Source organism: Notolepis coatsorum (assembly GCF_963971535.1).
Source record: "Notolepis coatsorum genome assembly, chromosome: 13".
NCBI lineage: Eukaryota > Metazoa > Chordata > Actinopteri > Aulopiformes > Paralepididae > Notolepis > Notolepis coatsorum.
In genome coordinates, this window is record NC_140177.1 from 14,933,835 (window position 1) to 15,078,013 (window position 144,179).

A 144,179-nucleotide genomic window follows, 5' to 3' on the forward strand; every position below is an offset into this window, starting at 1 on the left:
GATGGATGAGGAGGTGCAGTTGCCTGCTCTTACCACCTGGGGTCTGCCCGTCAGGAAGTCCAAGACCCACTGGCAGAGGTCATAGTTCAAGCCCAGGTCCCTGAGCTTGGCTATGAGTTTGGAGGGGACTATGGTATTGAATGCTGAGCTGTAGTCGATGAACAGCATTCTCACATAGTTCCCCTGCCTCTTGTCCAGGTGTGATGCTGCTGTGTGCAGCACATGGGCTATGGCGTCCTCCGTGGACCTGTTGGGGCGATATGCAAATTGCAGAGGGTCCAGGTTGATGGGGAGGGAGGAACAGATGTAGCCCTTCACTAGCTTCTCAAAGCACTTCATGGCTATGGAGGTGAGGGCTACAGGGCGGTAGTCGTTGAGGCAAGCGGGCGTAGATTTTTTGGGTACAGGGATGATGGTGGACTTCTTCAGACAGGTGGGGATGACAGCCTGTTCCAAGGACAGGTTGAAGATGTCAGTGAATACCGGGGCCAGTTGGTCGGCACAGACCTTTAGGACGCGGCCGGGGATGCCGTCCGGTCCTGCTGCCTTCCTGATATTCACTTCATGCTCTGTTACCCTGAACACTGAGTCTCCATCAGTATAATGTAGAACAGTATCAGTGTGTCAGCAGTGTGTGGATGAGTGTATGAGCAGCATGAATGTTGTAAAAGTAAAGAAAGCAACCAAACGACCAAAGAACCAAAAACAAATGGGGAGTTCAGAACCAGAGGCAGCCTCTCTCTCATATCCTCATATAGACTGTCATATAGACTGCATTATACTGTCATATAGACTGTCATATAGACTGCATTATACTGTCATATAGACTGTCATATAGACTGCATAATACTGTCATATAGACTGCATTATACTGTCATATAGACTGTCATATAGACTGTCATATAGACTACATTATACTGTCATAGACTGCATTATACTGTCATATAGACTGCATTATACTGTCATATAGACTGCATTATACTGTCATATAGACTGCATTATACTGTCATATAGACATTTTATTAAGAGATTGCAGAATGGGTACTGTTATAATGTCAGCCTTATACCGAGGATTAAACATAGATATGCAATATCTATGTTTCCCCACTAGGGGGAGGTATCGGTTAAGAGATATTATTTGGAGGACTACAGAGGTGTAGGCGTGACGTATTTCCGTATCCGGTCCCTGAGTTCTCCCCTCAGAGAGTCACGTCACGTGCACTGCGCTCAGCCTCAGAGGAGTTCTGGAAGAGAAAGCAACGTGTCTTCACTCCGTGATACTTCCGTGTTGTTCAGGTCAGTAAACACTGTGGAAATACAGAAACACTACATCTTAACAGCTGAACGTTATGTGGCGTGAATGTGAATGTATGTCATGAGTATTGATAACTGGTGAGTCTTTTATATCGAGTGTAAAAAGTACGAGCGGCGCAGAGCGGCGTGTTTAGAAAATGGCGATTGTCGCGTGATAAACTGAAGACGCTGTTATCATTTTGTATATTGAAATATGTTTGTTCAATGCTGGGGCCCTGAACACTTGACACTTATTTTGAATAGGGTTCTTTTGTTATCCGTGGATTTGGTTGTAAGGGTTATTTTGGCCGGGTGGGGCAGGGAGTGGCGGTGGAGTTTGGAGTGGGGGGTCTTAATATAAGCCCCTCTGTGGTAGTTCCAGCCGTGGCTCCGTGGTTGTTAGAGTGGCCTGAGGTGGATTGGAGGATGATGGAAGTGAAGAGGTCAGGGGAGAGGGTGGAGGTGGTTAGTGCTTGTGAGGGATTGATGCGTGAATCGCATGGGGACTTTACAGCTGTATTGGTTCAAAGGATCCGGAGACTGGGGTGACAGGGTTTGGAGTGGTGGTCCCAGGGAGGGGAGTGGCGGTAAGCCGGAGGACTACGAACGGTCTGGGTGTGTACACGGTGGAGATGGTGGCTCGTGGCTGTGCTGGTGGCGCTGAGGTGGGTGGAGCAGGCTCGGGTGGGGAGGGTGGTGATATGTAGTGATTCAGCGTCAGTGTTGGCTAGCCTGAGGTCTTTTCGATCCAGTAGCCGGCAGGATCTGCTGTATGAGGTTTTGATGAGTGTGACTAGGTGTGTGAGCCGAGGGAAAGAGGTGAGATAAAAAAAAATCAACTCTGCCTCTCTTTGTTAACTACAACAAGCAATGCTGTTTGTTATTTAAGATGAGGTCGGACTCTGCACTGACAGATTTGTGTACATTATGCTGCTTTTATAAAGCCTCAAATGACTGCTTACAATATTTCATGGAAGCAAAGTCTTTAGTTTGTCTAATATTTAAAAAGGTTTAAACTTTACAGCACTGACAAAGTTGAACAAAGTGCTGTACAAGCCCCCCCCCCAAAATAAAAACGATAATACAAAAACAAAATGTATTAATATTTTTTTTTAGTTTCGAAGCCTCGAATTAAAATCAAATCTCGGCCCCGAAGCTTCGAATTCCAAAAAAAATCGAAGGTCAGCCCTAGTATCGGAACATCTCTAGTCGAGACCATAGATATATATCTATGGTTGAGACGACAGACTATTCTCGCACATTGAGCCTCGCTAACCCATACGCTACACTGCCCCAGGTCGCTGAGAGACCACAAGCATTCCGTGAAGACCCGCCCTACTCTGCCTCTGATTCGCACACTGGGTGGGGGAATGTGATTAGACCAAAGCAGAGTAGACAGACACACAGACAGTGGAGCAGACAGACGCTGCTTGCAGTTGAGATAGCGTAGAATTTTGAGTCGTTGGCGCTGTCTCGCAGATAGGGATGCCCCGATCACGTTTTTTGCCACCGATCGTCTTGAGCCATATGGGCCGATACCGATCGTTTTTGATTAATTTTTTTTTTTTTTTTATATATATTTTTTTTATAAAATATATATATTATATAATTAGACTTGTACTTGTATTAGACTTGTACTTGTATTATCTGCGAGACATCGCCACCACGCAATAAGTCAAAATGCTCGCTATCTGCAAACAGCTCCACTGGTATAAATCACATTCAGCAAGCCCTCAGCTCGAATATGCATCGAATCAATGTTATAAGACATTGATATCAGGAGCTATCTGTAGCTACTGCTAGCCGGCTATATAACGTTAAGGCAATGCCTCAGTGAACTATTTAGTTCAATGGGACATTTCGTTTTGAACAGTGAACTAACGTGAGCTAATGGAGGTATCAACATGCACTACTAGACTTGCTGGAGCATTTGTTTATCAGGAGCTATCAGCTAGCCGGTTAGATACCATTAGACAATGCCTACTAAAAGTGAATAGTTGACTGGGTAATTTTGTTTAAACAGTAACTATAGCTAGGTAGCTAACGTTAGCTCACGGTCATGCACTATAGACTCGAGCAGAGGAGCCTCCTCTCAGTCCTCTGTGTTTTCAAACTTTACACGGGTGCGGGCGGAGCAAGGGATGAGGAGGAGCGGCAGTTTGCAGGGCCTGTGTGTCTGAGACAGACAGCAAGTGAGATCTCCGCTTGATCGGTTTCCGCGATCGGCGAATATGACTCATTATCGGAATTCACCGATCGCATATTTATACTGATTATTAGAGTTGTTCCGATACCGATACTGGTATCGGAAAAGCCGCCGATACTGGCTAAAATGCTGGTATCGGTATCGGCGAGTACCCTCTAATGCTGCGCTCCGATACCATATGACGTAATTTATCAACAACACTGTGGTCTGTTGAGTAAGCATTATAAAACAAACGTGTGCTTAATCGATTAAAGTGTCAATGCCATTTGTCATTTTAACAGCAGATACTTTCTTAAATGTCATCGTCCCGACAGAGCGGTGTTGACGGAGAGCTCATGGGTTCGCTTGGTGGCTGGTGTTATTAGCGTCAGCTAACCAAAAGCTAGCTTTAACATTACCTTGGCTAAAGTTGGGGCTATTCATATAATCCAGCAATAATGGCTGCAGACCTGCAAGCAGAGTACAGCAAGTTGGCAAAGGAGTATTCCAAGTTAAATCACAATGTCACCAGTAACGTTACAGTCTTCTATGGTCTTCCCATATACCGGTAGCTCATGCTAGCTAACGGTAACGTCGTCATTGCACAATTGCACGTCGCGTACACAATTAATGACATGTTGCGGACAGCCATATCGGCGACAATGTTTAGCTTTTAGTGCCAAATGATAAGAGTCTGAGGCGGAGTCTCAAAAGAGAATGTTGAATATTTATTGTGCAAAAATCACAACAGATGCGACTGCTACTGAACGGAGCCTTGTAGACAGACTGAGTAGGGTATATCTGCAGAGCCAGTGGGTAGCGAGTGCAGCAACGTATAATGTCCGTGTGGATCATTGGAGTAGGGTATATCTGCAGTGCTGAAGCCCCATACTCATTGATTAATGATACTAATACAAATCTATACAATCACCTGTTGAATAAATACCATTACTTTCTAGTTATGACTAAAAAACAGTATATATAAAACAGTATTTGTTAAAAAAAAATATATATATATATTTATAAAAAAAATATATAATATCGTTTTTTTTTTTTTTTTTTTATGTATGCACTGGTATCGGATAAGTATCGGTATCGGCCGATACCCAAAGCTTAGGTATCGGAATCGGATCGGAAAGGAAAAAATGGTATCGGAACATCTCTACTGATTATCGGCCGATAACGATCGGTGGCCGATCGATCTGGGCATCCCTACTCGCAGATAATACAGATAATATTACATATGAAAAGTATAATTTGCTCAGAGTCCAGAGACAGTTGTGGTTTGGTCCAGATCTGGACCGGAGTCCGGACTTTGAGAAGGCCTGTGTTAGACCTATGGATCCCCCCCGAAACCCGGTTCTAAACGGGAACCGGTACTAAATTAGAAAAAAACAGAGTATTGATAATAGGGGTGCAACTAACGATTATTTTGGTAGTCGACTAATCTGTCTTATTTTTTCGATTAGTGGACTAATCTATTGATTATTTCTGTCACACCCTCCATCTCTGCTTCCTGTGGGCGCGGCTCCTGTTCCGGCTCCAGTGCATGTTTTACCTCATGTTAGGGCTGAACGATTAATCGATTTTTAATCGAAATCGTGATTTTAAATGATGTAATAAAAAATCGCCAAGCCTGCAATTAAAACAAATTTATTTTAATTTTTAATTTTATTTAACCAGGAAGTCCCATTGAGTTACAATATCTCCTTTGCAAGGGAGACCTGGCCAAGATGACAGCAATAACATTTGCAATACATCACACAAGAACATAATAAATGTGCATGTATACAATACATCACATGTAAACACAAAAACACAAAGCAGAATAGTCTACATGATAGTAAAAGTGTATAATACAGGGTAATACAGTAATTTTGCAGTTGGGACCCGACTACAGAAAGCAGCAACATTCTTCTTGTAGGAAGTTATGTAATACAGATTTAAATTCACCAAGAGAGACCGGGGTGTCTAAGTGGATAATGGTCCTGTAGCCCATTCCATGCCCAAGGTGCGAAGCTTGAGAAAGCTGTTCCTAGCTATCCCTGACAGAGAAAACATCTGAGCTGAGTAAGGAAATAAGGGGGGGAGCGGGGCTTGGACGTGGGGGGGGGGGCATCTCTCTCTCTCTACTGGTTCAATTAATGTAGAAAAGTAGAAAAACGTTGCACTATAAAAACGAACTGGATAGTTTTTTTATTGATTGATTGAATACTTTATTTTGACACAATCGTAGGACAAAAACATTTTAAAAGACAAGACAATAACAGTGTCAACAACGCTGGTCAAAAATGGATAAAACACAAAGCCACGGCTTGTTTCCATTGTGGTCCATACATGGAACAAAAAAAGGCACAGAAACACAAATGGACATGTACACTAGACAGGACACATCCTAAAAATGTGTATAAAAACACCTAACCTGACAACTCATACAGTTAACTAATGTTAAAAGAAAATCCGCAAACCCTTAAAAGCAACTCATGATAAAAGAAATAAAAGCCAAGTTATGATAAAAGAGATAAAAAAACATTTAAGACCAATTTGAGTTGCTGCTGAGCCATGTTTTTAGGTTGGATTTAAATCCGAGAGGGGAGTTCAGGAGTTTTATGAATGTTGGCAGGCAGGGGAGGAAACTAACTTTTTGGCTTACCAGCCAACTGGCGAGTATCTGATTTTTTTTACCAGCCAAACAGATTTTTTACCAGACAAAAAAAATCGCTAATTGTGATAATTACTTCTTTGTATGTCAAGCCGCGTCAATGTTGTGTATGCATCTGGGTAGGCACACTGTGCCTTTAAGACAGCACGGTGGTCTTACGACAGTGCTGTGAAGTACCGTCAAGTGTTGTGGTAACGTCAGTTGGGTTGGTGTGCTGTTGTGCACAGTGCACTGGTTGAGCTAGCCCCTTTCGTGACTGCGATGTGCAAGCCAGGGGCTTTTGAGCATGAAATAAAATGTCTAACCTTACGTCGTAGTCCGGTGCTTTTTTGGAAACATTATAGTCATAACAGATACACCTAGCTGGCTGCTTTGAGCACACAGGGCTAACGTTAGCTAGCAAGCAGCTATAGCTAAAACGCGAACTAGAAGCTAACCACTGTATACAGTTCCAGTAGACTAACATTACACCTCTGTGATTTAAATGTGTCCTTAGTAACTTATACTCGAGGGTTGTACTAGGGTTGGATGCAGTTCCCCGTTGGTCAGTCTGTCTGTTTTCCATCTTCTGCTGTGTTTAACGTTATCTATTTGCGAGTGCTCCTGATGGCTAGCCTAGTACCGCAGGACTTTTATTATTATATGTCCGCGGGTTGGCCAGTACTGCGCAAACGTTTATTAAACATTATATGTCCGCGGGTGGTCTTGTGCAGTGCTCTCGTGGCACTGTCAACTAAAGCGAACACTCAGAAGACGCGCACCGTTTGCCAGTGCAGTGATTGCAGGATGTTTTATTTTTTTGTATACTCGCCAGACTGGCGAGTGGTCTTCATGAATCACTCGCCAAACGTAAAAAATACTCGCATTTGGCGAGTAAAGTGGCCTAATTTCCTCCCCTGTTGGCAGGGCATTCCACATTACCGTAGCTGAGTAAAAAAAAAATGCATCTTTCCCCATGCATGTCCTGACTCTCGGCGGGACCAGGTCCGTGGGGCTTCCTCTTGTGGCGTGTTTGTGGACATCTCCTACTTTATTAAAATAATTTACTAGGTACTTGGGGACCGTTTCTTTCAGTACTTTAAAAACAAGTAGCATTTTAAGCTGGTGTACCCTTTCTTCAACCCTAAGCCATCCCAGACTGCTAAAGTGGGCTGGCGTTAGGTGAGTCCTAAAGTGAAGGTTGTGCAGGAGTCTCACTAGTTTGTTTTGGGAGGTCTGGAGCTTTGTCATCATTTGTTTTGATATGTTGCTGTACCATGAAGTGCAAGCATAGTCAAAGTGACGTTGGATGAGGGCTCCAGCTAGGGTCCTCAGAGCGTTTCTATTTATGAACGAGGAAATTCTAAATAAAAATTTGGTTTTTTGATTGACCTTAGTTGATGATAATAAACATTTAACTTCATTAGCTGAAGTATTATAAAATCATTTAAGCCATTCTCCTTTTCTGTGTGTGCACGCGTCTCATATCTGGTCTGACATCAGAGGAGTTTGATAGTATTTACCAGTGGCGAAGCGTACCGGAGTTAACCGGGCCTTCATAATATTATATATTATTAATATTATATTCCAAATAAAATAAGTCCCTCGATACTCCGTGCTGCTGCTGCTGACTTGAAATAAAATAGACAGTTCTGTGGGCAGTCGGCCCGACACTAAACAGCAGTCTGTTATAATCACATTTGTATGAGCTAACGAATTCCGTTATATTGGACATTTGTATTAATTATATCAAGCGAAGAATTGAGAAAGCAGAGAGAGACGGCAACATTATCGTGTGGTTCAACGTTGCGTGATCGCTAAAACAACGTTGCGTGATCGCTAAAACCAATGCCGATCTCCGCCTCCCAGCGAGTTGTCATTATTAATTAGACATGCATGGTGACTCAACAACGAAACAAATGTAACTATTTTAATACAATTCAAATTGTGCTTAGAGGGAAGTTACGGTATGCAAAGAAAGATCAAGTCAAGAATTACCAAATGAAACGCACAGCAGCCCAGCCAATATTTCAAGACAGACATATATGTGTGGAAATAAAATGCGCAGCGGCAGATCAATATAATCAATATAAATTAATTAGTTTCACTCACCATTTTGACGTGGTTCACCTGAAGACGAAATCCATCCTCCTGTCCGTTTGGGTGAACTTTTCAATGACCCGGTCATACAGCTGATCAGTCCTTTTCAGATCCAGGAGCATTTCTTTTTCAATTGACATGGAGGATAATGCAGAGAGTCGGGCTTGTCCGGTTGTATTCCTCGCATATGTTTTAATGCGCTTGAGGGCAGAAAATGTCCTTTCCACGGTTGAGGTGGTGACAGGGATAGTTACAACTAAACACGTCAGTTTATATAGCTGCTTCATGCTTTCACTGAGTTTTTTTTGTTGAAGAAATAGAAGAAGGTCAGATGGGTCCTTTCCCTGAAAATCTGCCATAGAATACATGACACCAAGTTCGGTTTTCAGCCGTGGCAAGTCAAAACGCGGCCCGTAGCTGTCAGTCAGGCTTGTGAAAGCAGTTTCAGGGAACGTTTTCTTATAGATGGTGAACTGCGTGGGATCCAGAAGGGAAAGGAATGAAAGCTTTTCGTGATCTTTAAAACGAGTTGTCATTTGATTTAGAATATTGTCAATAATGCCATCATGCACCTTCTTGTAGTATGTACGTGGATCTCCGCACGCTCTGCGCCCAGGTGGCACACCGGTGGTGTTCACTGTCTCGTCATAGAGTTGCTCAAAACGTGGCCTCTGCTCCTCAATGCGAATGCAAAACTCGTCCACCCGAGCCAAACAAAACTGCATGTCAAATGACTTGCTCTGCAAAATGTCAAAAAGAACATCTGCATGGGAAAACATTTCGTAAAATGTTGAAATTAAAAAGCTAAATTCAAAGGTGCTCAAGTATGATATATGAGCATCAGCACCGCCTGTAGCAGTATCGTCAAATTCCTCGTGGTGGTCAACTATGTACTGGAACACGTCCTTAAGAGCATCTTTCTGTTCAAATACAGTGCAAACCAATCTTGATGTGAAATTCCACCTAGTTGGTGCAACTCGTGGCAGTCGCCTTTGACACATCTGGTCAAGCACTTGCGTACGTTTGGGCGATTTAGTAAAGAACGCGGCCATGGAAGACAGGTGTGAGAGGAAGATTTTGCATTCTTGAATTTTTTTTACACCTTGAGATAAAACTAAATTAAGGACATGTGCATAACAGTGTATGAAAAGCGCATCGGGGACCCTTTCCTTCACTTTGGCTTGGACACCGTTTAGTCCCGAGGCCATAACAGGTGCACCATCGTAACACTGCGCTACAAGTTTATCTGTGCATGCATATTCCTCCAAGAAATTAAGAGCCAGGGTTGCAACCTCTTCTGCTGTTTTGCCCCCCGACACATCCACATATTTAATGAACCTCTCTTTTACGCCACCGTCTGTTACATAACAAAGAACAATTGACAGCTGTGCAGCATTGCTCACATCGGACGTTTCATCCAGCATTAGAGCTACACATGACGCGTTCCTTATTTCTTCTTTAATTTCGTCATTCATCACATCAGCAACAGCACTTATCAAATCGTTCTGTATTTGACTTGAGGTTCCAATAAATACCTTGGAAGTGGTCAGATGGTAGTGCAAAGCTGGATCATATTCTGCTAAAAATGACAAAAGCTCCAGGTAATTCCCCCGGTTCAAAGATGTTCCACTCTCATCATGGCCCCTGAAAGCCATCTCCTGTTTCCCTAGGAAAACCACGCAGTGTATGAGCCGTTTTAAAATATCCCGATTTTTTTTGACCTTTTCGTTGTGCATCGTTGTTTCTCTCCGTCTCTGTTCATCCAGCTGTAAATCAATCCTTGCGTCTCCAAATGTTTTCAGACTAATTGTTGCCTTAAGGTGACTTGCCGAGCCTTCATGCTTTTGTGCAGACTTTGTTAAACAGGTAAGGTTATCGAAGCCTCTAAAGTTCCACGCACCCTTGTCGGTCCCAAACAACAAACATTCCCAGCAGAAAAGCTTCTTCTGTGAAACCGAGCCAGTCATCCAGGGGTACCGTTCCCAATTACTAGCCTGGAAATGTCGCTCGTAACCAGCCTTTGATGCCTGGCTGATTTCCAGTCCTTCTGGGGTTGGGCGGCCTTTTTTGATAATGTCCATCTTTTCATTGAATGTTCTTCTTGAAAAGGGAACTGTTAATAAATCCGCAACAACATCGACGGTATCATTTGCTGCTGCCATGTTTCAGTTTGTCTCGTGTTGTCTTGCTTGATAGTTAACTAAGGTAGCAAGTTCCGCGTTTGCCGTTTTGCGCTCTGATTGGCCGACGCAGCCAGACTCTAGAATACTTTGGCATCTAAAAGACTACGCCCATTGACTACAGCTCCAAATGTGATTGGCTGATCAAACTGTCACTCCACACCTGGGCTCATGTTAAGGTTTATTGGGCAGGTCGAGCTAGAATACCCGATGGAGGAAAGTCTGCCCAGAGACTTGTGAAAAGAAATCTCCGATTGGCTGTTATTTTCTCCTGTACAAAAACGCTCTAATGCGCAGTGAATGGGTCGAAAACAACTATGGCGAGTGAAACAGTGCGGTTTTAACAGATTAGCGACACAAACTATTTTAATACATTTGATTAAAAAAAATAAAAAAATAAAAATAAAAAAAGTAATTTTTAAAATTCATATTTTCTTTCTTCTGAGGCTCACAGGGCCTTCTCTGAATACCTTGAAGGCCCTGAGAATTCGCCACTGGTATTTACTGAGGATTGCCAGATAATGTTGATATTTAAACAAAAAAAAATTATAATGCAAAATAAATATACATGATCATGCAACATAAAAAAAATTGTTGTAGGAACAGTCTGGGAGAGGGAGGTAAGGGGTTTTAGATTGTGTGTTGTGAAGTTTAGACTTCAGATAGGGAGAGTAAAGTACAGAAAAAAAGGTACCATTGGGTACCGTACCGGTATCGATCCCCAGGTAAAAAGAAACATTTTCAGACTCTGTGTCCCGAACAGACCCACCGCGTAGGCCAGATGCAAGCCACATTTTACAATAAACCTATGTGGGGCTGCTTAAAAAAAAATTATAATCGCAAATGTAATCGCAATCGCAATATCTGTCAGAAAGTTATTTCCCAAAATCGTGCAGCCTGCTCAAGTCTGCACACCTGTGAATGTCACCCTGTTGTCCAGTCCCTCTGCCTTAATTAACATAACATGATCCCATAGCAAATTAAAATAATGACTCATGAAACATTTGAATTTGGATCTTAAGCTACTTGCTTAATCAAATGTATTTTAATAACAAATACAATAATCAATCATAATGAAAACCAATTGAATGTAAAGATAATGTGCAAATAATGTTTTAAAAGTAACTCAAAGTAGCAGCCTCTGCCCCAGCACTGTGGTTCTGATGGGGCTGTTAACCTGCTCCAGGAGGGTGATGTGGATCCACTCACTAGGCTCCACCATCTCCAACAGCTGTAGGGGAGAGGAGAGGAGGATGAGTCCGATCAGACAGACTTCTAGGTCTTTTGTTTGCTGTGTGTGAGTGAGAGGAGTGTTTGCTGTGTGTGTGTCTTACTCTGATCTCCTGCAGGAGAACACACAATTTACAAATGACAGCATCCATAAAGGAACCTGTTTTTGCATTGCTATAGCTCAAACTTATAAACCATCAGATATAAGATAGCTAGCACTAACGTTCCCTGTCTCTGCAGTCTTGCCTGCGCTTTAGCCCAAAAAGTTCATCTTTTCTCAACTGAAAAAAAAAAGCAGCCTAAAGACCATGGTGCTATACAGACAGTGAAAGTTGGCACTAGCTATCTTAACTTACCGGTAGCTAATTAATACTCCAGTAATACCACACTCAGTGCTAATTGACGGAGCTGTAAACACCGGTAGCCTAGCCAAGCTCTAGTGTATGCTCTAAGCTTGGCGCCGCTTAGCTAACGTTACATACCGTAAATCCTCTAATAGTGGAGGGTACTCGAATAAAGGACGGGCCTCTTATAATGGCTGGGGGTTTGATGCATGCAGACAAATACAGGCCGGTCTCCAATATAAGGGCACAAAAAAAATGTTTTCTTTTCTTTTTTCGTGCCGTGATATAGAATGAGAAACTCTTGCCAATGCAAATCAAATGCTGCCTCCCGCTACACTGACTACCGTACATTAACGTTTCCCTCTGGTTGGTGTTAGCTTTAGCGCTAGCTAACGTTGTCATCAAGATCTGTGGTGTCAGCTGGATGACGTTGACTTCCTTAGCAAACATTAATGTTCGCTATCTATATGGCGTTGGCAGGCGAGGCTGACGTTGTCCAGTTGACACATTATTTACAGATCATGATGCTATGATAGCGTTAGTAGCTAAAGCTATTGCCTGCATGTTATCAACAAGATAGTAGTCAAGAAGGTACAACACGCAAAATGGTCCGTGCGGACCCCGCAACCTATAGACGGTTCCAACTTCAGTGTGTGAATTACGTAATCCACCACAGTTTCACAATTACTCAACTGCACTCAATATTTAAATACCAATGCTAGTCTAAATAAATGTAGACAGACAATGTACATATTAAAAAAGTCTGAAAATGAAGGGATTATGTCCATGAGTGTCATTTTTAGAAATTATGGCCTGCCTCTTATATAAGCCTCTCTCTAATAAAGGCCTGGTGCTCTTTGCAGCTGAGGTAAATACAAGACCCGTCCTATATTTGAGGATTTACGGTACGTTGGTGGACACAGCCTCAACATATTAACTGAAATAGCGTTCGCTTAGCAAGCATTATCCATGATGAGACTGTTTTACAACATGTAAGCTAACGTAAACATTACAATACTATGGCTAACTAGCTCAAAACTTACCCATGATCCGAGGTAGCTGTCATCACGGTTCCAGGGTGCACTGTTTGCTCGTGCATCGCGGTCCAGCTGCAGACCCGGAGAAGCCGTAGTGCTGCAGTTTTGAATGAAAGTTACCGGGCCTCTGTTTTTCATACGACGCTTCGACACAAAAATTCCGCGTCAACGAGTTTTTATGATCGACATCGTCGATTATGTCGACTAATCGTTGCAGCCCTAATTGATAAGCTCCAACGTTATTGGTTCTGCTATCGGTAGTCTAGGAGCGGATTAGCTACGGAGCTAACGGAGTGTACCATCCATCTGCGACGCAACGGTGGCAGCAACACTGGTTAATTAAACACTTCATGGAAACGGAGTAACGTTAACGTTATGTCGAGTTCATACTACACTACACGTATGAACTCGACATAGCGTTAACGTTACTCCGTTTCCATGAAGTGTTTAATTAGCAGCAATCTTGTTGAAAATGTAACGTTAAGTTAGGTATCCGACGCCTTCGCTCCGTGCATTGCATTGCACCGGAAATGCGAGGACAGGAAGCTGTCATGAAATCGTTGTAGTCATATTTTAGTCTTATTAACTAAAAGATTTTAACAAAATAAAAAGCAGCAGCACTATTGCATAACTGAGTCATGTTTGCTATGTATTTCTTCCTTTAGGCAGGGCTGAACAGTGCAAGATATATGTTGCTCGTGCTACAGCAACATCAGTCTGTGCGATGAATGGATTTACTTCAGTAGCACCCGTGCGATAGGCATTCGGTTCATATCGATACTGAAAATCCGGCATGGAGTTCCCTCATCTCCGATAGTGTGCCATTAAACATCACGCATTGTATTCTATTAAGTAAGTAATTCTTTAACAACTTAATAGCACTTTCATTGCATTTATAAGCTGAAAGTTTCATGAGCAGAAGATCATGATCTATAATGTCGAATGCAGCGCTAAAATCCAGAAGCACAGCATCCACCATTGACTTCCTATCAATATGTAAGCCAGTTATCAGTCAGCGATGTGAGTGCTGTGTTTGTGGAGTAGCCAGCTTTGTATGCGTGTTGGTGATCTGAATTGATTCTGTTCCCATCAAAATAAGCTTGTACCTTTTTGTATATAATCAGTATCTTTTCCATTAATTTACTCAAGGCAGGCAATATGCTTACAGGTCTACTATTTACTCCTGTGAAGGCCTCCCTACTGTTTTTTGACAGCGGAGTGACCTTCGCAATCTTCCAGGACTGTGGAAAAATACCATTCTCAAAACATAAGTTGAAAATGTGACATAAAGGCTCTGCTACAAACGAATCCACTAGCTGTAATAATCTACCATCTATATTGTCAAAGCCGCACGGCTTGCCATTTTTCATGCTTGACAAGAGTGTGTCCACCTCTTTGACACTTATCTTCGTGAATTCAAAGCTACACTCCTTTTCCTTCATAATAATTTTTTTTATTATTGAGTCAGAGAGTTTCCCATCCACAGATCCCATCTGACTTCTAATTGTGTCCACTTTATTAATAAAGAAGTTATTAAAGTAATTGGCTATTTCCACAGGTTTTGTAATACACTTTCCCTCCACTTCTATGAAGGAAGGTGTCCTGGTGAATTTATCCCTCCCCATAGCTTCATTAAGTGCCCTCCAAAGTTTTTTACTGTCATTTTTACAGTCTTCCAGCTTCAAATGATGATAATTTTTTTTTCTGTCTATTCATTTGAGTGGTTCTGTTCCTAAGAGCTCGATATGCCTTCCAGTCTAAAGATAATACTGTCTTTGCTATACATTTTCCACGTATTACTACCTTTAGTGCAGGGGTCGGCAACCTGCTGCTCTTTAGCCAATCAGCTGCGGCTCCCTGGCCAAAAAAATAAATAAAAAGTTCTTAAAAATAATTTTTATTTTCTTATTTTGGAGATCGATGTCATACTGTGACACTGAAATGAAAAAATATTTCATCAACTAAAATATTTAGTCAACTAAAATATTTCATCAACTAAAATATACAGTACGTCACACCCCGCGCCTCTCCCTAGATTTTATCCACAAGGTGTCACTTAGGCCGTGTTTACACCTGAGAGTCTGTGGATAGTCAGGACTTTCTGGTGGACCAAATGTGAAAATGATACATTGTTTGATTTTGGTCTGCGTTCACACTGCCCTGTTTGGTGCGGACCTAATTTGTAAACAAAGGACATGCAGTCGCCAAGTCATTCATCTATTGGACTATAGCACTCACAAACGTAAACAGTTGCCGACAGTAGGGATGCCCCGATCGATCGGCCAGCGATTGGTATCGGCCGATATTCAGTATAAATATGAGATCGGTGAATTCCGATAATGCTTTATTTTCGCAGATCGTGAAAACCGATCGATGACACGGAAAACATGATCCAATTTTCTGCGGAGTTCTCACTCGCTCTTATCTCTCACAGCCACACTCTGCTGCTGCTGCACGTATTGCCCCTCCTCCTCCTCCTCCTCCTCCTCCTCCTCCTCCTCCTCCTCCTCCTCCTCCTCCCCCTCCCAGACCCATCTCATGTCAACAAACCCTTCGGCAAGACTCGACTGCGAGCACCGCAGAGCTCCTCTTTCAACATAACAAGCATTAAATAAAATGGCCCAGTCATCTATTCACTTTTGTTTAATACATGAGGTGTTTTCTAATGTTATCTAGCTACTGATAGCTCCTGATATCAACGTCTATCATCAGTTTGGTATTCGTTTTCGCAAGTGCTGGCTAGCGTTGGCTAACTAGCTATCGCTTGTGAGCCAACGTTAGCCACCAAGCTAACGTTACTGTTTAAACAAAACTACACAGTCAACTATTCACTTTAGTTTAATACATGATGCATTGTCTAACTGGCTCACTACTGATAGCTCCTGTCGACTAGAGAGTAGAGAGAGAGAGAGAGACTGACCGCGTGCGGTGCGAGTCTAGAGAGAGACTGTCATTACGTGAGCGGCACGAGTCGACTAGAGAGTAGAGAGAGAGAGGGACTGACCGCGCAGTGCAAGTCTAGAGAGGAGAGACTGTCATTACGTGAGCGCAGGGACCGAAACTAGAGAGCGCCACCCGCCATTTGCGCTCAGTTTTTACGTTTGGCGCCTCCCACTGAGACGTCTGAGCGCCGTGTGACGGGCAATCAAATAGTCATGTGAAAACCGAAAATCATGATCCAATTCTTTAGCGGAGTTCTCACTCGCTGTCTCAGCAGACATGAAGCGCGCACCGCGCACTGCTGCTGCTACCCCCTCCCCACCTGTTTCTGTATTCCTGCATGTAAACAGAGGCTATTGCCTCCGAGTCACCGTGACGTTAGTTAGCACTGCTGCTCCTACCCCTGTATGCCTGCATGTAAACAGAGGCTATTGCCTCACTGTGACGTTAGTCTAGTCAGTGTGGGACCTTCGTGAGATAACGTTAGCTACCGTTACAAAATGACCCAGTCAACTATTCACTTAGTTTAATACACGAGGCATTGTGTAACGTTATCCAGCCGGCTAGCTACGGATAGCTCCCGACATCAACAAATCCTCCAGCAATAGTCCAGTGCATAATACCTCCGTTGGCTAGGTAACTAGTCACTACGAAATGTCGCAGTAAACTAAATAGTTCACTGAGGCGTTGTCCCAACGCCATCCAGCAGTAGCTACAGATAGCTCTTGGCATCAATGTCCTACAACAACAACATGCGTATTCGAGTCCCTGGTTTACATCGCATGAGTGAGGGCTGCTGACTAGGGTCCAGGTGCAGCGCCGGTGAATTCTTTTGCATGCTGAATGTAGCGTTTAGGGTCCAGCTGCACCCCCGGAGAATCCTTGCTGGAGCTGGAGGCCACTCGAGTATGTTTGCAGACAGCGAGGTGGTGATGTCTCGCAGATAACACAATCACAAGTATGATTATATAATGTATATATTTTATTTAAAAAAAATCTATATAAAATAATAATAAAAAAAAAAATTATCAAAAAAAAGTTGGCGGGTAAGAAATATGCTTGGCGGGTAGATTCTTCCCATCTACCCGCCACTGGCCGGTGAGTCAAAAAGTTAATTTCGCTCCCTGCGTGAGTGGCATGAGTCGACTAGAGAGAGAGAGACTGACAGCGCGGTGCGAGTCTAGAGAGGAGAGACTGTCACTACGTGAGCGGCACGAGTCGACTAGAGAGAGAGAGAGAGAGAGAGAGACTGACCGCGAGTCTAGAGACGCGCCCTTAAATCTGTCATAACCTGAGACTAAAGGGGCTTTAGTCCTGACTAAATTTAAACTGACCTTAACCAAAGCCATGATGTAACTAGAGATGTTCCGATACAATTTTTTCCTTTCCGATCCGATTCCGATACCTAAGCTTTGGGTATCGGCCGATACCGATACTTATCCGATACCGATACCATTACATTAAAAAGAAAAAAAAAGTATATAAATTATATATATTTTTTTTACAGATTCTGTTTTATATATACTGTTTTTTAGTAATAACTAGAAAGTAATGGTATTTATTCAACAGGTGATTGTATAGATTTGTATTAGTATCATTAATCAATGAGTATGGGGCTGCAGCACTGCAGATATACCCTACTCCAATGATCCACTCGCTTTGCACTCGCTACCAAGTGGCTCTGCAGATATACCCTACTCAGTCTACAAGGCTCCGTTGAAGTAGCAGAGGAACTGTTGTGATTTTTGCACAATAAATATTCAACATTCTCTTTTGAGACTCCGCCTCAGACTCTTATCATTTGGCACTAAAAGCTAAACATTGTCGCCGATATGGCTGTCCGCAACATGTCATTAATTGTGTATGCGACGTGCAATTGTGCAATGACAACGTTACCGTGAGCTAGGCTAGCTAGCATGAGCTACCGGTATATGGGAAGACCATAGAAGACTGTAACGTTACTGGTGACATTGTGATTTAACTTGGAATACTCCTTTGCCAACTTGCTGTACTTTGCTTGCAGGTCTGCAGCCATTATTGCTGGATTATGAATAGCCCCAACTTTAGCCAAGGTAACGTCAAAGCTAGCTTTCGGTTAGCTGTTCAATGCTAATAACACCAGCCACCAAGCGAACTCATCAGAGCTCCCTGTCAACAGCGCTCTGTCGGGACGATGGCATTTTAAGAAAGTATCTGCTCTGCTGTTAAAATGACAATTGACACTTTAATTCACGGTCGATTAAGCACACGTTTGTTTTATAATGCTCACTCAGCGAGTAGGGTATATCTACAGAGCCCAACGTCCGCAGTGTTGTTGATAAATTACGTCATATGGTATCGGAGCTCAACATTAGAGGGTACTCGCCGATACCGATACCAGCATTTTAGGCAGTATCGGCAGCATTTCCGATACTGGTATCGGTATCGGAACAACTCTAGATGTAACCACTCCTGCTCCAGAAACTGTTGACTCACTGGTGCTTGAAACAAAGTGGTTTAAGTCTAGAACTGTAGACGACTCTGGACTACACTGTGTTCTTAAACTATAAAATCCAGATACATACCATTATAAACCTCTTGCATAGAAACTAAAGCTGAATAAAATCACATATCTTTCTCTCCTTCCTCTGACACTCTTCTCCATCCATAGATAGCTGTCCTGTCAGGCCTGGGAAGAAACCAAGAGGCTTGGATGGAAGAAAATGTCTCTGCTGTGACCAGTGTGGAAAAAAACTTCAGTTCTAAAATGAATCTCAATAAACACCAACACATTCACACAGGAAAGAAACCCTACTCCTGTGACCAGTGTGGACAGGGCTTTATTACGCAACAGCGTCTGAAAATACATCAGAGAATTCACACAGGAGAGAAGCCCTACTCCTGTGACCAGTGTGGACAGAGCTTTAGGCATCAACGTGATCTGAAAAGACACCAGAGAATTCACACAGGAGAGAAGCCCTACTCCTGTGACCAGTGTGGACAGAGCTTTACTCGTCAGGGTAGTCTGAAATCACACCAGAGAATTCACACAGGAGAGAAGCCCTATTCCTGTGACCAGTGTGGGAAGAGCTTTCATCGACTGTGTAATCTGAAAACACACCAGATGATTCACACAGGAGAGAAGCCCTACTCCTGTGATCAGTGTGGACAGAGCTTTAGTCGTCAGGGTGAGCTGAGAACACACCAGAGAATTCACACAGGAGAGAAGCCCTACTCCTGTGATCAGTGTGAGAAGAGCTTTAGTCATCAGTATAGTCTGAAATCACACCAGAGAATTCACACGGGAGAGAAGCCCTACTCCTGTGATCAGTGTGAGAAGAGCTTTAGTCAACTGCATAGTCTGAAAACACACCAGAGAATTCACACAGGAGAGAAGCCCTACTCCTGTGACAGGTGTGAGAAGAGCTTTAGTCATCAACATAGTCTGCAAAATCACCAGAGAATTCACACAGGATGGAAGCCCTACTTTTGTGACCAGTGTGAGAAGAGCTTTAATCAACTGTCTACTCTAAAAAATCACCAGAGAATCCACACAGGAGAGAAGCCACATCATTGTGGTTTGTGTGATAAGAGATTCAGTAGATTAGCATGTTTCAGAAAACATGAGAAAAATCACTTGGGAGAGAAGATTCAGGGAAATGTCAAACCTGCCAATTCACCTGCACATTCTTAGAGGAGACAGCTGTAGCCAGTGTTAGAAGAGTTCCACTCATAATGAATGTGTGGCCCAGTGTTAAACGCTTCAGTACCTCATTACAGCGATCAGTCCATCAACAAGCATAAGGATTATAGTGGTAGTAATATTTGACCGTTGTTTTGAAATGAAAAACGACTATCAAGAGCGTTTGACCTGCACAGAAGCCTCTGAGAGAGAAGCAGTAGCATAGACGCAGTTTTCATTGACAACAACAGTTGTGTTTCTGTCGCTCTGAGGAGTGAGACAGACGGTGTGGATGTTCCTGAGGAGTGAGACAGACGGTGTGGATGTTCTTGGGACAATATGTCATTGGTATAAGAGTGAAACACGTTGTTCTAGTGTTTTAAATACTGGGATCATAGGAACTTTCTGACCTCAGTATGGGGTGACCAGCCAAAAGCCAAGATGGTTAACATCATTATTAGATAGGTATGGACTTATATATTTGTATGTGGACTAGGGATGTCCCGATCGCCTTTTTTTGCTTCCGATCCGATCCCGATCATGTGATTTTAAATATCTATCGATCCGATCGTTTCCGATCCGATCTTTCACATTAGTAATCAATTTTGACGCATTTTTGTTAGAAACTGGCAGAGCGAGACAAGCCCATCTGTTGCCTATAATAGTCCGGGGCGCGAGAGCGGAGGCTTTTGTTATTACATTCACCCTGAGAAATGTGCTTCTGCTTCATATGAGAAATATTAAAAGTTTCAATATATGTTTGCACATTAGTATACATTCAGTGTTCGACTTACGTAATGGTCCATTCTGGTCTGAAACGCAGACGATAATCCTCAGTCACGTAACGTTATCCTCCAGGTGAAAAGTTAGTCTGAAAACTTCGCCTCCAGCCTGTCCTTGCAAACATTGCAACTGGCTTGACTTTCTATTTTAAAATGCTTAGTTCCAAACCTCTGACATTAAGTCTAGCTGCTCAAGTCAGTGGATATTAACCGTGTTTCGGGAGCGACGTGTTGTACTGTTGTTGTTGTGATGTGGTCGAGCGTGTAGCGTGTAGCGTCTAAATTAAAGGGGTGTTTGTTGCAACGGTGAAAATTAAAGGGGAATGTGTTTGGTGTGGACAATTATTCTGCTCTGTGTGACAATAAATACATTAATGATGATATATTATATGTAATTTAAAACCAAAACTAAGGCCTCCGTATGAGTTTAAGACGTGGACATGGTCATGTTTGTTGAATAAAATTTTTCTTTTTTTGACTGCCGATTTTTATTATTATTTTTTCCCGATCCCCGAGCCTCTGAAAAGCACGTGATCGACGCCGATTCCGATCACGTGATCGGATCGGGACATCCCTAATGTGGACACTAGTGATGTATTGAACTAATGTCACAACATATTGTCAACATCCCTAGTAGGACATTTACTTTTTATTTTTTTTACTTCCACAAGAAGTGTTTATTTTAGTGTTCTATGTATTGTCTTTTTCTAGATGGTTTTTCTACCATCTAACTGCTTGTGGGTTTATGGGAATTGCAGAGCAACCTGTTGCACAAGTAACTAACTATTTTGTCATTATTGTGTGTATATTGACGAGTAATTGCTGTACGATTGATGCAACTTATCAAAACGTTATAGGGTTGGAATCAATTCACTTTAAATTAAATCAATTAAAATCGACAAATTGTTTACTTTCTGATGATGGGACATCTATTCACATGTACTTGTCATTAGGTTGGATAGTAAAACCTTTTCATGACAGAACTTACAAATATTTAAAATAAAATCTACATCTTGAATTAAAAAGTGAATTGATCCCAACTTTGAAGAATTCTCATTAGAATGTATGATATGCTAATAATATGGATGAATTGTAACCGTCAAGATAAGTGGGAAGGTGTGAATTGATGTCTTAGAAGTAACTGTAACTCAGAAGTATGACAATTAAATATTACATTTTAACCTACTTTGTATGAAAGGCTTCATCTTCTGAGTGCAACAATGATATTTTTTTTTAAATCCTCTGCTATTTACTGGAAACTCTTTCAAACAACTGTCGCCAAACAATATCTGAAATAATAAAGAAATAAAATACCTATCCCCTAGTGTTTTGTCAATTTGAAGAAGCAATTAAAAAAACTAGTCTGTTAATGATGCTAGAGTTGTCTGGGACCCCCATGCCAAGCCTGAAGGCCTTCCAGGGGGACACCTAAACATACGCAGCATCACCCCTAAAAGTGAACAGATTAAACAACTACTCTTAGAATCAAACTTGGATTATTTATTTGTCTCTGAACCCTGGCTTCATGATAACTCCCCAGCTGCTGCTCTGACTGTACCTGGCTGTAATATATTTAGAGCGACCTGAAGGGAGATGGGGAGGTGTGATGTTTTATGTTAAAGATAACACCCACTGTACCCAGATCCACTTTTCAGATAAGGAATTAGAGAGTCTCCCCAAATGTCCTTTACCCTCCTAGGGCTGCAACTTTAATAAAGAAGTACTTTTGATGGGAGCTTTCAACATAAACTGGGAATATTAACATGGTAGAAAAGCCCTCAAACAACTTACAACTAAATTAGATTTTGTTCAGGTGATTAAAGGGCCAACTAGGATACGACCCAAATGGACCTAGTGTTTAGTAACAAGCCAGAGAGGATTACTAAATCATTACATTTAGTCACTGGCCTATCTGACCTTAACGCTTGTATCTAGAAAACTGTCTAAGAATGGATTTAATCTGACTACCACCAAAAAGCAGACCTACCTCAGAATCCCTAAGGCTGACCAAGGTCACTTTGAAGCAGCAATACATGGAATTGACTGGAGTGATATATGATCAGGGACTGATGTACAAACTGACTTCCTCTGCACTATCAAATCTACAATGGAAAGCTTCTAGGCTGTGAGCCAGTAGGGTTGGTCGTTACCATCTTGGGGGACTAACTTTCATAGTGATTTTTGGGAAGCTATACACCCTATACTGCTAGAAAATATGTGATAGCAATGCAGCAGTTGCCTCCAAATGTGTGCTATCACATCTTTTATAACACTACCAAGCATATGTTTCAGGTCTCCTGTCCAAAATTACATGCCCCAAATGAATCATGATAGTTCTTGAACCATAAGGCCTATATGCATGTTTCTGGTCTCCTTTGATAGGTAACAAGGTAGGACATATGAATCCAGTGTAAGTAAAGCCACATCTATTACCATTCCAGAGTAAATGGAGATACAATGAAGGAAAACATCATATTTTTACCCTCGCCGCTGGTACATAATCTTAATTTAAAAGGCAATATGACCATTATAACCAATATCCCAAGGATAATAATGCAACTGAATGTGTTCTCCTACTCCTTGACTACAAATGTAACTAAATGTGATGACAATACATTAAAAATACAACATTTATGATACTGTTTAAAAGGGTATACTCAGATGATGTAAATGTTTTGGCCATGGTTACTGTTTTACATGTTGACTGCAATTTTACTCCAAAACACAATTTCTTTCAATACAGCCATGTTACAAAAACATAAATCTCCCCAAAACATTGAAATAGTAATAAAAAACAATGAATATTGATCAATATGCAGCATATTCAACATTCATATTATAGGCACAAACATATCAAGTTAGACCTATACAATGATTTATTGGTTTTCAGAAAAGTATTTGTTTATTTTGGAAAACTCAATACAAAACCCAGGGCACATATAATCACATCACAGATTTCTTTCAGGAATTCAAATAACTAATTACTTTAAGTTCCGTCAGTACAGACACTTCTCAGTCTCTATCCGTGTTGGCGGCGCTCTCCAATTGTCTGAGAGCCGAGACTAGTACAGACGTAAAAAACAACAACATATATAATAATAATAATAATACAAAACCTACCATACTTTCTTTTACATATTGTGATGTGAATGGGCCGAGTAATGACGTCAGGAGCAGGGACTCAAGTGGCTTCATTATTGAACTCAGGTGTTGCTGATTGTGTGCGGGGATGAGACGCTGAGACTATTGATAAGCCAGTGGGACTCAGATATCGGGGGTGGAGCACGCAAGCAGTAACCAGACTCTGTTAGGGCCCGGGGGGTGGGGTCGATCGTGGAGAGTTATCCACCGGCGATGAAGATAAGTCCACAGGTACCGGTAGCGTGAGGAGGGGAGGCTTACCCTCCTGGAGACAGATAGGGACGGGACATAGAGGGCACTGAGTTACATTGCTCCTAAAGACCTTATACTTGGAACGTCCTCGCGGACACCGGGTACGATTACCAGGTTACAAGTCAAACTACAACCTGGAGGATCACCGTGTGCCGGAGCATTCGCCCGGAGAGTTGGACGGGGTCCAAGCTTCGACCCTCTGGGGGGTCGCGCCGTGCGGCGAGTTAAGTCCACTGTTACCCACATTTGCACTTAGTATAGGATGTTGTATTATGCTCTATTTTTATAACTGTATAGGCCTACTGTGTAAATTGGTATATTGTATTGTATATGGTGTTATTGGGGTATCCTATAGTTATGCTCTCTGTATTCTACTGTGCCTACATGTGTTTTGTAAATGCCTCGTCGAAAGGGTGTCTGAATTGCGTGGTTTATTAGGCCTTTTGTTCCAAGGGCTGTGCCTCTTACCGAGGGTGTTTAATGCATGGGATTAGACACACCGTGGTGTGCAGTTGCAGTGCCTCAAAAAGAGGGTGTTTAATAGGTGGGATTAGACACACCGTGTTTTGTAATTGCAGTGCCTCATATAAGAGGGTGGTGTATAATAGGAGCTCTACGGTACCCAATTGGTCCTCTTAATTAATAGATCCTGTGTCCTCGGTATAATCGCTTAGTATAGGTACTTGAATGAAATAAAGTTGTTATTCCTTGTACCCCGGTTGTGAAGTTGGTTATTTCAGGGCATTGGGATAAATAGCAGTTTCCCTGCTAAATAGCAGTTTCGCCTGCTACTGGTATAACTCACGTATTTATTACAATATGTTAATAACCTAATAATAACAATAATCTTCCATGTCTTCCACGTCTTCATGAGAACGTTCCACACTCTCTGAGGTGGATGCCTGGTTCTCACAGTCTGCCAGTCTACACACGTCACCTGAGGCATTTGCAACACATACATCTTGGGAGTGAAATAGTTGTTGGACCGTTACAGGCCAGTAGATCCAGGACGGCATCGGGTGCTGGCTGGCCTTCCATCCAGTCCACTGTTCAGCTTCCTCTTCTCTCTCTATCTTCCAGCCTCTGCCAACAGGGCTTGGCACTTGTGGGTCCCTCTCCAAACATCTTCTCTATATACCAGCCTGGTAGTTGGTCTAGTCAAGTCAAGAGTTTTATTTGTCACGGCATACAAGCATACAGTGAAATGCGGGGGGTCTTGCCCGCAACGATTGTACAATAAATAATACAATAATAAGAATAGGATGAGAATAAGACACATTTTGTGCAATAATACAAGTAATAAGAATAAGACATAACGGGTATGAAGAAACACACTCCTCAATGTCAGTTTCAGTATTTAATATCTGACGAAGATGAAGACACCCTGAAACAGACCAAGACAGCAAACTCAGCTGACAACGTATAACATGAATACATAATAACACATAAATATATATATCTATATAATGCATATAATATAATATATAATATGTATGAACAGTAATGGTGCATTAAGCATCTCACGTGAATGAGTGAACGAACGTCTCTACAGGAGGCGAAGTGAAGGAATGTCCGTCAAAACTAAGATGGTCGCTCAGCAATAACAGCGCAGAGCAAGGCATGTCCGGTTGGATGCTGGTAAGACGCTGCCCTCTAGTGGCCGGCGATAAACTCTTCATCCCGCCAGGTTGTCGGACCCCTGCGTGAAGTACCGCGTCTGTTCCAGACCTCAGTCCATGGCCAGGGCCTCTCCTTCGACAGCCGCATAACGCTGCTCCGCAGGGGACAGGAAACGCGACAGATTCGCTTGATTGAAGACGCCGGCTACGATCATGGCTGCGTCCGGATGTTTGATCTGATGGCTGTTTAGATGGACCTGTAGCTCCGCCAGGGACCTGGCGGTATTCGCTTGGGGAGGGATGTACACCGCCATCATGATAATGGCGGTGAATTCTCGGGGGAGCGCGACATTGAATGGATAGATGTTCCAGGTCCGGGGAGCATGAACTGGAGAGTATCTTAATCTCCTTAGGGCTAACCCAGCTGTTGTTCGTAAGGAGACAGACCCCCCCTCCAGTACTCTTACCGGAGGCTTCTGTACGGTCCGCTCGGAAGACGGAGACGGAATCCGAAGGAGAGACGTTGTGATCCGGAGTTGTTGGTTTCAGCCATGTCTCCGTGAAACACATGATGTTGCAGTCCCTCACATCTCGCTGGAATCGAACCTGTGCCCGAAGATCGTCCATCTTATTATCCAGCGAATGTACATTTGCCAGTACAATTGATGGAATCGCCGGTCGGTAAGCAGAACTTTTTAGCCTAATTCTGATTCCACTTCTCCTTCCCCTGTGTTTCCATCTTGTCCCGCCCGCCTTTTCCTTTGTCCTCTTCTTTGTCTCTGTCCCGTCTGATCTCCGATGGCCAGTCTTGGCAAAAAGTGTATGTTGTGTATGTCATAAATATCACTATGAATTGAAAATGGGGGATGAATGAATGAATGAAAACTTTATTTAACAGATTGCAGAATGGGTACAATACAGTACGGCTCAATACATACAATTGTTAAGGGGATGCAGACCTGAGAAAGACGTTTGTCTTGTTTCCATCAGGGTCCCCCATTTTCAATTAATATAGACATTTATGACATACACAACATACATGACATTTATGGCATAGGGACATATAGGTATTTAGTACTGATACATTTGTGACATAAACGGTATTCAAATATACAGTAGGCCCTACTGTTACCCCTAGAGTCCCCTAGGGAGGGGACTGTGCATTAGGAGGGGGTGGGTGGGTGGGAGAGAAATATACATACGGCGGAGAGGGAATATATACATGCGGTGGGGAGGAGACTGTCTATTAGGAGGTGGTGGGGGTTTTGGGAATTTACGGTGGCCAGTTTCGAATTGCAGCCTCCCGTAGGTGCTCTTTAAGAGCGCTTTTGAATGTGGGCAGGGATTCACATTCCTTTACAGCTTTGGGTAGGGCGTTCCACATTGTTTTTTTTTTTTTTATATTTTTTTTATTATTGCAAAACAAAAAATTATTAAAAGTCAGTACTCAACACACAATGCATAATGAAACTTTCAGTAAAGGTGGTTATAATATATGCAAGTACAGAAACAGGATAAAACAAAAATAGTCTATAATAACATTTTAGCCGTATACAGTGTATATCCAGCGAAATTACAATTATATAAATGTTAGTATATAATATACCCCTAATACCTATTTTCTAAAACCCTACACACATATGCTCCAGCTCAAACCCCCCCCTCCCAGACCCCCTCTTGGATAGTACCTCCATTATCCCTCACTCCTAACCAGACACCACCATTATAAGCTAGCTTTTATTCTCTCCACCACTTCTAACCACATTGACATTTTGGATTCATTGAGCCCCAGAATTCTTGCTGTAGATATTTCTTGATATATCACATCAAGATATGTAAGAAACCACACTTTTCGGCACATTTTTTCCGGTTGAAACCAACGTGATGCGATCAGTTTTTTAGCTACTGTGATACCCGATAAAACCAATCTTTTTAGTTGTGGATTCACTGCAAACTCAAAAACATCATTCAATAGTAATACCGCGGGGTGTACAGGTATATTCCAAAATACGAGTGTTGATAATTGCTGGGATACATCTTTCCAGAATGCCTTAACTGGTGGGCAGTCCCAATACATGTGCATAAATGTTCCTTCGTCCCCATTTGTACATTGGGAGCATTTGGAGTCTTGTATAAGCCCCATTTTGCACAGCCTTATAGGAGTCAAGTATGTCCTGTGAATATAGTTCAGATTGATTTGTTGATGATCCGGGTTCCTTGATGTAAGTCGGACATTTGCCCAGGCTCCTTGCCAATCAAAGTCATATTCCAGGTCTGGTATATCCCTCCTCCAGACAGTGTCTATTTGAAGGGTTTCATACGAGGACGTTAGTAATTGATAATAAAAACTTGATACAAAACCTCCCAATGTATCTCTTTCATAGAAAAATTTGTGGTATCTGTGGTGTTCAATTGGTACTAGTAATGGAACACCGTGAGATCTCATACAAAGTCGTGACTGTATGTAAAAAAGCCATGTGGACTCGGTGAGGTTAAACTTTATACATATTTCGACATAACTACAGAGGCCCTTGTTATTAAAAATATCCCCTAATGTGTGTATGCCTTTCTCTTCCCATATAGGGAATCTTATAGGTCGCTTTCCCATTAAGAGTGCATTGTTATTGAATATGGGAGTGTGAAATACTGGCCGCTATGAAAACCAGAGACAAAAAATGCTCTGAGTTTCGTAAAAGTCAGTCAAAGCTTACTAAAAGCACGAGCAGTGAACTCCAAGCCCACGTGACTGAACTCAAACTAGAAAGAAACAGACTAAGAAACGACGTAAACTCCATGATCAAAACTGCAAAAAAGAATTTCATCAATGACAAAACTGAGGAAAACAAAAACAAACCACGTGAACTTTGGAAATTACTCAATAATCAACTAGGATGCAGTAAAAAACTTAAAACCAGATTCTCAAACATAAACATAAAAACTGACAACACGCTCATCACAGACAAGCTGGATGTAGCCAATTACTTAAACATTTTCTTCACAAACATAGCCACAACACTGGTAAACAAACTACCCTCCCACTCAGGGCTTTATGGGGTAGAACACATAGTAGCTTTCTACAAAAACCTAGGGGTCCGCAAGGACGACTTCAAGCTGGAAACGGTAACAACAGATGAGGTACTCAATAAACTGAGCGCCCTCCAACCTAACAAGGCCACTGGCCATGACAACATCCCCTCCAAATTCCTCAGAGACTCAGCAGCCGCCATCACACCAATCATCACACACATAATAAACCTCTCCATAAAACAGGGACACGTCCCCAAGGACTTCAAAATTGCGAGGGTGACCCCTCTGCACAAAAAGGGCAGCAAATTAGACCCAGGCAACTACCGCCCTGTTTCTATTCTCACCTCCATCTCGAAAGTCATGGAAAAAATAGTCTACGAACAGGTCGAAAAGTACCTAGCGGAAAAAAATCTAATCTACGAATTCCAATCTGGCTTCAGAACATCCCACTCCACTGACACATGCCTTCTCTATTTGAATGACCACATCAAACAAGAGGTGGACGCAGGCAAATACTGCGGCATGGTCATGCTGGACCTACAAAAGGCCTTTGACACGGTCAATCACTCCATTCTGATTGACAAGCTAAAAGCAATTGGTTTTGATAGTCTATCAGTGAGCTGGATGCAATCCTACCTTGAGGGGAGGGAACAGATGGTGGAGGTAAACGGTACCCTATCCCCCCCCCTCACAGTGAGCTGTGGTGTTCCACAAGGAAGCATACTAGGACCGCTACTGTTCCTAATTTATGCAAATGACATGTCGTCAGCTTGTGACTGCAACTTGTTCCTGTTTGCGGACGACTCAGCCCTGCTGGTCTCTGACAAGAACAAGTTACAGGTTGAAAAAACCCTCAGCTCGGAACTAGGCAGAATCTGCATATGGCTCGCTGATAACAAACTATCATTACACATGGGCAAAACAGAGTCCATTCTCTTCGGTTCAAATAACAAACTCAGCAAGACCGACGGCTTCTCAGTTACAGTGGGTGACAATATTGTCACAAGGAAAGATGAAATTACCTACCTGGGGTCCATCCTAGAGGCTAATCTCTCCTGTGACAAAATGGCATCCAATGTAATAAAAAAAGTCAACCAACGAACTCGATTCTTGTACCGGATCTCCTCTCTGGTAAACAAGAACACCCTGAAGACTCTGGCAGGAGCACTCATTCAGGGGTACTACGACTATGCTTGCACCTCATGGTACCAAAGCACCTCAAAGGCGCTAAAAACAAAATTACAAACATCTCAAAACAAACTGGTCAGACTACTGCTTGACCTTACTCCTAGAACCCACCTCACCCCTGCCCACTTCGACAACCTAGGATGGCTTAGAGTAGACGACAGAGTACAACAACTTGCAATGGGCCTGGTCTACAAGATACACTACACGACCAAGGTACCCATGTACATGTCAAAATACTTCCCAAAGGTCAGTGAATACCACGATCACAACACCAGAGGGAGCTCCACAAATCATGTCAAACCCAGATTCGGCTCAAATAAGGGACTAAACACGTTTCGCAATTATGCCACATCAATGTGGAACGCCCTACCCAAAGCTGTAAAGGAATGTGGATCACTACCCACTTTCAAAACCTCTCTCAAGGGACACCTACGGGAGACTGCAATTCAACACTGGCCCCTGTAAATATCCTAACCCAATCATTCCAACCCCCTCCAATGTACAGTCATTTACCTAGTATGGTTTTGTCAATAGTTCAATGTACAATTGTGTTTGTTTGTACAGTGTCTCCTCCCCCCCCCCCTCAATGTACAGTGTTACTTGTTTATACAGTATGCCCCCCGCCCCCCCCCCCCCCCCCAACCACCTCCAATGTAAATTACCCAGTATGGTTGTCAATATCCCAATGTACCCAACCCCCCCCACCCAACCTCCAATGTACAGTTTCTACGTCAAATGTATATACTCCCTTTTCTTGACTCCTTCTGTATCACAAACAGTACTGTATTTGCAAATCTGGTATGTCATAAATGTATAGATGTAGCAGTACTGACTATCTGTATGTCATGTATGTCATATATGTCTATATGAATTGAAAATGGGGGACCCTGATGGAAACAAGACAAACGTCTTTCTCAGGTCTGCATCCCCTTAACAATTGTATGTATTGAGCCGTACTGTATTGTACCCATTCTGCAATCTGTTAAATAAAGTTTTCATTCATTCATTCATTCATTCATTCATTCATTCATTCATTATGCCATTCTTGAGGTTTAGGATATTTCTTTTGTGTTTCCCGCCATGTTCTGATTGCATGGGTAATTATTGGGCCAAATTCTTGCTCACAATGCTTGATTGAAAGTTTAGTGTGTGCTATGTCTTCCAGTCTCTGTGGGGGTACCATGTTTCCTTCTAATTCTCTCCAAGATACCAAAGCCTGGGGATCAGACCATATCTTCACTGGTCTTAAAGTGAAGGCCTTAAAATATTGTAAAAAATCTGGGACTGCCATGCCACCGTCTGCTTTATTTCTCTGTGCGGTGGATCTTTTTATGCGAGGTGGTTTGTTATTCCAAATAAATGTGTATGTGGAGGTTTGTAATCTTTTCCAGTAGCCCTCTGGAGGAGGTAACGGAAGCATTGAGCTGAAGAAATTGATTCTTGGTAATACATCCATCTTAACTATTGATACCCTTGCCTGTACTGAGTTTTTAAGTTTTGCCCACCTGTCCAGGTCGTCTTTGATTTTGTTCTGTATTTTTGTGTAATTGTGCTTCACCGTTTGTCTTATGGTGGGAAATATTTCCACACCCAAGCATCTGAAATGTTTGACCATAGGTATCGCACCTGGGAGGGTTGTGTCTTTTTTTGCACTGGTGTTAAGAGGAAGAAACGCCGACTTAGGCCAATTTATTTTAAATCCCGATAAATCACCAAAGTTTTCTATCAACTTGAGTATATGCGGCAATGTGTTGTTGGGGTTTTGCATGAACAATATTACGTCGTCCGCATATAAACTAATTTTAAGATGTGTGCCCTTGATTACTATTGGTTCTATGTGTTGGGATTGTCTTATAAATTGTGCTAAAGGTTCTAATGATAGATCGAATAGTCCGGGACTAAGAGGGCAACCCTGTCTGGCTGAGCGTGATACCGGAAAGATATCGGAGATGAATGTGCCTGTTGTAATCCTGGCCGATGGGTCCTTGTATAGTACTTTAATCATATCAATGAATCCTTTTCCTAACCCCATCCTTTCTAATACTGCCCATAGAAACGACCATTCTAACCTGTCAAATGCTTTCATAGCATCCAGGGATAGTATCGCCTTAGGTGTGTTGTCCTCTTTGTCAGCATCTAGTACGTGCAGTATTCGCCTTATGTTATCATTGATCAGACGACCTTTTATGAAGCCTGTTTGGTCCGGATGGACTAAAGACGTCATATGCTTTTGCAATCTGATGGCTAATATCTTAGAGTACAGTTTGACATCGGTTCCAAGGAGGCTTAAAGGACGGTAACTACCGCACTCAGTGGGGTCTTTGTCTTTTTTGTGAAGAACTGAAATGAGTGCGGTATTTTGGTGTTTATGGAAACTTCCCTCTTTGACTGAGTATAAGATCATATTTAGTAATAAGGGTCCAAATATGTCCCAGCAAGAAATGTAAATTTCTGATGGGATACCGTCAATTCCCGGAGCCTTGTCGTTTTTCATTCCGGATATGGCCTCCTTGAGTTCTTCTAATGTGATCGGTACTTCTAACTGTTTAGCGTCTTCCTCCGTAATTTTAGGGAGAGTAATTTGATTAAGATATGTGTCTAATTTGTCTTGATCAAAGGTCGTTTCTGAATTATATAAATCGGAGTAGAATTCTTTGAATGTATCGTTTATTATTTTGGGTTCTGTTACTAGAGTTTGTTGTTTCCTAATGGCAGTTATATCTGCAAATTTTGCATTAATTCTTAGTCGCATGGCTAATAGGTGACTAGGTTTAGAGCCTTGGAAGTACTGCTGTTGTCTTGTGCTGCGTATTTGCAATTCCGATTTTTGTCTGTATATTGCTTTGATCTCTGTCTTTAGAATGTTTACTTGGTTTTCTAGTCTAGTAGAGTTGTTGTATTTTAAAGAATTAAAAAGCGTTGAGTAAAGCGTTTCCATTTCAGATAGTTTTGTGTTTTGATTTTTGCGCAATATGGAGGAAAATCTATCCGAGAAATCCTTAATCATAGTCTTTACCGACATCCATAATATTCTGGGATCTTGCACCGAGTTAGTATTATCCCGTAGGAATATTGCGAGGGCTTCTTTAATTTGTGTAATGAATTCATTGTTGTTAAGCAGCATAGAATTAAAACGCCATCTTGGGGCCCGGGAAGATAGTGTACCAAATGTTGCTTTCAGGATTAAGTAGCAGTGGTCTGATAGCGCATTGGGTGTCATTTCCACTTCATATTTATCAAATATTCTCGGGGATGCAAAGACGTAATCAATTCTGGATAGTGTGTTGTGTCTCGACGAACGACAGGAGTACTTGCGGGTCATGGGGTTAAGTGAACGCCATAAATCAGTTACCCCTGTTGATTTCGACCAATCTTTTAATGCTTTAGATGAATTTTTTTGTTCGCTGGAAAAGGTAAGGTAAGTTTTGTCCATCCTTGGGTTCCAAATGGCATTAAAATCCGCACCTATTATATATGAGTATTCGGGATGGTTTAACATTTCTTCGGTTAGTGAAGTGAAGAAACCCACTTCGTACAAATTTGGGGCATATACCGCTGCTAATCCAATTTTCCTGTTATTGTGTATAATCCTAGCTATAGTTATGCGCCCCTCAGCATCCGACCATACCCCTTTCAATTCGATATTTCATTTGCGTCTGACGACTATGGCTACCCCTCTAGTTCTCGTAACAAAAGAAGAGTGACTAATATTATGGTATATGTTATCCGCTAACGTATTTATGTCTTCCTCTAAAATGTGCGTTTCGCTTAATAAAGCCAAGTCCACATGTTCTTTTTTCATCAGTGTGAGCACGCTTTTGCGTTTGTGTTGTTTGTTTATCCCTCCTGTGTTCCATACCATTATATTCAAACTAGCCATAATCTATGCATGTTTTTGTGTAGTTTTTGGTAATGTTTCTGGAGTGTGAAGCTACAATAGATGTACATCCAATTAATGAGGTCCCGTTGAGAGCTGAGCTTAAAAACATATATATATACAAATAAAAATCCCCTAATTTCCCCTCACCCAGAAAGTCGTACAGGCCTGTGTTCCAAGAACACATCCTCCGCGATTGACTTTCTCCCCTAGTCCACCGGATTGCCCAAACTGAGCATTGTAATCTTAATCTACCTATGCTAATTGCCATAGGATCTAACATTTCCATTCTATTGCAATAGAATGTCGCTTTTGGTCTTGCACCTTCCCTTACTGTAATGAAGTGTTGTGATAAATGACAGAAAAAATAAAATAAACAATAAAAAAAGAGAATAAACCATTATCGACATATTCATTTGAACCCTCTACTAACGTGTGGAAAAAAGGAAAAAAGGAAAAGATTGTAGAGCAATATTGACACCTTAATGTGAAGAACATTGGAAAAGAACAATGTAAGTTAAAATATATTTTAAAAAATATATATTAATGAGAAGAAAAAATTAAATAAAATAAAAATCAATGGAAAGATATAGATAAGGAATGAGAGATAGAATAATTATCAACGTGGAGAAGCCACTAGTCTCGAATTAACATATTAGATAAGATAGAATAGAAAAGCAGCGCCTTTTAGAGCTTCAATGTGCCTTCAATGGAGTGATTACTTAAATTGTTAGAATAACCTTGTAGTGTTCATACGTTTAAGTGTGGTTAATTTTTAAAATATTATTAAAGACTGATAGAACTTCATTTAATTTGTTATCTGCTATGTGTATACACACCGGATGTTTATTGTTAGAGTTGTAGGCTTCGTTGTCATGGTGCCTTATATTCTAGAAGGTTGTAGAGTATGCTAGTGCCTATACTATTTTATGTTCCAGAATGATGTAAGAGACCCAGGGCATTTGAGCGATAAACCCAGAATATTCCAGATAGATCTTTTTGCAATGATATGTATTTGTCTCCTCCAAGACCAGAGTCTGAAATTATAATGTATTATGAATCGTATTATACACAATACACATTGTTATAGACGGCTTGCATATCGTCTGCTACCTTGATGAACACAATAAAGTCATTCTAACACTGGTATACAATGAGAAAGAGGCTTATATGTTTCCGACACTTTCGCCCTGCCTTGGGTTATTTGCTCCAATTCGATTCAGAAAATCCTCAGCTTCCATAGGTGTGTGTATATCTGACCTGCGACCGTCACTGCCCACGAATGATAACAGCGCTGGGTATGATAGCCTTGGCTTGTAACCGGCTTTGAACAGCTTTTGCATCACAACTTTGTATGGTAGACGTCGGTTGATGGCATCTTTGCTCAAATCTTCGTAGATAAATATTGGCGTTCCACATTGTTGTGGCATAATTGCGAAACGTGTTTAGTCCCTTGTTTGAGCCGAATCTGGGTTTAACATGATTTGTTGAGCTTCCTCTGGTGTAGTGGTTGTGGTATTCACTGACCTTTGGGAAGTATTTTGACATGTACATGGGCACCCCGGTCGTATATTGTATATTGTAGACCAGGCCCATTGCAAGTTGCTGTACTCTGTCGTCTACTCTAAGCCATCCTAGGTTGTCAAAGTGGGCAGGGGTGAGGTGGGTTCTAGGAGTAAGGTCAAGTAGTAGTCTGACCAGTTTGTTTTGTGATGTTTGTAATTTTGTTTTAAGCGCCTTTGAGGTGCTTTGGTACCATGAGGTGCACGCATAGTCATAGTACCCTTGAATGAGTGCTCCTGCCAGAGTCTTCAGGGTATTCTTGTTTACCAGAGAGGAGATCCGGTACAAGAATCTAGTTCGTTGGTTGACTTTTTTTATTACATTGGATGCCATTTTGTCACAGGAAAGATTTGCCTCTAGAATGGAACCCAGGTAGGTAATTTCGTCTTTCCTTGTGACAATATTGTCACCCACTGTAACTGAGAAGCCGTCGGTCTTGCTGAGTTTGTTATTTGAACCGAAGAGAATGGACTCTGTTTTGCCCATGTGTAATGATAGTTTGTTATCAGCGAGCCATATGCAGATTTTGCCTAGTTCCGAGCTGAGGGTTTTTTCAACCTGCAACTTACATTTACATTTACATTTAGTCATTTAGCTGACGCTTTTATCCAAAGCGACTTACAAGTTCTGTACGACAAGCCATCAGGAAGGGCACAACTCTATCAGCTGAGCAACAATGTTCATCAAAGTGTTGAGTGCTGCAGTGTAGGTTAGTTTATTAGGACAAGTGCATGACAGTACGGTTAGTTAGGGTTAGATTTTTTTTTTTTATTGTTTTTTTTTTTTTTTTCATATAATGGTTGAAGAAGTGCGTCTTTAGTCGACGGCGAAAGATTGGACGTGATTCGGCTGTCCTAACTGGGGTGGGTAGTTCATTCCACCATTGTGGGGCAAGGACTGAGAATAGGCGACTTCTCTTTGATGACCCTCCCGGAGCTTGGATAGGAGTAGGTCTGAGGCGGCCAGAAGATGCAGAGCGTAGGGGTCTTGAGGGTGTGTAGTTAGAGACCATTGACCGGAGGTAGGCGGGAGCGGTTCCCTTTGCCGCACGGTATGCTAGGTCGAGGGCCTTGAAGCGGATTCGTGCAGCAATGGGGAGCCAGTGCAGGTCCCTAAGAAGTGGGGTGACATGGGCCGACTTCGGTAGGTTTGAGATCAGGCGGGCCGCTGCGTTCTGAATGAGTTGAAGAGGCTTAGTGGCAGTGGCCGGGAGGCCAGCGAGCAGTGCATTGCAGTAGTCGAGGCGGGAGATGACTGTTGATTGGACGAGGAGTTGGGTGGCTTCTTTTGTCAGGAAGGGGCGGATCCTTCTGACGTTGCTCAGGAGGAATCGGCAGGTTCTGGTCGTCGCTGCGATGTGAGCAGAGAAGTTCAACTGGTCGTCGAGGACAACACCAAGGTTCTTGGCGGTCGGGGACTGTGATTGAAAGGTCGGTTAGGGGGGAGGATTTGGCCGGCAGGTGGAGCAATTCTGTTTTGCTTAGGTTTAGTTTGAGGTGGTTGGACGTCATCCAGGCTGAGATGTCGGACAGACAGGCCGAGATCCGCTCAGAGACGTGGATATCTGAGGGAGGGAAGGAGAGGAAGAGTTGAGTATCGTCGGCATAACAATGGTAGGAGAAGCCATGAGACGTGATAATGTTACCCAGTGATTTAGTGTAGAGGGAGAAGAGAAGGGGTCCTAAAACCGAGCCCTGGGGGACACCCGTCCGCAGGGGGCGGGTGGCCGACAGGGTCCCTCTCCATGACACTTGGTAGGAGCGGTCATTGAGGTATGATGACAGCCATGTCAGCGCAGAGCCAGCCACTCCCATTCCTGCGAGGGCCGCAAGGAGGATCTGGTGGTTGACTGTGTCGAAGGCTGCAGATAGATCTAGGAGAATCAGGACAGAGGAGAGGCCTTTCGCTTTTGCTAAGTGAAGTGCCTCTGTGACCGCAATGAGGGCTGTCTCTGTGGAGTGACCAGTCCTGAAGCCTGACTGATTAGGGTCTAGGAGGTCATTCTGTAAGAGATAAGCAGTAAGTTGGTTGGATACAGCACGTTCAAGTGTTTTAGAAAGGAAGGAGAGAAGAGAGACAGGACGGTAGTTGTTTATGACGGTAGGGTTCAGGGTTGGTTTTTTTATGAGCGGCGTGACTCTGGCTTGTTTTAGGGAGGTGGGGACCACCCCCGAGTTGAGTGAGGAGTTGATGGTTGCTTTAACCCATCTCCCGCCAATGACGTGTTACCACGTCATTCCTCGCCATGCGTAATCTGCCAATGACGTCTTACAGCGTCTTTGAGATCAATATTTCAAATTTCTGTCATGGTATTCACATTTCACCCACGGAGTCTTGACTGGTGCTGTAGATCTCCGCTCAACTCTCCAACGCTTCAATACCGCCACCTGGTGGCCGATCGGCGAGTTGCCAAAACCGGAAGTGGCCGGAAGTGCTTAGTCCGTCCGCTATTCCGTCCGGCCACTCGCTATCGCTCGCGGGACTCTATCCAGACACCGTGGATATCGATCCGTTGCCATAACTCAATAAACAACATGATTGGACGTATATTAGTATTATACAAACCGGAACTGGATCACCTAGATCAACATCCCATAATAGCGATCTTTTTGCTCCAGTATCATCCCCCATCGCTATGAGGAAGCTGCCGTGAGTTTCAGCGTTTTTGATTATTATTAACCATACAAACTGCTCTGATCTATATATCACCCATACTACATGAATCATTTAACGTCGGTCATTGCATTATAAACGACCCCCCCCCCCCCCCCCTCCGGTCACCAGCAGATGACCAGTCATGACGTTTAGGATCATGTACAGTTGAAATTTCTAATATAACGTTGATCGGTATCAAACTGCATTTGATCATCTAATATACATTTATGGCTATATCTCACGTTCTATGAAATACAGCAGAAAACGATAAAAACATATTTATGTATTTTAGTATGAATGAAAAAGTAAAAAGGTTCCTACATCCAGAACGATAGATAATTGATGTTGAATGGGCCATAGTAATTAGGGATGCACGATATTGATTTTTTGACACCGATACCGATAACTTTATGCTCCTCAAGCCGATATTTATTGTATTATAATATTTTTTTTAAATGTATATATATATATATATTTTATCCGTTTTTTTTTTTTTAGTATTTATAAGTATTTACAAGTACACATCGGTACTGCTATCGGTACTCGAGAAATTATGGAGTTTTTTTTTGAGGAATTTAAACATCGCAAACTAATCTTGTTGGCCGTTGTCTATATCTCTCCTGCCTCGGTGTCTCTGCCTGCGCGGGGAGCGGGCTGTGCTGTGCTCTCTCCTCTCTTCCCCTCCCACACACACACTCAGGGACCGAAACTAGAGAGCGCCACCCGCCATTTGCGCTCAGTTTTTACATTTGGCGCCTCCCACTGAGAGGTCTGACCGCCGTGTGGCGGGCAATCAAATAGTCATGTGAAAACCGAAAATCATGATCCAATTCTTTAGTGGAGTTCTCACTCGCTGTCTCAGCACAGACATGCAGCGCACCGCGCACTGCTGCTGCTCCTATACTCCCCACCTGTTTCTGTATGCCTGCATGTAAACAGAGGCTATTGCCTCAGACAGTCACCGTGACATTAGTCTAGTCAGAGGGACCTCCGTGAGATAACGTTAGCTACCGTTACAAAATGACCCAGTCAACTATTCACTTAGTTTAATACATGAGGCATTGTGTAACGTTATCCAGCCGCCTAGCTACGGATAGCTCCCGACATAAACAAATGCTCCAGCAATAGTCCAGTGCATAATACCTCCGTTGGCTAGGTAGCTCACTAGTCACTACGAAATGTTGCAGTAAACTAAATAGTTCACTGAGGCGTTGTCCCAACGCCATCCAGCAGTAGCTACAGAAAGCTCCTGACATCAATGTCCTACAACATGCGTATTCGAGCCCCTGGCTTACATCGCATGAGGGCTGCTGACTAGGATCCAGGTGCAGCGCAGGAGAATCCTTTCATGCTGAATGTAAGAGTTTAGGGCCAGCTGCAGCGCCGGAGAATCCTTGCTGGAGCTGGAGGTAGGGGTGGACGGTATGGTCTAAAATGTATATCACGGTATAATTTGAAGCATAGATGGTAACGGTATATATCACGGTATCATCGTTTTTGATAAACTTTTTTTTTAATTTTATATAATTTTTTTTTTTTTATAAAATATATATATTATATAATTAGACTTGTACCCGTATTATCTGCGAGACATCGCCACCACGCAACAAGCTCCACTGTCTGTGTGCACTCCAGTAGCCTCCAGCTACGGCCAGGATTCTCCGGAGCTGCACCTGGACCTATACTCGAGCAGAGCTACGGCCAGGATTCTCCGGCGCTGCACCTGGACCCTATTGTATTGGTAGAACGTTAGCAAGCCCTCAGCTCGAATACGCATCGAATCAGTGTTATAAGACATTGATATCAGGAGCTATCTGTAGCTACTGCATATATAACGTTAATACAACGCCTCAGTGAATTATTTAGTTCAATGGGACATTTCGTTTTGAACGGTGAACTAACTTGCGTTAACGTGAGCTAACAGGTAGCATACACGTCTCTAGTACTAGACTTTGTGGAGCGTTTGTTGATGTCAACTTGTTCTTGTCAGAGACCAGCAGGGCTGAGTCGTCCGCAAACAGGAACAAGTTGCAGTCACAGGCTGACGACATGTATTTGCATAAATTAGGGACCCTGATGTAAACAAGACAAACGTCTTTCTCTGGTCTGCATCCCCTTAACAATTGTGTGTATTGAGCTGTACTGTATTGTACCCATTCTGCAATCTGTTAATAAAGTTTTCATTCATTCATTCATTCATTCATTCATTCATTCATTCACAGATCCTGTGCAGCAGTGGTGGAGGGAGTAGTCCTGTAGCAGACGGAGACCGCAGACAGACAGACGGACAGAATGTAATAAAATATAAAAGAGAAAGGAGAGGAGCTGATGGCTTCATGACGCGTGAGCGGCCAGCCTTCCCCAAGTCTGCTGCCGGGACGTTCTTGAAGAACGCAGAGGCAGGGGGAGGGACACAGCTGTGGACGATCAGCGTCCCGGGACCAGAAGAGGAAAAGGTAGAATCAACTGTCTTTATTTACCCATCTGCCAGTGCCCAGTACAACCAGTCTGACACTGTTGACCACTAGGAGCTGCCCAGTACAACCAGTCTGACACTGTTGACCACTAGGAGCTGCCCAGTACAACCAGTCTGACACTGTTGACCACTAGGAGCTGCCCAGTACAACCAGTCTGACACTGTTGACCACTAGGAGCTGCCCAGTACAACCAGTCTGACACTGTTGACCACTAGGAGCTGCCCAGTACAACCACAGTCTGACACTGTTGACCACTAGGAGCTGCCCAGTACAACCACAGTCTGACACTGTTGACCACTAGGAGCTGCCCAGTACAACCACAGTCTGACACTGTTGACCACTAGGAGCTGCCCAGTACAACCACAGCCTGACACTGTTGACCACTAGGAGCTGCCCAGTACAACCACAGTCTGACACTGTTGACCACTAGGAGCTGCCCAGTACAACCACAGTCTGACACTGTTGACCACTAGGAGCTGCCCAGTACAACCACAGTCTGACACTGTTGACCACTAGGAGCTGCCCAGTACAACCACAGTCTGACACTATTGACCACTAGGAGCTGCCCAGTACAACCACAGTCTGACACTGTTGACCACTAGGAGCTGCCCAGTACAACCAGTCTGACACTGTTGACCACTAGGAGCTGCCCAGTACAACCACAGTCTGACACTGTTGACCACTAGGAGCTGCCCAGTACAACCACAGCCTGACACTGTTGACCACTAGAAGCTGCCCAGTACAACCACAGCCTGACACTGTTGACCACTAGAAGCTGCCCAGTACAACCACTATTTGTTACTATTGTGTACTTTGCTACTATGTCTACTAATATATACTATGCACTGTATGCAGTATGTATATACTACCACCTACTGTGCTAATATGTTTACACTACTATGCACCCAGAGTCAAGTGTAGCACTCAAGTTCAGTACTGCTAGATGAACAATACCACCTACCTTTAGCTCACCTGGGTGCTCTGTGTCATCTATAACATCATATACTCAGAACATTCTCCTGGGTGTCTCTCTGTGTCATCTATACCATCATATACTTAGAACATTCTCCTGGGTGTCTCTCAGTGTCCTCTATAACATCATATACTCAGAACATTCTCCTGGCTGCTCTCAGTGTCATCTATACCATCATATACTCAGAACATTCTCCTGGTTGTCTCGCAGTGTCATCTATACCAGCGGTTCTCAACAGGGGGGCCACGGCCCACTAGGGGGCCTCAGAGAGCTGCCAGGGGAGCCTTGGGATAAATTCTTTTTTAACATAATACATTTTTTACAGAAAATTATCACTGAAGTGATATCTGTTGCAGCTGCACTGTTTTCCATGAAAATAGCATATGTGGATAAGTTTGACCTGATTTCTCAAAAACAGAAATCATTATTTAATAAAATACAGAAAAGGATCATCAAGTTACTCTGGATAAAGTTTACAGAGAACATTGAGACAAAGCTTCCTGACACATCTCCATCCAAACTCTTGGAAGAACTCATTGAAATCTCATCTGATACCACCTGGAGAGCTGGTTTCAGTGAAGTGCCCCTGGAAACATGTTGGTCTGAGTGTGGTGCTGAGTACCAAGTATCTCATGATGCAGCAGTTAAGGTGTTGATACCATTCAGCACCACATATCCGTGTGAAGCTGGCTTTTCATCCATGACAGCTCTGAAAACTAAATATAGGGCCAAGTTGAGCCTTGAGGATGACATGCGTGTTGCCTTGTCAAAGATCTCCCCACGTATTGACCGTATTATTAGCCAGCAGCAGCAGCAGACCTCGCATTGAGCTAGAAATGTCCACTGAGTGAACAAGTGCTTATTTTCTGTATTTATTTAAATAATGATTTTCTGTTTTTGAGAAATGGTCAAACTTATCCAAATATGCTATTTGATGTACTACTACAAGCAGTGTAATGTCAACAGTACTAAGCACTTAAATAAACGTTAGATTGAAAGCAAGCACTTTTGTCATCATTGTAGCAAAAAAGAGGGGTGAAAGGGTTAACCTTCTGTAGTGTGGTGAGGTTAACATGGTGTCAGGAGAGATAACAGGTGAGGTTAACATGGTGTCAGGAGAGATAACAGGTGAGGTTAACATGGTGTCAGGAGATATAACAGGTGAGGTTAACATGGTGTCAGGAGAGATAACAGGTGAGGTTAACATGGTGTCAGGAGAGATAACAGGTGAGGTTAAGATGGTGTCAGGAGAGATAACAGGTGAGGTTAACATGGTGTCAGGAGAGATAACAGGTGAGGTTAACATGGTGTCAGGAGAGATAACAGGTGAGGTTAAGATGGTGTCAGGAGAGATAACAGGTGAGGTTAACATGGTGTCAGGAGAGATAACAGGTGAGGTTAACATGGTGTCAGGAGAGATAACAGGTGAGGTTAACATGGTGTCAGGAGAGATAACAGGTGAGGTTAACATGGTGTCAGGAGAGATAACAGGTGAGGTTAACATGGTGTCAGGAGAGATAACAGGTGAGGTTAACATGGTGTCAGGAGAGATAACAGGTGAGGTTAACATGGTGTCAGGAGATATAACAGGTGAGGTTAACATGGTGTCAGGAGAGATAACAGGTGAGGTTAACATGGTGTCAGGAGATATAACAGGTGAGGTTAACATGGTGTCAGGAGAGATAACAGGTGAGGTTAACATGGTGTCAGGAGAGATAACAGGTGAGGTTAAGATGGTGTCAGGAGAGATAACAGGTGAGGTTAACATGGTGTCAGGAGAGATAACAATTTACTTTAAGTTATTATTAATAGTCTGTCTGTCTGTCTGTCTGTCTGTCTGTCTGTCTGTCTGTCTGTCTGTCTGTCTGTCTGTCTGTCTGTCTGTCTGTCTGTCTGTCTGTCTGTCTGTCTGTCTGTCTGTCTGTCTGTCTGTCTGTCTGTCTGTCTGTCTCTCTCTCTCTCTCTCTCTCTCTCTCTCTCTCTTTCTTATCTGTTGCCCCAAGGTCCCTGCTGGCTTTCGTCGCTACAGAGACGGGGAATCTAACCTACGAGCTGTTGCTGCGTTACCGGACACTTTGTGTGAGCGACGGCCACGACGCAGAGGTGTTGGACCTGTACGGGATGATGAAGGGACGCTTCGAGACGTTCCACACCGGAGCCTACACCCTGTTCATCAAGGCCTTCAGCAGGACGGAGGGATGGAGGGAAGCTCTCGCTCTCCTGCAACAACTTAGCAAGGTGACCGGCTTCCAGGAGGCTGAAGGCGTCCATTAAAGGAACACTTAACCCGTTAAGCCCTGGCCATATGTCGCCTAAAAGTACATACCCAAGTAAATGGAAGATTGCTCCACTTCTACAAGGTCCATTTGCGTGTTCTTGGTATCTAGGGAATGTATTCCCAATGTCAGAAATATTGTCTGTTACTATGCTTGAGTAAATTGTAATTTTAAGTTAAAGAAATAATATGTTGTATTTTATGCAATTAACGTTGAGGTTTGTTCAATATTTTTTATTCACGTCAAGCGGCTGCAGCTTTGTCTGCGGCTGGTGTGAGCTGGGTAGTGTAGTTTTATGAAATGTCGACGTCTATCGAAAGCCCTGGGTCTCCTCTTTGTTAGGACTACAACGATTTCATGACGGCTTTCTGTCTTTCGCATATTTAGCTAATAACACTTAAAATCATTGGTAAACAAACGTAGTGCTGAAAATATACACTTTGACTGCTGTGTCTTTACTCTTGGCTACATTTGAAAAAGAACCACAACATCACTAAGGCTGAGGCCAACTTATCGATATATCGATAATTATCATAACTGCGTGATATCTATAGACCTCTTCCAATGTACAGTTTATATGTCTGAGGAGAAGACTGGTTTGATTGATTGATTGATTGATTGATTGGTACTCATCATCTTCGTCTCCACAAAGTAGGCTACTGGGGGGTCTACTGTATGTGAGACATATTTCCTTTAGAGTGAAAGAAAAATGACATGTGAACAAGTATGTTGTGTGCCAGTGTAACGGATATGTACCGCGATAGTGTGACTACGGTACATGGAAGTAAAACTCACTCCCCAGAGGCATCCAAACTGAGCGCTTAGAAGGGAGTTCCTTTCTTGGCGCAGTGGTTTGCGATGCTGGCCCCGGTGCGGACGCCCGGGGTTCGACTCCCACTCAAGGCACGGTCGAAGTAGTGGCAGGTTCAGCGTTGAACCCGGCTACAGTGGTGCCGTGACCCGGATGCCTTGGGTGGTGTGAGTTTAGGGGGGGTGAATGTAACGGATATGTGCCGCGATAGTGTGACTACGGCACATAGAAGTAAAACTCACTCCCCAGAGGCATCCAAACTGAGCGCTTAGGAGGGAATTCCTTTCTTGGCGCAGTGGTTTGCGATGCTGGCCCCTGTGCGGACGCCTGGGGTTCGACTCCCACTCAAGGCATGGTCGAAGTAGTGGCAGGTTCAGCGTTGAACCGGCTACAGTGGTGCCGTGACCCGGATGCCTTGGGTGGTGTGAGTTTAGGGGGGGTGAATGTAACGGATATGTACCGCGATAGTGTGACTACGGTACATGGAAGTAAAACTCACTCCCCAGAGGCATCCAAACTGAGCGCTTAGAAGGGAGTTCCTTTCTTGGCGCAGTGGTTTGCGATGCTGGCCCCGGTGCGGACGCCCGGGGCTCGACTCCCACTCAAGGCACGGTCGAAGTAGTGGCAGGTTCAGCGTTGAACCCGGCTACAGTGGTGCCGTGACCCGGATGCCTTGGGTGGTGTGAGTTTAGGGGGGGTGAATGTAACGGATATGTGCCGCGATAGTGTGACTACGGCACATAGAAGTAAAACTCACTCCCCAGATGCATCCAAACTGAGCGCTTAGGAGGGAATTCCTTTCTTGGCGCAGTGGTTTGCGATGCTGGCCCCGGTGCGGACGCCCGGGGTTCGACTCCCACTCAAGGCATGGTCGAAGTAGTGGCAGGTTCAGCGTTGAACCGGCTACAGTGGTGGTGGGAGTTTAGGGGGGGTGAATGTAACGGATATGTACCGCGATAGTGTGACTACGGTACATGGAAGTAAAACTCACTCCCCAGAGGCATCCAAACTGAGCGCTTAGAAGGGAGTTCCTTTCTTGGCGCAGTGGTTTGCGATGCTGGCCCCGGTGCGGACGCCCGGGGCTCGACTCCCACTCAAGGCACGGTCGAAGTAGTGGCAGGTTCAGCGTTGAACCCGGCTACACCAGGTTAATGTACTCTACTATTTTTGTATCACAAACAGTGCTGTATATGTACAGTTTATTCCCCCTCAAATGTAGAGCCCCCCCCCCCCCCCTCATCCGCATGCGCACTCCAACAAATACTTGTCGTAAACGAGAGAGAGAGCGAGCGAGAGAGCCCCCCCCCCCTCATCCGCATGCACACTCCAACAAATACTTGTCCAGGCCACAATACTTGTCCACGCCACGAAGCCCCGCCTCAAAGCCGTCCACGCCACGAAGCCCCGCCCAGACGTTGGGCTCTGTGGCTCTGCAGATATACCCTACTCCCTTGCGTAGCTGACCTGTATGCGTGGGTGCCTCCCTCTTAAAGGAACAGACCATAATCTTATAACACATACAAGATATACAGATAGACAGTACTGTGTAGTAAAAAGATATCATAAAAATATATACATTTGAAGGGGAAGAAACTGTGCATTGCCATTGGTAAACAAGACGAAAGTCTTTCACTGTATTGTACCCATTCTGCAATCTGTTAATAAAGTTTTCAATCAATCAATCAATTCCTTAAAATTGTGCAGACGTGCGGGAGTGCCTTTGCCTTTGGGAAACATTATTCTGTGTGGGAGGACGCCCGCCTCCTCTCTTTTCTTTTCGCTATTTCATCTGTCGGATCATCACTCTCCAGCCGCACGTCTCAACCGAGCCTGGTCAAGGGGGAGGGGCTAGGCCCAATGTGGAGTGACGTCCCCTCTCCGCCAATCAGCGCACGGTCTGTCGCTGCCACAGGCTTGCCCCGTGTGAGGCTTGCTGTGCATGGTCCGAATTTGAATCCACATCGTTCCGGTGCCCAGACTGCACTAACAATAAGTAACAACAATGTGTTTTTTCAACGAATACTAGGGTTTGGGGGGGAATGGGGAATATAGATGAAAATGTTCAGTGCTCCATCGCGTTTTCCTCTGCAGGGGAACACGGTTCATGCAGGAGGTGTCTCACATGGGGTCACGGCGCCAAGCAAATCTCACCACAATTAAAGGGACACGTCTCATTTTAATATATCCCAACCCTGGTCTGGACTCTGGAGTCAGTATAATGTAGAACAGTACTGATCTGAGAACAGTTTAATATATCCCAACCCTGGTCTGGAGTCAGTATAATGTAGAACAGTACTGATCTGAGAACAGTTTAATATATCCCAACCCTGGTCTGGAGTCTGGAGTCAGTATAATGTAGAACAGTACTGATCTGAGCAACTTGCAATGGGCCTGGTCTACAAGATACACTATCCACTCTTTCTTCAGTCACCCCTTCCTTCACCCTCATTCGCCCAGCTGTATTCCATCCCCCTAATTCACACACGGTCAAGCAGCCTCACCGCCGGCTCCGACCGGCTCCGACTGGGGGGACACACCGTTGCGAGGCGCCTTTCGCCAGGGCTTGAACGACGCTATTAAAGACGAGCTTGCGTCCAAAGAAAGACCCACCTCCCTGGGCGAACTAATCCATTTGGCCAGTGAACTGGACCTGCGTCTTCGGGAACGTCGTCGAGAGAAAGCTAGCACCGCTCGTTCGCCTATACCCGGCCCGCCTCGTCGCGCTGCCCGCGCCGAAGAAAATAGTTCCTCCGAGCCCATGGATCTCGACCGCTCACGTCTCCCTCCCAGCGAACGCTGACACAGGCTCGCTACAGGAGCATGCCTGTACTGCGGTCAAACGGGTCACTCCGTTGCCTCTTGCTCGCTTCGCCCCCAAACGACGGGGCTCGACAGTAGCGCTGGGCGTCTGTTCGTGTCTAGATATCGCTCCCAGCTCTGGCCCAAACATGCTATTCCGCGCCACGCTGTGTCTGAATAACCAAACACTCCCGTTATCTGCCCTGGTTGACTCAGGGGCCGACGAGAACCTCATCGACGCCGGAGTAGTCTCCCGTTACAACATCGCTACTGACGCCTTGCCGATACCCCGCGACGCCCGGGGGTTAAGCAGGAAACTTCTCACGCGGATTACTCGCCACACCATACCCCTTCGCCTTCTGCTATCCAGGAATCACAGCGAGAATATTCGGTTTCACGTTACCAACTCTCCCCACAATCCCATTGTCCTTGGCATGCCTTGGCTCAAGTTACACAATCCCGTTATCAATTGGCCTACCGGCCTGGTGACCAGCTGGAGCGCCCACTGTCACGTCGCTTGTCTACAGTCGGCTCGGCCGCCACTAGAGGGCGCCGGTTCGTACCCCCCCAAGGAGAACATAGATCTGTCTGCTATTCCGCCGGCCTACCACGATTTGAAGGCAGTTTTCAGCAAACAACAGGCCCTCTCCCTGCCTCCCCATCGCCAATACGACTGCGCCATTGATTTACTCCCCGTGGCGCCACTCCCCGCTAGTCGCCTGTTCAACCTCTCGCGCCCAGAGAGAGAATCAATGGAGAAGTACGTTCACAAATCCCTGGACTCGGGCATAATCACCCCCTCCTCCTCTCCTGTCGGCGCAGGATTCTTCTTCGTTTCCAAGAAGGATCGTTCCCTTCGCCCCTGTATCGATTACCGGGGTCTCAACAACATCACGGTAAAGAACAAATACCCCCTACCTTTAATCGACTCTGCTTTTGAGCCCCTGCAAGGTGCCACCATCTTCACAAAACTGGACCTCAGGAACGCCTACCACCTTGTCCGCATGCGGGAGGGAGACGAGTGGAAGACGGCCTTCAAGACACCACTCGGCCACTTCGAGTACAAGGTAATGCCTTTTGGCCTGACCAACGCCCCTGCTGTCTTCCAGGCCCTCGTCAATGACGTTCTCCGTGACGTACTCCACCGCTCCGTATTCGTCTACTTAGATGACATCCTGATCTTCTCCCGCTCCATGGAGGAGCATGTCCAGCACGTCCGCCGGGTCCTCCAGCGTCTTCTAGAGAACAAGCTGTTCGTCAAGGCGGAGAAGTGTGAGTTCCACGTCTCCTCCATCGGCTTCCTCGGCTACATCATAGAGGGCGGCAAGATCCGGGCGGACCCCGAGAAGATCAGAGCGGTGTCCGACTGGCCCCGTCCCACCAACGTTAAACAGCTCCAACGCTTCCTGGGATTCGCCAACTTTTATCGGCGCTTCATCAGGGACTACAGCCTGGTCGTGGCGCCTCTCACCCAACTGACCTCGCCTTCGGTGCCCTTCGTCTGGTCCGACGCAGTGGACTCCGCCTTCGCCGAGCTGCGCCGGCGCTTCACCACCGCTCCCATCCTCGTCCAGCCGGACACGTCCCGCCAGTTCGTGGTGGAGGTGGACGCCTCCTGCACCCGAGTAGGGGCGGTTCTTTCCCAGCGCTCTGCCACCGACCAGAAGCTGCACCCCTGCGCCTTTTTCTCACACCGCCTAACCCCAGCCGAGGTCAACTACGACATCGGGAACCTGGAGCTCCTGGCGGTCAAGCTAGCCCTGGAGGAATGGAGGCACTGGCTGGAGGGATCGGAGGTCCCCTTCCTGGTTTGGACGGACCACAAGAACCTTGCCTACGTCTCAACGGCCAAGCGACTGAACTCTCGCCAGGCTCGCTGGGCGCTGTTCTTCGCTAGGTTTAACTTCACCCTGACCTACCGGCCTGGTTCCAAGAACACCAAGCCAGACGCCCTCTCCCGGCAGTTCGTCCCTGAGGAGGGGTCCACACACCCCGACACCATCCTTTCCACTTCCTGTCTGGTGGCCACCGCCACCTGGGAGATCCAGTCCGTCGTCAGGGAGGCACAGCGTGCCCAGCCGGACCCAGGTAACGGTCCACCTAACCGGCTTTTTGTCCCTGACCTCGTCCGCTCCCAGGTGCTCGAGTGGGTTCACGCTTCCCGGTTCTCGTGCCACCCGGGGATCGACCGGACACTATCCCTGGTGAAGTGGCACTTCTGGTGGGTCACCATGAGAGAGGACACCCGCGCTTTCGAAGGCCTCCCACCGACCGCCCGCCGGGCTCCTTCGTCCACTCCCAGTCCCCGGTCGGCCCTGGTCGCACGTCGCCCTGGACTTCGTCACCGGCCTTCCCCTCTCACACGGTAACACTGCCATCCTCACCATTGTTGACCGTTTCTCAAAGGCTGTGCACTTCGTTGCTCTCCCCAAACTCCCCTCTGCTGCAGAGACTGCTGACCTGATGGTACTCCACGTCTTCCGGCTCCATGGGATCCCGGCTGACATCGTCTCCGACAGGGGCCCTCAGTTCATATCCCAGGTCTGGAGGGCTTTCTGTCGGGCTCTGGGGGCCACGGTCAGCCTCTCCTCCGGGTTCCACCCTCAGACCAACGGCCAGTCGGAGCGGGCCAACCAGGACCTGGGATCCGCACTCCGCTGCGTGACAGCCCGGGACCCCTCCGGCTGGAGCGCCTTCCTGCCATGGGTGGAATACGCCCACAATTCCCTGTCTTCGGCGGCCACAGGTCAGTCCCCCTTTGAGTCATCTTTGGGCTACCAACCCCCGCTGTTCCCTGCCCAGGAAGAGGAGATCGCCGTGCCGTCGGTGCAAGACCATCTCCGTCGCTGCAGGACGATCTGGGACGAGACGAGGGCTGCGCTGCTCCGGACTGCGGACCAGAACCGGCGCTTCGCCGACCGCCACCGGACCCCGGCTCCCGCCTATGTACCAGGTCAGATGGTATGGCTCTCGTCTCGGGACCTGCCACTCAAATCCGTCTCATGAAAACTAACCCCCCGTTTCGTGGGGCCCTACAAGATCCCGTCCCTCATTAATCCCTCTGTTGTCAAGCTCCAGCTCCCCCCCCATATGCGCATTCACCCTTCCTTACATGTCTCCCAGCTCAAACCGGTGGTCTCCAGTCCCCTGTCTCCCCCTGCTCCAGAGCCCCCTCCTCCTCTGGTGATAGACGACCACCCGGCCTACGTGGTCCGGGAGTTGCTGGAGTGCGGTGACGCGGCCGCGGCTTCCAGTACCTGGTCGACTGGGAGGGCTACGGCCCGGAGGAGCGGAGCTGGATCTCCCGGTCGATGATCCTGGACCCAACTCTCGTCCAGGACTTTCATCGTGCTCACCCTGACAAGCCTGGGCCGCCGGGAGGCGCCCGTCGAGGGGGGGGTCCTGTCATAATCACAGCACGGGCCTACTTCACTCCCCCTCCTTTTCCCCTCACGTCCTCCACACGCTCCTCTTCATCCCCCTCTCTATCCACTGCGCACTCCTCCTCATCATCCTCTCTTTCTTCAGTCACCCCTTCCTTCACCCTCATTCGCCCAGCTGTATTCCATCCCCCTACTTCACACACGGTCAAGCACCCCACTCTCCCCAGCTGCACTCAATCCTTCCCTGATGGGGGGACTATTTCTACACCTCGACGCTGACCAGAAGCTGTCGTGGTATTAATTACCACTGCCCAGGTATGACATCTCTGCCGAAAGCTCTGCTGCTAGATACCCTCCGTGTATTTGCTTGCTCTAACCCGTTTCTCTCCTGTGCCCCAAAGGACCGCCGTCCCTGCCTGGACGTCACCTGTTCCCGAAGAGGAGAACAGGTGACAGAGGATCACCTATTCTCCCGCTGCCACCCAGCAGCTCCCACGACAAGCACCAGGACCGCTTGCTCGCTCACTGCCGCCGCGGCAGCCACAGGACAGAACATAACCCTGTTCTATTTCCCCCCAATTCCTGTGTTGCTCAATTGACATTAAACACCTTTGAAACCGCTCCTATCTCTTCTCGTGTATTCAGCAATTGGGCTGTGCTCCAGACCCCAGTTCTCACAGCTCACACCTAACACAACCCCCCCCCCCCCCCAATGTACAGTAAATGACCAAGTATGGTCTTGTCAATATTCCAATGTACAGTTTTGCTTGTTCAGTTGTACAGTGTCCCCCACCCACCCACCCCTCCTACCCAACCCCCACCCCCCCAACCTCCTCCAATGTACAGTTTCTTTGTCAAATGTATATACTCTCTTTTCTGGACTCTTTTCTTATCACAAACAGTACTGTATTTGCAAATCTGGTATGTCATAAATGTATATATGTAGCAGTACTGTCTATCTGTATGTCATGTATAAGATAAGATAAGATATTCCTTTATTGATCCCCTTGGGGAAATTCCAGTGACACACACAGCTGTATGTCATATATGTTATGATGAATTGAAAATGGGGGACCCTGATGTAAACAAGACGAAAGTCTTTCTCTGGTCTGCATCCCCTTAACAATTGTATGCATTGAGCTGTACTGTACCCATTCTGCAATCTGTTAATAAAATTTTCAATCAATCAATCAATTCAATCAATCAATCAATCAATCAATCAATGAGAACAGTTTAATATATCCCAAACCTGGTCTGGAGTCTGGAGTCAGTATAATGTAGAACAGTACTGATCTGAGAACAGTTTAATATATCCCAACCCTGGTCTGGAGTCAGTATAATGTAGAACAGTACTGATCTGAGAACAGTTTAATGTATCCCAACCCTGGTCTGGAGTCAGTATAATGTAGAACAGTATCAGTGTGTCAGCAGTGTGTGGATGAGTGTATGAGCAGCATGAATGTTGTAAAAGTAAAGAAAGCAACCAAACGACCAAAGAACCAAAAACAAATGGGGAGTTCAGAGAACCAGAGGCATATCCTCATATAGACTGCATTATACTGTCATATAGACTGCATTATACTGTCATATAGACTGCATTATACTGTCATATAGACTGCATTATACTGTCATATAGACTGTCATATAGACTGCATTATACTGTCATATAGACTGTCATATAGACTGCATTATACTGTCATATAGACTGCATTATACTGTCATATAGACTGTCATATAGACTGCATTATACTGTCATATAGACTGCATTATACTGTCATATAGACTGCATTATACTGTCATATAGACATTTTATTAAGAGATTGCAGAATGGGTACTGTTATAATGTTAGCCTTATACCGAGGATTAAACATAGATATGCAATATCTATGTTTCCCCACCAGGGGGAGGTATCGGTTAAGGGATATTATTTGGAGGACTACAGAGGTGTAGGCGTGACTTTTTTCGTATCCGGTCCCTGAGTTCTTCCCTCAGAGAGTCACGTCACGTGCGCTCAGAGGAGTTCTGGAAGAGAAAGCAACGTGTCTTCACTCCGTGATACTTCCGTGTTGTTCAGGTCAGTAAACTCTGTGGAAATACAGAAACACTACATCTTAACAGGTGAACGTTATGTGGCGTGAATGTGAATGTATGTCATGAGTATTGATAACTGGTGAGTCTTTTATATCGAGTGTAAAAAGTACGAGCGGCGCAGAGCGGCGTGTTTAGAAAATGGCGACTGTCACGCGATAAACTGAAGAAGACGCTGTTATCATTTTGTATATTGAAATATGTTTGTTCAATGCTGGGGCCCTGAACACTTGACACTTATTTTGAATATGGTTCTTTTGTTATCCGTGGATTTGGTTGTAAGGGTTATTTTGGCCGGGTGCGGCAGGGAGTGGCGGTCGAGTTTGGAGTGGGGGGTCTTAATATAAGGCCCTCTGTGGTATATCCAGCCGTGGCTCCGTGGTTGTTAGAGTGGCCTGAGGTGGATTGGAGGATGATGGAAGTGAAGAGGTCGCGAGGAGAGGCTGGTTGTCGAGGCAGTGGTGAATTGGCGCGCCAGATGTTTTGAATGGCTCTGGTCGGGCGTTGTTTACTATGATCACAGTCAGTAGTCTCGTATTTCTAATCGGTCCTATTTGTCCGATCGGGATCTTTATACTTGGATATAGCTGTTGGGTGTTGGGTTGGTGCGGATAAGCTGGAGAGGGAAAGTTTGCTCTCTTGTCTGTAATCGACGGATTTGTCGTTGCACTTTGAGAGAAGCTGCGCCCGTGTGTTTTGGTGCGATTTGAACGCCAGCTGTCAATAAGCTAACAGGAGGATTGAGGTTGGTCTGTCTGCCGGTGGTTCTCTCCAGGTCTTTCTGTCTTAACTTTTCTTGTTCTGTGTTTTCTATTCCTGTCTGTTTTTCTTCTTCTTCAGCTATTTGATCCTAGTGTTTTTAGGACTTGCCATTTAGTACGTTATCTTGTAGAAGTGTTATGAGGTCAGTGCGTGAGGGTATGGAGGATGAGGGAGGGGGTCGGGGAGCGCAGGGGAGCAAGGGGGGAAAGCGCCCAGCGACCAGTCCTATTCCAGGGGATAGCGGGAAAGTAAGGAAGGTTGGGGAGGGTGAGCTAGCTGTGTTGGTCAAAGTTAGAGGCCAGGGGATGGAGGTTTTAAAAATCTCCACCCGATTCGGCTCTCATCCGCATTGGAGCATAGGTTAGTGTAACTGAGGGGTACAATTCCCTGACTGTATTAATCAAGTATGGTATCATTAAACCACTACCGTCTTATGTACATTATACTGGCCATACCGTACACGAGTATATGATGAGAACACTTCCCCACAATGAATCGGTTCTACACAAAGTTGTCTTTAAGTATTTATTAGCAGCAAAAGGTACATAATATACTTCTCTATTTTACTTTGGATGCGCTTATAGGGCAAAGGAATGTGCGTAGGCAAATCAATAATGAATGTCCATTCTCATTATTACGCATGAGATAATAATACAACCTGAATACTAGGAATTATATCTATGGGATACTGGTAGGGGGGTTCCACCGGTTGTAAGCCAGCAGGGGGAGGCAATGCTCTAATGCAAAGTCTGGGTCAGCGGGGACTCAATAGGCTCCTGGAGGCGGTATATTACTCCCTGCTCGGCAGACGAAAGGCAGCTGTAATCCCAGTGTGCGCGCAGCACAGGTGGAAGCCGGTCAGCCTCTCTCCAATAGAGACGGGCTCGAATGATGCTCCTCACGGGCAGGTCCCACAGCAGTGGGTGTAGACGATTCTTCTCCGCTCCAACAGCATGGTTAAAAGCAATAAGAATAATAATCCAGCCGGAAAGGGGCTCCGCATTCACCGGTGCAGATCCTCCGGTGCGCGGTACTCCACACCAACCAAGTTGAACTTGACGTTACTCAACCAAGCTCTGATACTCCACTATCCTATTCGCACGCGGCTATAAGTGCTCTATTTAGACACACAATTGCTCACTTCACTTGGTCTTTGACTCGTGATGAAGGCTTTTACTAGTAAGGAGCGAACGATACGTTGAACAAACGTATTAGGATAAACAAGACTCTATCTTGGGGCAATACGAGCCCTACTTCACCGCACGTTGCATAGTGGGTGAGGCTTCACTTGTTACTAAGACTGAACTGAACGGACTGCGGACTGAACTACTTCTGTATTCACCTGCGCCATATTTATATGTTGGGGGAACAAACTAGTACCAGCCTTATTCCTGTCTCGTAGTCCTGGGCAGAACCGGGCATGTTGAGACAAGACTTGACGGTAGCTTTGAACTCGACTCTGGGGGTAAGACACTGGCGCTGGTGGCACGCTATCCAATAAGAGAACGAAATATTATGGTCTGTAGTAGGTTAAAGGGATATTCCGTGTATATGTACAAAGAATACACAAGGGACATCAAACGATACACAAATACCACGCAATATATATCAATCAATAAATACTAGGGATGCTCGATATTGGCTTTTTTACCGATATTCCGATATTGTTCAACTCTTAATTTCGATACCGATACCGATATCAACCGATACCGATATATGCAGGGTTTCCCCCCAAAAAAACTGAATAATTTCAGGTAATTAATAATTTCACTGGATGCATTCAAAAGGCTTTCTAAATGTAAGCATTATCTGTGCAAAATATGATAATTAAAAAAGTAAAAATTAACATTACATATCTCTTGTTGTTGAATTAAACCAACATGCATACTTTTGACAATAAATAAAATAAGAATTGGTTCTTACTTGCTTGCCTGGGTAAATAAAGGTTAAATAGATGTATTTTTTTTTATTTTTTTTTACCGATACCGATATTTTCCGATATCACATTTTACTGCCGATATCGGCCGATAATATCGGTCGGCCGATAATATCGGACATCCCTAATAAATACATATATTCGGCTTAATCTGACCCTTTGTAACAGTTAGGAAAGGGCTTCCAGTCTACAGTGAGGTCAGATGGTCAGTTAAAGTTGGTATGCGTTGACCAAAATCAGTTTGATTCAGCCATAAAGATAGTCAAGCTTATGGATGTAAAGGTGGAGGTGTCAAGCATGCATAGGCAGGCTCAGGGGTTAAAGGTAATGATATTTGGAGTATTTGAGGGCCTTTCTATCCAAGAGATTTTGGAAAATGTGAGGGGTGGGCAGGTGACTGAAGTGGTGCGATTTAAGCCCAGGGAGGGGGGGGGGGGGTGATTCCCCTGTACTGCTGATTTTTTCTGACAGTGCCCTGCCGGAGAGAGTGTCTATTGGCCACATGACCTATAGGGTCAGAGAATATATTAGGCCTCCCTTGCGGTGCTATAATTGCCAAAGGTTTGGCCACAGTGCTGGATCCTGTAGGGGTAAGCGGAGGTGCATGAAGTGTGGGGAGTGTCATGACATCAGGGAGTGCAAAGCGGATGTTCCAAAATGCTGCAATTGTAGCGGGGATCATCCTGCTAGCTTTCGGGGGGGTGTGTTCTCCAGCAAGGCTCGGCAGGTTGAGACGGTGAGGGAGCGGGATGGGACATCCTATGCTGATGCGATTAGAGTAGTTCAGGGGGCTAATATTGAGAGTGCGGCTATGGTGGACGGGGGGAGTCAGCGTGGTTCTCCCCCGGCCGGGCCAGTTATTCCCCCAGATTCTCTGATCTTTAGCAAGGAGTCCTTTCTAGCCTTCGTGGTCGAAGTGCTGGCGGGAGCAAAGGTGAGTGGGTCTCGGTCAGACACAATTAAAATGGTGGTGGAAGCAGCAGAGAAGTATTTGGGGGTCAAGGAGTTGAGCCCAGAAAATCTGCATGATTTGATGGCTGGGAATGAAAGGGGACCTTCACAGACTCAGCGGCGTGGGAGCAAAGAGGTCTCGGTTGATATGGCGGTGGGGGTTGGGGATTCTGACTAGTTATAATGTTGTACATCCTTCAATGGAATGCTAGGAGTCTAACAGCTAATGGGCAGGAGCTTAAAAGGTTTGTGGCTGCTTTTAGGGATAAGCCTGAGCTAATTTGTATTCAGGAAACCTGGCTGAAGCCATGTTTGGATTTTGTCATTCCAGGGTATGACAGCTTGAGGCTGGACAGACCTGGAAGATCAGGAGGGGGATGTGCAACATTTATAAGGAATGGGATTCAGTATCGGGGCGTGGATGTGGGAACTAGCCTTGAGTGTGTGGTGGCGGAGGTATGGACAGAATCTGGGTCTATAAAAATGGTAAATTTGTATAATCCTTGCGAGCGTTTGGAAGCAGCAGGGCTGGATGGGATTATGGAGAAGTGTGAGGGTGGGTGTATATGGGTGGGAGACTTTAATGCTCACAACCCTTTATGGGGCAGTGGGAGAAAGGATCTTAATGGAGCTGTGGTGGAGGAATTTCTGGATAGGAATAATCTGGTTGTGATCAATGATGGGAGACCTACCAGGTTCCATATACTCGCTAATTCTGTTAGTCATATCGATCTGACTTTCTCCTCCCCTAATTTAGCTAGGGTGGGGGAATTGGATGTGACGGACATATATACAATGGGGAGTGATCACTTCCCGATCTATAGTAGGTTTGGCAGGAGATTGAGAATTGAGGTTGACGAGGTAAGAGTAAGGTTCAATTTCTCCCGTGCTAATTGGGATGAGTTTCAGCAGGTGTGTGTAGAGTTAGTTGGGGAAGTAGACAGTGACGGCTCTGTAGATTCATGGAACTCCTCCCTGGGGGATATGATTCACAGGGCAGCTCTGAAGGCGGTTCCTGTGAAGCAGGGGCCAAAACCTAGAGTGATAGTTCCTTGGTGGAATAATGATTGTGATGGTGCGGTGAGGAACCGTAATCTTGCTTACAGGCGGTTGAGGAAGCACCCTACGGTGGAGAATGCCATAGTTTATAAAAGGCTCAGAGGAATAGCTAGGAGGGTTATTAAGGACACAAAGAGGAGTAGTTGGAGGAAGTTCTGTGGGACTTTGGGGCCGGAAACACCTGTGAGGGACCTGTGGTCGGCGGTGCATAGGATGGGAGGGAGATTTAAAAAGAGGTCTATTCCGGTAATGACCGCAGGGGGGGTGGAGGCGGTGTCCAATTTGGAGAAGGCTAGTATGCTGGTGGAGGCTTTCAGGGCTGTTCATAGTTCTGAGAGTCTCTGGGAGGAGAGGGGTAGGAGGAGGCAGGGTTCGAAATTAACGGGGGCTCGGGGCAAAATGCCCTTGAAAATGGACAAAATGCCCCCGAATATCAGTTAAGGGGGGCAGAAAATGCCCCCGACAGTTTACTAATTATATATATAATTATATATATGATCTACAGTGCGAGCATTTCCCTTGTATTTGGCCCTAATAATAATGTGTGTGTGCGCCACCCGGAAAAATCATTTACTCGAGACGAGTGACGATTACAAAACAGCTCCGCTGTTATAATAGTCCCACATTACACAAGGCGCATAAACGTCCAATCACAGTAGCGCCCGAAAACAAAGTCACGGTACCGGCTTAGGCAAGTTATACATTCAGAATCAGACAACGCAAAAAAATCAGCCAGCCATGAAGCCCATTCATTTTTATTTTGAGCAAAAGAGAGACGAGGAGAAAGAGAGGAATCCGGCTGACATGGCTTTTGAAGTGATATTCGCACGTGTTTTTGCGGGTCCAGTCCCCACGGTATGTTGACAGAATTCGCAAAACACCTTATCGACTGAAGCATAAAAGTCATTAGGATACTGCTCTGCTCTGAATTTAGGGCTTAGTGGGGAATTTCTTCCGACGTTAACGTTAACGACGCACCGAAGCAGCTAGACCATTTCTCCGTGTTGTGTGTAACACGCAGCGGTCCCCGCCTCCTCCCTCCTTGCAACAAACGTTCCACCCAAAAACGGAATTTCTATTTCATAATGAATTAAATAATTGTATAAAGAATTTTCAATGTTCTGTCATCTAATAATATATTCCATTACCTTTCCTATCTGTATCAAAGTCAAAATGTTGGTATCATAACAACACTACAACATACAAAAGCAGCTTGACAACCGATATCCTTTGCGTTTGATTGATTGAAAACTTTATTAACAGATTGCAGAATGGGTACAATACAGTACAGCTCAATACACACAAGTTAAGGGGTTGCAGACCAGAGAAAGACTTTCGTCTTGTTTACATCAGGGTCCCCCATTTTCAATTCATAGTGTGCACACGCACAGTATAATAATGCATGAGATAAATAGTTAATAAACTCTGTTACTTGAACAATTTTCACTGTGCTCCTAAATTTCTTTGTGTGCTCCTAAATTTTTATTTAGATTTTATTTATAAACATTTTATTTAGGAGCACATGTGCTCCTTGGGAAAAAGGTTAGCGTAGAGCCCTATATATGGAGACATTAACATTACATTATCAAACATAGGGACGAAGACTGTAAAAAAAAAAGTGTCAACAATGTTTTATAATCCTTATGTTAATTTTCATCATAAAAATTCAGTGCCCCCGAAATACAAAAAAAAGCCCCCGAAAATCAATTAAGGGGGGCAAAAAAAGCCCTTGAAAAAAAATGTTAATTTCTAACCCTGGGAGGAGGAGGGAGCTCCTGTCAGCCAATCAGTGGAAGTTGGAGTGGAGTTTAGATAATGTTAATCCAGTTAATGTCTTTTTTTCTCTAAAGGAACTGAAGGATGCAATTGCAGCAGGAGCCAGAACTACCCCTGGGAAGGATGGTCTGGGCTACGAGCTTTTTCAGCATCTGGAGGAAGGGGCTCTCTTGGAGGTTCTGGCACTGATGGGTAAGGTATGGGAGGAGGGGAGGCAGGGTTCGAAATTAACGGGGGCTTGGGGCATAATGCCCTTGAAAATGGACAAAATGCCCTCGAAAATCAGTTAAGGGGGGCACTTAATGCCCCCGACAGTTTACTAATTATATATATATATTTATCCGGTAATAGAGCGTCTTCGGTGTATCGTACGGTTCAGATGACGCGCAAATAAAAAAATTCATTTGGCGGAGCCGGTGTCCTGCACTGGCTGCAGGCAGCAGCAGCACTGCAGCCAGGTTGCTAGTCAGTTTGTGTAAAAATGGCACGCACAATATAAATCAATCTTCATTACGACTTTAAAAACATAGCCATTAACATTACATAGGCATACACACATCTTGCCATAGCGTTAGGAGTTTGTAAACACAACGCACGTTTTAACTATGGTAGCCCGACGCAGCCCGCAAGCTAATACTGTAGTCAATGAAATGTCACCGTAGCTACTAGCTACTGTAGCAGAGGAGGAAATGGGAGTCTGAGAGGCGGGGTGTTTAAAGACAATGATAGGCGTTTATTCAACATCCAAGAAGGCTAACATACAACTGTGTTTTACTAACTCCAACCGGGACTATTGCCGCTTTTCCACTGCATGTTGATGTTATGAAATATGAACTCCTAACGTTACCGGAGCTGATAATAACATTGCCAGCTGGTGGTCCGTGACGCTAAAATGTCCGTGGGGACCCGGCGCCAACCCATAGATAGTTCCAACTCACCGAATTACGTAATCCACCACAGTTGCACTCAATATTTAAATAATGTTAGTTTAAATAAATGTAGACAGAAACATAATAATTTCAAGCAGAAAACGAATCTTTCCATTAAGAACTGACAATCAGGGAATTTAAACATGGTTGACATTGTTTTTGTGTGTTTATATTAAAGAAAGGAAAGTCTAGTGCTGGCTGAGCATATTGTTTGTTTGCACTAAGTTAATACTTTGACAAATGTAGCCTATATTTTTCAGTCAGTTCGGTCTTTGTGTGCCAAACATTATTTAAGGCTGTAAACACTGTAAACCTTTTATTTTATTTTTAATAAATGAGAAGCATGTTTAGATTTGAGTGTTAATTTTTTTTTAATAAAAATTAACATATATCGAACTGAAAACCGTGACCCCAAAATCGTGATACGAACCAAACCGTCCATTTTGTGAATCGTCCCACCCCTACCGTTTATCATAAAAATTCAGTGCCCCCGAAATACAAAAAAAAGCCCCCGAAAATCAATTAAGGGGGGCAAAAAAAGCCCTTGAAAAAAAATGTTAATTTCTAACCCTGAGGGGAGGCTTCCGACTGACTGGAAGCATGCGGTCATAGTGCCGGTGCTGAAGCCAGGGAAGAGGGGATCTGACCCGGCGTCATATCGGCCTATTGCTCTGACGTCGGTGTGTTGTAAAATTATGGAGAGGATGGTGACCAATAGGTTGGTGTGCTTTTTAGAGACCAAGGGTCTATTGTCAGAGTTCCAGAATGGGTTTAGGGTGGGGAGGTCCACCATGGAGGCGGTGGCAGTCATGGAGGAGGATATCAAGAAGGCCTTTGTGAACAAGGAAGTGGTGGTGGGGGTGTTCCTTGACATATAGAAAGCCTATGACTCCCTATGGAAGGAAGGGCTTCTGATTAAGTTGTTCGACCTGGGGGTCAGGGGCAGGATGCTGAACTGGATTCAGGATTTTTTGAGAAGGAGGACTATTCAGGTCAGGGTTGGGGGCGTCTGCTCGGATACTGTGGAGGTGGAGAACGGCACCCCGCAGGGGAGCGTAATTAGCCCGGTTCTTTTTAATGTGATGGCTTAGCCAAAGGCTCATTAGGTAGAATGGCCCCGGATCTGTCTGTACAGTTAGGGGGGGCCGAGCTGAGGGAGAAAATTAGGGAGGGGGTTTTGAGGGAGTGGCAGTGTAGGTGGGACTCGGAGACCAAGGGGAGGCACTTTTATTCTATCCAGCCCTCTGTCAGGAGGATGGGGGCCCCTTTTGGGGGGGCTAGAAGAGACTCAGTTGTAATCTGTAGATTACGGTTGGGGCACTGTGGGCTTAATCAGACGTTGGGTACAGTAGGGAAACATCCTTCTGGGTTATGTGAATGTGGGGGGGTGGAGTCAGTGCAGCATGTCCTGAGGGATTGTATTAAGTACAGAGAACAGCGAAATTCCTTCTTTAGAGTTCTTTCTTCTCAGGAAGTTAATTCTTTCTCTTTGCCTTCATTTCTAGGCCTGGGTGAGAACCACCAAGAGAGAGCTAGTGCTGTTGTGCAGTTCCTGCTTGCTGCGGGGCTGTATAATAGAATATAGGGCTGGAAATCTATAGTGCTCCCTCTGTCCTGTGGAGGGCGGCAATACGCCTAGACGCGTAGTCCGCCGGAAACTTACAAGAAGAAGAAGAAGAAGACTACAGAGGTGTAGGCGTGACGTTTTCCGTATCCGGTCCCTGAGTTCTTCCCTCGGAGAGTCACGTGCGCTCACTCCGCTCAGAGGAGTAAGTTCTGGAAGAGAAAGCAACGTGTCTTCACTCCGTGATACTTCCGTGTTGTTCAGGTCAGTAAACTCTGTGGAAATACATAAACACTACATCTTAACAGGTGAACGTTATGTGGCGTGAATGTGAATGTATGTCATGAGTATTGATAACTGGTGAGTCTTTTATATCGAGTGTAAAAAGTACGAGCGGCGCAGAGCGGCGTGTTTAGAAAATGGCGACTGTCACGCGATCAACTGAAGACGCTGTTATCATTTTGTATATTGAAATATGTTTGTTCAATGCTGGGGCCCTGAACACTTGACACTTATTTTGAATAGGGTTATTTTGTTACCTGTGGATTTGGTTGTAAGGGTTATTTTGGCCGGGTGGGGCAGGGAGTGGCGGTGGAGTTTGGAGTGGGGGGTCTTAATATAAGCCCCTCTGTGGTACATCCAGCCGTGGCTCCGTGGTTGTTAGAGTGGCCTGAGGTGGATTGGAGGATGATGGAAGTGAAGAGGTCAGGGGAGAGGGTGGAGGTGGTTAGTGCTTGTGAGGGATTGATGCGTGAATCGCATGGGGACTTTACAGCTGTATATACAGATGGTTCAAAGGATCCTGCTGGTCTCTGACAAGAACAAGTTACAGGTTGAAAAAACCCTCAGCTCAGAACTAGGCAAAATCTGCATATGGCTCGCTGATAACAAACTATCATTACACATGGGCAAAACAGAGTCCATTCTCTTCGGTTCAAATAACAAACTCAGCAAGACCGACGGCTTCTCAGTTACAGTGGGTGACAATATTGTCACAAGGAAAGACGAAATTACCTACCTGGGTTCCATCCTAGAGGCAAATCTTTCCTGTAACAAAATGGCATCCAATGTAATAAAAAAAGTCAACCAACGAACTCGATTCTTGTACCGGATCTCCTCACTGGTAAACAGGAATACCCTGAAGACTCTGGCAGGAGCACTCATTCAAGGGTACTACGACTATGCTTGCACCTCATGGTACCAAAGCACCTCAAAGGCGCTAAAAACAAAATTACAAACATCTCAAAACAAACTGGTCAGACTACTGCTTGACCTTACTCCTAGAACCCACCTCACCCCTGCCCACTTTGACAACCTAGGATGGCTTAGAGTAGACGACAGAGTACAGCAACTTGCAATGGGCCTGGTCTACAAGATGCACTACACGACCAAGGTACCCATGTACATGTCAAAATACTTCCCAAAGGTCAGTGAATACCACAACCACTACACCAGAGGGAGCTCCACAAATCATGTTAAACACAGATTCGGCTCAAACAAGGGACTAAACACGTTTCGCAATTATGCCACATCAATGTGGAACGCCCTACCCAAAGCTGTAAAGGAATGTGAATCACTACCCACTTTCAAAAACACTCTCAAAAAACACCTAAGGGAGACTGCAACTCGAAACTGGCCCCTGTAAATGTCCGAACACAACCCCCTCCAATGTACAGTAAATTACCAAGTATGGTCTTGTCAATAATCCAATGTACAGTTTTGTTTGTACAGTTGTACAGTGTCCCCCACCCCAGGGTTTCCGTTAGAATTTTCTTTTTGCAGGTCTGAGTGTCCGGTAGATTTCACTCTACCGGACAAATGGGATAAATTCCGGTCAGAGTTTATTGAGCTTAAAAACAATTGATAGGCCTATATAAAGAATGACATCCTCAAGGCGTTTATAATATTTTAACTTAAAACTAGGCTACTTTTGCGTATATACAGTCATTAATATATTCCAAATAAAATAAGTCCCTCGAGACTTCGTGCTGCTGCCGACTTGAGATGTCTGTGGGCAGTCTGCCCGACATTAATAAACAGCAGTCTGTTATAATCACATTTTTATGAGCTAACGAATTCCGTTATATTGGACATTTGTATTAATTATATCAAGCGAAGAACTGAGAAATTTGGCAGAGAGAGACGGCAACATTATCGTGGGTTTGCGTGATGTATATCTCCACCTCCCAACGACTTGGTGCTGGTCATAATGTCCGGTGAAAATAATTCCCTCTAAGCACAATTTGATTATTTGAATTGTATTAAAATAGACTAAAATTAAATAGCCTATGCGATGAACGATTCATTACATTTGTTTCATCGTTGCACTTGCTTCACCAAGCAGCCGGTCTAATAATGACAAAGCTGTTGTCAGCGCGAGCTTGCTGCTGCTAGATTTGCAAGAAGCATCCAGCTGCAGACCCGCAGAGCAGCTGTGTTTCCAGGTCCGGTCTGGGGACCGCACTGTGTATTGCACTGTGCCAGCAAAGCTGGTGGGTTCTGTGGGTCTGCAGCTGCATGCTTTTCGCAAATCTAGCAGCAAGCTCTCGCTGACACAGCGTCGTCATTATTAGACCGGCTGCTTGGTGAAGCAACGATGAAACAAGTAATGATTGTTTCGTTCATCGCATAGTCTATTTAATTTTAGCCTATTTGAATACAATTCAAATAATCAAATTGTGCTTAGAGGGAATTATTTTCACCGGACATTATGACCGGAGAGATTAAATATGTCGGACTTCAACAGATTTTGCCGGTCAAATACCGGTAATTACCGGCTAACGGAAACGCTGACCCACCCACCCCTCCTACCCAACCTCCCCCCCCCACTCCTACCCAACCCCCCCCACCCACCCAACCACCTCCAATGTACAGTCCCCCCCCACCCCCACCTACCCAATCCAATGTACAGTTTCTACGTCAAATGTATATACTCTTTTTTCTGGACTCTTTTTGTATCACAAACAGTACTGTAATTGCAAATCTGGTATGTCATAAATTAGGGCTGGGCGATATGGAAAAAAATCATATCGCGATAACGATATGATAATTTTATTTTATTTCTCGATATCGATAATTATCGAATTGTTATAAGTATAATTTTTTTTTTTTTTTTTTAAACAACATATGTATGTTTATTTTGCAGCTATTCTTTGTCATTGCCGCCATCTTTAGTGTTACATCCCCTCACACTCCAGTTCTCAGGCTGCAGCTGGTTTAAAAGCTAAAGTAAACCGGCTTCTCTGCTGGCTGTGGTTCCAGAGGAGTTGAACAGTTCTGGCTCTGCTAGTTTATTTTCGATCTTTTGGCGCTTTTTTGGTGGACAAACCACCACACATGTGCACTGTGACTCGTGACTGGAGTCTAGTTCTGCTAGCACACATAGCCTACTGTGTACAGACGGTTTCAAAATGTATTTTAAATTAGAAAGCAAACAAAATAAATGGACAAGAGAAAAATAAATCTGAATTAGGTCAGTATTGTCATTTGGACAAGCAAAGCCATTACTTTAAGTTGCAGGCAAGAAAGACAAGTCTGTCCACTGTCTCTGGTTTTAAAACTGCCCTGTTGCAGGTATAAAAAAATAATAATTATATCGCCCAGCCCTATCATAAATGTATAGATGTAGCAGTACTGTCTATCTGTAGGGGTGTAACGGTACACAAAATCCACGGTTCGGTACGTACCTCGGTTTTGAAGTCACGGTTCGGTATTTTTTCGGTACAGTGGGGGGGATAAAAAAAATTGCTTTTCATTTATCTATTTATTTAACTGTATTAAACGATATAAAACGAATTGGCCATAATTGACTGAGCTGAGGTTGATCACATGATGTACTCGAGTACTCGTGGAGGAAAACGCTGTACAAAATAAACGTCTTTTGCGGTGTTTTAGACTTTTATTTTGAAGCCCATCGACGGGAGCTTTTCCGGTGTTTTAGACTTTTATTTTGAAGCCCACCGACCGGAGCGGAAGTATTGGTGTTATTATCCCAGCTGCCTAGCAGAACGTATTGAGCCGACAACTTGTCTCGTCCGGTTCTGTGTTTTTGAGCTAATGATAAAACAAATGTTGATTGTTGGTGAACAACTAACTTTAGGTTAGTTTTAACGTTAGCTACTAACGTTAGATGCAGCTACTACAGGCAATCAACGATGAGGAGGAAGCGTCAAAGCCGTATAGAATAGCCCTGTGCTGTGTGCGTACTTAGGCACGACTCGAAACTACCTGAGTGTTATAATAAATTAATTCATGTTTAACTTGTCCCCGTGTCCAGTCCTTTGACTAGCCCCACCCGTTCATTGTAAACAATGATGCATGTAATTGTATTAACGTTATTGTGTGTTGTAGGCAGCTATGCTATACATTGTATTTCGTTTGTTAGCTATTTAGCTAATATTGAATAGCATCAATGACGCTAGATCTTTAATCTTTATTTAGCAGTCCAGTTTCTCCGGGCAGTAGTGAGTAACTACTTGGGTCTACACTACAAATAACGCTACTTGGTTAAAAGGAGCAACACTATTGAGAAATGTAGTTAAGCTATGTGCTCACAGGAGCTCCCGTGCTGTGCAATAGTAACGTCAGCGGCCCGCCTCCCCACACGTCCGGTTAGTTGTGCACGTTATATTAGGGCCGGGGGGATTTATGTTCTGCAAAAAAAGTTTCCATACCGTTGCAATCGCTCGGTGCACAGCCCGTACTGTACCGGAGGACCACATTGAGGCGGTACAGTACGTATCTGCGTACCGTTACACCCCTAGTATGTCATGTATGTCATATATGTTACGATGAATTGAAAATGGGGGACCCTGATGTAAACAAGACGAAAGTCTTTCTCTGGTCTGCATCCCCTTAACAATTGTATGTATTGAGCTGTACTGTACTGTACCCATTCTGCAATCTGTTAATAAAGTTTTCAATCAATCAATCAATCCGGAGACCGGGGTGACAGGGTTTGGAGTGGTGGTCCCAGGGAGGGGAGTGGCGGTAAGCCGGAGGACTACGAACGGTCTGGGTGTGTACACGGTGGAGATGGTGGCTGTGCTGGTGGCGCTGAGGTGGGTGGAGCAGGCTCGGGTGGGGAGGGTGGTGATATGTAGTGATTCAGCGTCGGTGTTGGCTAGCCTGAGGTCTTTTCGATCCAGTAGCCGGCAGGATCTGCTGTATGAGGTTTTGATGAGTGTGACTAGGTGTGTGAGTCGAGGGAAAGAGGTGAGATCTTTTTTTTTTTTTTGCAAAATCAACTCTGCCTCTCTTTGTTAACTACAACAAGCAATGCTGTTTGTTATTTAAGATGAGGTCCGACTCTGCACTGACAGATTTGTGTTCATTGTGCTGCTTTTATAAACGCCTCAAATGACTGCTTACAATATTTCATGGAAACAAAGTCTTTAGTTTGTCTAATATTTAAAAAGGTTTAAACTTTACAGCACTGACAAAGTTGAACAAAGTGCTGTACAACCCCCCCCCCAAAAAATAAAAACGATAATACAAAAACAAAATGTATTAATATTTTTTTTTTAGTTTCGAAGCTTCGAATTAAAATCAAATCTCGGCCCCGAAGCTTCGAATTCCAAAAAATATCGAAGGTCAGCCCTAGTATCGGATATATATATATATCTATGGTTGAGACGACAGACTATTCTCGCACATTGAGCCTCGCTAACCCATACGCTACACTGCCCCAGGTCGCTGAGAGACCACAAGCATTCCGTGAAGACCCGCCCTACTCTGCCTCTGATTCGCACACTGGGTGGAGGAATGTGATTAGACCAAAGCAGAGTAGACAGACACACAGACAGTGGAGCAGACAGACGCTGCTTGCAGTTGAGATAGCGTAGAATTTTGAGTCGTTGGCGCTGTCTCGCAGATAGGGATGCCCCGATCACGTTTTTTGCCACCGATACCGATCACAGATCGTCTTGATCCATATGGGCCGATACCGATCCGATACCGATCGTTTTTTTGTTACATTTTTTTTTTTTTATTATTTTATATATATATTTTTTATAAAATATATATATTATATAATTAGACTTGTACTTGTATTATCTGCGAGACATCGCCACCACGCAACAAGTCAAAATGCTCGCTATCTGCAAACAGCTCCACTGTCTGTGTGTACTAGTAGCCTCCAGCTACGGCCAGGATTCTCCGGTGCTGCAGCTGGACCCTAGTATTGGTATAAATCACATTCAGCAAGCCCTCAGCTCGAATATGCATCGAATCAATGTTATAGGACATTGATATCAGGAGCTATCTGTAGCTACTGCTAGCCGGCTATATAACGTTAAGACAACGCCTCAGTGAACTATTTAGTTCAATGGGACATTTCGTTTTGAACAGTGAACTAGGGGTGGACGGTATAAACGGTATACGGTATAAACGGTATTAATTTGCTCTACGGTATGGATTTTGACTATACCGTGTAACCGGTAGAGCAGCTCTAAAATAGCAATGACGTCATGTAACCACAGCGCGACTATTTCAATCGCATTTGCCCCTAAAAATAGATAGAATTAGTCATAGATAATAGATATGTGCAAACTGGAAAAAGTTATTTAGGAGGCTTCGCGCAGTGGGCGTGTCAACACGCAATTGTCATTTCATAATAAACACATATCACCGCGGCGCACAGCAAGCTTCAATTTCAGTTCCTGGCATTTTTAACCAGTGGAGAAAGGTAAGATATTTCCCTATCGTTTTTCTTAAATGAATTATTCTACGTTAATAAACATACCTGGTGATCAACTACAGTTTGCTGTAAACATTACGATATGTGTGTAGTGTTATGATAAGGACGGCTGCATCAGTGGATTTGCAAATAGCATGCAGGTGCAGAGCCGCAGAGCCAGGGGCTCTTTCAGGTCTGGTCACATGCCCGTCAAAAACAGCGCCCCCCCCACCCAACGGCTGAATTGCCACCAGACCTGAAAGAGCCCCTGGCTCTGCGCCTCTGCAGCTACATATGCTTCTAGCAAAATCCAGCCCCGCTGTTTGCAATGGGAGCAGGAGTCTCGACTCGGGACTTATTTTATTTGGAATATAATGACTTTATACGCAAAAGTAGCCTAGTTTTAAGTTAAAATATTATAAATCTACATGCCTTGAGGATGTCATTCTTTATATAGCCTGCCTATCAGGCAAAAAAAATTATTCTAACAGAAACACTGATACCGTGATATATACCGTTACCGTCTATGCTTCAAATTATACCGTGATATAAATTTTAGACCATACCGTCCACCCCTACAGTGAACTAACGTGAGCTAACGGAGGTATCAACATGCACTACTAGACTTGCTGGAGCATTTGTTTATCAGGAGCTATCAGCTAGCCGGTTAGATACCGTTAGACAATGCCTACTAAAAGTGAATAGTTGACTGGGTAATTTTGTTTAAACAGTAACTATAGCTAGGTAGCTAATGTTAGCTCACGGTCATGCACTATAGACTCGAGCAGAGGAGCCTCCTCTCAGTCCTCTGTGTTTACAAACTTTACACGGGTGCGGGCGGGGCAATGGAGGAGGAGGAGCGGCAGTTTGCAGGGCCTGTGTGTCTGAGACAGACAGCAAGTGAGATCTCCGCTTGATTGGTTTCCGCGATCTGCGAATATGACTCATTATCGGAATTCACCGATCGCATATTTATACTGATTATCGGCCGATAACGATCGGTGGCCGATCGATCGGGGCATCCCTACTCGCAGATAATACAGATAATATTATTATGAAAAGTATAATTTGCTCAGAGTCCAGAGACAGTTGTGGTTCGGTCCCGATCTGGACCGGAGTCCGGACTTTGAGAAGGCCTGTGTTAGACCTAGGGATCCCCCCCGAAACCCGGTTCTAAACGGGAACCGGTACTAAATTAGAAAAAAACGGAGTATAATAGGGGTGCAACTAATGATTATTTTGGTAGTCGACTAATCTGTCTTATTTTTTCGATTAGTGGACTAATCTATTGATTATTTCTGTCACACCCTCCATCTCTGCTTCCTGTGGGCGCGGCTCCTGTTCCGGCTCCAGTGCATGTTTTACCTCATGTTAGGGCTGAACGATTAATCGATTTTTAATCGAAATCGCGATTTTAAATGATGTAATAAAAAATCGCCAAGCCTGCAATTAAATTTTTTTTTATTTCAATGTTTTATTTTATTTAACCAGGAAGTCCCATTGAGTTACAATATCTCCTTTGCAAGGGAGACCTGGCCAAGATGACACAAAAACACAAAAACACAAAGCAGAATAGTCTACATGATAGTAAAAGTGTATAATACAGGGTAATACAGTAATTTTGCAGTTGGGACCAGACTACAGAAAGCAGCAATATTCTTCTTGTAGGAAGTTATGTAATACAGAGAGACCGGGGTGTCTAAGTGGATAATGGTCCTGTAGCCCATTCCATGCCCAAGGTGCGAAGCTTGAGAAAGCTGTTCCTAGCTAACCCTGCTCAAGACAGAGAAAACATCTGAGCTGAGTAAGGAAATAAGGGGGGGAGCGGGGCTTGGAGGGGGGGGGCATCTCTCTCTCTCTCTTTACTGGTTCAATTAATGTAGAAAAGTAGAAAAACGTTGCACTATAAAAACGAACTGGATAGTTTTTTGATTGATTGAATACTTTATTTTGACACAATCGTAGGACAAAAACATTTTAAAGGGGAACTATCTTATAAATGGCCTTTTTCAGTGTTTAGCATTGTTTCCTAGCTATGTGGACTTATATTAATATGATCTATGTCTCTAATTCTCATATTGGCGCATTCTTCCAATTCTCCTCTCACAATATTCACCCTCACTGAACTGAGTCATCTGAAAATGTGCTGATCTGTGATGTCAGAGAGACTCAGCTGCATGATAATGTGGCAGATGCCGCCAGGCCACACAGTGGTTTAGGAGCCCAGCCTCAAAACAGCTTAAGATCTTCAGGTAGACAAATGCTGTTTTTGAGGATTAGATTAGATTAGAAATACAAAACAATGAATTAAAAAAATATATAATTACAGAGGTGTTCCATAAACTCACAGGAATTGTGTAAAAGTGCCCAAATAGTGAAAGAAATATTAAAATAGTTCCCCTTTAAAAGACGAGACAATAACAGTGTCAACAACGCTGGTCAAAAATGGATAAAACACAATAAAGCCGAGGCTTGTTTCCATTGTGGTCCATACATGGAACATAAAAAGGCACAGAAACACAAATGGACATGTACACTAGACAGGACACATCCTAAAAAAACACCTAACCTGACAACTCATACAGTTAACTAATGTTAAAAGAAAATCCGCAAACCCTTAAAAGCAACTCATGATAAAAGAAATAAAAGCCAAGTTATGATAAAAGAGATAAAAAACATTTTAAGACCAATTTGAGTTGCTGCTGAGCCATGTTTTTAGGGTGATTTTATGGGATCAGTGCTTTATAAATAAAATGAATTATTATTATTGAAATAGTCGCGCTGTGGTTACATGACGTCATTGCTATTTTAGAGCTGCTCTACCGGTTACACGGTATAGTCAAAATCCATACCGTAGAGTTATTAGCAGCAATATTCTTCTTGTAGGAAGTTATGTAATACAGAGAGACCGGGGTGTCTAAGTGGATAATGGTCCTGTAGCCCATTCCATGCCCAAGGTGCGAAGCTTGAGAAAGCTGTTCCTAGCTAACCCTGCTCAAGACAGAGAAAACATCTGAGCTGAGTAAGGAAATAAGGGGGGGAGCGGGGCTTGGAGGGGGGGGGCATCTCTCTCTCTCTCTTTACTGGTTCAATTAATGTAGAAAAGTAGAAAAACGTTGCACTATAAAAACGAACTGGATAGTTTTTTGATTGATTGAATACTTTATTTTGACACAATCGTAGGACAAAAACATTTTAAAGGGGAACTATCTTATAAATGGCCTTTTTCAGTGTTTAGCATTGTTTCCTAGCTATGTGGACTTATATTAATATGATCTATGTCTCTAATTCTCATATTGGCGCATTCTTCCAATTCTCCTCTCACAATATTCACCCTCACTGAACTGAGTCATCTGAAAATGTGCTGATCTGTGATGTCAGAGAGACTCAGCTGCATGATAATGTGGCAGATGCCGCCAGGCCACACAGTGGTTTAGGAGCCCAGCCTCAAAACAGCTTAAGATCTTCAGGTAGACAAATGCTGTTTTTGAGGATTAGATTAGATTAGAAATACAAAACAATGAATTAAAAAAATATATAATTACAGAGGTGTTCCATAAACTCACAGGAATTGTGTAAAAGTGCCCAAATAGTGAAAGAAATATTAAAATAGTTCCCCTTTAAAAGACGAGACAATAACAGTGTCAACAACGCTGGTCAAAAATGGATAAAACACAATAAAGCCGAGGCTTGTTTCCATTGTGGTCCATACATGGAACATAAAAAGGCACAGAAACACAAATGGACATGTACACTAGACAGGACACATCCTAAAAAAACACCTAACCTGACAACTCATACAGTTAACTAATGTTAAAAGAAAATCCGCAAACCCTTAAAAGCAACTCATGATAAAAGAAATAAAAGCCAAGTTATGATAAAAGAGATAAAAAACATTTTAAGACCAATTTGAGTTGCTGCTGAGCCATGTTTTTAGGGTGATTTTATGGGATCAGTGCTTTATAAATAAAATGAATTATTATTATTGTAAATAACCCCATGAAAGGTTTATTTTTATGGGTAATTACCCGCTTCATATTTGTGATGTTACTGGTTTCAGGGTGTGCCTAAAGTGATCAATGTGTTGGAGATCTATGCCAATTAATGTTTATGTATATCCGGGATTTTTTTTATAAGAATTGAGAGGCCTACTACGGTATTTGTATGTGACCTTTATTTTGAAAACCGTGTTGCGACACAACCTTATTTACGTTTTTGCGCTTTTGACAGTGAAATGTTCAGTTCAACTTAGCTCGAAGGAAAGACTAATCAAAAAGGTTTAATTGACCCGTATGAGGCTCTTACGGTGGGACTTTGATTGTTTATAGAAGTGTAATGTAATACTATGCAAAACGAGAAATAAACAGTGATTTTACCAGCAGTAAGTTGCAAGCCACTTCCATACGTGGAACCGTGACAATTATTAGTATTATCTTATTTGCATATTGTCTCATTATTAGATAGATAGATAGGTTGATACTTTATTGATCCCCGGAGGGAAATTTAAGTAGACAGTATTTAAGTATTGAAAAACGTCCTAATAGTGGGCTACTCACGTGATCAGGATCGGGGCCGATCACGTGATTTTCAGAAAATCGGGATAAAAAAATTCAAAAAAATCTGGATTTTCTTTCTTTATTTTTTTTACTTATTTTTTTATTCAACAAACATGACCATGTTCACGTCATAAACTCATACTGAGTAGGGATGGGTACCTTTCACATTTGAACCGATACCGGTACCGGTACCTGTGAATCGATACCGGTACCCAACGGTACCTTTTTTCTGTACTTTATTCGCAAGAAATTTAATTTACCTACCTCAGTCGGAAAAAAAAATCAACTTCAAATAACTACAATTTCGACAGTTTTCGGCTTGTCATTGCTCCGACTGCTTTGTTGTTGAATCAAGTCAAATCCTAGGTAAGCATATATTGTGCGTGTGAACGTTGACATGAAAAGATTTTTTTTTGGTTTCTCACTTGATTCGATACTCGGTAGTACCGACGTGTTTCGGTTCGGTGCCTCAAAAGTACCGAATTCGGTACCCATCCCTAATACTGAGGCCTTCGTTTTGGTTTTAAATTGCATATCATCATTCAGTTTTTAGATTACTCTGGTTGCAATGCCTCGCTTGAATGACGTGATGCAAGGCTTGGTCCTCACTGCAGCCGACCAGTGGGAGGCATAGTCTAGCAACGTTCGAGACAGGGGAGGGGAGAATTGAATGAAGAATTGGTGAGGCGAAATTGGGATGGGAGAGGGGGATTTTTTTTTTTTTTTTTTTTTTTTAAGATCGGATCGGGCAAGATCGGTATCGGTAGATACTCAAAATCACATGATCGGGATCGGATCGGGAGCAAAAAAATGTGATCGGGACATCCCTAGTTAGAAGTAGGGGTGCACCGATATATCGGTCGAGTATCGGTATCGGCCGATAAGTGCCTTGTTGACTGCTATCGGCCTATCGGCCGATAAGCTCAAATGTGCCGATAGCAGTCGCCGATAAATAACCATCAATTTGTGTAGCGTCAAAAGGCAAAAAAAAAAAAAGTTCACTCGCGACCTACCTGCACAACGCCCGCCGTCCCCCACACACACACAAGCTACTGCATCAAAGTTACTACTTATGATTAACAAGGCATTCGTTTTGTGGCATTAACGTTATATAGTTAGTGATACACGGACAATAACATCAGCATATTATTATTACCCATAGCAGCAAGGCATTACTCCGAGTCCGTTCATAGCTCAGTTCCATTCCGTTGCAGCATGAGCTACCGGGAGGCAGAAGACTAACGTTACTGGTGAAAATGTGATTTACGTTGGAATACTCCTTTGCCAACTTGCTGTACTTTGCTTGCAGGTCTACAGCCATTATTGCTGGATTATGAATAGCCCCAACTTTAGCCAACGTAACGTTATGGCTAAACCTTTAACATTAGTTAACGCTAGCTTTCGGTTAGCTGTTCAATGCTAATAACACAACCAAGCGAACCCATCAGAGCTCCCCATCAACACCGCTCTGTCGGGAGGATGGCATTTAAGAAAGTATCTGCTGTTAAAATGACACAAACATTCGTTTTGTGGCATTAACGTTATATAGTTAGTTACACGTTCAATTACATCAGCATAGTATTTACCCGAAGATAGCAAGTAAGCCGTTCATAGCTCGGTTCCATTCCGTACCCAACTACCCATTCTGCAATCTGTTAATAAAGTTTTCAACCAGACAAATGTTTTTACGTTACGTTTGGCGCCTCCCACTTAGAGGACTGACCGCCGTGTGGCGGCCAATCAAATGGTCATGTGAATACCGAAAATCATGATCCAATTCTGAGCGGAGTTCTCACTCGCTGTCTGAGCGCATTGCTGCTCCTAAACCTCCCCTACCTGTTTCTGTATGCTGCATGTAAACACACAGTCACCGTTACTGATGTTAGTCTACTCTAGTCAGAGAGACCTCCGTGAGCTGATGTTAGCTACTGTTACAAAATGACCCAGTCAACTATTCACTTTTAGTTTAATACATGAGGCATTGTGTAACGTTATCCAGATGGCTAGCTTCTGATAGCTCCCGACATAAACAACTGCAAGTGTCCAGTTACATCGCATGAGGGCTGCAGCGCTGCTGACTAGGGTGCAGGGTAGGAGAATCTTTTCATGCTGAATGTAACAGTTTAGGGTCCAGCTGTAGCGCCGGAGAATCCTTGCTGGAGCTGGAGGCCACTAGAGTATACACACAGACAGTGGAGCTGTTTGCAGACAGCGAGGTGGCGATGTCTCGCAGATAATACAACTACAAGTATGATTATATAATATATATATTTTATTAAAAAAATATTTTTTTATATAAAATAATAATACATTTTTTTTTATCAAAAAAAAGTTGGCAGGTAAGAAATCTGCTTGGCGGGTAGATCTACCCACCACTGGCCGGTGAGTCAAAAAGTTAATTTCGCTCCCTGCATTCTCGCAAGCAGATCAATGGCGGCATGCCCCGAAGTAGAAAATTAATAAACGCTTGCCGATTGGTGGTAAGAACAGCAGGAGGTGGGTGCTAGCGGTGTGGCGTAATTGGCCGAATCGACTGTCAATCAAAATGGTTCCATTGCATTGGTTGAAAGCTCTGGTTGAGAGAATAGTATCCCGCTGCAGGCCGCCAGAATGGTTCCATTGCATTGGTTGAAAGCTCTGGTTGAGAAAATAGTATCCCTCTGCAGGCCACCAGACGATACTGGGAGAGGGATAAGGATACCATAAACATATTTCTTGATGTTTCCTTTTTTTAAGTAAGTAAAGAGGCCTACAAATACAAACATACACATACAAATATACAGTAGTTTCATTAAAAAAAAAATATATATAAAAAAAAAAAAAAAAAATTACAAATACTTATTTTTTGCCACAAGTATCGGTATCGGCCGATTGTGTTAGTTGAACAATCGGTATCGGTGGCCAATTTTCATATCGGTGCATCCCTAGTTAGAAGTGTGTTAATTTAATCAGCTATGGTCTCTTATCATCTCTCCACATCGGACGTGGTTGTCATAAGATGGACTGATATCCGCTCCGTTCTTCTTGCAGAGCAAAATTAGCGGCTTAAACTTATTGAAGGGAAGTTCTTCTTTGGCGATGCAATAGCCCACATTCAGTTTCGATTCGATTGTTCGCTAGGAATTATGGGATTTGGTGTTGGATGTATGGACTCTACGCAGACTGGGACATGGTATTTAATCGCACGATAGACTACAACTACCAAGTAGAATAGCGTGGCCCAGATTCACTTCACAGTACACGCAAATCTTTTTTTCTCGCACGGCTATGCAGTAAATTCATTCATCGCAGACAGATTTTTTCATAGCACCGCGACATTATGTCTCACTGTACAGCCCTGGTTGTAGGCTAATGTTTTACTATTTTTGTATCCAATTTGTATGGATTAATTTAGGAGTGAAATGCGAATGAAGGGTTGAAATCACTACTCGCAAGCTTGCCCCCAAATATTATTTTCCACAGGCACGGGCCAAATTAAGGGGCAATTTGCGATCATCTCGTCGCAATGTACAGCCCTGAATGACCAAATTCACTACAGGGCTGTACACTGCGACGAGGTTATCGCAAATTGCCCCTTAATTTGGCCCGTGCGAGTGGAAAATAATATTTGGGGGCAAGCTTGCGAGTAGTGATTTCAACCCTTCATTCGCATGTCACTCCTAAATTAATCCATACAAATTGGATAAATGTTTTTTAAAACATTAGCCTACAACCAGGGCTGTACAGTGCGACACAATGTCATGGTGCTATGAAAGAATCTGTCGGCAATGAATGAACTTACTGCGGTAGCCTGTGTGGAAAAAATATTTGCGTGTGGAGTGAATCTGGGCCACTTGGTAGTTGTAGTCTATCGTGCGATTAAAGACCATGTCCCTGTCTGCGTAGAGTCTATACATCCCTCAGCGGGCAATCAAAACAGAAACAGTAACCCAGCATATATACATCCCTCAGCGGGCAATCAAAACAGAAACAGTAACCCAGCATATAGCGTTAGCCGCGCGCTCCAGGATAACCGGGAAAACAACAACGTTTACCCAGATATCCTGCCCCTTGCGCCAATACACAACTTGGTTGTCTCCCGGGACAACTCGAGCAGCATCACCAACGCCAGCATTGTTATGCCTAGTGGCGCAGATCCTACCTGGACGTGAGTTAGCCCGATAGCTACACATCGCGTGACGTCCCTCTATCTGCTGTCAACAAGACAAGAAACCCCAGGACAGGCCCGGCGCGGAGATGCATCGAGATGCATCCAGCTGCAGGACCGCAGAACCCATACGAGCGCCGTGGGAACATGCCGAGAAGATTCCAGGGGCTGGCAAATCTCCGGCATTGTTCAATTTCTCTCTGCATTTCATAACGCTAGTTACACAGGGTGCAAAGCACGGCCATGATGGAAAACGAAAAAAGAGGAAGGGCGAGTATGACCACGCCTGGTGATTTATAGGAGGTCACTGGAGCGGGGCCTGGTCAAGTGAAAGGGTGCTTTGTTTTCGTTCATGTAGTACAGTAGGTACTGGAGATGAGGTATATCTCAATATGGCGAAAGAGCGAGACGCGATTCGCCAGTACGACTATCGGCTCCCTATCTCCTATTAGTGCCTGCACTTTGAATCCCTCTCTTTTGGTTTCTATATCTTTCCATTTGGCTTCATAATTCACATTGCACCAGCATGCTACTGTTCTAAGCTGTGCTGCATAGTAGGGCTGCATGATTTTGGGAAATAATCTAATTGCGATTTTTCTGACAGATATTGCGATTGCGATTACATTTGCGATTATAATTTCTTTTTTTAAGCAGCCCCACAGAGGTTTATTGTAAAATGCGGCTTGCATCTGGCCTACGCGGTGGGTCTGTTCGGGACACCGAGTCTGAAAATGTTTCTTTTTACCTGGGAATCGATACCGGTACGTTACCGAACGGTACCTTTTTTTTCTGTACTTTACTCTCCCTCTCTGAAGTCTAAACTCCACAACACACAATCTAAAACCCCTTACCTCCCTCTCCCAAACTGTTCCTACAACAATTATTTTTAGGGGTGCCCCGATCGATCGGCCACCGATCGTTATCGGCCGATATTCAGTATAAATATGCGATCGGTGATAATGTTTTATTTTCACCGATCGTCAAACCCGATCACTCGCTGTCGCTGAGTTCTGTCTCAGACACCGGTGGTGCGGCATCTGCTCTCGAGTCCAGCCCCTCCCGCACGCATGTAAACACGGGTCTAGTCTAGTGAGACACGGGAGGACGGCGTGTCGTGTCGGCGTCTCCCTGAGCTAACGTTAGCTTAGCTACCGTTACAAAATGACCCAGTCAACTATTTACTTTTAGTTTAATACATGATGAGGCATTGTCTAACCGAACGGTATCTAGCCAGCCAGCTACTGATAGCTCCTGACATCAACAAACGCCGGCTCTAGCAAGTATAGTAGGTAGGTATGATAGCTGTTAGCTGTTAGCTCACGTTAGCGCAAGTTAGTTCACTGTTAAAAACGAAATGTCCCATTGAACTAAATAATTCACTGAGGCGTTGTATTAATGTTATATATCCGGCTAGCAGTAGCTACAGATAGCTCCTGATATCAATGTCTTATAACACTGATTCGATGCGTATTCGAGCTGAGGGCTTGCTGAGCACAGTTAAGTAACGTTATACCAATAGGGTCCAGGTGCAGCGCCGGAGAATCCTGGCCGTAGCTCGAGGCTACTCGAGTATAGGTCCAGCTGCAGCTCCGGATAATCCTGGCTGTAGCTGGAGGCTACTAGAGTACACACAGACAGTGAAGCTTGTTGCGTGGTGGCGATGTCTCGCAGATAATACAAGTACAAGTCTAATTATATAATATATATATTAAAAAAAATATATATATAACTTTTTTTAATTTCTTTTAATCAAAAACGATCGGTATCGGCCGATATGGCTCACAACGATCTGTGATCGGTATCGGTGGCAAAAAACGTGATCGGGGCATCCCTAATTTTTTTATGTTGCATGATCATGTATATTTATTTTGTATTATAATTCTTTTTTTGTTTAAATATCAACATTATCTCGCAATCCTCAGTAAATACTATCAAACTCCTCTGATGTCAGACCAGATATGAGACGCGTGCACACACACAGAAAAGGAGAATGGCTTAAATTATTTTAGAATACTTCAGCTAATGAAGTTAAATGTTTATTATCATCAACTATCCAGTTCGTTTTTATAGTGCAACGTTTTTCTACTTTTCTACATTAATTGAACCAGTAGAGAGAGAGAGAGATGCCCCCCCCCCACCCTTTCCTTACTCAGCTTAGATGTTTTCTCTGTCTTGAGCAGGGTTAGCTAGGAACAGCTTTCTCAAGCTTCGCACCTTGATAATGCAATGGGCTACAGGACCATTATCCACTTAGACACCCCGGTCTCTCTTGGTGAATTTAAATCTGTATTACATAACTTCCTACAAGAAGAATATTGCTGCTTTCTGTAGTCGGGTCCCAACTGCAAAATTACTGTATTATCCTGTATTATACACTTTTACTATCATGTAGACTATTCTGCTTTGTGTTTTTGTGTTTACATGTGATGTATTGTATATTGTATACATGCACATTTATTATGTCCTTGTGTGATGTATCGCACATTTTATTGCTGTGTGATGTATTGCAAATGTTATTGCTGTCATCTTGGCCATGTCTCCCTTGCAAAGGAGATCTTGTATCTCAATGGGACTTCCTGGTTAAATAATATTTATAAAAAAATAATTAAACATTTTTTTTAATTTTTTTTAATTGCATCCTTTCAAACCGCGATTTCGATAAAAAATCCATTAATCGTTCAGCCCTACTGCATAGCAAGTCTTCTAAACTGGGTACTGCCATTCCTCCTCTCTCCCGTAGTTGTAGAGTCACATATCTGATCCTTGGCCTTTCCCCCCCCCCAAATTAATCTTGATATCGGTCTATCCCAGGGGTCGGCAACCTTTTTGACATGGAGTGCCTGTTTGAAATATAGTTGTAACTAGTGTGCCTCAACAATATTCCATGCATCGTAATTTTTTTTCTCATAATCAGGTCTTTTTAATGATAATTTTTACATTATTACATCATTATTGTTATTGTTATTATTAACTATTATTATGATGGTTGTATCAACCCTAAATCTGAGTTGGGGGGGGGGGGGGTGCAATGCAGACAAACGACTGCATACAGTGCGACCATTTCACTCACATTTGCCCATTCATTTTTGGACACATCACACACCATCGGTGTGTGTACTCAGGGAGCGAAATTAACTTTTTGACTCACCGGCCAGTGGCGGGTAGATGGGAAGAATCTACCCGCCAAGCATATTTCTTACCTGCCAACTTTTTTTGATTAAAAAAATTTATTATTATTTTATATAAAAAAATATTTTTTTAAATAAAATATATATATTATAATAATCATACTTGTAGTTGTATTATCTGCGAGACATCGCCACCTCGCTGTCTGCAAACAGCTCCACTGTCTGTGTGTATACTTGAGTGGCCTCCAGCTAGGGGTGGACGGTATAAACGGTATACCGTATAAACGGTATGAATTTGCTCTACGGTATGGATTTTGACTATACCGTGTAACCGGTAGTGCAGCTCTAAAATAGCAATGACGTCATGTAACCACAGCGCGACTATTTCACTCGCATTTGCCCCTAAAAATAGATAGAATTAGTCATAGATAATGGATATGTGCAAACTGGAAAAAGTTATTTAGCAGGCTTCGCGCAGTGGGCGTGCCAGCCCCTACCGCACGCATGTAAACACGGGTCTAGTAGTCTAGTGGGACGGGACACGGGAGCTGTCGGGAGGACGGCGGCGTCTCCCTGAGCTAACGTTAGCTTAGCTACCGTTACAAAATGACCCAGTCAACTATTCACTTTTAGTTTAATACATGATGGGGCATTGTCTAACCGAACGGTATCTAGTCGGCCAGCTACCGATAGCTCCTGACATCAACAAACGCTCCACAAAGTCTAGTACTAGAGACGTGTATGCTACCTGTTAGCTCACGTTAACGCAAGTTAGTTCACCGTTCAAAACGAAATGTCCCATTGAACTAAATAATTCACTGAGGCGTTGTATTAACGTTATATATGCAGTAGCTACAGATAGCTCCTGATATCAATGTCTTATAACACTGATTCGATGCGTATTCGAGCTGAGGGCTTGCTAACGTTCTACCAATACAATAGGGTCCAGGTGCAGCGCCGGAGAATCCTGGCCGTAGCTCTGCTCGAGTATAGGTCCAGGTGCAGCTCCGGAGAATCCTGGCCGTAGCTGGAGGCTACTAGAGTACACACAGACAGTGGAGCTTGTTGCGTGGTGGCGATGTCTCGCAGATAATACAAGTACAAGTCTAATTATATAATATATATATTTTATAAAAAAAAAAAAATTATATAAAATTAAAAAAAAAGTTTATCAAAAACGATGATACCGTGATATATACCGTTACCATCTATGCTTCAAATTATACCGTGATATACATTTTAGACCATACCGTCCACCCCTACCTCCAGCTCCAGCAAGGATTCTCCGGCGCTGCAGCTGGCCCTAAACTCTTACATTCAGCATGAAAGGATTCTCCTGCGCTGCACCTGGATCCTAGTCAGCAGCCCTCATGCGATGTAAGCCAGGGGCTCGAATACGCATGTTGTAGGACATTGATGTCAGGAGCTTTCTGTAGCTACTGCTGGATGGCGTTGGGACAACGCCTCAGTGAACTATTTAGTTTACTGCAACATTTCGTAGTGACTAGTGAGCTACCTAGCCAACGGAGGTATTATGCACTGGACTATTGCTGGAGCATTTGTTTATGTCGGGAGCTATCCGTAGCTAGGCGGCTGGATAACGTTACACAATGCCTCATGTATTAAACTAAGTGAATAGTTGACTGGGTCATTTTGTAACGGTAGCTAACGTTATCTCACGGAGGTCCCTCTGACTAGACTAATGTCACGGTGACTGTCTGAGGCAATAGCCTCTGTTTACATGCAGGCATACAGAAACAGGTGGGGAGTATAGGAGCAGCAGCAGTGCGCGGTGCGCTGCATGTCTGTGCTGAGACAGCGAGTGAGAACTCCACTAAAGAATTGGATCATGATTTTCGGTTTTCACATGACTATTTGATTGCCCGCCACACGGCGGTCAGACCTCTCAGTGGGAGGCGCCAAATGTAAAAACTGAGCGCAAATGGCGGGTGGCGCTCTCTAGTTTCGGTCCCTGAGTGTGTGTGTGGGAGGGGAAGAGAGGAGAGAGCACAGCACAGCCCGCTCCCCGCGCAGGCAGAGACACCGAGGCAGGAGAGATATAGACAACGGCCAACAAGATTAGTTTGCGATGTTTAAATTCCTCAAAAAAAAACTCCATAATTTCTCGAGTACCGATAGCAGTACCGATGTGTACTTGTAAATACTTATAAATACTAAAAAAAAAAAAACGGATAAAATATATATATATATATACATTTAAAAAAAATATTATAATACAATAAATATCGGCTTGAGGAGCATAAAGTTATCGGTATCGGTGTCAAAAAATCAATATCGTGCATCCCTAATTACTATGGCCCATTCAACATCAATTATCTATCGTTCTGGATGTAGGAACCTTTTTACTTTTTCATTCATACTAAAATACATAAATATGTTTTTATCGTTTTCTGCTGTATTTCATAGAACGTGAGATATAGCCATAAATGTATATTAGATGATCAAATGCAGTTTGATACCGATCAACGTTATATTAGAAATTTCAACTGTACATGATCCTAAACGTCATGACTGGTCATCTGCTGGTGACCGGAGGGGGGGGGGGGGGGGGTCGTTTATAATGCAATGACCGACGTTAAATGATTCATGTAGTATGGGTGATATATAGATCAGAGCAGTTTGTATGGTTAATAATAATCAAAAACGCTGAAACTCACGGCAGCTTCCTCATAGCGATGGGGGATGATACTGGAGCAAAAAGATCGCTATTATGGGATGTTGATCTAGGTGATCCAGTTCCGGTTTGTATAATACTAATATACGTCCAATCATGTTGTTTATTGAGTTATGGCAACGGATCGATATCCACGGTGTCTGGATAGAGTCCCGCGAGCGATAGCGAGTGGCCGGACGGAATAGCGGACGGACTAAGCACTTCCGGCCACTTCCGGTTTTGGCAACTCGCCGATCGGCCACCAGGTGGCGGTATTGAAGCGTTGGAGAGTTGAGCGGAGATCTACAGCACCAGTCAAGACTCCGTGGGTGAAATGTGAATACCATGACAGAAATTTGAAATATTGATCTCAAAGACGCTGTAAGACGTCATTGGCAGATTACGCATGGCGAGGAATGACGTGGTAACACGTCATTGGCGGGAGATGGGTTAAAGCAACCATCAACTCCTCACTCAACTCGGGGGTGGTCCCCACCTCCCTAAAACAAGCCAGAGTCACGCCGCTCATAAAAAAACCAACCCTGAACCCTACCGTCATAAACAACTACCGTCCTGTCTCTCTTCTCTCCTTCCTTTCTAAAACACTTGAACGTGCTGTATCCAACCAACTTACTGCTTATCTCTTACAGAATGACCTCCTAGACCCTAATCAGTCAGGCTTCAGGACTGGTCACTCCACAGAGACAGCCCTCATTGCGGTCACAGAGGCACTTCACTTAGCAAAAGCGAAAGGCCTCTCCTCTGTCCTGATTCTCCTAGATCTATCTGCAGCCTTCGACACAGTCAACCACCAGATCCTCCTTGCGGCCCTCGCAGGAATGGGAGTGGCTGGCTCTGCGCTGACATGGCTGTCATCATACCTCAATGACCGCTCCTACCAAGTGTCATGGAGAGGGACCCTGTCGGCCACCCGCCCCCTGCGGACGGGTGTCCCCCAGGGCTCGGTTTTAGGACCCCTTCTCTTCTCCCTCTACACTAAATCACTGGGTAACATTATCACGTCTCATGGCTTCTCCTACCATTGTTATGCCGACGATACTCAACTCTTCCTCTCCTTCCCTCCCTCAGATATCCACGTCTCTGAGCGGATCTCGGCCTGTCTGTCCGACATCTCAGCCTGGATGACGTCCAACCACCTCAAACTAAACCTAAGCAAAACAGAATTGCTCCACCTGCCGGCCAAATCCTCCCCCCTAACCGACCTTTCAATCACAGTCCCCGACCGCCAAGAACCTTGGTGTTGTCCTCGACGACCAGTTGAACTTCTCTGCTCACATCGCAGCGACGACCAGAACCTGCCGATTCCTCCTGAGCAACGTCAGAAGGATCCGCCCCTTCCTGACAAAAGAAGCCACCCAACTCCTCGTCCAATCAACAGTCATCTCCCGCCTCGACTACTGCAATGCACTGCTCGCTGGCCTCCCGGCCACTGCCACTAAGCCTCTTCAACTCATTCAGAACGCAGCGGCCCGCCTGATCTCAAACCTACCGAAGTCGGCCCATGTCACCCCACTTCTTAGGGACCTGCACTGGCTCCCCATTGCTGCACGAATCCGCTTCAAGGCCCTCGACCTAGCATACCGTGCGGCAAAGGGAACCGCTCCCGCCTACCTCCGGTCAATGGTCTCTAACTACACACCCTCAAGACCCCTACGCTCTGCATCTTCTGGCCGCCTCAGACCTACTCCTATCCAAGCTCCGGGAGGGTCATCAAAGAGAAGTCGCCTATTCTCAGTCCTTGCCCCACAATGGTGGAATGAACTACCCACCCCAGTTAGGACAGCCGAATCACGTCCAATCTTTCGCCGTCGACTAAAGACGCACTTCTTCAACCATTATATGAAAAAAAAAAAAAAAATCTAACCCTAACTAACCGTACTGTCATGCACTTGTCCTAATAAACTAACCTACACTGCAGCACTCAACACTTTGATGAACATTGTTGCTCAGCTGATAGAGTTGTGCCCTTCCTGATGGCTTGTCGTACAGAACTTGTAAGTCGCTTTGGATAAAAGCGTCAGCTAAATGACTAAATGTAAATGTAAATGTAAAGGGTAAAGATTATTAAAAATCCTGCACCAGAATGCAGGAAATTAAGTCTCTGTAACTAAATAATTCCTGGTGGGGGACCCCCACTGGCCTCACACTATATTTCCCAGCCTGAATTATTTCCCCAGTCCGGCCCTGCTTATGTGAGTTGTCAATGGACAACAACATGCTGTGTGTGTGTGTGTGTGTGTGTGTGTGTGTGTGTGTGTGTGTGTGTGTGTGTGTGTGTGTGTGTGTGTGTGTGTGTGTGTGTGTGTGTGTGTGTGTGTGTGTGTGTGTGTGTGTGTGTGTGTGTGTGTGTGTGTGTGTGTGTGTGTGTGTGTGTGTGTGTGTGTGTGTGTGTGTGTGTGTGTGTGTGTGTGTGTGTGTGTGTGTGTGTGTGTGTGTGTGTGTGTGTGTGTGTGTGTGTGTGTGTGTGTGTGTGTGTGTGTGTGGGGCACGAAATTAGAGCCCGCGGGCAACCAAATAGTCATGTGAAAACCGATCGAAAAACATGATCCAATTCTTAGCGGAGTTCTCACTCGCTGACTTCTGTCTCAAGCACACAGACCTGCAGCGCACTGCCCCTCCTCCTCCTGCCCCGGCTAGCTACTGTTAGCTCCTGATATCAACAAATGCTCCAGCAATAGTCTAGTAGTGCATGATACCTCCGTTGGCTAGGTAGCTCACGTTAGCTCACTACGAAATGTCCCAGTAAACTAAATAGTTCACTGAGGCGTTGTCTTAACGTTATCTAGCTGGCTAGCAGTAGCTACAGATAGCTCCTGATATCAATGTCTTATAACATTGATTCAATGCGTATTCGAGCCCCTGGCTTCCATCGCATGAGGGCATGCTGAATGTGATTTGACCAAAGCAGAGTATAGGGTCCAGCTGCAGCTCCGGAGAATCCTTGCTGGAGCTGGAGGCTACTCGAGTATACACACAGACAGTGGAGCTGTTTGCAGATAGCGAGCATTTTGACTTGTGCAGATGTCTCGCAGATAATACAACTACAAGTATGATTATATAATATATATATTTTATAAAAATAAAAAATTATATATATATTTTTTTTCTTTTTTTTTAAACCAAAAACGATCGGTATCGGCCGATATGGCTCATAGATGATCGGTGGCAAAAAACATGATCGGGGCATCCCTAATTATGTTCTGTTATATCCTGCAAAGAGGGTAGAGTGAGGAGTCTGATGATGTTTAACAGTAGCTTACAATTTAAGCTTAAGATTGAATTTACATGTATTGATTAATCAATCAATGAATATATTAAAATAATTTGCTTAAAATTTTACTCTGGCCTCTTATTTAAGTGTATTATTCAACATTCTTCAACATAATACCCAAACTACTTGAAATTTACTGATTTTTTTTATATATATGTAACACAAAAACGCGATTTTTTTTGGCTGGTAAGAAATATGCTTGACAGGTAGATTTTTCCCATCTACCCAACACTGGCCGGTGAGTCAAAAAGTGTAGTGTGTGTGTGTGTGTGTGTGTGTGTGTGTGTGTGTGTGTGTGTGTGTGTGTGTGTGTGTGTGTGTGTGTGTGTGTGTGTGTGTGTGTGTGTGTGTGTGTGTGTGTGTGTGTGTGTGTGTGTGTGTGTGTGTGTGTGTGTGTGTGTGTGTGTGTGTGTGTGTGTGTGTGTGTGTGTGTGTGTGTGTGTGTGTGTGTGTGTGTGTGTGTGTGTGTGTGTGTGTGTGTGTGTGTGTGTGTGTGTGTGTGTGTGTGTGTGTGAGAATTAAGTACATTTGCTGAAATACAGTTCTTAATTTTCTCACTTGCTATGTGAGAATGTTAGTTATGTTCTCAATGCCCCTTGCATTGTATGAGTTGTGTGGAAGAGTTTGCTAGTTCTAGTGCTACCCCCCTTTGTACATTGTGGCTGTGTCTGACAACAAGTTAATAAATAATGGTATTAGGAATACATTTGCCTCTTGTGTGAACTGTGCATATGTGAATAGACTGTATTTTAACGTCGGCCATATGGTGGTACTTGGAGAGCCAGCTACGTTCTCAGGTGGTACGGTACTTGGTGTAAAAAGGTTGAGAACCACTGACCTAGACCAATGAAAGTTGTACTGTTCTGAATTCATTGACAGTTCATGAGATGAGGGGCAGGCTTATTTCAATGGACAATGATGGAAATTCATTAATAAATGTTTTGAGTGCATAGGTATATAGCAACAATAGATTCACTACGGTACTTCCATGTTGTAAACAGGGGCCAGAGAGACGATTATCTGAGGCTCTGAGTAGTGAACCTGTAGTATTGCCATTGTGTTCAAAATGTGTAACTTTATACAAAATATCTATTTTAATGGACAATGATGGAAAGTAATTAAAATAAAATACTTATTGTTCCGATTCTAAAAATAATCAAGATTATCTGTGAATAGATACACAGATGGCTTTGCCCGGTGGCGATAAATATGGACATTACATTTGGGTGTAAACGAACGCCCAGTTAAACATTCTACGAGTTGACAAAGTAAGCTTCCAACACTGTCAAAACTGTGAATAGAGTTGCTCTACAAAATATCACCTAATGACATCACCGGTTAAAGTCTAGCCTCATACTGGATTCTAGTTTTGAGAGCAGGGCTAATTGTTGTGTTCATATTGACTTGACTCTCCAGGATAATAAGAATAATATACATTTTTTAGAAGGTGTTTCCCCTTTAAGCTTGGCATTTGTGTTACCCTTACCCTTAAAAAGCAGACCTAGCCTCTAGATGTGTGTAGCCTAATTTAGGGTAAAACGATACGAACAATATATCACAATACCATTATTTAAGCAGATATTTGCAATAGGGGTGGGCGATATATCGAGTATACTCGATGTATCGCGGATTGTTCTACCCGAGATGTAGTACTGTACTATATCGCGAACATCGAGTATTAGTTTATATGGCGCCACCCGTGGCCGAGAGACACTCGCAGTGCTTTCCTCGAGAAGGGACGGCGGAGCTATAGGCTAACGTTAGTGTAGTCAGGGCTGTACAGTGCGATATAATGTTGCGGTTGTAATTTCATTAGACAGACCAGCGCGGACCTTTAATAACATGTAATTTAATTGACACGAGCAATGAGTTAACGGTAGCTGCTAACCAAGGTATCCATTAGGATTATGCTAAGCTAAGTAGCGATAGCTGGTAACCCTTGTAAACGGTCAAAGCGGACTCCACAAGACTAGTTCCATTCGTGAGGAAATGGGGTGGGTTATATTGACAACGCTTGACAACAGCAGTTTAAACATAACTTCATATTTATTCGTTTCTGTATATCATTCAAGTTCCATCTCCGTGTGTCTCCATCTCTTCCTGTTTACATTCGAGTGTGACGTTATCACCTACGGCAGCTTAGACGATCAAAACGCGAACCTAGAACAAACCCCGAGGGGGGGGGGGCTGGCTCTCTTGTTCATTCTCGCCCCCCCCCCTCTCTCTCTCTCTCTCTCTCTCTCTCTCGCTCTCTCTCTACATTCAATGATTTAAAGTAGCCAAAAGTTACAGACAGTATAAATACTAACTGGATAGTTGATGATATAAACATTTAATTTCATTATCTGAAATATTCTAAAATCATTAAGTCTGCTATAAGCCATTATACCTTTGTGTGTGATTATTATTTTCTCACAGTAGGGTGTGTATATATATACATATATATATGTGTGTGTGTTTGGCTAAAGTGGATAGAAAACACAGTACTGTGTAAAAGTCTTAGGCACCCAAGAGTTTTTATATAAATTGTCTTAGATGTAAATAATTTTTTTTATTAGTGTGTCAGTAGACTACTCTTAGTACATTTTCATTAAATTATTTTTTAAAGCATCTTCATGGTTTAATAATGCAAACATATGTTGCAGGGACTTATTATAATCACCATATTGGCGTGACTGTATGCATCAAAGGGTCAAATCAAGCATTTTTAAGTGATTTAGAGGAAATGTAAAAATATCGCGATATAGCCAAAATATATCGCGATATCATTTTTGGCCATATCGCCCAGCCCTAATTTGCAATATAACTTGCAACGTAATTTTTAAAGTCTCGTCTTTAGAATCTACATTTTCTCTTCATGTAGTTTAACCTTTCAGCCACCTATATTTAGGCTCCCTGCTACGTAAGCTGTGTTTACGCTACATTCATTCAGCAGTGCTGGACCACCACAGTAAAAACACCACATCTAGATAACATTTTAAATTAACATAACTTTATAATCCAGCTAAATGTTCCTCAAAAGGTGCAAGCATTAGGGGTGGGAATCACCAGTTTCATCATGATACGATACGATATCGATTCTTTGGACAACGATACGATATTTGCCGATATCACAAAGTCTCTCACGATACAATACGATTAGATTAGATTCAGGTGCCTGCAATCGATATGAGATGATATCATATGCCCATTTAACACAATCAGTAACATTTAGATCAACTAAAAAAAGGTAACGAAAATATCATTTGACATTTGTATTTTTGAGCTCTTCCAGACATTTAAAGGAAAATCAATCTATTGTTTTTAATACAAATAGACCTCCTGTTCACTGTAAAGTGCCACGTTTTGATATATTGAGCTTTAAACTTTAAGCTCCATTTTTTGGAACTCAAAACTCAACCTAAAACCCCTCCCTACCTCCCTCACCCAAACCGTTCCTACAACAATTTGTTGATGTTGCATGATCATGTATAGGCCTACATTTATTATGTATTATATTGTTTATGTTTAAATAACATTTAAACATCAAACTCCTCTGACCTCATCTGGTCTTTCCAAAGACACGCGCACACACACAGAAAGGGAGAATGCTATGCTGTAACGTCTACACACACGGAGCTACTGCTGTTGTTCTTGGGCGGATATGAGACTCGCCACAGGATTTTCAAAATAAGAGTATCGATATGAATCGATCTTATTACATTGCATCGATCCGATTCGATCGTTGATAATTACATCGATGTATCGATCTGGATCGATGTATCGTCCCACCCCTAGCAAGCATAGGCCCAGTCCTTACAAGTAGGGGTTTAATCATAACCATATGAACAGTTTCACCTGCAAACAAAAACTAGGGATGGACATGGAACAAACACCAACAACAACCCTGCCACTACTTCTACAAAATAATTAGAGGAAATACTTGAGTGAGACAGTAGGGCATTACACCATATCTCTCTGAATGTCCCCGTGATGATGGCCTACCTACTGGTATTATGGTCCAGTCAAGAAGCTTCCCAGTGAGGACCAGTCTACTTGTATTAAAAAATACAGGCTTCACTTACCAAGTAACTGACTGATATACTATGAATACGTTTAAAAAAAATATTGATGACCTCACAAATATACATTTTAACAAGAAAGTGTGGGAGTAGATCAAAAATGACCACAGAAGGGTAAGCTGATAACTCTCTTCGATAAATAGCCTTAGTCATTCAATATACTTAAAAAGTATGAACAGAATTATTTTTTACATTTGACATGGAACAACAAGCCAGAGAAGATCAAATGTGCATCCCTACCTATAAAATCAATATGAAGGCAGAGGGATGAAAATATGAAATCCCTATTACAATAGGCTATACCAATTGTGTAGGCAATAGGGGTGTAACGGTACACAAAACTACAGTTCGGTACGTACTTGTAAAAAAAAATAAAAAATTTATAATAATTATTAGATTGTGAAAAAAACTGCCTCCGGTGGGCGGTCGTAGGGGTGTAAAAGGGACACGTTGACAGCCCTACAAGTACAATTAGTTACTGCACACTACATCACCCCTGAGTGGAACATGGAAAGCCAAACTTTTCCCCACTACATTATAACATGTATACATGTGGTCCTTTGGTTGAGTATAATATGTATTCTATGTATGCATGCATCAGGTCCTATGGTTGGTATAATATAATATGTAAATGCGTGCATATGGTCCTTTGGTTGGGTGCATACGTTACGTATAATGTATGATGTATGCATGCATCTGGGCCTATGGTTGGGTGGTGGCGGGTACATAATATGTATAATATATATATATATGTATGCAGGGAGCGAAATAAACTTTTTGACTCACCGGCCAGTGGCGGGTAGATGGGAAGAATCTACCCGCCAAGCATATTTCTTACCTGCCAACTTTTTTTGATTAAAAAAATTATAATTATTATTTTATATAAAAAAATATTTTTTTGAATAAAATATATATATTATATAATCATACTTGTAGTTGTATTATCTGCGAGACATCGCCACCTCGCTGTCTGCAAACAGCTCCACTGTCTGTGTGTATACTCGAGTGGCCTCCAGCTCCAGCAAGGATTCTCCGGCGCTGCAGCTGGACCCTAAACTCTTACATTCAGCATGAAAGGATTCTCCTGCGCTGCACCTGGACCCTAGTCAGCAGCCCTCATGCGATGTAAGCCAGGGGCTCGAATACGCATGTTGTAGGACATTGATGTCAAGAGCTTTCTGTAGCTACTGCTGGATGGCGTTGGGACAACGCCTCAGTGAACTATTTAGTTTACTGCGACATTTCGTAGTGACTAGTGAGCTACCTAGCCAACGGAGGTATTATGCACTGGACTATTGAAGCATTTGTTTATGTCGGGAGCTATCCGTAGCTAGCCGGCTGGATAACGTTACACAATGCCTCATGTATTAAACTAAGTGAATAGTTGACTGGGTCATTTTGTAACGGTAGCTAACGTTATCTCACGGAGGTCCCTCTGACTAGAGTCGACTAATGTCACGGTGACTGTCTGAGGCAATAGCCTCTGTTTACATGCAGGCATACAGAAACAGGTGGGGAGTATAGGAGCAGCAGCAGCAGTGCGCGGTGCGCTGCATGTCTGTGCTGAGACAGCGAGTGAGAACTCCGCTAAAGAATTGGATCATGATTTTCGGTTTTCACATGACTATTTGATTGCCCGCCACACGGTGGTCAGACCTCTCAGTGGGAGGCGCCAAACGTAAAAACTGAACGCAAATGGCGGGTGGCGCTCTCTAGTTTCGGTCCCTGTGTGTACTGTACGTGTGCTGTCATAGCTCCACCTACAGGCCTAATGGAGAACACCAGGAGAACACCAGGATGTGAATGGAGGGTGAATGTGAGGTATATTGTGTAAATACGTTTTGATTGATTGCAAGACTACACTGTAAAAAAAGAAAGAAAAAAAAAGTTACCAGAACTTAAAAATATTGAGTTCAGTTACTGTGCATTAAGGTTTTCAGTTTTCAATCCATAATAAGTTAACAGAAAAATAAGTACACAACCACATTATTTCAACCTAATAAAACTATGTTTATTGTCATTGTTTTAAGAACACAAGTTGACTCTTGTGTCAACTTGTGACACACGCGAACACTGAGGTCGCACTTTCAAAACTCCACGACGAGGTAAACAAACTCCAGGCAGCTAACGTTGACGCGGCCATTTTGGTCTTGGGGGATTTCAACAGCGCGCGTCTTAAAAAGGTGCTGCCGAATTTCTATCAGCATGTGACCTGTCCCACCAGAGGCGAGAACATATTAGACCATGTATACTCGCAATTTAAGAACGGGTACAAGTCACAGGCTCTTAGTCCATTCGGTAAAAGCGATCACGTCGCAATTTTTCTTTTGCCTAAGTACAAACAGTGTCTCAAGCGAACGCCGGTGGTCTCGCGAGAGGTTAAGCGTTGGACCGTGACGTCAGTAGAGTCACTCCAAGCAGTGCTGGGAAGCACAGAATGGAGTGTACTCCGTGATAACACAGCCAATATTAACGAATACACCGAAACGGTGATTGACTATGTCTGTACTCAGGTAGAAGTAATAATCCCCACCACCAAAATTAATATCTACCCAAACCAAAAGCCCTGGGTAGACAAATCCGTCCGTGAGGCTCTGAAAGTGCGCACATCAGCATACAACACCGGGCTGGTGACAGGCAACATGGAAGAACACAAGATGGCAAGATACAACGTCAGGAGAGCAGTAATAGAGGCAAAACGGCGTTACAGGGATAAAGTTGAACTTCAGTTTGAACAGGCTGACTCTAGAGGCATGTGGCAGGGCCTCAGAACAATGACAGACTACAAAGGAACCCCCCTCAAACTGAACAGTGACATCTCCTTAGCAAATGATCTCAACTCCTTCTATGCGAGGTTTGAGGCTGTGAATAACAACACCAGCCTACAAACCACGGCAATGGGGGGGGGGGGGTCTGCTGATGGAGACTCAGTGTTCAGGGTAACAGAGCATGAGGTGAGACGGATCTTTAAAAAAGTGGATATCAGGAAGGCAGCAGGACCGGACGGCATCCCCGGCCGCGTCCTAAAAGTCTGTGCCGACCAACTGGCCCCGGTATTCACTGACATCTTCAACCTGTCCTTGGAACAGGCCGTCATCCCCACCTGTCTGAAGAAGTCCACCATCATCCCTGTACCCAAAAAATCTACGCCCGCTTGCCTCAACGACTACCGCCCTGTAGCCCTCACCTCCATAGCCATGAAGTGCTTTGAGAAGCTAGTGAAGGGCTACATCTGTTCCTCCCTCCCCATCAACCTGGACCCTCTGCAATTTGCATATCGCCCCAACAGGTCCACGGAGGACGCCATAGCCCATGTGCTGCACACAGCAGCATCACATCTGGACAAGAGGAAGGGGAACTATGTGAGAATGCTGTTCATCGACTACAGCTCAGCATTCAATACCATAGTCCCCTCCAAACTCATAGCCAAGCTCAGGGACCTGGGCTTGAACTATGACCTGTGCCAGTGGGTCCTGGACTTCCTGACGGGCAGACCCCAGGTGGTAAGAGCCGGCAACTGCACCTCCTCATCCATCACGCTCAACATAGGGGCCCCCCAGGGCTGTGTTCTGAGCCCCCTCCTCTACTCCCTGTACACACATGACTGCGTAGCACAGCGGAACAACAACACCATCATCAAATTTGCTGATGACACAGTAGTGGTGGGCCTGATCTCTGCCAACGACGAAAGGGCCTACCTGGAAGAGGTAGAGAACCTGTCACAGTGGTGTCAGGAGAACTGCCTCTCCCTGAACGTCAGCAAAACAAAAGAGATGATTGTGGACTTCAGGAGGTCGGGGGTCAAGGACTACAGCCCCCTCAGCATCGACGGGGCACCAGTTGAGAGAGTGAACAGTTTCAAGTACCTCGGAGCCCACATATCCGAGGACTTGACATGGACCACACACATTGACAGTGTTGTGAAGAAGGCACGACAACGCCTCTACTTCCTCAGGCGCCTAAGGAAGTTCCAAGTCAGTCAGAAGATCCTTAGGAACTTCTACTCATGTACAATAGAGAGCATCCTGACCGGCAACATCACCTCCTGGTTTGGGAATAGCACTGCACAAGACCGTAGCAGACTACAAAGAGTGACACGTTCAGCCGAACGCACAATTAGAGGGGGGCTTCCCACCCTCCAGAACATTTACAACAAGCGGTGCAAGGGGAAGGCTAAGAGAATTATTAAGGACTCGAGCCACCCGAACAACTGCCTCTTTGAACTGCTGCCGTCAGGCAAGCGATACCGGAGTCTTATGGCGAGCACAGAAAGACTCAGAAGGAGCTTCTATCCCCAGGCCATCAGGCTGCTAAACGAACAATAATCGCTAAACGAACAATAATCACTATGCAACAACCATCAAATGCACACAGCACACACACCCACACGCACACACACACTCACTCAAACAAACAACACACTGCAGCACCCACTCTCCACACTTTAGATCACACAAACACACTTACACTTTATATTTATTGATAAAGGATTTGCACTACAACTCGTACACCTACTGTGAATTGTACCTAAACTGCACCTCGTCCATTTATGCCTTGCACTATATAGTATTGTATATTAGTACACTGCACAGTATGGTATATTGTATGGTAACTACGTCTACGAACATTGTACATATGTCTAAACTGAACACTGTGACCTCTTTTTTTTCTTCTAATTTTTACTATGTTTTTATTTCATACTTATCTTGTCATGCACAGTCTCTGGAGCGCAACAGTAAGAAGCATTTTGTACAAAAGTATTCTGTACTTCTGTATGACAACTATTAAAGAAACTTGAACTTGAACTTGGTAATACTCACATTTTGAGTAAAAAAAATTGCTTTTAACATGTGCAATGTTCAATGAAATAGAAAAATAAATAATAAAATTTGTTGATTAATCCCACTGGTCACAATGGTGACCGTAATAATGTTTTTGTTTTAAGGCTCTGCAAATGTTACTGAATGATGTAGCAATGTATTTCCAGCTAAATTGAAATAATAAACAAATAAAGGGTCTCAATTAAATATGTGGTAGTAAAAAGAACCTGTGGGAGGATTTCAACAAGATAAATGCGACAACGGTGCAAAATATTTCACTATAATATTTCAAAGCAAAAAAGAAAATATATATATATATAATAATTTTTTTATGCTGCCCCCTGTGCCTATGAAAATGCCCCCGCGTGCCTATGCAGGCACGCGTGCCTAGGGTTGCCTACCCCTGGTCTATCCCATTCTCTGAATTGTTTTTGTGGTATTAATATAGGTAAAGACTGAAATAGGTATAATAACCTTGGTAATATGTTCATCTTAATGATTTCGAGCCTTGAGCTGAAATCTAGGCGCATTACTGTCCATCTTTCTAGGTCTCTCTTGATTTTCTGATTAACACTTTCTCTGCCACTCTTATATCCATCAATGTTTGATCACTGCCAGCACTGTAAGTCTATGGAGATGTTTACCTTCTTTGCAGGGCTATAACTTTTTTAATTGTATTGCTAAATTGACATTACTATGGCCCATTCAACATCGATTATCTATCGTTCAGGGTGTAGGAACGTTTTACTTTTTCATTCACACATTCATACGAAAATACCGTCTAGAGTATAAATATGTTTTTATCGTTTTCTACAGTATTTCCTAGAACGTGAGATATAGACATAAATGCATATATTAGATGATCAAATGCCGTTTGATACCGATGCACGCTATATTAAAAATGTCAACTGTACATGGTCCTAAATGTTATGAATGATCATGCGCGGGTGAGCGGAGGGGTGGGGGGTCGTTTATAATTCCGTGATCGACTATAATTCCGTGATCGACGTTAAATGATTTATGTAGTATGGGTGATATATTGATCAGAGCAGTTTGTATCAATAATAATAATCACTCGCGCTGAAACTCACGGCATCCTCCTCTTAGCGTTGGGCGATAATACTGGAGCAAACATATCCCAGTTATGTGATGGGGATCGAGGCGATCTATTTCCGGTTTGTGTAATACGAATACACGCCCAAATCATGTAGATTATTGAGTTATGGCAAGGATCCATATCCACGGTCTGTGTATTGAGTCCTGCGATGATATACGAGTGGCCGGACGGAATAGGGAGACGCACCGGGATCACAAGAGATCCACTTCCGGTTGCAACTCGCTGATCGGCCACCAGGTGGCAGTATTGAAGCGTTGCAGAGTTGTGCTGGCTCACACAGTATCCGACAAGGCAATATGAATACCATGGCGAAAATATGAAATATGATCAGAATAACGTTGTACGCCGTGTTCTGGCAGAATTCGCATGAACTTGAAACCCGTCGTATGACGTTATTGGCGGGGAATGGGTTAATCTGTGTATAGTTTGCCTCGTATAATCCCTCCACCCCTCTTGTAATGTTCACCCCTAAGTACTTGATCCTGTCCATGTCCCATTTAATTTTGTATTTTTCTTTGATCTCTATCGTTGGCGTGTAGTTCAGTGCTAAAGTCTGTGTCTTCGCCACGTTGAGTCTATACCCTGAGTAATATCCATATTCTGTCAGTAAATCCATCAGTGTCGTAAAGCTTATGTCTGGTTGCCTCATACTATCACGTCGTCTGCGAACAGTCCCAATTTATGTTCTGTTCCCCTTATCTCCACCCCTTTGATGTCTTTGGTCTGTCTAATTAGTTGAGCCAGTGGTTCGATGAATACATCGAAGAGCGTTGGCGAAAGACAGCAACCCTGTCTGGTAGCTCTCTAGTTTAATCCGGTCCGTCAGACTACCATTTACCTTAATCCTTGCCCTCGGTTCTTGATATAATGCCCTAATTGTTTTCATAGCGTTTTTGTCTAATTCAAATTTCTCCAATACTTTATATAGAAATATCCAGTTTACACTGTCGAATGCTTTTTCTGCATCTAGGCTAACTAATACTGCACTTCCTCCTTCCTTTTGTATCTCCTCTACCACCTGCACTGTCTTCCTTATGTTATCCTGTGTCTGCCTTCCTTTAATGAATCCGGTCTGGTCCTCGTCTATAATATCTGTCATAAATGTCTCAAATCTTTTGGATATTATTGATGTATACATCTTGTAATCTACATTAATTATGGACACTGGTCTGAAACTGCTACATAGTTATCTATCTTTCCCTTCTTTTGGAATTGTAGTAATTATGGCTTCTTTCCATGAAGGTGACATTGTGCCTTCTTTCATCGTGTGTCTGAATGCTGCTTCTAATATGGGGCTCAGTTCCTGTCTAAATGTTTTGTAGAATTCAGAGGGGAATCTGTCGCTACCCGGTGACTTACTGCTCTTTGCTTTACTGATCGCATTCCCCACTTCTTGTTCTGTAATCTCTGCGTTTCATATTTCGTTCTGTTCCTTCCCTATCGATGGTAGATCTAATTTTCCTAAAAATGTCTATCTCCTCTTCTCCTGCCGCTATCGGTTGTGTGTATAGTTTCTTATAATATTCTTCAAATGTCTTCTCTATTTCAGATGGTTCTCTTAGTATTTTGTTTGCGTTCGTGTCCCGTATTGTGTGTATTGTGTTCAGTTTTTGTTGGCCTGATTCGTCTAGCAAAAAGTCTGGTCGCTCTCGGTCCTCCTTCATAGTATGTCTGTTTCATGTATCTAGCTTTCTTCTCTATTTCTGTCAGCAGTTCTTTGTTTATCTTTCCTCTAAGTGTCTTTTGGTTCTTTGTGCTTTGGTGTTCTTTCTCTAATTCTTTCAGTTTCTTTATCAAGTTATGGTATGTCTCTATTCTGGCCTTCTTGAGTAATGCTGTCTTAGCTATCAATCTTCCACGTATTACTACCTTTAGTGCAGGGGTCGGCAACCTGCGGCTCTTTAGCCAATCAGCTGCGGCTCCCTGGCAAAAAAAAAAAAGTTCTTAAAAGGAATTTAAAATGTTTATTTTCTTATTTTGGAGATCGATGTCATACTGTGACACTGAAATTAAAAAATATTTCATCAACTAAAATATTTAGTCAACAAAAATATTTCATCAACTAAAATATACAGTACGTCACACCCCGCGCCTCTCCCTAATCTTGAGTTTCCGACCCCCCAGTAAGCTAACCATGGATAAATCCAAAAAAAGGAAAATAGAGGGTTTAATTCAGCGTGGACAGATTACTTTGCTTTCACGACTAACGATGCAGGCTTACCTGTATGCCTGATATGTGGTGCGAAATTTGCGAACAACGAAAAATTTACTTTTTATTTAATAGATTTTCCACAAATAAGGGAAGGACTCAAATAGAGCTGCATAGTTCAGGGTTTTATTTCAAAGTAGGTCTACTGCCAATGTTTTTTCTCCTTTTCTGTGTTTTATTTCAAAGTAGGTCTACACATGGTAGTCTTTTTTCAAAGTGGACTACTTTTTATTTTATAAATGTTCCACAAATAAGGGAAGGACTCGAATATACCTGAATAGTTCAGAGTTTTATTTCAAAGTCGGTCTACAGACACCAGTGTTTTGTCTCCTCTTCTGTGTTTTATTTAAAAATAGGTCTACACAGCCAGTATTTCTTCTCCTTCATAAGAGTTTGAGGTTTTCCTGCAGTCTTCTACCCTGTATTTGTCCCCTGTTGTCATGAGAAAATAGTCTATCCTTGAATATGTTGTGTTTGGAATGCGAATAATGTGTGTAATTTATTCTCCATCTAGTGTGTGCATTTCTCCATATATCCATGATTCCTAATTCTGCCATTTGTATATTCATATATTTGCTAACGTTTGTCCTCCATTTCTTTGTGCTTGTCGTGTCTGTCATAGTTCAGTACTACATTAAAATCACCTGTACAGATTAGGACCCCTTCCCCGTCCATCACTATGATATCAAAGATTGTTTCAAATAAATATTTCTCACTTTCTGGTGGAGCATATACATTCACTAGTGTTACCATTTGACCTTCCATTTTCCCCTTGACCAGGCATTACATACCTCCCCTCTATCCATTATTTCCCTGATCATTTCAAACTTCACTGTTCTTAATTAGTATAGCTACTCCTCTTCTAAGGTTCTGTTTAAAAGAACTATAAAACAGATTCTCATCCCCGAATCTCTTCAGCTTTTCATGTTCTTGTGATATTAGATACTTCTTGTAAGAAGATAACCTGCGCCTCTTCTTTCTTAAGTTTCGTCATCACCTTACTCCTTTTAATCGGATTATTCATACCATTCACATTCAGCGACATCATTTTGATACCCTTAACTTGTGTCATATTTCTTTTCCAAATGTTCTCCCATTCTACCCATGTCACATAAAATAATATTTGTGGTTGTAGCCACTGCTATCCCTGTCTGATTTACATACATATAACCATAATGAACATTAACTTCAACATTAACACTTGGAACTTCCATGGTAGTTGAGGGACTCAGTCGTCTCCCTCTTTCCCCCGCTGGCGGGTGGGGAGTAGTGGCTCTCCTAGTGAGAGGGCTCCCCCTAGTGGCTAAGAAATGCGCACTATACATGTCCAGCTCGTTCTGTGTGCGACCTCCGAGCTCCCGGTCATAAGCTCTGGATTAGTCACTTTCATGTTCCCGTCTATTTGTATTATGTGTCACGTATAATCCTGTGGTTCTTTCATATCCGCCTCAATATATCTCTTGAATCTCCATGTCCTAGTTTTGGTATAATTATCTCGTATGTACTTTACCATCTTCTCATTGTATAAGTCCTTTTTTCATGTTTACCTTGTATTGTGTGTGTCCCATGTATACCAGTCTAATGTGTATTGTACTTATCCTTCCCTGGATCACTGTGTCCCCTCTCGTCTCCTCTCTGTTCCCCTTCTCCGTGTCTTTTCGTCTTCTCAGTTGATCCGCTTTGAATCGGTTCATATCTCCTTCACCGTCCCGTCCACGTGAATACTTTCCCCAAGGCGGTTGTCCTTCCGCATTCGGTTTACGCGGCCTGATTGGCCACTGATGCTTCTCTCAGCGCCCAATCGCGTTAGCCCTACTATCGCTTAACTACTCGCTCAATACACTCGCTCAATATACTAAAACTATCACTCAACTCACTATCATTTACATTTACATTTAGTCATTTAGCTGAACGCTTTTATCCAAAGCAACTTACAAGTTCTGTACGACAAGACAGCAAGAAGGGTACAACTCTATCAGCTGAGTAACAATGTTCATCAAAGTGTTGCGTGTTACAGTGTAGGTTAGTTTATTAGGACAAGTGCAGGGTTAGATATTATTATTATTTTTTTTATCATTTCAGATAATGGTTGAAGAAGTGAGTCTTTAGTCGACGGTGAAATATTGGACGGGATTCGGCTGTCCTAACTGGGATGGGTAGTTCATTCCACCATTGTGGGGCAAGGACTGAGAATAGGCGGCTTCTCTTTGATGACACTCCGGGAGCTTGGATAGGAGTAGGTCTGAGGCGGCCAGAAGATGCAGAGCGTAGGGGTCTTGAGGGTGTGTAGTTAGAGACCATTGACCGGAGGTAGGCGGGAGCGGTTCCCTTTGCCGCACGGTATGCTAGGTCGAGGGCCTTGAAACGGATACGTGCAGCAATGGGGAGCCAGTGCAGGTCCCTGAGAAGTGGGGTGACATGGGCCGACTTCGGTAGGTTTGAGATCAGGCGGGCCGCTGCGTTTTGAATGAGTTGAAGAGGCTTGGTGGCAGTGGCCGGGAGGCCTATTGCTTAACAGCGGAGCAGTGCTGCCGTTGCTTCCGCGTTTTCCCTGATTGGCTGCGACACGCCCCGCGGCAGGCGCGGCAACCGCAGAGCGGAGCGGCAGAGCTTGCGGCATTATGTAACCGCCCTAATCCGCCATGATTTTCATTCGAAGCTCAGCTCACCTGGCAGCGCAGCGGTCCTGCGGTCCATTGTTGACAAGTTCGAATCCCATCAAAGCCACCAACCTACAAACACAAACTTAAAGTCAACGTCAGCCATAAATAGGTGAGCTCTTTCCAGAACTACTCAGCAGAAACCTCGGTAACCATTTTAACAAACGTCTCAATGTATTGAGAAAATCCATGGGGCTCCATCAATCCTCTATCTTCTTACATTTGATCAGGTTGCACAAGTCCTGCTTGGATTCATTCTTGGACATCAGCCTCCTGCTGGTCTCCTGAGCCCTGATCCCTCCATCCCTTTTTTCTTGTGAAAAGTACTTAGCAGAGGCCTCCGTCACCATTTTAATAACCCTCTCGATGCTTTGTGTGTGGCAAGGCCAGTCGAGAACCTCCATGGGGGTGTTGATGAAGTTCTTCAACTCGGAGGTGCTTAGGGAGCAGGTGAGAGGTGGCTCTGACACATCTTCTGACCAGCTGATTAAGCCACCAATGCTGGAAGCCACACCTGCCTTCACTCCAGTGTTGACATTGGTTGAGTCTCCTCCAATGGCCCACAAGGTCTTATCAGAACCTCTCTCTTTCAGCCAGGCAAACAGGACCGTAGCAATCTTCTCTACATGGGACTCCTCTTTAGTTGCTTTCTCTGGTGTAAAGTGGAACAGATAGTTGCTGCCAGGCTCACTAGCAACACTAGTGTTCTTCCTTGATCTTTGCAGGAAAAGATTGCTCACTGCCCTCAGCTTCCATCATCACATTGGTCATGTCAATCCGCCCATCAAAGAGGATACAGGAGATCCCCCCCCCCTCCTCCCTGCACTTCTCCTCAAACTCTTCCCCCAGCTCTTGCATCAACTTTTCTTGTGCTCTCTTAACCTTGTTCTTATCAATCACTCTACTTGTGTCATCTTCTAAGATGGGTCCTGCATCAATCAGAGCTGCAGTTGGCCTTAGACCTATGCCATACCTTACACTAGCAAGGGCGATGTTTGGAATCTCATCATCATTTTTCTGTAGCTTTGCTGAAGCTGCAGGGTCAGTTTCAGGAATGAGCTCAACTTCAGGGATTGTAAGGAAGCTCTCAACATCCTTCCTGGCGACCTTGTCTGCTGCTGCAAAGCTTTCTTCTTTGCCCCTTCTCCTTTTCTCTGCCTTCTTTTCCATCCCCTGCCTTTCCAATGTTTTCACCTGTCTCTTGTGCTCAGGCAGATCAGCTCCAGCCATTTGGTGTGGTCCTTTACTTCCAACCTTTTCCCTCTGTCCCTTGATGTAGGCAATATCTTTCACAGGAATCTTTTTGTCTTTGCTGCAGCAACAGTTAATGTGGGCTTGCATCACACAACCCTCACAACCTGCCCCCTCACAACTAGTAATCTGGCACTTGCAAGTTAAAATATCAAATAACTTGTCCAACTTGACAATTAAACTCAAGTTTGCTTCTCCCAAGATAAAAGCTCACTGCCTGCTTCCACATCTCCTTGAGCTTGGTCATGATGGTCACCTTTTTATTGACAACAGGTGACTTGAAAAGAGCATTAGCTTTCTTCCACTGACAGAGGGGTTGGCAGAGGGGAGGGGGCAGGAGCTGACCTGGTAAAAGGGTATGGTAAAATCGGCCATTTTGAAATCCAAAATGATGTTCCAAATGATTTCCCATATATTTTTTAATCTTTGAAAGGGGATGGGTAAATTTGGCAATTTTGTAATACAATACCAATGGGTTCAAATGGTAAAATCTGCCATTTTGAAATCCAAAATTATGTAGGTTAGATTTATCCTATCCCAAAAATGAACTCATATTTGAATTCCCCATTAAGAAACACATCATTTAGACACCTTGCATGATAGGATTTCCTTCAGATTCATGTTGGCATCCATGTATGGCCAATGGGTGAAAAATGGTAAAATCGGCCATTTTGAAATCCAAAATGATGTAGGTTAGAGTTATCTGATCCGAAAAATGTACTCATATTTGAATTCCCCATTAAGAAACACATCATTTAGACACCTTGCATGTTAGGATTTCCTTCAGATTCATGTTGGCATCCATGTATGGCCAAGGGGTGTAAAATGGTAAAATCTGCCATTTTGAAATCCAAAACAATGTAGGTTAGAGTTATCCGATCCGAAAAATAATCCCATATTTGAATTCCCCACAAAAAAACACATAGTTTAGACACCCCACTCGATTGATTTTCCAAAAAAAAAAAAAAAAGTATGGCCCGCCCCAGCGTCCCGTCCTCGTCCCTCGACCCTGGTCCATCTTCTTCTCCAAGCGTCGGTCTCTCCTCATTGTACACCTTTATGCCTTCTTTCCAATGAACCTTCAGCGTGGTCATTGGTGATTGAAATCTGATTCCTTTCTCTTTCAGTCTTTTTTATTTGAACATAGCTCCGATTCTTTTTAACAGCCACCTCTGTTGAATAGTCATGGTCGAAGGTTATTCTCTGCCCCTCCACCTCCATCTTCGTCTGCCAGGCTGCTCTGAGAATATTTTCTTTGACTTCGAATTTCAAGAAATTAACTAAGGGCCCTTTCTCACTCACCCTATTCGTTTCTATTTCGTTCCGTTCTGGCCCGTTCCGAGATCTGATGCGAACTCCCCCTCTCCCCCCTCTAGTTTGCGTACACACTGCAGTCTTGTTTCGTTCCGGGTTCTGTTTACGGTTTGCCTTTTGAGCGTTTACGCTTGCCGTAGGTGATGTCACGTTCAAAAATGTAAACACAGGAAGTGTTAACATGGCGCTGGGGACTGGATGCTGATATAAAATGAATAAATAAGCAATACATATGAAGTTATATTTGAACCTCTGTTGTCAAGCCTTGTCAATATAACCCACCCCATTTTATCACGAATGGATGGTGTTGTAGAGTTAGCTTTTGAGCGTTTCCCAGGGCTAACGCTAAGCTAACGGTTAATGCTAGTTAGCTTAGCCTAGTCTAGTATAGCCTGTAGCACTTTTTCTTTTCAGCAAAGAACGTGCAATAAACAAAACGGATACATTCACTGTGTGTTCTGCCTCTTTTCTCATGAATGGAACTCTGTTGTAGAGTCCGCTTTCGTGCGTTTTGCAGAGTTAACGTTAACGCTAAGCTAACGCTAGTTAGCTCTAGCCTGTCCAGCAGCTAACATTATCCCATCGTTCGTGGCAATTATATTACATGTCATTGATCTACGGCAGCGCCGTTATCTCCCGGGACGAGTAGCCACGTTAGTTAGCCAGCAACCAGTCAAGCTAACGTTAGCTGGCTCCAGCAGCTTGTCGATGTCGTCGGGAGCATTTAGCCTGCTGGCTACCTAGCTCCACTTCAACCAGCATCGGGTGCTCCAGCAGCTTGTCGATGTGCTAATAGCCTCAGCAACCTAACGTTAGCTGGCTCCAGCAGATCGACAAGCTGCTGGAGCCAGCTACCGTTAGCTGCTGGCTACCTAGCTCCACTTCAACCAGCATCGGGAGCTCCAGCAGCTTGTCGATGTGCTAATAGCCTCAGCAACCTAACGTTAGCTGGCTCCAGCAGATCGACAAGCTGCTGGAGCCAGCTAACGTTAGCTTCGGGAGCTCCAGCAGCTTGTCGATGTGCTAATAGCCTCAGCAACCTAACGTTAGCTGGCTCCAGCAGATCGACAAGCTGCTGTAGCCAGCTAACGTTAGCTTGCTGAGGCTATTAGCACATCGACAAGCTGCTGGAGCTCCCGATGCTGGTTGAAGTGGAGCTAGGTAGCCAGCAGGCTAAATGCTCTGCGACGCTGAACTGCCTGCGTAGTTGTTGGGCACCACTGGTCTAATAAAAATAAATGCATTCAAACAAGAAACTAATGTATAGAAAATAGCATGGCAAACAAAAATTGCCAGGCCTAATGCGAGCCAGGGAAGTGCTGTGCGTTTGTAACGTGGTTTCATGTTTCATCCACTTGTTTTTGGTTGAGGTCTGAACTCTCAAATTGCCCATAAATATCGTTTTTGTGGGTATTCTCCAGTTGTTGCTGTGTGTGGTGTTATCTGCCCAAAATTCAAGCAAGCATGACAGTAACGACGTTGTGTGTGTCACGCCCCCCGCACCCGCACGGCGGCCACGGCCCGATTCCGAGACCACCTAATCCAACTGATCCCGTTCAGCGGGGGGTAAAACGAATCAGCGCCGTTTCGCATCCCAAAAGGGGTGAGTGAGAACACTCCCCCCCGTTCTCGGGAGCAGTGATTCGATCCCCAAACGTGAGTGAGAAAGGCCCCTAACTGCTCTCGTGGTCTGTTTATCTGTGGCTTCGGCGCTAGGGCAGGGCTGCACACTGCGATGATATCGTCGCAAATTGCCCCTTTAATTGGCCGTTGCGAAATATTATCTGGGGGCGGGCTTGCGAGTAGTGCTTTCAAGCCTTGCATTCGCATTTCACTACTAAATTATCCAAGGCGTGTGATGACGCGATGACGTCACTCACGCGAGCTGAGCAGTGAGCACTCAGCAGGTATGATCAGCGGGAACAATCGACTGAGCACTCTCTCTGATAGACTGGCTGACTGTCTGATTTAGCTATGAAGAAAAGTAAAGTTAGTATTGTTTCATATTTTCGACGCGTTCGACCTCCTATAGTGAGCCGAACTGAACTGAGCTCAGACACACGGAGAGAGCTGCGGCGTCTGCTGCTCCTCCTCCCTCCCGCACCTGTGGCTGTTGTAAACACTAGTCTCTAGTGGGACACTGGGACCTCGGTGAGCCTGCCAGCCGGCTAGCTACTGATAGCTATCAACAAATGCTCCAGTAAGTCTAGTAGTGCATGATAGCTCGCGTTAGCTTACTGTTCAAAACGAAACGTCCCATTAAACTAAATAGTTCAGATAGCTCCTGATATCAATGTCTTATAACACTGAGTCGATGCGTATTCGAGCTGAGGGCACGCTGAATATAGTCAATAGGGTCCAGCTGCAGCGCCGGAGAATCCTGGCCGTAGCTGGAGGCTACAGTATAGGGTCCAGCTGCAGCTCCGGGGAATCCTGGCCGTAGCTGGAGGCTACTCGAGTACACACAGACAGTGGAGCTGGTTGCATATAGCGAGCATTTAGACTTGTTGCGTGGTGGCGATGTCTCGCAGATAATACAACTACAAGTATGATTATATAATATATATACTTTATTAAAAAAAAAGTATATAAAATATATTTTTTTTAAATCAAAAACAATCGATATAAATAATGGTAAATTGTTATTTAATAATTTGCCCCTAAAAAATATTTGTTGCCCCTAAATGAGAAATGAGTGTGCCCCTAGTGAAAAAGCTTAGCGTACAGCCCTGCGCTAGGGTCGTGTGTGCCCTTTGATCTTGGCGAGGTCTGACATTTCCAATTTTCCTCGAATTAGGTTGTCTACATATTTGGTCATAGAGTCTCCTTCTATCCCTTCTCTCAGTCCCCATATTCATATATTATTTCTCCTCCACCTCAACTTGCAATGGGCCTGGTCTACAAGATACACTACACGACCAAGGTACCCATATACATGTCAAAATACTTCCCAAAGGTCAGTAAATACCATGATCACAACACCAGAGGGAGCTCCACAAATCATGTTAAACCCAGATTCGGCTCAAACAAGGGACTAAACACGTTTCGCAATTATGCCACATCAATGTGGAACGCCCTACCCAAAGCTGTAAAGGAATGTGAATCACTACCCACTTTCAAAAACACTCTCAAAGAACACCTACGGGAGACTGCAATTCGAAACTGGCCCCTACAAATGTCCTAACCCAGTTGTACAGTAAAGACCAAGTATGGCTTTGTCAGTATTCCAATGTACAGTGTACAGTGTCCCACCCCTACCCAACCCCTCCCCCCCCACCTCCAATGTAGAGCCCCACCCAACCCCACCCCACCTACCCAACCTCCAATGTACAGTTTCTATGTCAAATGTATATACACTCTTTTTCTGGACACTTTTTGTATCACAAACGGTACTGTATTTGCAAATCTGGTATGTCATAAATGTATAGATGTAGCAGTACTGTCTATCTGTATGTCGTGTATGTCATATGATTAATTGAAAATGGGGGACCCTGATGTAAACAAGACGAAAGTCTTTCTCTGGTCTGCATCCCCTTAAATAACCCTCTGAGGTCTAGATGAATATGCTCCTCCTCTTTAAGAAATGTCACTATTGTCACTACCATGGGTACTTGCTTGAGGTGTGCTGGCTTTATCAGTGACATGACAGACTCATACGCCAGTCCAATGCCTGATTTGAACTTTGACTTCCCGGCGTAAACAGCAATTGAAAATCACACACACACACACATTGCTTGGCAGTAATAGTATATTGTTGTATAGTACTATTATACAATGAGTGCAGGTCTGGAAGATTCTGCTATGACATCACTACTATGACAACACAACGTTCCAGAATGTACTAACCTACACTGTAGCATATCACATTGTGTGCCGCCATAAGCCTTCAGGGTATTCTTGTTTACCAGAGAGGAGATCCGGTACAAGAATCTAGTTCGTTGGTTGACTTTTTTTTATTTAAAAATAGGGAAACAATGTCCAGGCACTCACTCCAGGTTTTTCCACATTTATTCGCAGCCTGTAATCATGACGTTTCGGTGTGAACACACCTTCTTCAGAATGGCTTGCAACTTTTCTTTTGACTTTTTTTATTACATTGGATTCTATTTTGTCACAGGAAAGATTTGCCTCTAGGATGAAACCTAGGTATGCAGGGCTGTACGCTGCGATGATCTCATCGCAAATTGCCCCTTTAATTGGCCGTTGCGATTGGTAAATAATATTTGGGGGCGGGCTTGCGAGTAGGGATTTCAAGCCTTGCATTCGCATTTCACTCCTAAATGATCCAAGGCGTGTGATGACGCTGAGCACTCAGGTATGATCAGCGGGGAAAATCAACTGAGCACTCACTCTGATAGACTGGCTGACTGTCTGATTTAGCTATGAAGAAAAGTAAAGTTAGTAGTAGGGATGGGAATCGATGGTTCCTAACTGGGTTTTGGCCATATGCTCCCGAAATTCTCCCGCTGTTTGGCTGCTTCTATGTGCAGTGAAAACTACTCGAAATGCTTTAGAACCTAGTCATTGATTTAGTTCAGGGTTAGCCGCGGAGCTAACGCTAGCTAACGTGAGCTAATCAAGCTCACAGAGAGAGATAAACAGCTGACAGCAGGTAGTACAGGTACAAATACAATAAAACAAGGGGTGGGGGCTGTTGTGTAAACCTTGTGTCGCGTCAATCTGGTCCACACGTTACTCGTTCATATCTCAGCCCGTGCTGAGATATGCCCATTCCGCGGTCTGTTAATAAAGTTTTCAATCAGACAGATGTATGGAAAGGCTTTTATTATAACATTCGTTGAGGTAAAATCATTATGCCTCATTTAGTCATCCTGCAGAGCACTGGTCTCCTACTCGTGGGCCGCGGGGAGCTAATGTTAGTAGCTTTGTTGTTGTCAACACACAGGGCATTCAGGAAGTCAAAAACGAATGAGCTTGCCGATTGGTGCTAAGAACAGCAGGGCGGGTGCAAGCGTTGTGACGTAATTGGCAGACTACTGTCAATCAAAATTATTCTGTTTTCCGTCAGAATGAATGAATGAGAACTTTATTAACAGATTGCATAATGGGTACAATACAGTACAGGAGGATGAAGACCAGAGAAAGACTTTCGGCTTTTTTACATAAGGGTCCTCTATTTTCAATTCATCAAAACATTTAGAGACATACAAATATACAGTAGTTTCATAAAAATGCTAAAATGCTATTGATTGATTGATTGATTGATTGATTTAAAACTTTATTAACATATTGCAGAATGGGTACAGTACAGCTCAATACATACAATTGTTAAGGGGATGCAGACCAGAGAAAGACTTTTGTCTTGTTTACATCAGGGTCCCCCATTTTCAATTCATCATATTTCTTATCTAAATCATATAATATCTCATTGCTAAATATATGCAATATATAATCTAATAATCCAATAATCTAAATCTAATATATAATATAAAAATGCTAAATGCATGGGTATTTTATTTTGTCTTTAATGTTAGCTTGCAAACTCATACTGTCTTGGTAAGCCTCATAATGAATTGTTTGGTGTAAAAAAGAAAAACATTGTGATGTGTATCGTGTATCGCCGAAAGGTCAGAAAATATCGTGATATCATATTTAGGCCATATCGCCCAGCCCTAGTTGGTTCATTATAAAAGATACAAACCTGACAACAAAAGCACTTAAATGTTAAATAAAAGGACCACAGTAATGAGGCAGGAGGAACATATTTTTTTGCACTATAATGGTAAAATTGTTATTTAAAAATTTGCCCCTAAAACATATTTTTTGCCCCTAAATTTCTAATTTAGGGGCAAGTGTGCCCCTAGTGAAAAAGCTTAGCGTACAGCCCTGTAGGTATGTAATTTCATCTTTCCTTGTGACAATATTGTCACCCACTGTACATGACTGTACAAGAAATTCCTTCTGTAATGTACTGATTTCTTTTGATTTCTCTGTTTGAGAGAGAGAGAGTGTGTGTGTGTGTGTTCTACTGAGCGCACCTTTCTACTCTAGATAGAGAGCTATCATCACGTAGCGCGCTTGAATGAACTGCGCAGCGAGATATCTCATAACTCGTACACACACGCACTCTGTCTCTGCCATACAGTAATGTTTAGCGCGACGTGGGTATATACATGGGCGAGGATGAAAAGCATGTTGGACTACTTTTAATTCATAAGTTAACGTTCCGTCGGGTCCGCGTGTATTCTCGAGAATGATAATAATAATAATGCAGGACCTCTTCAGATTATATTATCAACGACAGACAGTGAGAAACACAATCCCTCCTCCCCTCTCGCGCTGAAGAATATGCATATTAGATCACTCAGTGATTAACACCTATGCGCTGTTTGTGTGTGCGTGCATGCATGTACGTGACGCGTTGTAGTTCGGGGAATACAGGGATCATTTAGAACTATACAATTTAGCAAGAATTAAACATATTTACAAGTCGTATTACGTTTAGCAAGTAAGGATACATATAGATTACACTATATGCACTCGAAATTGTCTTTGTTCTATTTTTACAGATTTCTGAAAAACGGGACTTCCTGAGCATTTGTGAGAGATTTAAATCCTTTTGTTCTCCGCCGACGGGTGCAATAAGCCCTGTCGCCCTCTAAGGGTTAACAATTGTATGTATTGAGCTGTACTGTACCCATTCTGCAATCTGTTAATAAACTTTTCAATCAAAGCATCACGTTCTGTTCAACTTCCAAAGTCACCTCCAAATAAAAGGAGAAGACAAAGTGCCTTTCATTTTTTTTTTTTTTTTTTTTAGTACTTGGTATTCGTGGATTATGTGGTTATTTTGTAGACTAATGTTTCATCCAATTTACAGAAAACATACTATATCGTGTAGGGGTGTAACGATGCATCGATTAATCGAAATGCATTGATTCTAATGTGACGATTTAACTGCATCGATTTGAAAATGTTAGAATTGATTATAATCGAAATTAATCTGTTTTTTTTGTGTATTGTTTTTATTGACCTATAGTCCATTCATGCTGAGTGAATCAGTTCCCCCAGCCACATTTGTGTATCATTCTTTTTTGGGGAATTAACTGATAGAAAATTAATAGAAAATTAATAGAATCGTGGTCAAATGAAGAGATTTCATGATGCATTGAATCGTTGCTTGAATAATCATAATCGAAATTAATCGTTGTGAGGTTGCATCGTTACACCCCTAATATCATGATATATATCGTTACAGATATATGAAATTTCCCATAGCGTGATATAAGATTTTATCCACAAGGTGACACTTAAATCTGTCATAACCTGAGACTAAATTTAAACCGACCTTAACCAAAGCCATGATGTAACCACTCCTGCTACAGAAACTGTTGACTAACTGGTGCTTGAAACAAAGTGGTTTAAGTCTAGAACAGTCTAGAACTGTAGATGACTCTGGACTACACTGTGTTCTTAAACTATAAAATCCAGATACATACCATTATAAACCCCTTGCATAGAAACTAAAGCTGAATAAAATCACATATCTTTCTCTCCTTCCTCTGACACTCTTCTCCACCCAGATAGCTGTCCTGCCAGGCCTGGGAAGAAACCAAGAGGCTTGGATGGAAAAAAACTTCAGTTCTAAGATGAATCTCAATACGCAACAGCGTCTGAAAAGACACCAGAGAATTCACACAGGAGAGAAGCCCTACGCCTGTGACCAATGTGAGAAGAGCTTTAGTCGTCAGGATCATCTGAAAAGGCACCAGAGAATTCACACAGGAGAGAAGCCCTACTCCTGTGACCAGTGTGGACAGAGCTTTACTTGTCAGAGTTATCTGAAAAAACACCAGAGAATTCACACAGGAGAGAAGCCCTACTCCTGTGACCAATGTGAGAAGAGCTTTAGTCAACTGTGTACTCTGAAAAAACACCAGAGAATTCACACAGGAGAGAAGCCCTACTCCTGTGACCAATGTGAGAAGAGCTTTAGTCAACTGTGTAGTCTGCAATCACACCAGAGAATTCACACAGGAGAGAAGCCCTACTCCTGTGACCAGTGTGGACAGAGCTTTAGTCATCAGATTGGTCTGAAAACACACCAGAGAATTCACACAGGAGAGAAGCCCTACTGTTGTGACCAGTGTGGACAGAGCTTTAGTCGTCAGGGTGGTCTGAAATCACACCAGAGAATTCACACAGGAGAGAAGCCCTATTCCTGTGACCAGTGTGGACAGAGCTTTAGTCATCAGAGTGGTCTGAAATCACACCAGAGAATTCACACAGGAGAGAAGCCCTACTCCTGTGACCAGTGTGGACAGAGCTTTAGTCATCAGAGTAGTCTGAAAACACACCAGAGAATTCACACAGGAGAGAAGCCCTACTCCTGTGACCAGTGTGAGAAGAGCTTTAATGAACTGTCTACTTTGAAAACACACCAGAGAATTCACACAGGATGGAAGCCCTACTTTTGTGACCAGTGTGAGAAGAGCTTTAATAAACTGTCTACTCTAAAAACACACCAGATAATTCACACAGGAGAGAAACCACATCATTGTGGTTTGTGTGATAAGAGATTCAGTAGATTAGCATATTTCAGAAAACATGAGAAAAATCACTTGGGAGAGAAGATTCAGGGAAATGTCAAACCTGTCAATTCACCTGCACATTCTTAGAGGAGACAGCTGTAGCCAGTGTTAGAAGAGGTCCACTCATAATGAATGTGTGGCCCAGTGTTAAACGCTTCACTACCTCATTACAGCGATCAGTCCATCAACAATCATAAGGATTATAGTGGTAGTAATATTTGACCATTGTTTTGAAATGAAAAACGACTACCAAGAGCGTTTGACCTGCACAGAAGCCTCTGAGAGAGGAGCAGTACTAACATAGACACGGTTTTCATTGACAACAACCGTTGTGTTTCTGTCGCTCTGAGGAGTGAGACAGACGGTGTGGATGTTCCTGGGACAATATGTCATTGGTATGAGAGTGAACACACATTGTTCTAGTGTTTTAAATACTGGGATCATAGGAACTTTCTCACCTCACTATGGGCTGACCAGCCAAAAGCCAAGATGGTTAACATCATTATTAGATAGGTATGGACTTATATATTTGTATGTGGACACTAGTGATGTATTGAACTAATGTCACAACGTGTTGTCAACATTCCTAGTAGGACATTTTTTTTTTTTTTTTTTTATATACTTTCACAAGAAGTGTTTATTTTAGTGTTCTATGTATTGTCTTTTTCTAGATGGTTTTTCTACCATCTAACTGCTTGTGGGTTTATGGGAATTGCAGAGCAACCTGTTGCACAAGTAACTAACTGTTTTGTCATTATGTGTATATTGACGAGTAATGGCTGTACTATTGATGCAACTTATCAAAACGTTATAGGGTTGGAATCAATTCACTTTAAATTCGACAAATTGTTTACTTTCTGACGATGGGACATCTATTCACATGTACTTGTCATTAGGTTGGATAGTAAAAGCTTTTCATGACAGAACTTACAAATATTTTAAATAAAATCGACATCTTGAATTAAAAAGTGAATTGATCCCTACTTTGAATAATTCTCATTAGAATGTATGATATGCTAATAATATCGATTAATTGTAACCGTCAAGATAAGTGGGAAGGTGTGAATTGATGTCTTAGAAGTAACTGTAACTCAGAAGTATGACAATTAAATAATACATTTTAACCTACTTTGTATGCAAGGCTTCATCTTCTGAGTGCAACAATGATATTTTTTAGAAAATCTTCTGCTATTTACTGGAAACGCCTTCAAACAATATCTGAAATAATAAAGAAATAAAATACCCATCTTGCTAATATGTCTAATATGCTACGATGCACTCAGAGTGTAACACTCGAGCTTGATATTATTTGATGAACGACGCCACGGACCCTTGGCTGCCACAGATGTACCTCCTGGTGACATGCTGCTCACAATCTAAGTCGCTTTGGATAAAAGCCTCTGCTAAATTACTGAACTGTAAAATGTGAGAATTCAAAACTTCATTGTCATTGTTTATTTATCCTGATGAGTCACTGAGAAATATCAATATTTAATTTTTTTAAAGAAACCTTTACAAGGTCAAACATGTACATTCAGTTTATAAGATTGCTCCAGGTACAAAGTCAAGACTAAGTACATGAAGCAAAAGTAGAATCTAAAATCGGGTACATTTTAGGAAAATAGTGTTAAAACGGTTCAACCTTGAATTCTGGTCAGAAGGGTCGTCTTCGAGTGAGAAAATACATGGAATCAACATTTAATATCAGCCACCGTTTAGAAAAAGGTTATTGAACAGTATAAGGATTGCGGCATGTTTTCACAACTGAAATGTTGAGATATTTTATTGGAAATATATAAAGTATCAAAAGAACCCCCCCCCCCAGTTTTTTTAAACAAACAGTTAAACAATTAAATAAAAAATATAACGGACAAACAAAGATAAACCCACCCATCCTCAGAGAGATGCTTTAGGTTGATTATTTACCAATGATTCCAGGATTCTTGCAGACAGGACAGTTTGGTCCAGTTATTTAGGCCACATCTATCTCCACCTTTATGTAATGGAGATACATGAGCTGTATATATATTTATAAAATGACTTCATGAACCTTTACTCTGAAACTAGAGATATGGGGCATTGAGAGGTGGATCTGTGTACATTGATGATAAAGAGGGGTTTCTGAGATGTTTTCACAAGTCAAATCTGGGACCAATTTTTGCAGGATGTCCAGATTGGTTTTTATTATATTTTGTCAATCTGAAGAAGCAATTAAAAAACGAGTGTTAATGATGCTAGAGTTGTCTGGGACCCCCATGCCAAGCCTGAAGGCCTTCCAGGGGGACACCTAAACATACGCAGTATCACCCCTAAAAGTGAACAGATTAAACAACTACTCTTAGAATCAAATTTGGATTCTTTATTTGTCTCTGAAACCTGGCTTCACGATAACTCCCCAGCTGCTGCTCCGACTGTACCTGGCTATAATATATTTAGAGCGACCTGAAGGGAGATGGGGAGGTGTGATGTTTTATGTTAAAGATAACACCCACTGTACCCAGATCCACTTTTCAGATAAGGAATTAGAGAGTCTCCCCAAATGTCCTTTACCCTCCTAGGGCTGTGCCCACCACCAGACTCCAGAGCTATATATTCTGACCAGCTGAACACCATACTTAGAGAGTGCAACTTTAATAAAGAATTGCTTTTGATGGGAGGTTTCAACATAAACTGGGAATATTAACATGGTAGAAAAGCCCTCAAACAACTTACAACTAAATTAGATTTTGTTCAGGTGATTAAAGGGCCAACTAGGATACGACCCAAATGGACCTAGTGTTTAGTAACACGCCAGAGAGGATTACTAAATCATTACATTTAGTCACTGGCCTATCTGACCTTAACGCTTGTATCTAGAAAACTGTCTAACAATGGATTTAATCTGACTACCACCAAAAAGCAGAACTACCTCAGAATCCCTAAGGCTGACCAAGGTCACTTTGAAGCAGCAATACATGGAATTGACTGGAGTGATATACAATCAGGGACTGATGTAGATACTGACAGTCACCTTTTCCTCTGCACTATCAAATCTACAATGGACAGCTTCTAGGCCGTGAGCCAGTAGGGTCGGTCGTTACCATCTTGGGGGACTAACTTTCATAGTGATTTTTGTGAAGCTATACACCCTATACTGCTAGAAAATATGTGATACCAATGCAGCAGTTGCCTCCAAATGTGTGCTATCACATCTTTTATAACACTACCAAGCATGTTTCAGGTCTCCTGTCCAAAATGACATGCCCCAAATGAATCATGATAGTTCCTGAACCATAAGGCCTATATGCATGTTTCTGGTCTCCTTTGATAGGTAACAAGCTAGGTAGGACATATGAATCCAGTGTAAGTAAACCCACATCTATTACCATTCCAGAGTAAATGGAGATACAATGAAGGAAAACATCATATTTTTACCCTCGCCTGGTACATAATCTTAATTTAAAAGGCAATATGACCATTATAACCAATATCCCACGTTTAATAATGCAACTGAATGTGTTATCCTACTCCTTGACTACAAATGTAACTAAATGTGATGACAATACATTAAAAATACAACATTTATGATACTGTTTAAAAAGGTATACTCAGATGATGTAAATGTTTTGGCCATGGTTACTGTTTTACATGTTGACTGCAATTTTACTCCAAAACACATTTGTTTCAATACAGCCATGTTACAAAAACATAAATATCCCCAAAACATTGAAATAGTAATAAAAAACAATGAAAATTGATCAATATGCAGCATATTCAACATTCATATTATGGGCACAAACATATCAATGTTTTCAGCTCAGATCTATACAATGATTTATTGGTTTTCAGAAAAATATTTGTTTATTTTGGAAAACTCAATACAAAACCCAGGGCACATATAATCACATCACAGATTTCTTTCAGGAATTCAAATAACTAATTACTTTAAGTTCCGTCAGTACAGACACTTCTTAGTCTCTATCCGTGTTGGCGGCGCTCTCCAATTGTCTGAGAGCCGAGACTAGTACAGATGTAAAAAACAACAACATATATAATAATAATACAAAACCTACCATACTTTGTTTTACATATGTTAATAACCTAATAATCACAATAATCTTCCACGTCTTCATGAGAACGTTCCACACTCTCTGAGGTGGATGCCTGGTTCTCACAGTCTGCCAGTCTACACATGTCACCTGAGGCCATTTGCAACACATACATCTTGGGAGTGAAATCGTTGTTGGACCGTTACAGGCCAGTAGATCCAGGACGGCATCGGGTGCTGGCTGGCCTTCCATCCAGTCCACTGTTCAGCTTCCTCTTCTCTCTCCATCTTCCAGCCTCTAGCAACAGGGCTTGGCACTTGTGGGTCTTTCTCCAAACATCTTCTCCATATACCAGCCTGGTAGTTGGTCAAGTCAAGAGTTTTATTTGTCACGGCATACAAGCATACAGTGAAATGCGGGGGGTCTTGCCGGCAACGAGTGTGAAATAATACAATAATAAGAATAAGACATGTATGAACAGGTATGAAGAAACACACTCCTCAATGTCAGTTTCAGTATTTAATATCTGACAAAGATGAAGACACCCTGAAACAGACCAAGACAGCAAACTCAGCTGACAACGTATAACATGAATACATAATAACACTATTGTTACGAAGGATCAGATTAAACCGAATATATATATTTACTACTTGATATATATTGCATAATATTTGTATATCGTCTGATATCCCTTGTGTATTCTTTGTACATATACACGGAATATCACTAGTTAGCTGTCCCTGCCTTTAGCTAAGCCGACATGGCTAGCCTGACTGAACGTTCTAACACGCAACAACTTTCATCTTCAGTCCATCTGCCGAACGTCCTCTTTGTCTTGGCATAACCTAATCACTATACTTGGTATTGATAATCTTATGGCACACAGCGGTATTTCTTCTGCTCCGATGGTGCACATTTGGTTTTCAAAAGTAGGATGCTCTTGGCCAAGACATCCACTCGCTCCCGTGGATAGCGCCGAATAGACCCCGTACCTGTACCCCCTCCCCTCGTGGATAATACCGGTCTTCTTCACATCTCTCTACCGACTACCAGACCGACGCCAACCAGCTCCCCCTAGTGTTAGTCATCCCACAATGCTTTAGTAAACGGGTAATTGAATGAAACCAATAGATTATCTGCAGAGCCCGGAACACTATTCTACAAACGTGTCTAATGTGAAATATATAAGCATGTAAGCAAAACTAGATTTTAGGTCTGCGATGGAAAGTGATTGTTAACATTCTATTTATTAAAAAAATAAATAAAAAATTATTTGCGAGGCCCCCCTTCTCGCGAGGCCCTGTGCGACCGCACTGCTCGCACGCCCCTAGCGGAGGCCCTGAATATAATATGTATGAACAGTAATGGTGCATTAAGCATCTCACGTGAATGAGTGAACGAACATCTCTACAGGAGGCGAAGTGAAGGAATGTCCGTCAAAACTAAGATGGCCGCTCAGCAATAACAGCGCAGAGCAAGGCATGTCCGGTTGGATGCTGGTAAGACGCTTCCCTCTAGTGGCCGGCGATAAACTCTTCATCCCCCCCAGACCGGAAAGCTAAAGGTCGGAATAGATTAACGGTCTAAAACCTGTATCCAGCTGCCGGCTCGTACCGTGCAGGCGGCCTCTTCACGCGGCCCGGCCGAGTAGGCTGGGGCAGCGTCGGTGGCGACTGTGGCACCGGGAGCGGCGTGCCCAGGAAGGCACCGGCAGGAGCGGTGAGGTCAGAGGCCGCCTCATCAGCAGGCGCCGTAGGGAAGGCGCCCATAGCCGAGTCGCAGGGCCCATCAGCCGGCTGCTGAGTAAACCCCTGGGGCATCGCGGGCGGGGGCTGACGGGTGGGGGCTGATGTCCCAGGGCAGTAGGTGGCGGCGACGGAGCAGCCGACTGCTGATGGGCGCAGGGTGTGGCCGGTGTGTGGGCGCGGAGGAAACGCCGGTTGCGCAATGTCAGACGTCCCGAACCATCGACCCTGACCCGATACTGGTCGTGGCCCAGTGACTCCACCACCACCCCTGACCTGTCCCATTTGTGAGGGCTCGGGCCCTGCTGGTTCTGGAGGAATACTCTCTCGCCGAGTGCCAACGGGCGGAGCGGTCTTGAGTGAGTCCCCAGAGACTCGGTGGTATGGGACATACGGGTCCGAAGGGCGTCCTGCTTTGCCACCCATGCCTCGCGCCACAGCAGGCGGATATGCAGGTTCGAGAACTTCTCGAGGCGCTTCACGAAGGAGAGCGAGCCACAAAGGGTGCGGCCGAAGATGATCTGCGCTGGCGAGAGGTTGCAGTCGGGATCAGGTGTGTTTCTCAACTGCAGCATCGCGCGCAGGAAGCGGTCCTGATCGAGGCTGCCCGACGGGCCGGTGTTGGACATCAGGAGGCGCTTAGCAGTCTTCACCGCCACTTCTGCCCTCCCGTTCGACTGCGGAAAGCTGATGGAGGATAGACGGTGCTTGACGTGCCATAAGCGGAGGAAGTCCTCAGTGTGGCTCGCCTTGAATTCCGGAGCGCCGTCGCTTGAGAACTCCTCCGGTACGCCGAAGGTGGCGAAGAACGAACGGAGGTGTTGGACCAGGCCCGCTGAGCCAGCCAGGGCAGTACCCGCCGTAGCGCTCAGGACCTCTACCCAGCCCGAGAGCCGGTCCCCGACAACTAGGTAGTGGCGGACCCCAGAGTCAAAAAAGTCCGCAAACACCGCCTCGAACGGAGTGGATGGGGGTGAGGATGGCAGGGGAGGTGTAGCCGCCTGTGACGGAGCATTGCGGTTGCAGTCTGCACACCCGTCCCTGGTGGTTTGAATGTCCCCTGACATCCCGGGCCAGTAGACTATTGCTCGGGCATGCTGCCCCATCGCTGAAGTTCCCTGGTGGGCGGCGTGGAGATGCCGAAGGATTCTCTCACGGAGGGATGGGGGAACCACGACGCGCCGTCCTGTGCGTAGACGGACTCACAGACCGATGACAGGCTTGCCAGGGCGGGGTCGTTGACGTCAATCCCACCCTCCTGCTCGATAAGGCGGAGGAGGTGGCCAAGACCCTTGTCAGCCACTGTCTCCCGTGCGAGGAGGGGCCAAGAGATGGCACCGAGCTCTCGTGCATTGTCACGGATGGAGGCCATGAGTGCTGATTCCACGGCGTCAGGCCCGCTCGGCAGCCCCAGTGAGATGCCATTCGTCGAGCCCGAGGGGGAAGGGTGCCTTGAAGTGGCGTCAGCGGCATAGTTGCTCTTGCCAGGCAGATGCACAATGTCGAAGCGCCACGGGAGGGTGCACTGCTTGAGTCTAAATAGACGCAAGTTCGTAATCTCATCCAGCGTGCAGTCGCCAAAGATCTTCACCAGCGGCTTGTGGTCGGTGACCACAACGAGGTTGTCGTACCCCTGCGTCAAGTACCGCATCTGTTTCAGACCCCAGGCCACGGCCAGGGCCTCTCCTTCGACAGCCGCATAACGCTGCTCCGCAGGGGACAGGAAGCATGACAGATTTGCTTGATTGAAGTCGCCGGCTACGATCATGGCTGCGTCCGGATGTTTGATCTGATGGCTGTTTAGATGGACCTGTAGCTCCGCCAGGGCCCTGGCGGTATTCGCTTGGGGAGGGATGTACACCGCCGTCATGATAATGGCGGTAAATTCTCGGGGGAGATGAAACGGGCGACATTGAATGGGATAGATGTTCCAGGTCCAGGGAGCATGAATGGGAGACTATCTTTATCTCCTTAGGGCTAACCCAGCTGTTGTTTGTAAGGAGACAGACCCCCCCTCCAGTACTCTTACCGGAGGCTTCTGTACGGTCCGCTCGGAAGACGGAGAAGGAATCCGAAGGAGAGACATTGTGATCCGGAGTTGTTGGTTTCAGCCATGTTTCCGTGAAACACATGATGTTGCAGTCCCTCACATCTAGCTGGAATCTAACCTGTGCCCGAAGATCGTCCATCTTATTATCCAGCCAACGCACATTTGCCAGTACAATTGATGGAATCGCCGGTCGGTAAGCAGAACTTTTTAGCCTAATTCTGATTCCACTTCTCCTTCCCCTGTGTTTCCATCTTGTCCCGCCGCCTTTTCCTTTGTCCTCTTCTTTGTCTCTGTCCCGTCTGATCTCCGATGGCCAGTCTTGGCAAAAAGTGTATGTTGTGTGTGTCATAAATGTCACTATGAATTGAAAATGGGGGACCCTGATGTAAACAAGACAAACGTCTTTCTCTGGTCTGCATCCCCTTAACAATTGTGTGTATTGAGCTGTACTGTATTGTACCCATTCTGCAATCTGTTAATAAAGTTCTCATTCATTCATTCACAGATCCTGTGCAGCAGTGGTGGAGGGAATAGACCTGTAGCAGACAGAGACCGCAGACGGACAGTCAGACAGAGAGAATGTAATAAAATATAAAGGAGAAAGGAGAGGAGCTAATGGCTTCATGACGCATGAGCGGCCAGCCTTCCCCAAGTCTGCTGCCGGGACGTTCTTGAAGACCGCAGAGGGAGGAGGGACACAGCTGTGGACGATCAGCGTCCCGGGACGAGAAGAGGAGAAGGTAGAATCAACTGTCTTTATTTACCCATCTGCCAGTGCCCAGTACAACCAATCTGACACTGTTGACCACTAGGAGCTGCCCAGTACAACCAATCTGACACTGTTGACCACTAGGAGCTGCCCAGTACAACCAGTCTGACACTGTTGACCACTAGGAGCTGCCCAGTACAACCACAGTCTGACACTGTTGACCACTAGGAGCTGCCCAGTACAACCAGTCTGACACTGTTGACCACTAGGAGCTGCCCAGTACAACCAATCTGACACTGTTGACCACTAGGAGCTGCCCAGTACAACCAGTCTGACACTGTTGACCACTAGGAGCTGCCCAGTACAACCACAGTCTGACACTGTTGACCACTAGGAGCTGCCCAGTACAACCAGTCTGACACTGTTGACCACTGCCCCCTATACAAACCACCCTCGGAAGCCAGCCTCTTTGATGTGGGACCAGAGTTAAGGGCATGGCTACAAGATACGGAGTTGGACCTCTGACGTTACACGAAAGAAGAAGATTTGGATAAGTTTGACCTGATTTCTCAAAAACAGAAATCATTATTTAATAAAACACAGAAAAGGATCACCAAGTTACTCTGGATAAAGAACCCCTTTACAGAGAACATTGAGACAAAGCTTCCTGACACATCTCCATCCAAACTCTTGGAAAAACTCATTGAAATCTCATCTGATACCACCTGGAGAGCTGGTTTCAGTGAAGTGCCCCTGGAAACATGTTGGTCTGAGTGTGGTGCTGAGTACCAAGTATCTCATGATGCAGCAGTTAAGGTGTTGACACCATTCAGCACCACATATCCGTGTGAAGCTGGCTTTTCATCCATGACAGCTCTGAAAACTAAATATAGGGCCAAGTTGAGCCTTGAGGATGACATGCGTGTTGCCTTGTTAATGATCTCCCCACGTATTGACCGTATTATTAGCCAGCAGCAGCAGCAGACCTCGCATTGAGCTAGAAATGTCCACTGAGTGAACAAGTGCTTATTTTCTCTATATATATATAAATATTTATTTAAATAATGATTTTCTGTTTTTGAGAAATGGTCAAACTTATCCAAATATGCTATTTGATGTACTACTACAAGCAGTGTAATGTCAACAGTACTAAGCACTTAAATAAACGTTATTTTGAAAGCATGCACTTTTGTTATCATGGTAGCAAAAAAGAGGGGTGAAAGGGTTAACCTTCTGTAGTGTGGTTGTTGAAAGGGTTAGTAATGTTGTGGAAAAAAAGTCTGCACACCGTCTGTAGTGTTCCCAAGTTTTAATATACTTGAACACAACGTTTCGGCCTGTGGCCTTTTTCAAGTGTCAACGACATGTGAAAAGGGGTGGTATATATACATATACAAATTAAAGGTCAAGGTTGAGCCAGGTCAAAGTTCAAATCAATTAGCCAATAGGCTACACATTTACAGACCATATTGCAGCTCAAGTGCCAGACATACGGTACATAGTTACAATAACAGTAGTACGGTAATTAGTAGTTAGTTGTGACACACCTTCACATGCCAAAATAGAGAAAAAATATATAATAAGAAAACTTAAAAAACAGAACAATTTATTAAAAAAACTGAATCAGACAGAATGTGTGTATTTACAGGAAGGGTTTGATGTCAAACTCTTCGTTCAGTCCAAGAGGGGCCATAGTCTGCAGGGTGTGTATATGGTAGGTCTCTCTCTGCAAAAGTAGTTTGCCATGGTCTCCTCCTCTTGCTGGTCTCTCTACCTTTTCAATGCCAGTGTATCTTAATGTGCTGATATTGTGTCCTGCCTGTCTAAAGTGTACTGCAACCGGGTTGTGTTCATCACCACATCTGATGTTGCTGCGGTGTTCGCTGATGCGTATTTTGAGTTGCCGGTTGGTTTTACCTACATAGCTCAGGCCACAAGGACAGGGTTGAAAGGGTTAACCCTTTGTCGTGTGGCAGTGAAAGGGTTAACCTCATGTAGTGAAATGGTTAAAATGTGTATCTTCTAACCGGTTCTGTTCTGCAGAGAAGGACCCACCTCCTGGCCGGCCTCTCTCCCCGGCTGATTGGAGGACGCTGAAGGAGGCCTCGGCCAAACCACAACGCTTTCAGTATCAGATGATGACATCGCTGATCCAATCGGGGGCGGAGCTTGACATTGCCAAGTGAGATGGGGGGGGGGTTAAAGGCCCAGCCAGAGATCCAAATGTAAAGAAGTGGGTGGATACACATGGATAAGTGAATTGAAGATTGCTCCACTTCTACAAGGTCCATCTGCATGTTCTTGGTATCTAGGGACATCTATGGACCTCAGGGAATGTATTCTGTATCCCTGTTTTGACAGGGTTAGGGTCTTTACTCTTGGCTACATTTGAAAAAGAAACGCAACATTAATTAATACGTTCTGTATTCATCTATTTATGGCGTGATATCAATCTCGTATCGGTACCGGACCGCTCGGGCTTAAGGGGTTAAGAACTTCCTTAGGACAAGCTTAAGAAAGTTCCCTGTCTGATTCATGAACGCGTGAAAATGTGTTCTCAGCTGCGCTCCCCCGAATGAAGAATGCCACTGATTTGTAAATTGAGCGCGCATTCTCGTACAATCTGAATTTGCATACATAAACGCAGGGTATAACATATATAAATTAGTACTACTGAGTAATAGTGCTAATCAGATGTATGTACAGAGTTGTAGTATTATTAAGCACAGTTATACAGGTATAAAGAAAGACACTATGGTAGTAAGTCATACTGGCCAGCAGCGTAACTCGTAAGAGTAGGTACGGGATATGTACAGATATAAATATAGTATCTAGATATATGTAAAAAGGATTATATGCTGGTATGCACAGACAGATGTGGATATAGAGTAAGATGAGGAGTAGAAGATAAGCGTGGCATCTTATTTAGTAGTGTCACTACGGGGTACAAGGTGTCAATACAGTACAAGGCCACCCCCTAGAACAGAGGAGGGACGAGATATGGGTGGGAATCACCAGAGGCCTCACGATACGCCTCAGGGGGTGTGCGAGCAGTGCGGTCGCACAGGGCCTCGCGGGAAGGGGGGCCTCGCAAAAAAAAAAAAAAATTTTTTTTTTTTTGCGAGGCCCCCCTTCCCGCGAGGCCCTTTTTCATCACATACCTAAAATCTAGTTTTGCTTATATGCTTATATATTTCACATTAGACATGTTTGTAGAATGTGTCTGACTTGTTCCTGGGTCTGCACCTGGGTCACTATTGGAGCTCTGGTGCTCTGCAGCAGACATACTATTGGTTTCAACGAAGGGAGTGGTTACTTACATCATAGTACGCCGCCGGAAACTTAAACGAAGAAGAAGAAGAAGAGTCAGCTGCGTTTGAATATTTCGCGCGTGCAGCTTTTGACTATTATGCTTAGTTATGCCAGCCAAGGTCGGTCATTATCAGTCGGTCAGTCACCAAGGAACGTTGACGAAAGGCGGGACAAATGGCCGGAGCCTTGTCATGATGCAGTCGGGATATAGCCATGGCCCATGATGATGTCGGCTAGTAGCTAGCTTAGCTAAAGGCTATCTAGCGTTAGCTAACCTGCAGCCAAGGATAAAGAGGATGGTCGTTTGGCAGATGAACTTCGTCAACTCCACGCGGTTGTCTCCATCCTCTTGGACGTTTGGTGAGTTTTTAACCTATTCTATTAACTCTATTCTATTCCCGCCGTGGACATCGCTCTCTCTCTCTCTCTCTCTCACTCTCTAGAAGCTAAACTGGCCGACTAGCTAATAGTACTACTAGTAGCTAACGGTGTGTGCCTGGTGTCAGCACCTGGCTGTATGTAGCCGCATAGCTTGCTTCTGCGTTAGCTAATGGTTAGCGATAGCCTGGTTGAGCTAACTGTTAGCCAGTTAGCTGTTTAGCTTCGACGTTAACTGCCGGCTGCGCTCGGCTGGGAACGTTCGTTTGATGCTATCAGTTAGCCTTGAGTTAGCTGTTAGCTTGTGCTATGACCATTGACATTAGCCATGAGAATAGCAGGGGGTTCTGGCACTCTGACTACGACATCATCTTTGACAGAAGATGTAGTCGGGCCTGCACCATGACAAGGCTCTGGCAGCAGCTTATTTTTGTCCCGACAGCGAGAGGCCTTTCGTCAACGTGGAGACCTGTGTTACGGCCTTTCGCCCTGCGTTCCTTGGTGCAGGTAAGATTAATGAAAATGTCATGACATTACCCCACTCTTCCTTCCTTCCCCTCCCGAATGTTTTGTTAATAACGATGTTTTTTTCCAGGCAAAACATATGCTACTTCACAACATTTGGAGATACGACATGTGCTGTGTGTGAATGTCTTGGTCGTTTGTGTAGCTTGGGTAGCGTTGGGCCGTTGGCCAAAGCTGTGTGTGGCCTGGTGTCACAGTACCTGGCTAGCCTATTTAGCTGATGTCGGCCATTGGCTCCTTGCTGCTTTGGTTTCTCTGGTATAGACCCTCTTCTCTTTGGATTTAAGTGTTGATCTTTGTCCTTTTGGATCTCTCATACATGCTCTCTCTCTAACACACACACACATGCTCTCTCTCTCTCTCTCTCTCTCTCTCTCTCTCTCTCTCTCTCTCTCTCTCTCTCATACATGCTCTCTCTCTAACACACATGCTCTCTCTCTCTCTCTCTTTCTAACACACACAGTCTGCCTATGGCGGCCTTTCTCGATGGCTAGGCTGTGCTCGCTGAGTCTGTATAGTCAAGGATCTTCAGTCACAGTGCTCAGGTATTCTGCCACTGTGTACTCTCTGTTTAGGGCCAAATAGCATTTCAATTTCTTTCCAATGTCTCTCTCTCTCTCTCTCTCTCTCTCTCTCTCTCTTGGATTTAAGTGTTGATCTTTGTCCTTTTGGATCTCTCATACATGCTCTCTCTCTAACACACACACACATGACAAACACACATGTTCTCTCTCTCTCTCTCTCTTTCTAACACACACAGTCTGCCTATGGCGGCCTTTCTCGATGGCTAGGCTGTGCTCGCTGAGTCTGTACATAGTCAATGATCTTCAGTCACAGTGCTCAGGTATTCTGCCACTGTGTACTCTCTGTTTAGGGCCAAATAGCATTTCAATTTCTTTCCAATGTGTCTCTCTCTCTCTCTCTCTCTCTGTACACTGTATATTGACTGTAGAACGGGAGCTCTCTCTCGCTCTCTCTTTTGCTATATGTTGACTGTATCATGCCCCGCCTCGGGCAGCGCTATTATTTAAGAATATGTTGACTGTATAAAAAAAAAAAAAAAAAAAAAAAAAAAATATATATATATATATATATATCATTTTTTTTTTTTTTTTTTTTAAACCTTTTGGAAGGGGGGGGGGGGGGGGGGGCTCGCGTTAAATCTCGCACAGGGCCTCGCATTTCTCCCAGGCGGCCCTGACGATAGTATTGCGATACTAAATATATTGCGATATGCTGAGTATTGCGATATTAATATTGCGATATATTGCGATTTATTACCTTTTTTCAACTGCAAAGTAAAACTTTGTCAACATGTTTTATCTAATAAAATAAAGTTCAGTCTGGTCATCTCACTTCAATCATTTTTATTGCAGCAAATGGTATTTTCTCAAGCAGACAGATGTCAACACTGTAATCTGTGTTGCATGTACCTGACAAACTGAACTGTTTGTATTACAGTCATATTCCAACTTAACTGAATGCACACGTGTGCGTGTGTGTGGACTACTGTACTATTACAGGTAATGAAATGAACAATGCAACTTCCTTATACAAAAAAAAGGTAATTTTATTTTTTATTTTTGTATAAATAATTAAATATCAATACTTGGTGTCCCTGTATCGATACAGTATCGCCACGCAAACTATCGCGATACTACTACGTAGGATGAGATAACAGGTGAGGTTAACATGGTGTCAGGAGAGATAACAGGTGAGGTTAACATGGTGTCAGGAGAGATAACAGGTGAGGTTAACATGGTGTCAGGAGAGATAACAGGTGAGGTTAACATGGTGTCAGGAGAGATAACAGGTGAGGTTAACATGGTGTCAGGAGAGATAACAGGTGAGGTTAACATGGTGTCAGGAGAGATAACAGGTGAGGTTAACATGGTGTCAGGAGAGATAACAGGTGAGGTTAACATGGTGTCAGGAGAGATAACAGGTGAGGTTAACATGGTGTCAGGAGAGATAACAGGTGAGGTTAACATGGTGTCAGGAGAGATAACAGGTGAGGTTAACATGGTGTCAGGAGAGATAACAGGTGAGGTTAACATGGTGTCAGGAGAGATAACAGGTGAGGTTAACATGGTGTCAGGAGAGATAACAGGTGAGGTTAACATGGTGTCAGGAGAGATAACAGGTGAGGTTAACACCGGAGCCTACACCCTGTTCAAGTTTCAAGTTTCTTTAATAGTTGTCATACAGAAGTACAGAATACTTTTATACAAAATGCTTCTTACTGTTATGCTCCAGAGACTGTGCTAGACAAGATAAGTATCAATAACATAGTATAGCATGTAAATTAGAAGTAGAAATGAGGTCACAGTGTTCAGTATAGACATATGTACAATGTTCGATGCAGAGTAGACGTAACTGAGTTACCATATAATATACAATACTATGCAGTGTACTAATATACAATACTATATAGTGCAAAGCAGAAATGGGATGAGGTACAATTTAGGTACAATTTACAGTAAGGTGTACGAGTTGTAGTGCAATCCTTTATCAATAAATATAAAGTGTGGGGAGTGGGTGCTACAGTGTGTTTGTTTAAAGTGAGTGTGTGCTATAAAGTGTGGGGAGTGGGTGCTACAGTGTGTTTGTTTAAAGTGAGTGTGTGCATGTGGATGTGTGTGCTATGTGCGTTTGATGGTTGTTGTGTAGTGTTCATTGTTCGTTGAGCAGCCTGATGGCCTGGGGATAGAAGCTTCTTCTGAGTCTTTCTGTGCTCGCCTTGAGACTCCAGTATCGCTTGCCTGACCGCAGCAGTTCAAAGAGGCAGTTGTTCGGGTGACTGGAGTCCTTAATGATTCTCTTAGCCTTGCCCCTGCACCGCTTGTTGTAAATGTTCTGGAGGGTGGGGAGCCCCCCTCCAATTGTGCGTTCGGCTGAACGCGTCACTCTTTGTAGTCTGCTTCGGTCTTGTGCAGTGCTATTCCCAAACCAGGAGGTGATGTTGCCAGTCAGGATGCTCTCTATTGTACATGAGTAGAAGTTCTTAAGGATCTTTTGACTGACTTGGAACTTCCTTAGGCGCCTGAGGAAGTAGAGGCGTTGTCGTGCCTTCTTCACAACACTGTCAATGTGTGTGGTCCATGTCAAGTCCTCGGATATGTAGGCTCCGAGGTACTTAAAGCTGTTCACTCTCTCAACCGGTGCCCCGTCGATGCTGAGGGGGCTGTAGTCCTTGACCCCCGACCTTCTGAAGTCCACAATCATCTCCTTTGTTTTGCTGACGTTCAGGGAGAGGCTGTTTTCCTGGCACCATCCCGCCAGGACCTTGACCTCATCCAGGTAGGCCCTCTCGTCGTTTGCAGAGATCAGGCCCACCACCACTGTGTCGTCAGCAAATTTGATGCTTTCATCAAGGCCTTCAGCAGTACGGAGGGATGGAGGGAAGCTCTCTTGCAACAACTTAGCAAGGTGACCGGCTTCCAGGAGGCTGAATGCATCCATTAAAGCAGTGTTTCTCAAAGTGGGGGGCGCAGAGGCATGACAGGGAGATTTATAAAAAAAAAAAAAAAAAAAAAAAAAAAAATGATTACAGAAAATTATCACTAAAGTGCTATCTGTTGCAGCTGCACTGTTCTCCATGAAAATACCATTTCTCAAAATCGGAAAATCGTTATTTAATAAAACACAGAAAAGGATCACCAAGTTACTCTGGATAAAAAAAAACTTTACAGACAACATTGAGACAAAGCTTCCTGACACATCTCCATCCAAACTTTTGGAAGAACTCTTTGAAATCTCATCTGACACCACCTAGAGAGCTAGTTTGTGTGGTGCTGAGTACCAAGTATCTCATCTCATGGCCCACCAAGTATCTCATGATGCAGCAGTTAAGGTGTTGATACCATTCAGCACCACATACAGTATCTGTGTGAAGCTGGCTTTTCATCCATGACAGCTCTGAAAACAAAATATAGGGCCAATTTGAAAGGTCACGATATTGGTGTTATTTCAATACATTTAAACATGGCCCATTTCATGGGGGGGGGGGCCCAAAATATTTTGGTCCACCAAAGGGGGGCCTGACAGAAAAAGTTTGAGAAGCACTGCATTAAAGGAACACTTAACCCGTTAAGCCCCAGCCATATTTCGCCTAAAAGTACATACCCAAGTAAATGGAAGATTGCTCCACTTCTACAAGGTCCATTTGCGTGTTCTTTGTATCTAGGGAATGTATTTCCAATGTCAGAAATATTGTGTCTGTTACTATGCTTGAGTAAATTGTAATGAACCAAAGGAGAATATAAATTATTATTATGAGGGTTTTTTCCACGGTGAATAATACCATGCTAACATTGACCAAAAGTGAAACATTTATTTCAGCGCCTTCTTGAGATCAAGTGTACAAAATATCTAAGCAAATTAACAAAGGGCAGAAGATTTACAGTGTTTTTTGTAGATACAGTACTGCATTTTTCCATCCAGACACATGCAATATGAAATATGAATATAGAATAGAGGGAAGAGGACAATTATCCAAGTTTTATGATGTGTTGTTATCAGGATCGGAAAAGAGAGCTCTTTGAGCAGTTTGCGGGCATGGGAGAGGGACATGGAGGTAGAAATAGCAGAAGAGGACTGGGAACAAGCATGTGAGATGTCACAGACACTTTCAATTAATACCAGATGTAAACTCCTACAATATAAGTGGATACATAGAGTATATATGACACCAGAGAAATTACACAAGTTTTATCCCATGATCCCGGATGAATGTACTAGGTGTGGGGTAGAGGTGGGGACCCTGTGCCACTGTATGTGGGAATGTGAGAAGATACAGGAATATTGGAAAGAGATATTGGAACTCATATCGGAGATGACAGAGATAGAAATCCCGACCGATCCTAAGTTATGTATACTACACTTATATCCAGAGAAGTTCCCAGCTTATATTAGAAAGAGGAAATTGATACATTTTTGTTTGTTACAGGCCAAGAGAGTGATAGTACTGTATTGTACCCATTCTGCAATCTGTTAAATAAAGTTTTCATTCATTCATTCATTCATTCATTCATTCATTCATTCATTCATTCATTCATTCATTCATTCATTCATTCATTCATTCATTCATTCATTCATTCATTCATTCATTCATTCATTCATAGCTTTGAACTGGAAGGAGATACAGAGACCAGGAGCTAAACAGTGGTTAAAGGAAGTGTCAGAGAACTTAGCAATGGAGAAACTAACATACATACAGAAGGGAAAAACAGAACAGTTTGAAAGGACATGGACATCATTTATACACTTCCTGGAAAATGTAAGAATCTAAAGGAGAGAGATAGGAAACATGAAAGGTAAGGGAGAGGAAAAGGGAAAGGGAGAAAGGTTTAGGGGGGGGGAATGGATGGAGGTAGAGAAGCCGAAGAACAGTTTTTTTTTATCTTTATTTGTTTATTTTTAATTTATTTTATGGTATTTTATTAGTTTATCGTTTATTGTATTTTTATATTTGTTTATTTTTATTTTTTTTTGTGCTGGTATTTCCGTGATTTCTTGTAGGTTATTTAAAGGAGAGCTATTTTGCTGTTTCTTTCACTGTGTGGGAACTTTTACACAGTTCCTGTGAGTCTATGGAACACCTCTGAAAGGTTTGAAAAAGAATAAATAAAAAAGGGAGGATCATTGTTCTATATTTCTAATCAGGTACTGAAAAGCAGCATTTTTCTACCTCAGGATCTTGGGCCGTTTTAAAGGAAAACGCCAACATTTTGGGAAATTAGCTTATTTAACATCTTCCCTGGAGTTAGACAAGAAGATACATACCTTTTTTGTCTCTGTGCGTGCATTTAGCTTTGGGAACAGACGCTCCGTTAGCATAGCTTAGCTTCATCACTGGAAGTGAGTAGGGGCCGGAGCCCGACGTTCCCTTACTGTGTATAGTTTGATTGATTGATTGAAAAGTTTATTAACAGATTGCAGAATACACTCCAAATACAACTCCAAAACGTTCATGTAAACATGTTGTGACCTGTGTATTCACCACGTGGAGAAATAAAAAATTATTGAATTAGACAATTACGTTTTATAAGCAAATATACTTGCCCAACCACTACTGTATGAGCGCAGCCAGTGATTTCAACGTGACGGCGTGTTTGTTTACATTCTCATTCATTCAAAAGATCCGAACCGATTGAAGTTTATAGATACCATGACTTGAAATCCTCTTACCTTGACGATTAAAAGCCTCCCCAATTTAGAAGCGGAAAACGTTTATTTTGTACATTATCTAACGTTAACACGAACCTAAACTAACGTTACAACTAACCTAAAGTTAGTTTAGGTTCGTGTTAACGTTAGATAATGTACAAAATAAACGTTTTCCGCTGCTATAGACGTCGCTCTTTTATTTTGAAACCCCCCAGAAAGGAAGTCATTGCTCTCGTTATCTGCTTGATTGTCCGGTTGCTGGTTAGCTCCGAGCGTTAGTAGTATATTATCTCAATACCAGCCATTGGATTACTGTTTTCTAAATTGGGGAGGCTTTTAATCGTCAAGGTAAGAGGATTTCAAGTCATGGTATCTATAAACTTCAATCGGTTCGGATCTTTTGAATGAATGAGAATGTAAACAAACACGCCGTCACGTTGAAATCACTGGCTGCGCTCATACAGTAGTGGTTGGGCAAGTATATTTGCTTATAAAACGTAATTGTCTAATTCAATTATTTTTTATTTCTCCACGTGGTGAATACACAGGTCACAACATGTTTACATGAACGTTTTGGAGTTGTATTTGGAGTGTATTCTGCAATCTGTTAATAAACTTTTCAATCAATCAATCAAACTATACACAGTAAGGGAACGTCGGGCTCCGGCCCCTACTCACTTCCAGTGATGAAGCTAAGCTATGCTAACGGAGCGTCTGTTCCCAAAGCTAAATGCACGCACAGAGACAAAAAAGGTATGTATCTTCTTGTCTAACTCCAGGGAAGTTAAATAAGCTAATTTCCCAAAATGTTGGCGTTTTCCTTTAAGGCTGGGCTCCAACCACTGTGTGGCCTGGTGCCAAATGCCACACCGACTGCCACATTATTAGGCAGTTGAGAAATCTCGGACATTGAGAGTTGGAGACGTGGATCCTGTTGATACGAGTCCACATAGCTGGGGGACGGTGCTGGACACTGAGGAATGCCATTTATAAGATAGTTCCCCTTTAACAATTAACATTAAAAATAATTGTTTCTATTGTAATATGTCTGCGGAAATGTCAATTGAATTATAATTAGGGAAGGGAAGGGATTGAAGGGTGTCTTTTTATTTTTGTCATGTGCTATTGTCTGTATGTATGTTTGTGTAAAAGAAAAAATTGCAATAAAAACGTTGTTTAAAAAAATATATATAGATTATTAGGCCTATAAATTACCTTATATGTCAATTTCAATCTGGATTTAGTACCACCAGGCACCCGTAACAGGGCAGCAAAGACCGTGAATGAAATCTACTGTAAGTACAGTTACTTTTGTATAATGTTCATAGCTCCGCCATTTTTTACCGGATTGAGACGCTCTTTTTCCCTAGACGTTGACAGAAAGTTAAAGAAATATTTTTTTTTGTATTTTATGCAAGTAACGTTGAGGTTTGTTCAATATTTTGTATTCACGTCAAGCGGCTGCAGCTTTGTCTGCGGCTGGTGTGAGCTGGGTAGTGTAGTTTTATGAAATGTCTACGTCTATCGAAAGCCCTGGGTCTCCTCTTTGTTAGGACTACAACGATTTCATGACGGCTTTCTGTCTTTCGCATATTTAGCTAATAACACTTAAAATCATTGGTAAATATACACTTTGACTGCTGTTTTGATAGGGTTGGGGTCTTTACTCTTGGCTACATTTGAAAAAGAACCACAACATCACTAAGGCTGAGACCAACTTATCGATATATAGATAATTATTGATAACTGCATGATATCGATAAGTGGCATCACATGTCGATATATTTGCACATGTAATTATTATTATAATTTTTTTTAATAAAAAAATAAAACTTTATACTATACTAAAATACTAGGTCTTGTGGCATGTTTTAGTTAAAACATCCCCATTTCATGTAAATTCAGTTGAATTGCAACTCTGCACCGTGCATTCAATAGGGAGGTGTAGTAGTTACTTCCTGGTCTATAGGGAGGTGTAGTAGTTACTTCCTGGTCTATAGGGAGGTGTAGTGGTTACTTCCTGGTCTATAGGGAGGTGTAGTGGTTACTTCCTGGTCTATAGGGAGGTGTAGTGGTTACTTCCTGGTCTATAGGGAGCTGTAGTGTTACTTCCTGGTCTATAGGGAGCTGTAGTGATTACTTCCTGGTCTATAGAGAGCTGTAGTGGTTACTTCCTGGTCTATAGGGAGGTGTAGTGGTTACTTCCTGGTCTATAGGGAGGTGTAGTGGTTACTTCCTGGTCTATAGGGAGGTGTAGTGGTTACTTCCTGGTCTATAGGGAGGTGTAGTGGTTACTTCCTGGTCTATAGGGAGGTGTAGTTGTTACTTCCTGGTCTATAAGGAGGTGTAGTGGTTACTTCCTGGTCTATAGGGAGGTGTAGTGGTTACTTCCTGGTCTATAGGGAGGTGTAGTGGTTACGTCCTGGTCTATAGGGAGGTGTAGTGGTTACTTCCTGGTCTATAGGGAGGTGTAGTGGTTACTTCCTGGTCAATAGGGAGGTGTAGTGGTTACTTCCTGGTATATAGGGAGGTGTAGTGGTTACTTCCTGGTCAATAGGGAGGTGTAGTGGTTACTTCCTGGTCTATAGGGAGGTGTAGTTGTTACTTCCTGGTCTATAAGGAGGTGTAGTGGTTACTTCCTGGTCTATAGGGAGGTGTAGTGGTTACTTCCTGGTCTATAGGGAGGTGTAGTGGTTACGTCCTGGTCTATAGGGAGGTGTAGTGGTTACTTCCTGGTCTATAGGGAGGTGTAGTGGTTACTTCCTGGTCAATAGGGAGGTGTAGTGGTTACTTCCTGGTATATAGGGAGGTGTAGTGGTTACTTCCTGGTCAATAGGGAGGTGTAGTGGTTACTTCCTGGTCAATAGGGAGGTGTAGACCTGGTTCCAGAGGTACGACATAGGGATGTCAGATATTATCAGCCAATATTGGCATTAACCCTTTCACTGCCACACAACAGCCGGTTAACCCTTTCACTGTGACAATACAGAAGGTTAGCCCTTTACTATCACACAACCGACGGTGATGCTCCATCATTAGCATCATTCGCTCCGTGGATGCAAAAGACTACACTCAAGTTAGGTTGTGCCAAATCCTTGTGTAAAACCTCGCCTTTTTCCTGACTCGATGCCCTGAGATTTCTATAACTCATATTTCACTAATAACACTTAAAACCATTGGTAAACAAACATAGTGCTGAAAATATACACTTTGACTGCTGTTTTGACAGGGTTAGGGTCTTTACTCTTGGCTACACATATATATATAATCTCTCACTCTCTCTCTCTAGTCTCCCAGGGCAAAACTGGAAAGGCAGTTGGACCAACATCAACTCTAAGTAATATGAATGCGTGTGTGTGTGTATGTTTGTAAAGGTATGTGTCTGTGGGTGTGTGTGTTGATATATCTTGTGTGTTTGTTTCATATGTGTATGTATGTGTGTCTGTGTTTATCTCATGTGTGTATATCTCATATCTGTATGTGTGTGTGGATGTGTTTATCTTCTGTGTGCGTGTCTGTGTGTGTGTGTGTGTGTGTGTGTGTGTGTGTGTGTGTGTGTGTGTGTGTGTGTGTATGTGTGTGTGTGTGTGTGTGTGTGTGTGTGTGTGTGTGTGTGTGTATAGAGGTGTGTGTGCGTGTTGCAGTTCAGAGCTGGAGTCCATCCAGCTGACATCAGTAGAATATCAACAGCTGAAGAAGAAATTCATGACTGATGTTATACAAGGAAGAGACGTCTTCAATAAGACGACACCTCAGGTACACACACTCACACACATACAGGCTCTCTCTATCTCTTTCACTCTGTCTCTCTCTCTCTCTCTCTCTCTCTCTCTCTCTCTCTCTCTCTCTCTCTCTCTCTCTCTCTCTCTCTCTCTCTCTCTCTCTCTCTCTCTCTCTCTCTCTCTCTCTCTCTCTCTCTCTCTCTCTATTCAATTCAAAGGTGCTTTATTTGCATGCATGTCAAACAATTAACAGTATTTTTACAATGTAAGATTGTTATGTTTTTTATATATACATTTTTTAGTCAATGTGTTTTTAAGGTTTTATACGTTACAGTAGACATACAGACGTATCAAACATAAGCACACACAAAACAAAACCAAGAAAACATAAAAACAGTTCACAGAGCACTTCAATACAAAACCGTTACAATACAATACAGAGTCATTATCTCAGGAGGTGAGAGACATAGTCAACCGTTCCACCTGAGGAATAAAGGGCTGCCGCACCACATCAAACTTTCCACTTGATCCCCGCAATGTGTATTTTATCTTTTCCACTTTTTTTTATTTTTTTTTATTGATCTTTTTCCCCCTCCATTTTCCTCCGATTTTCTCCCATCCCAATGTTAGTCGTATGCCAATTCCCAATCCCCTTCCTGGTCGCTGCGCACTTACCCCCCACAGTCAGATCATCTGGGAGAGTGGAGGCTGTCACGTGCTTCCTCCGACACACGTCCAGCCAATCAACCGCTTCTTTTCACCTGGCAGCGCGGATCCTCCCCGAGAGGGCGTAGCGTGTGGAAGGATCACACTATCCCACTCAGGTCATATCCGCGCTTAGCAGGCGCCCCGAGCGAACTGTAGGAGTCGCTGTTTACAACGACCCGGACCCACCCCGCCAGCTTCTCCCACCCTCTAATACAGCCAATTGTATTAGTGTGAACGGCCAGCCAAGCTGGTGACAACCCCGGAGCTGTGAGCTGGGTTGGTGACGAACGCAATCTCCGCTACGCCACCTAACCGCTCTATCTTTTCCACTTTTAAACAATACATAACATCACAAATCAACCTGAGGGAGGACGATCGTTTTTCCAGTTCAGAAGAACGAGACGCCTTGCTAGAAGGGAGGAGTAAGCTAATGGCAATACAGTTCAGCTGTGCTTCTGGTAGATCAGAATCCCCCGAGAGAGAACACCAACAAGTCCCAGAAAATGGCATGGTTAACCCTTTCACTGCCACACGACAGAAGGTTAACCCTTTACTATCACACAACCGACGGCGATGCTCCATCATTAGCTCCGCGGATGCGGCGCTAATGATGCTAATGATGGAGCATCGCCGTCGGTTGTATGATAGTAAAGGGTTAACCTTCTGTCGTGTGGCAGTGAAAGGGTTCAAGTATCCGACCTGCAAGCTAGCTCCTCTGAGTAGAGCTCAAATATGGAGGACCAGAAAGCTGCTAGGCTAGCACACGACCAAAATGTGTGATACAGATGTCAAAAAAAAAAATGTATCCACTTTTTCTCCTTATTTTCTATTTTTCCCCCATCCCAATTTCGAGTTTCCAATTCTCCCTTCCCTGTCTTGAACGTTGCTCGACTATGCCCCCCACTGGTCGGTTGTAGGGAGGATAGAAGCCTTGCATCACGTGTCCCCTCCGATACATGAGGAGGCAGCCTGTCGCATCTTTTCACCTGCCAGCGCGGACTCTCAGTGGTGAGGTGTAACGTATGGGAGGCTCATGCTGCCCCCGCCACTTTCTGTCTCTGCTGTGCAGGCGTCCCCCAACCGACCTGTAGGAGTCGCTGTCCATAACGTCCAAATCCCCACCCATCTACTTCCACCCGCTACCTCTGCCAATGATTTAGTATGACCAGGGACGTGCACAGGACTTTAGAGGGGCAGGTGCTCAAAGGCTGAAAAGGGCACTCGGCCTGTGCTATTTTTGGGGGCCCTTTTTGGGCGGGGAGCAGGCCATGTGAGCGGATCGGCGCGGGCGTGAAATCCGCTCTTCGCTCTAGACGGCTTGTTCCACTCCGCTAATCGTTCATGTTGACCCCGCCCCCAAGTCGCTCTCCGCTCGCTCACCGCTCACCTTGAATCGAGCGCTCCCCGCTCCACATCGCTTGGCAGATATATATATTTTTTTTGGAGCATGGTGTAAATTAGCTCAAACTACAACAGTCTACACCCCCAGGGCCCCTTAACAATTGTTTGTATTGAGCCGTATTGTAATTGTACCCATTCTGTAATGTTAAATAATGTTGTTTATCCATTCACTAGCTCTACTAAGCGATGATAGCTAGCCTAGCCACAATGCTATGGTCGCGGCCATTCACGTTAGCATGTAAACTAACGACAACAACAATGGCAGCATTATACTTTTGTCTAACAGGATGTGAGTGACGGTTCACCCTTCTCATTGGTTGAAAATGGCCTTCATGTTTGTACATCGCCATCTGTTGCTTTGGCATTGTACTACATGTATATTACATCAGTGTTAAACCACTGTGAGCGGCCTGGAGTAGATTGGAGCGGAGGAGAACTCTCGCTCCGGACGTCGCGCAGACCCATTTTAAAACCCACTCCGTCGCTCACGTCAAAACCGCCCGCTACGCTCACATGGCCTGGCGGGGAGGGGCCTTTTTATGCTTTTTGGGTTTTTTTTGTGATCAAATATTGAATATTGAACTATAATAATTAGTGCAGGAGCTCACTTATCCTTGAAAGACACTTTTATAACTGACTTAAAAGGCCCATACATCTCCATAAATGTTCAGGGCGGAGGGAATAAGTGCTTACCCTACAAACCCCAAGTCTGTTAGGACAGCAGACTCGGTTGGCACTGCTCAAAACTGACCTTTTTAAAATAGCTGTTAAATGAATTATTATCTTTATTTCATTGTCTTATTTTTCTTTATTTCTATACATTTTACTTAAATATTTTATTATAATTTGTATCATTGTTTTATGTAGTTTCTTTGATCATTTTATTTGTTCTTATTTAATGTCAACATATTATTTAAATTATTCAAATGGAACTCAAACATGTTCCGTTGTGATGTCACAGTATGATGTCATAATCAAACATTCTAGAACATTTGTGATGTCACAGTATTATGTCATAATCAAACATTCTAGAACATTTGAGATGTCACAGTATGATGTCATAATCAAACATTCTAGAACATTTGTGATGTCACAGTATGATGTCATAATCAAACATTCTAGAATATTTGTGATGTCACAGATGTCACAGTATGATGTCATAATAGAACATTCTAGAACATTTGTGTACAGTATATATTCAACAATTCTCTCAGAAGATATCATATCTCAGAAGACAAGTGAAGATCTCGCTTGAATATATTCTGTAGATACAATTTAAAATCCCCACATGGAAAAGGAAACAATGTCCTGTACAATCCTTAATGAGCTGCGTCTGGAGGGAAGGCTCTGTGATGTGGTTATTAAAGTCAACAGCACTGAGTTTAATGCCCACAAGGCCCTCCTGTGTGACTGCAGTGACTATTTCAGGTAAGTTTAGCTTGGTTCAGGTTAGCTTGGTTCAGGTTAGCTTGGTTCAGGTTAGTAAACAGATACCATACTGTACTTTTACTGTAAACAGATACTATACTGTACTTATACTGTAAACAGATACTATACTGTACTTCTACTGTAAACAGATACTATACTGTACTTCTACTGTAAACAGATAATATACTGTACTTCTACTGTAAACAGATACTATACTGTACTTCTAATGTAAAAAGATACTATACTGTACTTCTACTGAAAACAGATACTGTACTTCTGCGTTATTTTTTTTCCTAGCCGCATTTCTTGGAGACGCTCTCTGATTGGCCACTGACTGACGCTCTCTTATTGGCCACTGACATGTTTGCCCAATCGCGTGACGAGCTGTGTCTTTGCCCATTTCCGCGTCGAACAGCCTGCCAACTACCTGGCATTCTATCGCCCTGCTCTAAGACAAAATCTAACCTTAACCAACTTCGAAAGAGTGCCTAAGCTTAACCAGTGTAGAAACAGGCGTCGGCCAATCAGAGAGCGTCTCAAAGAAATGCGGCTAGGAAAAAAAAAAACGCTGTACTTCTACTGTAAACAGATACTATACTGTACTTCTACAGTAAACAGATACTATACTGTACTTCTACTTCAAACATAATTTATACTATACTGTACTTCTACTGTAAAAAGATACTATACTGCACTTCTACTGTAAACAGATACTATACTGTACTTCTACTGTAAACAGATACTATACTGTACTTCTACTGTAAAAAGATACTATACTTCTACTGTGCTAAGACCCTATACTTCTACTGTGCTAATGTGAGGATTGGTTCTTTCCCCACCACAGGCTTCTTAAAGTACTGTGATGATTGGTCCGTTCCCGGCCACACGCTCCGTTCCTTTAAGGTACTTTGTTGATTAATTGGTGAGTTTTTGGAAACAGTTCTTTTTGGATCACCAGTTTTTTGTGTGTTTGTGAAACACCGAAGAGATCCCGTTTTTGTTCATACTGTTCTCACCTATTTTTTGTGTTGGATTTACACTTTGGATTACCGTATTGTTTTTTCTCTGGACTCTGCTAACTGTGTGTGGTACACCGAAGATCAAGTCACTTGGATATTTATTGGATCAGTCACCTCTCTGTTTCTGTTGTGCGCTGGGCTAACTCAGATTTCTCTCTCTCTCCGTTTCCACCGGGAGTGAAAGCTGGGAGGATCTGCAGAGCGGCTTCAGACGTCACAAGCTAATTCCTCACCACCACCTACTGGGAGAATCTGCAGAGCTGCAACAATCTTCACATGCCAGATTCCCCGTTTGTTCGGTTGCTCAACTTAATTCAATCTTGTAACTCTGAAAATAAATACGCCCTTGCTTTGGCTAACTCTGAAACAACTCTCTCTGTGCTGTTGCGCTTGAGGTCGGTTACAAACCCTAACATTACGATCCCACCATGACGACCTCAGCCGACACAGAGAGGGTTAGGGCAGCGTTGGTGGTCCAGATCGAGTTGGTCAACAACCACACCCAACAGTTGGGTGCGGTTGCGGCCGCTTTACAGGACCTCCGGGCCGAGGTCCAGCTTATTCTGGATGCCATTGGCACTCAGGAGCATCAGCAGGCTGTTGCTCTGCACCAGCTTCAGGCTCTCCGTACTTCATTAAACACTCTGCTTTTGACCCCACCTGTCCCAGGAGTCTCGGCCAGCTCACCACCCGCGGCAGACCTCGCACCTCGGGAGCCCCGTCTCTCCGAACCACGTCTGTTCAATGGTAACTTCGAGGATTGTGCCACATTCATCATGCAATGTGAGTTGGTCTTCCATCATCAACCCAGCCGTTTTTCGTCAGAGGGATCCCGAGTAGGCTACATGACTAACCTGCTCACGGGCCAAGCAGCACAGTGGGTTACTGCCTCCTGGGCAATGGGGGCTGATTTCTATTTTTCCTACCCGGACTTCGTGGCAGAGCTCCGCAGGGTTTTTCACCACCCAGCCCGTGGCCAGGACCCAGGAGCTCGGTTGGGCACCTTCCGGCAGGACAGTGGCAGTGTCAGAGACTACGCGCTGGAGTTCAGACTGGCCGCAACGGAGAGCGGTTGGAACGATCAAACGCTTCGTCTCACCTTCCTGAGGGGGCTCAACGACGCAGTAAGGGACCAGCTCGCGACCCAAGAGGAGCCCGATTCTCTCGAGGGCCTGATCAGCCTCGCTATCCGCATCGACAAACGCCTCCGGGAGAGAAGGCGTGAGCGAGCACGACGGGGACCCCCAGACGTACCCCCCGAGTACCACGACCTCGAGGAGGTTTTCAGTACCCCAGACGTACCCCCCGAGTACCACGACCTCGAGGAGGTTTTCAGTACCCCAGACATACCCCCCGAGTACCACGACCCCGAGGAGGTTTTCAGTAAATCCAGGGCTCAGGTCTTTCCGCCTCACCGGCCTTACGACTGTGCCATCGACCTCCGCTCAGGGGCTCCCTTTCCCGGCGGCCGCCTCTACAGTGCTGACCGTCCTGCCCCCTCCGCGACTGGTGGGTTTTTTCCCTCCCGAGCCGTGACCGAGGAGGAACCCATGCAGCTGGGACGCAACCGCCTTAGCCCGGCCGAACGGGAGTCCAGGCTCAGGTCCGGCCTTTGCCTCTACTGCGGCCAGGATGGACACCGTGTCTCCAATTGCCCTACCCGGCCAAGAAGACCAGGCTCGCCGGGACCCCGGGAGATCCTGGTGAGCCGTTTTTCCTGTTCCCCCACCCGTGCACCACCTAACCGTCTGGCGGACGTCACCCTAGCCTGGGCGGACCAGCGGGCGACGGTGGGTGCACTCATTGACTCTGGTGCTGATGGGAGTTTCATGGACGTTGGGTATGCCACCCGGGCCAACATTCCACTTGAGGACCTCGAGAGGCCCTTGGAGGTCTTCGCGCTGGATCATCGCCGCCTGGCTGACGTCACTCAACGCACCTGTCCAGTCCTTCTCACCATTGCTGGTAACCACGTTGAGAGACTCCAGTTTTTCGTCACCAGCTCTCCTCTTGTCCCTATGGTCCTGGGCAGGCCTTGGCTCGCGCTGCATGAGCCCCACGTCGCCTGGTCCTCCGGCACCATCAGGGGGTGGGGCCCCTCCTGTCGTGCCCAGTGTCTTCAGGTGCCATCCAGCCCCCTCACCGGGTCCCAGTTCCCGTCTCCGGCCTTCCTCGCCGGTCCTCTGTCCCCGTGCCCGGCCTCCGCTGTCGGGCCCCAGTCCCCGTCTCCGGCCTCCCTCGCCGGTCCTCAGTCCCCGTCTCCGGCCTCCCTCGCCGGTCCTCTGTCTTTGTCCCCCTCTCCAGTGCCCCTGATCGCCGGCTTCCTTCGGTCCCGTCCGGGCAGGCCGGGGCCGAGTGGGTCGCCGGGTGGCTCCCGTGGAGGGGGGGGTACTGTGAGGATTGGTTCTTTCCCCACCACAGGCTTCTTAAAGTACTGTGATGATTGGTCCGTTCCCGGCCACACGCTCCGTTCCTTTAAGGTACTTTGTTGATTAATTGCATTCCCCGCCACGCTCCGTTCCTTTAAGGTACTGTGAGGATTCTGTGATGATTGGTCTGTGGCCGAACGCACACTTCTAAGTCAAGTATCAATTACCATCACGCACCTGATGTGTGTTCTAATCAGCGCCCCAGAGGCTTTATATACTCTGATCCCCCTACTATCGATGTGGGATCGTTCTGAATATTCCTGCATTTGCCTGTCTTCCCCGTCGCTGTTTGCTGTCTTTTGCTCTCCAGGACTTTCGTGAAGAATCCCTGTGGAGAACCTGATTCCCCATTCGGAGCTGCGCCTCGTTATCTGCCCGCTTTACGCGTTGTGCTCTGGTGAGTTTTTGGAAACAGTTCTTTTTGGATCACCAGTTTTTTGTGTGTTTGTGAAACACCGAAGAGATCCCGTTTTTGTTCATACTGTTCTCACCTATTTTTTGTGTTGGATTTACACTTTGGATTACCGTATTGTTTTTTCTCTGGACTCTGCTAACTGTGTGTGGTACACCGAAGATCAAGTCACTTGGATATTTATTGGATCAGTCACCTCTCTGTTTCTGTTGTGCGCTGGGCTAACTCAGATTTCTCTCTCTCTCCGTTTCCACCGGGAGTGAAAGCTGGGAGGATCTGCAGAGCGGCTTCAGACGTCACAAGCTAATTCCTCACCACCACCTACTGGGAGAATCTGCAGAGCCGCAACAATCTTCACATGCCAGATTCCCCGTTTGTTCGGTTGCTCAACTTAATTCAATCTTGTAACTCTGAAAATAAATACGCCCTTGCTTTGGCTAACTCTGAAACAACTCTCTCTGTGCCGTTGCGCTTGAGGTCGGTTACAAACCCTAACAGCTAAGACCCTATACTTCTACAGTGAAAATATATTACTACTAGGGCTGTCTCCGACTAAGGATTTGGATAGTCGACTATGATTGGCCAAAATTTGCTGTTAGTTGACTATTAGTCGACTATATATAAAAAATAAAATAAAAAGTATAATATATATATATTTTTTTTTATCATTCCATTTGGGCTGAGGGGGGTGCTTAATGTCTGAAGAAGTCGACTGAAGGCTTCTTGTCCTCTGCAAAAGCATACAATTGGTCCACTGATGGATACATCTTGATATTTGTCTAGTCTAGTGTGTTCATTAGATGGGTGAAATCCTCTTTCAGGGCCTCTGTGCCTGTTTTCTTAGGCAGTTGGCCTCTGGTATGCGTGCCATTAGCGTTAGCCACGCTTCTAAGAGGTTGGCAGTCGACTACGGCTCCTTTCCAGCGATTAGTCGACTATTCGACTAATAGGGGTCAGCCCTAATTACTACACAGGACAGAATGTTGCTTACTGTTTACTCATCAGATATCTCTACTCTGCGTCCCACAGAGCCCTCTTCACTCGCTGGAGCCACTCAGAGAAAGCAGTCTACACTATCCCTGGGGTGTCCCCGGGTATGATGCAGCTCATCATAGAGTACTCCTACACACGCTTTGTGCTGGTGACAGCAGAGAATGTGAAAGAGCTTCTGGTGGCTGCAGACCAGCTTCTCATCACTGGCATAGTAGGAGCGTGCTCTGACTTCCTAGAAGGCCAGCTGTCTGGAAAACGGTGTCGGCATCTGGAGGTTTGCAAACATCTACTGCTGCCCTGACCTGAGGCGCAAGGCCCATCTCTTCATCGTGTGCCACTTTGAGGAGATGTTGCACGTCTCACAGGAGTTTGTGGAGCTGTCCCCGCAGCGACTGGTGGACATCATCGAGAGGGATGATCTGAACGTGAAGAGCGAGGAGACGGTGTTCGAGGCCGTCCTCTGTTGGATCGACCACTCCCGTGAGGAGCGTAAAACACACATCCCTTTGCTGCTGCCCAAGGTAACTAATTGTATTACGGATACACATTTATTTTTAATTTAATTTTTTATTATTTAACTTTTTCTTGTTTGTCTGTCTCTTGTCAAGGTCATTATGATTCATGTTACGGTTATTATTGTTGTCGTCGTTGTTGTCATTGTTATTATTATTATTGTACTGTTATGTTCTGTTTTATGTATGAAAAGAAAAGAAAAGAAAAACATTTATAAAAATTTAAAAAAACGAATTGTATTACTGTGCATTACATTAAAACAACACTAGGTTCCCTAGTACAGTGGTTCTCAAACATTTGGGTCCAAACTGTTCCCTAGCAACAGAAACCGTCTACAACCGATGTCTAAGTTGTACCCGCTGTCTGCTTGTCTCTTCCCAGGTTCGCATGGACTTGATGAGGCCTGACTACTTCAGGAGTAACGTCCAGAACAACCCTGTGGTGAGGGACAGCCACGACTGCAGGCCCCTCATCCTCAGCGTCCTGAACCCCCCTGGCTCCGACAGGCTCCCAAACCCCCTGACCCGCCCACGCCGGCCCCAGGAGGTCCTATTGGCCATCGGAGGCTGGAGTGGCATGGAGGCTTACAATATCCGAGCCGGTGGATGGATGGACGTGAGCATTGAGGGGGAGAGTTCCCGGGTCTTCCAGGGCACCGCTTATCTCCACGGTCTGGTCTA

General features: G+C 44.0%; 2 protein-coding genes across 2 annotated transcripts; both read left to right on the top strand.

The window, feature by feature from the left end:
* Positions 1–40,051: 40,051 nt before the first annotated feature.
* Positions 40,052–61,570, top strand: LOC311239260 (uncharacterized protein; the record flags this gene model as incomplete). Its single annotated transcript, XM_084327566.1, has 4 exons — positions 40,052–40,221; positions 43,169–43,403; positions 59,081–59,198; positions 61,441–61,570. The coding sequence occupies 4 exons, from the start codon at positions 40,052–40,054 to the stop codon at positions 61,518–61,520; spliced, it is 603 nt and encodes a 200-aa protein (XP_084183692.1). The 3' UTR covers positions 61,521–61,570.
* A 93-nt stretch (positions 61,571–61,663) lies between these two features.
* On the top strand, positions 61,664–113,013 carry LOC311239176 (uncharacterized protein). Its single transcript, XM_084327444.1, has 2 exons — positions 61,664–61,763; positions 110,949–113,013. Exon 2 carries the CDS (start codon positions 110,991–110,993, stop codon positions 112,041–112,043), a length of 1,053 nt encoding a protein of 350 aa, XP_084183570.1. The 5' UTR covers positions 61,664–61,763; positions 110,949–110,990; the 3' UTR covers positions 112,044–113,013.
* The last annotated feature ends 31,166 nt before the right edge of the window (positions 113,014–144,179 follow it).

What these genes read in the sequence shown, in the direction of transcription:
- LOC311239176 (XM_084327444.1), top strand. Translation starts at nt 110,991, where the DNA reads ATGGAAAAAAACTTCAGTTCTAAGATGAATCTCAATACGCAACAGCGT.